The 144,179-nt window shown below is 35.6% G+C and overlaps 1 protein-coding gene, 1 long non-coding RNA gene and 2 pseudogenes across 10 annotated transcripts; 1 reads left to right on the forward strand and 3 right to left on the reverse strand.

Moving 5' to 3' along the window:
- Window positions 1-6,140: 6,140 nt before the first annotated feature.
- Window positions 6,141-85,697, reverse strand: CD36 (CD36 molecule (CD36 blood group)). 9 transcript variants are annotated; one of them, XM_053926051.1, is made up of 17 exons: window positions 64,368-64,520; window positions 60,178-60,467; window positions 38,740-38,855; window positions 37,600-37,693; window positions 36,911-37,105; window positions 26,494-26,654; window positions 22,192-22,339; window positions 21,613-21,792; window positions 20,241-20,332; window positions 17,960-18,006; window positions 15,461-15,530; window positions 13,941-14,128; window positions 12,782-12,900; window positions 11,594-11,667; window positions 10,998-11,052; window positions 9,853-10,017; window positions 6,141-7,099 (listed from the first exon to the last, which is right to left on the reverse strand). In XM_053926051.1, the coding sequence occupies exons 5-16, from the start codon at window positions 37,028-37,030 to the stop codon at window positions 9,853-9,855; spliced, it is 1,419 nt and encodes a 472-aa protein (XP_053782026.1). In that variant the 5' UTR covers window positions 37,031-37,105; window positions 37,600-37,693; window positions 38,740-38,855; window positions 60,178-60,467; window positions 64,368-64,520; the 3' UTR covers window positions 6,141-7,099. The 9 variants fall into 9 exon arrangements, with proteins under 9 accessions (XP_053782026.1, XP_045050012.1, XP_024414805.1 ...); XM_045194077.2 differs by lacking the exons at window positions 38,740-38,855; window positions 60,178-60,467; window positions 64,368-64,520 and adding exons at window positions 83,693-83,797; window positions 84,455-84,560; XM_024559037.3 differs by lacking the exon at window positions 38,740-38,855.
- LOC123479571 (uncharacterized) lies at window positions 37,466-43,417 on the forward strand. Its single transcript, XR_006655222.2, has 3 exons — window positions 37,466-37,576; window positions 38,153-38,199; window positions 39,976-43,417. It is a non-coding gene; the product is annotated as an uncharacterized lncRNA (long non-coding RNA).
- A 39,336-nt stretch (window positions 85,698-125,033) lies between the features above and the next one.
- Window positions 125,034-144,179, reverse strand: part of LOC112302524 (eukaryotic translation initiation factor 3 subunit H pseudogene) — a 20,705-nt pseudogene continuing 1,559 nt past the window's right edge.
- LOC112302508 (tyrosine-protein kinase Fer pseudogene) lies at window positions 128,282-130,614 on the reverse strand (annotated as a pseudogene).

Here is a 144,179-nt window from a genome sequence, read left to right on the forward strand (position 1 = left end):
TGAGTTTGGTGAGCAATTTTATGACTATTACTTTGAACCCTTTATCAGGTAAATTACTTATCTCCATTTAGTTAAGGTTCTCCCCCCCCGAGGTTTTATCTTGGTTTTTTTTTGATACAACCCATTATTTCTTCATTTTTATTGACTCTCTGTATTGATTTCTATGCTTTAGATGAAGTAGCTATGACCTCTCCCAGTCTTGAAGGAGGGTTTTGTGTAGCAGATGAAACATGTTGCTCAGTGGCACCCTAACTCTTGTTTGCCTTGCAAACCTTTGTTACTGTCCAATCAGCCTATTTTATTTTTAATGTCACCCAATAATTGAGGGTATGCCAAGGCATGTCAGTATCCCAAAGGAGAGAATCTCTTTGAGCACCTAGATTTAGGCTAACTGGGAGCCATACCACAAGCTGCAGCTTTTAAAGTGTGCAAATGTACACAGTCCTGTGGGATCACACATGTCAGCCCCACTGGGCAAACTGCCAGGTGCTCTAGAGGTGATCCCTGGGTGGCAGTGTCAAAAGTCAGGACTCCAGACAAATGTATAAGCTCCTTTCTTGGAGATGCCAGCAAGCTGTATTGAGGCAGAGGGAGAACACAAAGGTGGTGTTCACAGGCCTGCATGTCCTGACAGTATATTTATATTCCTCTAGATATGTACCAAACTTGAGTCTGCCCCTTAGGCCAAAGCTCTAATACAAGCAAGTAGGCCTGTTTCACAAAAAGCCTGGGGGTGTGTTTCAGTCTTCTGTCTGTACAATGCCCGGGGGGTGGTAGTCTGCCAAGAACTGTCACTCGGATTGGTCCAGTACCATGGGAACACAAACCCCCCTGGTTTCTAGAGCCCGGCAATCAAGGGAGGTCCAGTGGGCAATAGCCTCAAAAACTAGGGCACCAGAAAAAACCTAGGGTTCCAGATGTATGTAAGTGCTCCCCTGAGAAGCTGCCAATGCTCTGTAGCACAGCAGAGGAAGAGCATTACATTGGTTCCCACAGGCTGGAGTGAAGGATGGGGACTATAGAGATAGTGCCCATCCAGGGGTGAAAACAAAAGATGGAGCCTGTCACCCTCTGTCCCTGGAGAGTACCCCAGCAGACCCTTAATGTGTATTTAATGAGATGCCTGCCCCTCAGGCTGACACTTTAAGATTGACAAATGAGCCTGCTTTACATAAATTCTGGATGCCTCTTGCCTGGCTACTTCTGAACTGGCCTTTGGGTCAGGTGAGTCCTAGTATGCAAGCCCCAGAAAGCTGTTTCTCAGTATGCTATAGCCTAGTAGGTCTTACGGATGAGAGACCCACTGTACCTGAGAGATGAGACCCACTCATCTCTCAGGTACAGGTCTCAAAAGCTAGAGTGTCTGATGTAGGGTTCGAATCCTTACTCCCTCGGGGAGAAGCTCCAGGTGTCGAGGCCCTTCTTGGATGTGTGTTGCCATGCCAGGCTGGGATTTATGGCAAGTTTGGGTCTTAGCCTCTTATCCTCTTCAATGTGCTTTTTGATTGTTTGTTTGCCCAAAGTGTAGGAGTTGGTCAGCTAGTTCTTATTTATTTTTTTTTTCCAGAGGAAATTCTTCCATATGTAGCTATAGATCCGGCGTGTCTGGGTAGATGGTGAGTTTAGGCTGTGACCATCTTAAACTGGAACCAGGGATGGATATTCCTAAATAACAAAGCAAACATAATAATACAGCAAAAGAACACAGTTCAGCTGGAAGTTATTTGCAGGAGAAACTTTAGAACCCATGTGATCGAACTGTCCATTTAGTGGGGTGCTCCACTGTTATCCCTGTTTCTACTTGCAGTTCTACTAAACATGCTACATAGTGCATTCTGGTAGCAGGGACGGGGTGAAAAGGAATGGCGACTGGGGAAAGGGTAATTACTAAATTAGTGTGCAATACAGAGGAAATTTTCACAAACTTATAGGAACCCTTATTTTTTTATTTTTACTTATTTATTTTTAGAGAGAGGGAGAAAGAGAGGGAGAGAAACGTTGATCAGTTGCCTCTCTTATATGTCCCACCTGGGGATGGAACCCACAACCCAGGCCTGTGCCTTGACTGGAATCGAACTGGTGACCTTTCCCTCAATACCCAACCAACTGAGCAATACCTGTCAGGGCAGGAGCATTATTTTTAAATGATCAGTCATGAATCACTTGGGAATCCTGTTATGCTGCAGATTCTGATTCAGTAGGTATGGCACAGAACCTGAAATCCTGCATTTTTAACAAGTCTGCAGGCGATCCTGAGGCTGTTGGCTCAGGTTTAGTACAAAGGAAAAATATTTTAAAACATTTGTGTTTGTCCTAGCTTTGTCACAGTTTCCCTTCATGAGTGTGTACAGTGGAGTATTTCTGAAGTGTGTAAACATAAGCTTACTAGCATCTGAGAACAGTTGGCAAAAAAATATAGGAGTAATATGTAAATAACCCATAAATAGACAATAACAGCTACTATAAAATTATAGTAGCAATATTAGATAGCACTGACGTTAAATATATTCAAAAATTAAAAATGAAAAGCAAAGTTTTTTTTTAATTAGAAAAGTATTTACAGGTATATCTCAGAGATATTGTGGGTTCAGTTTCAAACCATTGTGATAAAACAAGTGTTGAAATAAAAGCGACTTGCAATCCTTTTGCTGGTGGAGGGGTCTTGCCTTCAGTTTATTAAAAAATGCAACATCTAGGAATTTCTGGCCAAGATGGGGGTGTGGGTAGAAAAGCTTCCCTTGCTCGCACAACCAAAAGAATTTAAAACAACCAATTTAAAATAATAAAACAACCAGAACTGCCAGAAAACCAAAATGCATGGAAGTCCTACAACCAAGGAGTTAAAGCAACAGTCATAAAGACTGACCGTGCCACAAGGCAGTGAAGACAGTTGCCCCACCCTGGCAAATATCTAAGGCTCTGCCATTTACAATGTGTCTCAGTTATGCTGAGACAAAGAAATATGGCCCAAATGAAAGGACAGATCAAAACTCCAGAGAAAGAACTAAGAGACAAGGAGATAGACAACCTATCAGATGATGCAGAGTTAAAAACACTGGTAATCAGGATGCTCACAGAAAGATTGAATTTGGTCACAAAGTGAAGGAAGACATGAAAGCTGTATACAAAGTGAAATAAAGGAAAATATACAGTGAAGGGAAGGAAACTGGGACTCAAATCAACGATTAGGAACAAAAGGAAGAAATATAAACATCTGACCAGAACAGAATGAAGAAACAAGAATTCAGAAAAATGAGGAGAGGCTTAGGAACCTCTGGGACAACTTTAAATGTTCCAACATTTGATTCATAAGGGCACCAGAAGGAGAAGAGGAAGGGCAAGAAATTGAAAATTTATTTGAAAAAGTAATGGAGAACTTCTCCAATCTGGTGAAGGAAGTAGTCTTCCAGGAGCCCAGGAAGCCCAGAGAGTCCCAAAGAAATTAGACCTAAGCAGGAACACACCAAGACACATCCTAATTAAGTTACCCAAGATTAAAGATAAGGAAAGAATCTTAAAAGCAGCAAGAGAAAAGGAGACAGTTATCTACAAAGGAGTTCCCATGAGGCTAGCAGCTGATTTCTCAAAAGAAACCTTACAGGCAAGAAGGGGCTGGAAAGAAGTATTCCAAGTCATGAAAGGCAAGGACTTATGTCCAAGATTACTCTATCCAGCAAAGCTATCATTTAGAATGGAAGGGCAGATAAAGTACTTCCCAGGTAAGGTCAAGTTCAAGGAGTTCATCATTACCAAGCCCTTATTACATGAAATGTTAAACGGACTTACCTAAGAAAAAGATCAAAACTATGAACAGTAAAATGACAACAAACTCATAACTATCAACAACTGAACCTAATAAACAAAAACAAAAAAAACAAACAACTAAAACAGGAACAGAATCACAGAAGTGGAGATGACATTGAGGGTTATCAGCAGGGAAGGTGCGGGGAGAGAATGCGGGAAAAGGTACAGGGAATAAGAAGCATACCTAGCATGATAGGTATAAATTAGACAAGGGGGAATAGTATAGGATTGGAGAAGCCAAAGACCTTATGTGTATGACCCATGGACATGAATTAAGGGGGGGAATGAAGGAGAGTGGGGGTACAGGGCAGAGGAGGATAAAGGGTAGAAAAATATTGGGACAACTGTAACAGCATAATCACTAAGATATACTTTAACAAACAAAGTATTATTGGAACACACACACAAAAATTAAAAAGCACAACTTCTGTGAAGCACAATAAAATGAGCTATGCCTGTAGTTTCACAAATACTTAAACACGCAGATACCTTTGAGCCACAAAAGGAAAAAAAGCATGTATGTATTGGATACAAATATAAAACACTCATGTTTTAGTTCACTAACTCAGAAAAACGAATCATTGGTAGTTCTGTTACTCGATACAGCAAAAAAAATGAACAGTGATTATTTAAGTAGAGTTCAAAATCCATTTAGAATGATAGATAAGCCAGAGGAGGGGGGCAAAGGGAGAGTGCCACAGTGGCACAAACATTAAACTTCAACCAGCAACACTGAATTATCAGTTAGAACGTACCCAAAACAACTTCAGCTAGAAAGAGATCGTACAGCCCTGACACTGAAAACATGTTAAGAGATTGACAGAATATTTCATACGTATAAATCCAAACACAAATATCCTGAATGTCCAGAGTGAATATTCAGGGAAAACTGTTTTCTTCCTGAAATGATATTCACTTTAGTTCTTTTTTCCACTAAAATCCGAAAGCTTTGTTTTCTTTCTCATGCACTTGTCAGCAGCAGTAAGCAGAACGTATTTGCAGGTGGTGTAGGTCCTCTCACCTATGTGAAGCCCTTTGTCCATGCTTTAGATTTTCAAACTTTTTATAAGCAACAATTAGAGCTTGGTGGTGGTTAAACATAGCTTGACATGAAAATATGCCTGTCTACTAATGGTGCAGTTTTTCTACAGAATAAAGCATACAAACTCATCCATACAGAGTTTTAAGTATTCAAACATTCACCTTCTCTGAACACTATACAATCCCTCTAGGGCAAACCAACAGGCCACACCGTTACTACATTCCCCAGAGTGCTCCGTTCTGACCTCAGTGCACTTGTATGTCATTCTTTAAGGAACTGTTTTTCCTACTGAGTATATTTAATATCATCCACTTACCTTAGTGCATGGATTGTCATTCCTCCTATTTTATACAATTTAGACAAAACATATTGAGGCATGATAGATTAGAATAGTTATTTAGTTAATAACTTTAAAGATACATAAGTCAAAATCTTCACTGTCATTCCTAAATACCGAGGTGCATTTCCATATGGAGATTTTAAAATCTGAGTTGTTAATTGGACATACAGACCTAACTTGAGATTGATATGTATTTCCCCATCCAAGGAAATAGCAGTTTCTACTTTACATAATTTTAGACCTTCTTAGTTCAAGAATTAAAGAGATTTCCTTTGTATTTCTCTTAGATCAATGTGTCCACAAATACCCTAATGCGAAGAGAGTAAACTTTTCTTTTTAATTATCAGGAGAGGATTTCTAGAATATCATATTACACATCACTATCTTAGGGGGATATGTTTTTCCACTTCCCATTAAACGGCAAGATATAAGTCAGTATGCTTTGAGTATCTCTGGGTTTTCAAAACATCCATCTGAATCGGAGGTGTTTTGGTTGGGGTTTTAGGATTTACCCTGTAAGCTCACATGAGGAGACCAAGTAATTCTTAATTTTAGTATGCAGACAGTGTCTATAAACCTCTCTGTAAAACACAAGGCAGAATGGGGCCCATCTTTTCTTTCTGCGAGGACCTTTTTAGGTGGACCGGTACTCCGCAATAAGTAAACTCCTGCTAAACAAAGCAGGATTACTAAACAATATGTCCGATAAAAAAGGAAGATTTTCACAGTCTAGAACTAAAGTCATGCTGCTATAAAGTGTGAAACCAAGTATCCTTTTGCTTTTCCTTCAATTGACTAAAATAGCCTAGGACAAGGTGGCAAAATTGAATTAGAAAGAATATTGCAGAAGGAAATATGGATTCATGAAGAAGTATGGATTCAAAGAAAACACTTCTGACAGAAACTCCAAGTAAATGTTTTGTGGCACAACAGGAACTAGGCAAAATGCAGGAGTTTAAGGAAGAACATCTTTTAATGTTTGAAATCAGTGTTTCTGAGGCGACTATGAAGACAAAAATAATTACACCAAATAACTATTAATGGAATCTCTTCTTTGTTGTGTTTCATGCAATAATTCCTTTATTCTCATTTACATCTTTTAATACCACACAGCACTCTGAAGTTATGACGTATAAGCTGTAGAAAGATCAAAGTCCATTCAGATTCCCAGAAGAGCTGCAGAATGTGGGAAATGACGAAGTCCTTATTATGGAGAGGCAAAGTTGCAAAAAAATGACTTCCATTTGCATAATCAGTGACAAAATAGAAGCCCATGTTGTCATAAAGTAAGAACATAATTATAATGCTTGCTGTTTGCTATACAAAGAATTCCACAGAGAAACTTAAGTAATGTATAATAAATGACTCAGAAGCTAATAATTTATTTTCCATCCTTAAATGTCTTTCAAAAATAATGGACGCTCACGAGTTGCAATGTCCTGGCGGTCCTGGCGTCTGCTGCACCTGAATGGGGACGCTGCCCACGCAGGACAGTGTTTTCCCTTGATGAAGAAGATAAGAGCTCAGGATCCAGGATTTGTTTAGAATGTCCACTCCTCTGCTGAATTTGTCACCAGGGAACCAATTAGTGAATTGGTACCAATAAAAATAATTGGTTTACACTTGATCCTAGTCCATAGACGCTGAAATCAATTTGACTGTACTGTACACAATACATTCTAAAAGGTGCTGGTTTCTTGCTCAGATTGTGGATTTTAATGACATCTTAATAATCCTTCAGAAATGTATTGCTGCTTATTGCAAAAATGAATAGTGCCACCATTTCTTCAACTCAATTCAACAAGATTACGTACGTTTTTAAAAATAAAGCATATTAAATCTTCATTTTGTAGGTCAGTGTTAACAAAGGTCCTGATGTTGTTGGTACATAAATGCAAAGGCTCCTTTGCTATCTAGAAAGTAGAAGAAATGTTACTGTTTGTCAGAAAGCAGTGGAAAAATAAAACAGGTAGTACTCAAATTTTATATACCCAAGACACCACACTTTCTGTAATAAGCCCAATTCGTCCAGCTGCAGAGAAATATTCTCTGGTAGACTTCATAGACAAGACAATACATGTTGCCATTCAAAAGGGATGAGCTTCTCAACTCTCAAGACCTGTACATATTGTTACAATGTTCTTAATTTCAATGTCTCTGGTTATATTTTGTTTGCTTTTTTCTTTTGTTGATTATGTTCCAGTTAAAGGTATAACAATAGCCAGAGGGGAGTGGGGAGGGGATAGTGGGGAGAGGGGTCTATAGGAGGTACTATAAAGGATACAAGGACAAAACCAAGGGGGGGGGGTAGAGGTGGGGGAGGGAGGTGAGACTTGCTGGGTTGGGGTGGAGGGATAGGGAGAAAATGCAGACAATTGTAACTGAATAAAAATAAATAAATAGAAAAAAAATTAAAAAATAAAAAAATAAAAGACCTGCACATAGCCAGACAAGGGCTACCTAGTTAATCTGCTCCAGATAAGCATTTCTACTCTTGGTTGTCCCTTAAGACCATCTTCCCTGGAGCAGTGTATATGCTACTATTTTTGAAATAACTATTTGCTTATTCTCTTTGTGATCCATTGAATAAAACTACTCTTTAGCTCCACCATCTGATCTTTTATCTTATTCTGTACATCTATCTCCTGTTTTTCTAATCATTTGCACATCTTCCCAAAGGCAAAATTTTATAATATTCAAAACTGAGGCTTGTAAAAGAAAATACACATCTCCTGTGATTCTTCTAAATCTAGTAAATCAAGTCATCTTCAAAGAAAAAATTTCTCTCTACTTGTAAAGGAAAAAAAAAAGGCATGTGGGACTCCATGGAATCTGACATTCAGGGCTCATTAAGTAGTAATAAAATTTATCATGAAATTTTAATAGAGAATACTCACTGAAAAAATTTTGTAACTACTATACTGTCTTTTAAAAACATGCTTTCCCACTAGAACACACTTTTAAAATTGTTTCACTTTCAGTGGGTTATTTTCTCTCTATTACATAAATGGTTATATGAATATCTTTGTTTAATCATATCATTTGAGCTAATGGTCTTAGAGGTGATGCAATGTTTCCTTTATTTATTATAATGTGAACATATTAGGTTAGCATTTTGAATACATCCTGTGTGTGCATAATTGTTCAGTCTTCTTTTCAGTGAATAAATAGTGGCAGAAGTGATCAGAACAAAAGATTATGTTACCTTCCTCAACATAAGCACTCAATCTCACAAAAAAAAAAAAGAAAGAAAGAAAAGAAAGAAATACTGGTCTCAAAATTCTACTTTTCAAAAATCATCAATTTGACTGATCCACTATTTGAAAATGGACAATTCTGCACTGTTAAATTTATAGTTTTTGAGCTTTTCTGGAGAAGATAGAATGGATGCTGATGAATCCCTGGCTATTGGAAACTCATGAAATTGTATAAAGTGTCATAGTGATAGTATATGTAACATATTTGACATAATTTTGGCACATAGTAAAAACTCCATAGTTAGCAGCAGCTCCGGAATCTCTCTGTAAGACAGCATAGGATCATCCATCTGATTGAAAGTAAAGTAAGAAGACTTGTTTCGTGTTGTGGTTTTTAAGCAAGTATATTGCTTTTATCTAATTTTTTTATGTGCCAGGGAAGGGAGGGCTTGTGAAAACTATGGGTGAAGTGAAAAATTCTCCCCCACAGGCCACGTCAATGGCACCTATAATTATTATTAAAAAGGCTTCCACTTAGGGAAGACAGGCTCAGGCATTCGCTCCTGTTTATGTACAAGGTGACATGGATACTAGTATCTGAAACACAGGGGCCTGAACCACCTCTACAGTTTTGCTAAAACTCAACTCAAACGTTGTCCACATTTACATGATTTTTCCTCTATACTCTGAGTAATTTAGTTTTACTGTGCTGAACACTATTTTCTTCTATTCTCTTGTACTGTAATATTCAAAATTTAGCTGGTGAATTTTAACTGTTCAGCTGGCTTCCATATTAAACGGCTAGGGTAGGTACATACCTTGATTTTGCACAGTGCATGGCCAGCTTGTCTATATGGAGCAATCCTGTATTTATATTACAGTTATCTTCACTTCAAATTTCATTTTACTTCAGTGTTTTCTTACAATGGCACATGTTATCTCTATCATTTAGTATTGAGTTTTTAGTTTCTTATTAATTTCTAGCTTGTCTTTTAATTTTTTCCCTTGTAAATTTTAATCTCCCTAATATCTACCATTTTCAATTTTACAAAAGTTTTTCTAGTCAAAATGTGAAGTTATTTTTGGTTTTCAAAATAATTAACTAGAAATTTTCAATACATGAAGTCAGTATTTTGAACAAAACTATGTATGTCATAACTTTTCAAAGGTGACAATTTTATCTTTTACCCCTTTCCTTTCAGAATAAAGATGTAATAGAGTGATCTGCTTGATATTCACAGGTATTATTTACTCATTTAGTCTTCATTTATGTCTTCACTTATGATAAGCATCTCAAAACTTCAAGGACATATTTAAAAATTATAGTTGGCTCGACATGTCTAGAAAGAGTTATAACCTAATTTATAACCCCTCTTTGATAAAATGAAAACAAGTAATATATAAACTAATGTTACTGAAGCAATATACATACATATATATATATATATATATATATAGTACATACTTACTTATTTTGCATTCTTTGATCTGCACGCACAGTATGAAATCATGAAAGCAACAAACATCACCATACCAACACTGAGTAAGACAATTTCTACCAGACCAAGGAGTTTTATTTTTCCAGTCACTTTCTTTCTGAACATTGCTGCCTTCTCATCACCAATGGTACCAGTCTGTAATCAAGTTAATAATTAGCATTATTTGTGTAAATCAGTGGAGGAAAATACTTAAAACCCTCTACTTATGTATCACTCTTTTCTCCAAACACTTATATAGGTGTTAGCCATCTGTATCTATAAGACAAGCCACTGAAATCCCCTGCACTTGTTAAAGAAGGCAACAAGTGCCAAGGTAGAATACAGAGTGAAATGTAATCTTCCTCCTTTTAGACATGTTATCTGGCACTCCACATAGACTAGTCTCCACTGATCTTTAGAACTGTCTTATCAAAATCTTTCACAACTTTCCAAAGGTTGTTTCCTAGTGACAGAGGAAAATGGCAAGGGTCTACTATTTCATTCCCTCTAGAGACTTATGCAATGCATTTCCTAATTCTATGGCTAATCAGTTTCATTTTTTACACTAAAGATAATCTTATCAGGCAATAGGAGAGAGACCTAAACCTGCTCTAACCTGGCTTCTTTAAGGTTGGTTAGCTTTTATTAACTATAATATTCAGTAAGTCTTGAATTATTTGGAGTTAGATGAATGAAATGACTCTTTCCTAACACAAGTACCATGACAAGAAAAAAATGTTTAATAGATGCATTTTGAAAATAATCTAAAATGATAAAATAAGTGCTTCATCTTTCTAAAAGTTAACTGAAAATGAACACAAATTTGGTACTTCTGTGTGGGTTGGTTCTCTCAAATAGCTATAATTAATAATAGAAACTCATTTATACAGGCAATGAGAACATACAACTTCAAATACTATACATATACATCAGGGGGCAAAAGCAGCTTTACAGCTGTTTGTATGGAAAATAATACAATAATTAATAAATAATAATATAAGAATAAACTGTTTCATGGACTCACAACTGTGAACACTTCTGCCTCACCCTGTATATTCAATTTTGAAATATGAAAAGCACGTTTCTATACAGTAAGGTTTACTGCCTTTAATGACTCATAGATTAAAAGTACCAACCTCATTAAGCCAGAGAACAGGCACTATATAGTTTCTAGTCAGACGCTTTAAAGCCCTGTAACATACATAAAAAATAAAAATACATTACTACCTATAGAACTGAAATCTTAGTAATTATCAGTGTAAAAATATTCAGAAATTAGTTGTGCTTGCAAGCTGATTAAGTTCCTTGATTTTTGTTCCCTGTAGTGAGTCTTTTAAGCTTTAATATGGCTGTTTTTCAGACATCTTTCTTTCTAAAAACCTTTATAATGCAGATTTATAATTAGATTCGTTTTTCTCAGGACATAAAGGGAAATGTGTATTCTAGAAACTATTGTCATAGAAATATTTGGAAAGCTACCAAAATGAGAGGTGCCGCCAAATACTTTAAAACATTCCAAAATATATGTAAATATCATTTCAGTGAATCCCATATACACTTCTAAAATACAAATGAAAGTTATAAGCATTTAATAATTATTATTTAATGACATTCAAGCCAAAGGGAAGTTGAATTTTTTTAAATTATTCCCACTTACTTTCATAGATGTACTCATATTCTTACAAGAAAATATTAAGAATCACATACTGATAACCTTGGTTAAGAGACTTACTCAATTTTTTTTGCTGGCTTGACCAATAGGTTGATCTGCAGCCGTTTTGCAAATTGTAAAGTGAATCCAGTTATCTAAAGAAAGAACAAACTAAAATTATTATTAACTTAATTTTAAAACATCTTTTTATAATATCCAGAATGCATTCCTACTGCTATGTAGAACTTAAGGTGAAACTGTTCTACTTGAAACTTATAAAATGTATTGAATATAGTTGGACATATTAAATATTTCCTATATAACTATCCATCATCCCATCAGCTGCGTGTGCATATAGGGAGGCACCTGCACACACGCAGAGACATGCATATACAAGTACACACACATAGAACTCCTTTGCCCAGCCTCATTCAAGGTTTTGGTTAGATTCGTGATGTTTGCCAGAAATGGTTTTGGGGAATCAACAAGAACAGTACCAGTACCGAAACATAAGAGCTTATTCAGTTTATTTAGTTCCTAACTGTGCACGGTCATACACATGTTCAGTTAGAATCCATGCATCATCAGTTTTTGATAGCATCATCATTTAAAATAAGACACTACTCCTAAAATTCTGGCCTTTCATTTAATTTTTGAAAATGGAAATATAAAAGCAATTTAACAATTAAAACTATGTGCTCATAGGATTTTTTATATTTTGTCACTAAGTGTAATAATTCTTGCCCCAAATTCACACATATACCCATAAAATCTCCTTGGATCCACATAATATAGTGTCTCTTCATATAAGCAATATTTGTAGTTAACTATAAAATAAGCATAAACTAACAATTAATATCAAACTGTTTTAAGCCAATTAGAATTATTCCTATAAGGGGGACTTCTGACCTATTAACCATTAAAAGTGCTTTAAAAGTTCTTTATTCTTAAAAAGTAAAATTTTTTGCTGTATTTTGTTGTGTATAATGTGCACCCATGTTTTAGTACTACCCATGTAAAATATGCACCCTCATTTTTCCCTCAAAACTTCAGGCAAAAAAGTGTGCATTAATCACAGCAAAGTACAGTAAATTCCCTTGATATGTTATAAAGCAATAGAAAAAAATCAATGTAATTTTCACTGAAATAAAAGTACTAATCAAGATTGTGATTCAATAAATGTGATTGACAAGGAGAGAATTTATGTTTTCTTTAACTTTATTTAAAAAACAATATTAAAGAAGGAAGATCAATGGTATATTTGCTTACAGGTTCAACATCTAAATATGTGCTGTGTTCTTCTTCATTTGATTGGAGACCGACAATATTTTCTGTAATTTCAGGACTAGCATGTAGGAAATGAGGAAGTGAAATGATCACAGGTTTTCCTGAAAACAAGTTTTAAAAATAATTAGAGATAAATCATTTTCCTCATTTCACATACCACTCAGAAAAGACTCCTTGAACATACAACTTTTTAATTTAAAAAAATGCATAGGTGTGTTTGAACACAAATTCCGGGGGTGAGGGTGAAGAATTATAACATCTGATTACTATTGTACAAAAGTAAAATACAAAATTCTGCATCATCCTAGTAACTAGTCAGTTAATGTCTGTTGTTTGTTCCTTAAGTGTTAATTTGTAATATATAAGGTTTAGCTGATGAACACAGTTTCAACCATCCATGTTCGTGTTGGAAACAATAATATTTCTATGGATTGAGAATTACTTAATTTAAGAGATTTTTCTTTCTTTATTCACACTTCTCCAATATGAAGGAGGTTAGTAAAACAAGACAGATCCCAAATTATGTGTAAGTCAATTTTTGTCTCAGACACATACTAAATATATATTTATTATTATTTACTATTTTCAAGAAAAGAAAAATGGCAGATGCATACATTGGGATGCTCAAAGTATTTTGGGAATTATTTTTCTTTTACTCTAAATCTAAAAAAAAGCACAAGTATTCTACATAGCCAAGGAAACCATCAAAAAAAAATACAGAATATGGAGAAAATATTTGCAGACCAGACATCTAATAAGTATATAGAATCTAAAAATCCAAGATTTACAAGGAACCCATACAACTCAAAAAGAGCAAATAAATAAGTAAATAAATACACAAATACATGCATAAATAACCTAATTAAAAATGCAAAAGAGCCTAAACAGCCATTTCTAAAATAGCACAGGGAAATATTAGTATGATTTTATCCAATAACTAATTTTTGCAGCACTGAAATGCAATTGGAACCTCAAAGACAACACAAAATCAAAACAGAAATTGCCTACCATCACCCTGACTTTCTGTCCTTATTGCACTCTCACCTTAAATTTTTGGTGGAAAGGGGTCCTGGGTAAAGGTAACATTTTAAAGAATACTGTAAATATGCCACAAACTGCAATGTTGAGAACATTTACTCACCTTGTTTGCATTTGCTAATGTCTAACAAACCAAAATATGTACAATTATTTGTGGTCTCTCTGTTTGTGCAGAAACAATGGTTGTCTGGATTTTGAACTGGAGATGCAAAGGCCTTGGGTGGAAGACCAAATCTATACACAGAAATTCCTTTCAGATCATGTTCGGTTGTGAACACAGCATAGATGGACCTAAACACAGAGCAGACAGAGCTTCATTTCAGGGAATTGAACTGAAGAGTCTGGAGATTCATGGTTTCTTATTTTTAGATTTATATTCTTGCTTTAACTTAGAAAAATCCAATACACTCATTAGAAATCCTTATTTAATTATTTTTAAAAAGTTCTTATGAAATTTTAAGGCATACCAGAACCCAATACCTTAGTATGAGTTATTTTTAGTTTTATTTTCAAAAGCTTCTAAGAATAACTTTTGCTTGTAAAGTACCATGGTATATTGATACTAAAACCATTTCTCATAATCTATTTTCTTTATAGATTAAATACTTATATGACTGCCTCAAATCTCTTTTCTGTGTGCAATGAAATAAAAATAAAATGGCTGAGACCCTGCCTGGTGTGGCTCAGTAGATTGAATGCCAGCCTGCTAACCAAAGGGTCGCTGGTTCGATTCCCAGTCAGGGCGTATGCCTGGGTTGTGGGCCAGGTCCCTAGTTGGGGGCCTGTGAGAGGCAACCACATATTGCTGTTTCTCTCCCTCTCTTTCTCCCTCCCTTCCCCTCTCTCTATAAACAAATTCTTAACAAAAAATAAAATGTCTTTCAAAACAGTCATGGAGAGAAAGGCACTTGCTTGCAGTGGTGTGTGCATGTCAGTACTTGATATATTGTATCTGATAGTCCATCACTTACCAGGTGTCCACCATAACCCAGGTAATGTGCTGGGGCTCAGTAAATATTTCTTCCAATCTCCATATAACTCTATATGACAAAACACTGCTCTCTTCAATTTTACAGATAAGGAAAAAATTCAGGGATTATAAATACTTGCTCACAACCACACAGCCTTTGGGAACAAGGCTAGGATTCAAGCATATTGCTTCTTTGGGCTCCCATGTTGTGTGGTATCTACTAGGCCCTGTCAGTGTGAAAAGATGCTGTAGTAGAGGTAGAGCACATTAATTAACGCACTTCTGTGAGTGACATCATCTTCTTTGGACATCTTTAGAGAAACTGGCCATGGAAGGCTAGACTTGACTGCTATTAAACATAATACTAGTTTAGTAAAAGAAAGAAAGTTCTGGCTTAGAAATGGTAAGAGAATGATTTATATTATGTAAATTATCCTTCCATATCTTTCAATTTCTATTGTATTTTATTGTTTATGCTATTAAAAAACACATTATGATTTCCATATTGTATTTATTCTTAATAAATCAAGAAAAGTTTCACTGTTATCTCATTTGTCTCAAATAATATTACTGAATATGAGCTTCCTGTTCTGTATTTTGTTACCTGGAGTAAAAAGTTCTGACTCAGAAATATATCAGTGTCTTTGTCTTACCTGCAAATGTCAGAGGAAAAGAATTGCAGAACTCGGGTCTTCTCAACAAAAGGAGGAAATGAGGCTGCATCTATTTAAAAATTAATCCAGTGACAAGGGGTTAGAGGTAATGTGTGTCCTAGAAAAATCTAGAAACCTCTATTCCAGCATGAACAATGAAATAATAATGCAAATGTTATTTGTCATTTTAAAACTCTCTAGTAGCCACATTTTTAAAAAATAAAAAGAAACAAGTTTGTTTTATTTAACCCAATATATCCAAATATTGTCACTTAAACATGTACAGTAGCACTATTGTTACCAAGCAATTGATTTAGAACTCCTTTTTGGTTTGCATTATACATTTTATAGTAATTCACTCATCTGCTCTAATGACTAATGCTTTTAAATCATTTTTTAAAGTTCTCTCATTGAACAAAATTTTTGCAAATGCTTTGAAAACATATCCATCAAGTTAGAAAGGGCATTTTTTGAATTTATTGAATTTCTGTTATGGTCATGCTCCACAGCACACACTGGACATATAAAGAAATAAAGAGATGACCCCTCTGTTTCTTAAGTAAATATCACCAAAATGAGACACCACTGAATGTTTTCATTTAAAATGAAAAGTTCTGTCCTTAAATTATGAATTTCAGGTTCTTTTTCTCCTAAGTCTTCAACCTTGTAATGTCATTGCCTTTCCTTTATACTCTTGAGATAAGCAAAATATAACAAGATCACAGTGAACTTGATCCTGGCATTAAGAAAATTGGATATTAAAGATGAGCTTAAACTCTTCAGATGGGTCCCTGAATGGGCATTGTCCACAACTGCCTTCCCAACACCTCAACCATGAAAGGAAAATAATGCGTTGAAAAGCTTTAAAAATCTACCTGAAATATCACTGAAGATTATATCATAATAGTGCCAGCCGTTACCATGGGCCATGACCGCCAAAAATAGCTGACGTTAGAGGGCATTAAGAAAAACATTTAAATGTATATCAATATTTTTATTTTATGTCTCTTCAAACTCACCGAAGAAGGTAGAGGAAGCATTTTTAAATTATGATGAAAACACATTGGAACTTTTGTTTCATTTGTCTCTTTTTTTCCTAGTGCCAATACCAAGAGTCTGTCTCACAGGTATCACATCGGAGTACCCTGCACTCTCCAATTTACCTCCACTCCTGGTTTGTTTTACTTCTGTTTTCTTCTTGGATACTTTAATGTCATGCCAGTTGCTCCTTTATTTATACTATTGTCATTAATGCTTTCTCTAGCTTCTCTTTTAAAACTTCTCTACTCTTTAGCTTTGGACAGAAATGTTTAATGATTTTTGTTATTTTTTTAAGCCGAAAAGGACCCTTTAGTGTTTAGCAACAGCACGGCACATTTCACTCTGCATCTAAGCCTGAAGTATTATACTCATACAAATACAAGAGCTAGTAGTATTGACACACTTTACAGTTTGTCTGCAGAAATGCTTTACTTAGAAATGTCTTCCTTTCTTTCATTCACCCCCATGGCTCAAAGCTTTACACAAACATGGTTTTGGGGTTTTTTTTTCTGTTTTTCTGCAAGGAAGTAATAACAATATTTAATAACACTTCCAAAGTCAACAATACTTTGGTATCCCTCACATTTCCTTTTTAAGTCCCTATTTTTTGCATAATTTTGTATTTAATGTCCATCTTTATTATATCATTTTCCTACAGGGTATTGCCTCACCAGCTCTGTATACATCATTCTTCTGCCTCTGCTTCTTAGTTGTGAAGAGCTTACCTCTGACTTTAATTACTCATTGTATTCAATTCCCATTGCTCTTTAAAATCTTAATTCTTAAATTGACAGGCGTATGTGTACTTTGTTTTTCTTCAAGGAGTATACTCAGCCATATCTAACTACACTATAAGTTCCTAGTACTGTCTTTTTCCCAATTCTAATTCAGCATGTCCATCTTTTCATACATTTGTCGTGGCTCATAGACATGAAAAACCTTGTTTTTTGTCCTTTTCTCTCTCCTTCTGACCACCTTATTCAAAACAGATGGCTCTCTCCCGCAACTGCATTGATTCTACCTCAGCTTGAAACCTCACTTGGAATTATGATTTACCTTTGGTATTTACTTTTGGTATTTTTATATTTTTCAATTTTAAATTATTACCTATACAGTATTTACAAAAGATGTGAATAGTAACCAGTTGTCTAAGTTTTTTTTTTTAACACCTTACTTGTATTGCCAGAGAGGAAGTTCATTAAGTAAAGTTTTACAAAGCAAATATTTCCCCAGTAATTCAATAAAGGCTAATCCTTGATGGTTAATCTTTAGAAATTTTATCACATTAAACAGATATTTACTAAACCTATATAGGAATAGAGAGTCTGAATTATGTTCTGGGGATATAAAGACAGGTAAACACATACTCTAATCTTCAGATTCCTGTGGGTATTGACGGTGAATTTGTGGGAGGGGGATGTGGGTTCATTGTGATTATTACAAAAGAAATGCTCTTACCTGTACCATTAACCATGTCACAATAACTTGACCAATAATCGAGAGTCCTTATGAATAAAAAGAAAGAAAATAAACAAACATTCTCATTTCAAGAGCACTTTTCTCATGTTACTTCATCTATTATGGTGCAATAGAAACTTCTGCCAAGATAAAGTGTAGGTGTGACAAAGGCTAAGTTTAAGAAATGTTCTAAGTCCTTCAGTCCATATTTTCTTTGAAGCTTTCATCTTGTTGAAATAGATTAAGTGCCTGGTACTACTAAGTAGCCAGATTATAAAATTTAAAAATTGCTTAAATAGAAACAACTTGGAATAGACACAGTTCTAAAAAAAAGAAACTGGAGAAATGTTGACCAGAAATTCAGATCTCTACTTAAGGGATTTTTTTTCCAATGGTAGAAATAAATTATTTGGTAGGATATTGAGTGTTCAGACTGAATAGGAGGAAAATATTAAGTGGTAACTGATGTAAGCTCTGTATGAGGGAGAAGAGAGGAGTGGGTAGGAGGAAAGAAAGAGAAGCAGATGGTTGATCAATAGAGATAAGAAACATATAGATAATCAATTTATATATTTGCCTCCTTTTAACTCTGGCATGAGCTGGCATTAAAGTAGAACAGAGTTTATTAATTTATACTGAGCTGTCTAGATAGGATTGAAAGCTATATATATATATTCTTTCATATATATTGTTATTGCATATATTATATATAACATATATATTAATAATTATATGCAATAACAAACATAGTAGTAATAGTTTCTCTGTATCCTCAGCCACCTTTGGTGATGGAAAATGGTTTTTTTTTTTTTCTTATTCCTAACGTATCATCCAGTGAGATGTCAGTGCAAGTTGATGTTTCTTTTTAAAAACCGAATAAGCTGTCAGTCATGCTCAGTGTTGCCATGACCAGTTAAACTAACCTTATTATCGTCTTAAACTGATGGGAAATTCTTACTCCAATTGGGAGCACTTAGTAGCCAGAGGGGAGGGGGGAGGGGAGAGTGGGGAGTACGGGGAGGGGATTTCAGAAACAACTATGAAGGACACATGGACAAAACCAACAAGGGGTAGAATCAAGGGAGAGCAGTGGGGGGAAAATGCAGACAACTGTACTTGAACAACAATAAAATAAAAAATAAATAAAACACACAAAAAGGAGCACTTTGCAACCCCCCTCAAAATCTTGCTGTAATACTGAAATGGAGAAAATGGTCATGTTCCTCAATATGTAAACAGTGATGTAGATTCCCCTGAAATGAACACTGAGAAGTGTTTGTTTTGCTCCATTAGACTTTCCTATAAAAGTACATGACTATGGACTCTGTAGAAGAAAAAGTACTACACTAGTGAGTATGTAACTGTTGTAGTCGATTTTTATGTAGGGACTCAGGTGTGAAGAAATGGTTGCTTAATATTAATAAAAATACTTCATCTCTTCCAAATTCGAATCTTTTTTCAGGAAATAAGTGATTAAAAGCATATTTATTAACTTTGAGGAAAAGAAAAGCCTTTTCTTCCCTGACGTTTATTAGGGTTCTTCTTATTTTACACATATAATAAATAACCTAAAAAAAATAACCTATATTTCAGCTGCACAGGCAGGACCGAGGAAAAGAAAGAAAATCATGGCTATATGAGCATATCCCATTCCATTACTACTTTAAAGGAGACATGCTCTTTATTTTCAAGTTTAATACATACATTTTAAGACTACTTGAAATGCTAATTTTATGTTTGAATTGGTAAGATTCAGACATTAAAAAGCTGACTTACCAAATAAGAAATTATTTCAAGAAATCCTTGAAGGGGAAAGTTTGCATGGATTCATTAAGCTTTTACCTTTATAGACACATTAGGTCATGGCAATGTAATGAACAACTTTTACTTGATATGCTGAATAAAAAAGGTTTAAAAACCCAGTAAAAATATTTTTATCCCTACTAGATGATCAGTTGATGTACTGATTTTCTCCCTTTTTGTTGTGTGGTTATCTAATTGGGCAGGTGCTCCATAAGGCTGGTTATGCAGTAGAAATGGAAATAGTCCCTCTGCATTTCTTGTGCAAAAGAACCTGTGCACTAGTGTGTGACTAGCTGTCAGAACTAAAGGGTTAATGCCTGGCAGAACAGTCTTCAGGGCTGAGATCCAGGCAGATCTGTTTCATGGGTGGGTGCCTGTGCTGTGCCTTCCCAGTGAAGTGAACACCCCTCCTGCCTGAGAGTACCCGAGCAACACACACACACACACACACATGCACACATTTAACCTGGATACTTACTTTTTACCTTTGTAAGTGTCGATTATGGCAACTTTGCTGACATCGTCTTTTCCATTGAAAACTGTATAAACTCCATCTGTAGTGCCATTGTACTGAAAAGACAAGAAAAAAATACCTTTAAAACAACCCGTACTCTCCAAGTTATAAAATATCTAATTTAGATATCTAAATATCTAAAAGTGATATCTAATATCACTTCTGCATTTTTCAAAGACTAGTTATTCATGAGTATTTTATATTATTTAAAACATATATGCAATGAAGTTTTCAAATTATTGGTCTTTAACATGTTGAAAAGATGGAATATAAAATGTGCCTAGAAATACGTGCTAGATGCTGAGACGAAGGAAGAAATCAATCAGAAGTTTATATAATTCAGACTCTAGTGCTCTTTGTCATAATTAAACCAGCAAGACCGTTTTGATTATTACTATTTTATTGAGGTGAGGGGGTATTAAACAAAACCTTTGAGAACAATGATAGATTTCTAGGGGTATTCTGAATGTTATGATCTTGAATAAGTAGTTACCAAAAATTAGGTATACAAAATTAAAAACAGAATTACCCAAGGAAAGAGTTATGAATACTTGAGTTAAAAAGAAAATAACTGAATCTCTGACCCCTTAAGGCTCTCTACAATGATGCTTAATTTTAATTGGTAGATAATGTTGTAATCATAAACACGACGTGGAAGTAAAATAACAGCAATGACCTGGAGAATATTACTAATATCACATAGAGTGCCAAATCGTAGTCAAAATTCCAATTCAAGGGTCAGCTTGTCCTATTTATAATTCAAAACATTAAGCTGTGGCTAAGTCTGTCACTAAAGTCATGTTTTCCTTAATGTACAAACTGCCTTTCATGACACCTATAGACTACTAGAAGTTCTTATTAACAAACTCCATAAAATAGGGCATTTTATCAATCTAGCGTGTGCAAATTTAGGCTTTTAAATTTACATTTAAACAATTTATAAGAGGTTTAGAAGAGAGGAAATGATAGAATGAATATATTTAACACAATCAAAAATATGGTATTAAACTTGACTTTTTTGAGAAGGCAAATTAAAACTGAAAATAGTGCTCAAAGAGTCACCAGCTTATAATCTAATTTTAGACAAATTCCATATTTATCAAAAAATAAACCTCAGCTTCTTAATTTTTAATTTAATTATTAAATTTAATAGATAAGTAAATTTTCTGAACTTGGAAAACTGAAGCCATGTGACACAAAGACTTTTTAAGAATTAGAATATATATACCAAGATAATAAATAGGGTTAGCACACTAAATTATAATACGAATTTTGAATGCTATTATATTTATCCAGTTAAAGTACAACAATATCGACCTTCATATTTGGTACTCACAGGAAAGAATACACCAACAATTTTAGAAACAGGGTACGGCACGATTTTCAAGAATGGGTCCTCATACCCCCACAATATCTCTTTCACAGTTCTCCTTTGGAACATAGTTGACTTTGACTTTTTGATAAGTGAGTTCAGTATCGACTGAACAAATGCATTTGGAAAGAGGTGGGGTATAGCCTATAAAAAAAAAACACTATATAAGACACCATTTGCAATATTAAATATTTAACAAATAAATAGATTAAACACTAGAATTAAGTTTAATAAAATTTTAAAAACCGTATCTCCAAAATTACTGCCAAATCTTGCCAGAATTAGAAGTATAATTTGTCTAATCCCTAGATGAACACATTTGAGTACAATTTCAACCACAAGGAGAAGACATTCAAAGTTAAGTCCTATTGTTTTTTAATATTACACTTTAAGTGGTTGATTAAGTTGATTATTTCATCTTTTCTAATGACCAAAATTTCATTCATATAATGACCTAGGAACAAAATAAATACTATCTATCGGTAGTTCCAATAATGAGATTTTAGAGTAATTTAAAAGAAATAATTCTGTTTGCCTACTCACAGCTACAGCCAAGTTGAGAACAGTGTAAGTGTCATTCTCTGATCCAATTGACAGTGACGGTTCAAAGATGGCACCATTGGGCTGCACAAAAGAGACTGTGTTATTCTGAGAGTCATGGGTTACATTTTCCTTGGCTAGATAGCGAACTCTGAAATACAAAAGTAAATAAAATTCAAAATTATTGTGTCAAGTGAACGTCAGTTCTCAAATGCTATTCATTAGTGCAACATTCTTTTTACTGTGTAGAATGTCAGAAATAGTGCTAAACAATTAGGTTCAAATGGTAAAGATGCCAATGCTGGGTCTCTAGCAAATCAGAAAAAGGGGTCTTAAATTTTCCTCGAAGGGGAGAAGTAATGAGTTAATACAGAAGTTTACACAGAGTCCGTGGTAAAACACAGACAGATACAAGTCCAGGCCTGGAACGGACATGGTGCAGATAAGGGTCAAGACACATTTTCTAGCAATTCCACATAAGTGGTCTGAATTACAAGGAGAAGTTCAGTTAGGTGAAATAGGTTAGAAAGTGGAACATATAAGGTAAGAAGAACGTAGTGTATTGTTAGAAATGCAAGTGATTGAATTTGGTTGAATTGTAAAGTGAAAGAGAAGGATAATTTCCTTGCTTAGACCAATTTCCCTCCCCTTCCCATATATTAAATACTGATTAATTCTAAGCTCTTGGCTCTAACATCTCTAGGCTTCAAAGTACCAACTACATTTTATAAGTGTGTTGAAGAGTGATTATTATAGAGAAAAATATTTTAACTTACAAGACGATCACTGAGATGAAATAGTGTATCCATCATTCATTGCACTATCATATATTTGAATGTATATGATGTAAGGTGAGAAGATAACTAAGGTAAAGACTGAAAAAAAATGGGAGTGAAGTGGTAAAAACAATACTCTCTGCTCAGGTATAATAAAAATGTAAATTTTTGAGTGTATTATGTAACACTCTGAATTATGAGTGTATTGTGACCTCAAGACAATGCCTGGTGCATGATGAGTTCTTATTAAATATTTTTAAATGAATAAATTAATTAATGGGTCTTATTCTTTCAAAAGAGAACTGCCCCTGGCTGGTCTGGCTCAGTGGATTGAGTGCCTGCCAGCCTGCGAACCAAAGGGTCACTGGTTCAATTCCCAGTCAGGGCACATGCCTGACTTGTGGGCTAGGTCCCCAGCAGGGGGCCTGTGACAGGCAACTGCATACTGATGTTTCTCTCCTTCTCTCCCTCCCGCCCCCCTCTCTAAAAATAAATTAAAATCTTTAAAAAAATAGAACTGCCAATCATCTAGAAATATTTTATTCTTAATATAATTTTATCAAAACTTTATTCTTATTTAGGTACTGAAGACAAACAAGGCATATAAAAATCTAAAACAGCTCCCAGGACAGTTTATTATTAGTCAGTTACTATTTTCCTCTTATATAACTGTATTTTAAAATTATATGTTATTAACATTTAGAATTGAAATACTACAATCTTCAAGAACACATATATATATATATATATTAGCTAAATTATTTTGACCTAAATGCTAGAGCTTACTTCCATTGTACTTATAACATTATACCAGTAGATGGCACTCACTGAGAAAATATTCTTTAAACTGAGGGCTGTTATTAGAATGTGCTTTTAAAACGAGAACATAATCAGTCATTTTTTGTTTGTTTAAAAATTAGAATGTATTCAGGTTTTGGAAAGTGTTGGTTAAGAAGGTCAAAGGAAGAAATTCCCCTTGTAATTTGCCTGAAACTGCTTTCTTTGTATTCCTGCCAAAACAAAGTAACTAAAATAAATAAATAAATACAAAATAAAAAAAGTTTCATCTGTGAATATCCTGAAGGAATTACTAAATATTCATAGAGATTATAGAAATGGTGTACATTGGAATATATGTAATTAATATCTCAATCCAGGAAATTACATGCTTTGACCTACATCATACTTGTCAACAAAGTTTCATGAAAAGTCACTTAAGGTACCGTCATCCAAATAAATCTGTGGTTCTGCATGAGAAAGAACACCCTTTTACATGTCTAATTTACACTGGATTCCAAGCATAGTTTAGGAGGAGGTAGGGTCACCTCAACAGATGAAGATTCTCCAGCTATTAACTTTTTCTGGAACGTGGTTTTCCCATTGTTTAAGGCATCCTAACAGACACTAGTGACTCAATTTTGGTGACATGGAGACAAGATGACCCCAACATGATCAGAAATCCCTGTAACATTGTTATATAATCAGAAAATTATTGTTTATAAATGTTAGCTGCAAATCCATCTTCCCTTCTTCAACCACCCAATCACTGCCTCTCCACATGAAACCAGTATCTCTACCCCTCCCCTCCCCAGAGGTTAAAGCCTCTAGGAATAATATATTACTTGTCAGCTATCAGAGTGGGACTAGCACTAGATTCAATATTATGATTGTTTCCCCATATTACGAGTAAAATCTGTAAAGTAAAAAAATAATAACCTCCCACAAACATATAAAAATATAAACAGAAAACATAAGTTTTCAAATTCTAACAAGTATTCTCTTTCCTCAGATGTATTCAATTTCTCAGGTTATGATTTTTAAACAATATGCTTATATGGTCATTAGGTCACATGTGAATTCTAGATTTTCAAAGGCACACATCATAGCTACAACATTTTTGTTTTGAACAAGGTGTTCATATAGGCTTTTGATAGTAACATAAAACTATAAGCCCATGAAGAAATAAAAATACTTTCTGAGGTAAGCTTTTGTTTTCTAACAACAAAAGCCAAGTTTTCTTTGGCGGCGTTGTAAATAGGGACACGAGCACGGAGACGGGAGACTTGGGACAACCGCTAGGACACGAGGGGCACCCAGGCGCTCTGTATGTTGTGTGCTGTACGTAACAGGCTCCACCCCACCACTCTCGTCCTTCCATTAGGTTTGGAGTGTGAGTTGTCAATTGAGAAACAGAATGCATAGAGAGGAAACATTATACAATTATACAATTATAGATGACCTAAAACAAATAATGTACTAAAATTATGAATTGTAAAAAATGATTAAGATATATATGTTCTGGTAAGAATCGATCATGGTATATAACTAGTTATAATCCTTGAGGAAAAATCACATATTTGTATAGCAAGTGATTCAGTGGAACTTAATTGTGTTCCCATGTGGATCTATAAACGTGCACCTGATCCTTGGTTAAGGTTAGTGCTTTGGCACCTCATTCTCTCCCATTTTTTACTTTGATAGTGGGGAAAAAGAGAGTCTATGACTTCTTAATCTGGAGAAAATATATACAAAAATCTAGGAGTCACCAGTTTCTAGGTCTGTGTGAACATGAACAAATCATGTCACATCCCTTGGTGTCAGTTTTGTTTAATTACAAAATGAAAAGTTCTGGCTAATTATTTCCCCTTAATTCTAATAGCCCAAGATGCTGTTCAAAAGTGTGCTCACTATTAGGAATGTAGGATAAAGATATAGCATATTCAGTCTCACTACTGGAAAAATATATAATAATGAATATATAACACTTAATATGTAATGTATATTTCATATTTACATATGTAGTACACTTATTTACATTTATTTATATATTTACTTATATAATATATACAAATATATAATACTGAGAAATAGAACCCTCCATTTGATGTGGAAATTAGATTGAATAGAAATCCTTAGCAGGTACTATTGTTATGTAAAATAAGTATAACGCCGCGGTTCTCAAACTTGAGTGTGTATTGGAGTCACCCAGAGGGGTCTGTAAAGCTTATGGCTGGTTTCCAACCCAAGAGTCTCTGGTCCATGTGGTATGGTGTAGAGTCTGAGAATTTGCATTTCTACTAAGTTCCCAGGCGATTCTGATGCTACTAGCTGAGGGACCACACTTGGAGAACCTATACAATCTATACATTCAATTAAAAAATTAACAATTTTTAAATTAAAAAATTTAAAAATACTCTAGTTTTTAAAATTCCGATAGATGTTTTTCCTATCGAGCATGCATATTTCACAGTTGTTGAGAATATATCCCACAAGTTTAAAACACCTATAACCTCTTAAATGTAGGACAGTTATTTGATGCTAGTCAATTTATACTAAAATCTGTATTTCTTATAAGCATTAAATCCTTAGAGTAGGGTTTTAAATAGGCAGAAACAAAATATTCAATGTATACCATTGGCAAGATAGTATGAGTGGATTTCAAATCAATGGCATTTATTAAGTGGAAGTCTTTGTCACAGACCCATATGACCCACGGAAGAGGGCTGCTTCCTCGTGGGGACTCACTCACCTGTACGTGTAAGGCCCCATTTCCTTAACCTTAATATTGCTGCTGTTAAATGCCACGTCGTCTGGATTTTGCACATCGAAGATCCAAAACTGTCTGTAAACCTCTGTGCCTGTTTTAACCCAGTTTTTATAAGCAGTTGTACCTTCTTCAAGAACAACTTCCTATTAAAAAAGAAAAAAACAAGTTTGGGTTACTTCTTTGTAGTAAGGAAGGACACTTCTGGGCATTTTAACCTTTAGTTAGCCAATGAAAAGACCGTGAGTAAGTACCATGTACATGAGACCCTTTGCAATCTTGCCCACACACTTGCAATAGAAATGTTTCAACAAATTATATTATAGCAACTTCTTTAGTTAACCTTTTACACAAAGAATCTGTGTGTATACTACACGCATGTCTGTTGATCTTAAGGTCAACTACTGGCAAGCCTTAGAGAGTGAGTCTATGGCAATATTGCAACAGTTAGTAACAAAATTTATTAAGAGAATTTTATTAAAGCTATTCTAAAAAGTTCTTATCAGGTAGAACATTAACTTTTCCTTCTGCCCTCAGTGAGCTGGATTAATGAGGCAAAACAGAAAAACAGAGAAAAATCAGTTTTGGAACTCTCTAGTGGTAATGAGAGCTTTTTCCTTTTCTTCAAAACTTGGACACTTCAGGAGATAATCACTCAACATTTATTAAATTAAGAAAAAAGATGCTTCTGAATAAAAAAACCCACAAATATGACTCCCCCACCTCAAAATCCTGCTCAATATGGCTTCCCAAACTCTCGATATACTTGCAGCAACCCAATGGTACGTTTTCAAAAATTACAACAATCTAATATTTCAAATCCTCACCTGAGGATATATTTATTGATTTCAGAGAGAGAGGAAAAAAGAGAGAGAGAGACATCGATGTGAGAGAGAAACATCAATTGGTTGCTTCCCATACTTGCCCCAACCAGAGGTCAAACCAGCAACCTGGGTATGTGCCCTAACAAGGAATCAAACCCTCAACTTTTTGGTGTATGGGATAATGCTCCAATCAACTGGCCCGCACTGCCAGGGCTAATTCATTATTATTAGATTACTATGCTTTAAATAAAAGTATTAAATAAGGAAGTTGGCCTAATATTCTTTCATGAAATCCATTAAAAATTGTCGATGCCCTTTTGTAGTGGAAAAACAATACCAATGACAGAATCAGAAACCCTACATTAGAAATATGTTCCTTTTTTTTAGGATCTGTGGGGACTGAGTGGAAAGTCATCAAATCCCTCAGGGTTAATTTCATTTTCTGTAAAATAAGGGAGTTTCATTTACTCTCCCAATTGCCTTCCACAGTTTTCACTTTTTGAGCTAGAAGCTACTGTACCTACTGCCAACAAAGGTGATTTTGTAGCAGGTCGTATTTCCAGTTAATAACCTTGGACAAAGTGCCCAGAAGGAAAGCTCCAACTTACCCTAGAGTGCTAGAGGAAGAGGAAGAAAACTATGTCACAGAAAATGAACCTAAAGCAGCCCAAGAATACAGGAACAATCTGATCTATTTGTTTCCTTCACCTGGAAGCATCAATTCATAGAACGATGGATCAGGAAAGGACACTGGACATTATTATCACATTTTCTAGGAGGACACGCTGAGGCTCTGAGAAACCAGGTGGCTGGCCCAAAGAAAACCTAGGCACATCATAGAAGAATCACACTGAGAATCCCAGGCTCTGACCCTTAGACTAGTCCTCTTTTACACCACTCTATAACTTTTTTTTTTCTCTCCCCTCTGTACTCAGTTGGTAAAAGTCAAATTGACTTTCATATCTTCCGGAAACTTTACTTATTGCTTAAAACAGAGGAGACGGGAATTCCTTAGAGAAGAACACGGCACCAATCTAAAATACCATTACAAAATCCTTCTTTTGCAATTATTTACACTGGGTATACTGGAGTTGCTGAAATGATGGTAGACCCTATTGCTTTTACAACCAATTGTCCTTGAAAAACTTCCCTTTTGGTTGCAGAAAGTCTGAGTTCCATACTAACAAGCCCAATATTAAGACAAAATTACCTGTAGATAATGTATTATGACTATTCTTCTAAGTGTAAAGATGTTTAATGAGGATATTGAAGGTGAAATCTATATAGAAGCTGAGAGCTGTATTAATTTACCCATTTCAAGAGACTTATGAACACACACGAACCTATACATCTACACGTTACTCTCACACTCTAATAATCTTAAGGACTAATGTAATATCAATTATTTATCATGTACCTCTCAAGGCACATATTTTATTTTAGTTCTTAATGAAGGAAAATCAATAAGGGCTTACAGAATTGAAAAGAGCCTGCGATAGAATGTTCTTGGCAGGACACAATACATCCCTAACTCTAATGCATATGCATTTAGTGTCAGAGGATATGGTAAGTGTAATATGCCTTTTCTCTAAGAGCCATACATCACTTTGCCTTAATTGTTGATCTGATGATATTTTTTAAATGGGAACATTGAAATGCAAACATTTAAAATAAATGCATTGAATTATCAACTGCAAAACTTAGCATCATCTAACCCCATCCATTTTTTAAGAAGTAGAAATGGGCCCTAGAGTAAACAGACATCTGATTCGATGACATATAACAATTTAGTAGCAGATAATATAGAAACCAGATATTTTTACTACAATTTTGTGTGGTTTCCATAGCATCATGATTTGTTTAATGACAAAAATATTAAAGCAGTCAAAATAGGAATTCATTTCTTCTGAACTGAATTGTTAGTAGGTCCTAACACTACTCTGTATATTAGGAAATTGTATAGCCACTCCTTGACTACCAAGACTAAATATGTCACCACTACATTTTTAAAGGAGCAAAAGATTTTACATCCTTTGTGAATTTAAAAGGCCTTAATTTTAAATTGGATTTGGAATATCTAGCCTGTTTTGCAAATCTTTCAATAAATTTGAAGTATGAAGTTGGTCATTACGTGCCCAGAAAAAGCAATGTAATTTTTTTCTTTTTCTTTTTTCTTTTTAAAATTTTTATTGTTATTCAATTACAGTTGTCTGCCTTTTCTCCCCAACCTTCCACCCCAACCCAGCCAAACCCACCTCCCTCCCCCGCCTCCACTGTCCCCTTTAATTTTGTCCATGTGTCCTTTATAGTAGTTCCTGTAAACCCCTCTTCCCACTATCCCCTCCACACTCCCCTTTGGCTATTGTTAGATTGTTCTTAACTTCAATGTCTCTGGTTATATTTTGTTTGCTTTTTTCTTTTGTTGATTATGTTCTAGTTAAAGGTGAGATCATATGGTATTTGTCCCTCATATGGTATTTGTCCCTGGCTTATTTCACTTAGCATAATGCTCTCCAGTTCCATCCATGCTGTTGCAAAGGGTATAAGCTCTTCTTTCTCTCTGCTGCGTAGAATTCCATTGTATAAATGTACCACAGTTTTTTGATCCACTCATTTGCTGATGGGCACTTAGGTTGCACCCTAGTACTTGGCTATTGTAAATTGTGCTGCTATGAACATTGGGGTGTATAGGTTCTTTTGGATTGGTGTTTCAGGGTTCTGAAGATCGTCTCACTTGGTTGGTGTGTGTGTTAGTATCTGTCCCTGATGTTAAGTATACAGACTCCTCAGCCCCAGAAATAGCTGGATTCCAACCTGATGACTCAAGTGGCATGGTCTCCAGTTGGGTTTGAAAGACATTGACCTTGAAACTTCTTATGTTTCATTAATTTGAAGGCAGATGTTTTTGACAGTAGTATCCTCTATCTAGTCACATGCTCACTTGGTTATTGCTGTTGCAAGGGAACAGCACTACATAACTGACAACTTTAGTATATGTAATTATTAAAATGCCCTTGATATCTTCCCATGTGTGGAGTATGAGGGCATAGTTGTAGAAAGTATATTGTCCCATTTCTCAAGGATATTGTAAAACAGTAAGAGGCAAAGAATCACATATAGCAGATTTTAGTCTATGGGTTAGATTCACTTATCCTACCCTCGCCCTGGCCAAGCCTCACCCGGCTTCCTCCCTCAAAGCATAGAGTGAAGTGGTAAAGAATGAATCTAAGATGCTGTGAGTTTGATCCTCAGTTTGGTCATGTACTAACCATTTAAACTCAGGCAGGTAATTAAATTACTTTGTACCTCAGTTTTCTCATCTGTAAAATGGAGATAATAATATTAAACCACATGAAATTAGTACTTCTGAAAGTCAGAATTAACTGAATATAGTTTAATTAAATAATTATCCTCATAGTTTGTTACAAGTATCAGTAAATATAAACTCTTAGAACAGTGCTGACACTACTAGCCCATGTAGCAAGTATTCAATAAACACGTTAGCTATTATTGATATTCAAATCCGATCTATTCTTTAGAGGGAAAATGCTAATATCATTTACTCCCAAACTGTTTTAACTGCTTCATTTATGTGACTTACTAGCTGAACCAGTCATGTGGCAATAACTCATGTAATATCCTGTGAAACTTGTTTTTCTGTTACTTAATCATTCCTCATTTATATCCCAATGAAATCAAAACTTCCTTAAAAAGCAGAAACACACTGAGGGTAATCTTTTTCTCCACACTCACTACCACAATTGTTCTGTTCGGACCAGTTACAAGCAATTTCCCCATGCTCACAAACATTTCTCATTTTTACATGCACGTGTGTGCACTGGGAGAAAAAGAATAAATTAGAATATCAGTGGTGCTGAATCAAAAACTGGCTTCAGTCTCGGATTATCAAGTTACCGTATTAAAACCCAGGATAAAATGTACTGAATCGGATTGAATTAAGTATTTCTAAAACCCAAAAAATTAGCCTCCAAGAATGCAAGAACCTAAAATGGGAGATTTGTTTATTTGGCATGAAAAGTAAACTATGTTGATATTACACTGGGCTGGAGGAAGAGAATTATATATTCTTACCTGCTATTTCTTGAAACACTGCTTTTAAGTGATTTATTATTGTTGTTAAAAGGAAAATATTTCTAGTGTTTAATCCATTTTTTACTATTATATTAATTTAAGATTTGTTTTGGATTCTTTCATGTACTCATATACTGTCATTAAATTTTTTAAAAGTCTACTTTCTTTAACAACTAATACTTCAGGCATTTCTTTTTGAACTTTTTAAATAATATAAAAATCTACAAACTATTTTATTATATCTATAAGCATATGTTATGAAATTAATATAAATGTAATATAGAAATACTATAAGCATATGTTATGAAATTAATATAAATTAATTTACATTCTTAAAATATAATCTATTGATTCAAAAGTTTAGTCATTTTAATGAACATAAACAGTTATTATTTTAATTTACTTTACCTAAAAGCATTTATTATAAGCTACTAAAAATTACTCTTTTCAAGAATTGGAGGAAGAAAAGGATGGTATAATTAAATGATGATATAACTGAATATTAGTCTTTTAATAGATAAATAAAAAGAAAAATGTATTCCCTTCTTGGTGTTCTATAGTTAATATAATAGGGAAACTAAATTAAAATTTACTTAAAATTATTTATGTTATGCAATATTCACTAAACTTTTATTGAGTGATATTAACAAAGCTGAGTGACAGATTATCTTTTGTAAGTTGTGGCAGAACTTTGACCTTTTTCAAAGTGACTTGGTAGTTCCCATATTTGTGGCAGCTTAGACCATTGACTTTTCGTCTCCTTAGCAAGATTATATAAACATACTGACTCAACACAAGTCTATCAAGAACCACAGGACAGAATGTTGGTAAGAAGGTTTTCTGCTATAATCCATTAAAAAAAAGCATGAAGTCCCTAGAAAACATTCCTTGGAAATAAAGAGTAAAAAATACACGTATAGCTCTGGCTGGGCAGCTCAGTTGGTTGGAGCATCCCCCTGTGCATCCAAAGGTTGTACGTTTGATACCTGGTCAGGCCATATACCTAGGTTGTGGGTTTGATCCCTGTTCAGGGCATATATGGGAGGCAAAGGATCAATGTTTCTCTTTCACATCGATGTTTCTCTCTTTCTCTCTCTGTTTTTCTGTCTCTCTCTCTCTGTCTCTCTCAAATCAATAAACATATGCTTAGATGAAAATTAAAAAATACACACACACAGGAAGGAAAATGAGCTATTTCAGACCATTTCAAATTCTAGTGTCAGAATGCCCTCTCTTAGAACTGGAAGATATCATAGAATTCTGACTCTATAGTTTACAAATAACAACAATGTAAGATGATTTTCTTGCATTGTGTTTAATATTTTGCAATTAAACACTTTAATTCTTTTTTAATGGTGCTTGTGTACAGGTAATAACTTTTCCAATGTGCTATTAATTAAATGAAGAAAATAATCTTCAATGAGTTTCAATGGTAAACAAAAAACTGATCAGTATGAAAACTTGTGTGAGATATTCATAGAATAACAGCATTAACCTAAAGTGCTCCTGAGGCTGGGGTAAGACGCCTGGCTCTCTGAGCTTGTACCGAATTCAGACATTCGACTTTTACTATATGCTGAACAGATGCATATGCCAGTCTCACTTAAAAAAATAGTTCTGTAATACTAAATAAAAAAGAAACAGTCTTATTTAAGCAAAGAAAACAGTCCCAGTTTCTTTATATGAGGAAAATTGTCAAGCTCAACATGGATATATAGAAATGTGAGATGAAAATCAGGCTCAGTTGTAAACGGACCACAGGCCCTGATCATTGAAGGGATTCTGATAAGGTCTTAGTTGAAGGATATGTAGCTGGGATACAATGTAAACTATTTTTAATAGGTTTTTGGAACTCATTCTTCTCTCAAATTTCAGTTTTGTACCTCTTCCTTCTCCCAGAGTCTAGATTCATACTGTTCGCTTCAGTCTTGTGAAAGGTTGCACAGAAAACCCTCATTCCAAAACAAGAAGGGAAAACACTCTATTCTTTATTTCAGCCCCTCTTTTTTACCCTATCCTACTGAAATTATACTCCAAAATCTTAGTGACCATGTTTTAACCATTATTTCCTTAATTTTCTTCTGCCTGAGTACATTTTATTCTCTTTCCTGGTGTGCTGGCTTCCTATTAGCTGCCAAAATACTACACTCTTGCTTTTATTTCTTCATATAAAATTATTTTTTTCCCTTTTCTGTTTTGTCTTCAACCACCAAATTATGCACAAATCATATAGTGGTCTCTCTGCTCCTTTGCCTCTACATTCAAACTCTCTGGCAAGCAAATGTACTGTTTAGTTGTATCTGTAGTCTGTATATTACCATACAGAGTAATATACAGTCTGTAGTCTGTGTCGTAATGATAAAATCTATCTGAACTCTGCCCTTTGTAATAGGCACTGATGTTCATATGAAACTATTCATAAAACCTCTGTGCTGTAGTCTCCTAAGGTGTACATTTCTCTCAGTAACTCCCCCGGATATCATGTAGTTTGTACTCCTCTCTCTCCTAACTTAGTCCCTCCATACAAACCGCCGCTGCATCTCATCACCCAGCAGTTCTTTCTAGGCACTGTATCCCACTGGAGCAGAGTGTCTTTGTTACCGAATGTGCAAAGATTAAAGTGCAGTCGTATATTCTCCTTGAAAGTGGTCACGCCCTACATAGTTTCTCCTTGTTTTGCTGTTTTGGGTCTTCTTACTTTCCAACACTTTCTATTGTAGCTAGACCACAAGACTGTGTGTATCATCTTGTTCCTGAGATCGCCTCGGTGTGGAAACCGATTCCTCCTCCTTTTGGCTAGGTGAGCTGGCAAGTTGCTCTAAGGTCTTGTGACTATAAAATGGGTAAAATAATAGTAATTTCTTATAGGTATTTATAAACATTAAGTAAATTATATATATGAACCTCTTAGCAGCACCAAATAAATTCTAGCCATTTGATGATACTGATCTCCAGCTGCAGGTTTTGTTGTATCTTACACACCTACCGGGAAACATACAACAATGGTTGCCTGTACATAACTGATTAAATATTCTCCTGCCTGATGTTCGAAGCATTTTAAATCTTACCCCATGATGTTGTCTTTCTAATCATCTCTTGTTAATCCCATATTTTTGGTGCGTCCTCTATATTCTTCCTTTCCTCTTCACAATATTTAACTGAATCTTCACAACTTTTCTATAGTATTAATCAATCGTTCATGCCTGTAATGGCAGCCTTCTTTGAACATTCAAAATTCTATAGTTCTTCAAAACCCAACTTAAACCTCACCTTCTTTTTGAAGCTCTTAGATGCACTGCGAGAGTTCTCTTTCTAAACAGCATTTATGTTTCCATATTATACGTTATAGAATTCAGTTCTAAGAGTTTCACAGGTCTCTGTATTTTTTACAATATGTTTCCCCCCCAGTTCAATCTTAAATTTGTTGAAAAAAATTGTTTTATTCTCTCAGTCCCTATACAAGAGCAAAATTTTAATGCCTCAAAACTTACCTTCTCAGGGTTAGTTATTATGAACATAGAAATAAATATTCAACAATTAAAATAGATGCTAGAAGTTTGTATGCCACCTAACAGAGAGTCTATATTGACTAACATTGTTGATGAAGAAAAAAATTATGATCAATAATTAGCTACTGATCATCAATTATGGATCAGAAACAAATAGTCTCAGTCTAAAATGCTGTGCGGAGGGAGACCATTGTGATACTTCTATTCTGGAGACCTTTCCAAAAGACGAGTTGCTGTGTGTGCGCAGGCACACACGCTGGGTCTGTTCTCCCTCCACAGGAGGCCCAGGACGGAGTGCAGGTTACACAGTAGTCAGCAAACACAACGCCCGCTCACACTGTTACATAAGCTTTATCTCACCATCACCTGTCTGCCTCTATCAAACTACATCAAAAGGAACATCAAGAAAATTGTGAATTCCCAAGAAGGAGCTGACATTCAATTTATAATCTTTTTTTCAGTGAAATTCATAGGACTGAAGATTTACAATTTGTTAGCGACAGAAAGGCCAGAAATGACTGTATTATGGTGGAGCAAGTATGTCATGCAAGCACAAGAACTATAACCTAAAAAATGTCCTGTATTTTTTTTCTTTATAGTAAAATGCCAGCTATAATGGTACAGTGAGATGATTTCTTTTAATTTTAAAACCTTCACAATTTTAGATAAAGAAAGACATATCAGAAAATAGTAACTTTGTATTATGAATGACTATACTTAAAATTAATTCTTCATATTAGTCAATTAAGTCAATGCTTCAGTAAATATAATGGTATTTATTTATATTCCTAGAAAGAGCAAGATGCCAAGTGTTGATGAATGGAATGGGTAAGGGAGATAAAGACCTTGGCAGTAACAGAAAGTTCAGTATGAGTTAGTAGGCGTGGCCCGTTTTATGGTTTAATTCTAGTAATTCTCCACTGTGCACTCTACTTAACACTCCGTCTAGGCCACTGACATCTAACCAGGCTGAGAGCTGATGCTGGTGCTCAGATATGTTTTATTTGGCCAGAATTATGTTTTGAAAAAAGAAATATACCTGCCTTTGGGCAGGCACACATTCTTAAGTTCACAATAATTCCTGTTCATTTTATCTTGTTCTTTGTAGCTTTACTTTTTATATTTTTTATTTTTAATTTTGTTTCTAAACTTCTGAAGCCATTTGAACTCGCCATCCCTGGTTTAGGACTTCAGCAGTCTGTATATCCTTATCTTAGTCTTCCTCAGCCCGTTAAAGCTGGTAACTGTGAAGCTGATTAGAAGCTAGGGTGGGAAATAAATTCTAGTTTGTTGTGCAATTCTCTCTAATTTAGTTACAACTACAGTCTGCTTGTTTCAGAGACACTGGGACATGCCCTATAAAACACTTCTGAAAGAATTTCCTAAGAGTCAAAATTGAAGCTTTATAAATAGGAAATATTTGCAAGACAAGCATATATTATTACAAATATTATAAAAAGAAGCAGTTTACCAGATAAAAAAGTTTACTAGTTTTGCCAAAAATTCCTGATTCGTTATTCAACACAATTATGTTTCAGTGACTATATAATATGTATTTACATATTTATATATGGTACATATTATAGATATATATACGTTTTTCACAATTAACCAAAGTACATCTACTGTTTATACATGTACCCTCACAAAACACACTTACCTACTTTTTTATTCAAAAGCATACCATCATAGTCTTTAACAGAAACAGTTATTTCAACTAACCTGTGTACCTATTAATAGCTGTTATCAGAACTTAAATATTTATACTTAAGACAGCAATTCATTCTTGATAAATATGCATTATAATTTGAACATTTTTCTCTATCGTGTACCATTGTGGTGGTTCATAATCACGTTTATATTGAAGACACGAAGTTGCCCGTTACCATGAAATATAAACCAGGTACCCAAAGCAAATAAGGGACAGAAGATAGAATGAATCAGAATGACAAAGAAAGTCCTCCAGACTTCTTTTACCTTTTTAATTGTCTTCTCAATCAGCAGGTCCCCAACAGGCATGAGGATGCCTCCCAGCACAGCCAGGACCGCGCCAATGACAGCACCAGCGATGAGCCCACAGTTGCGATCGCAGCCCATTTTTCTTGTTCGGGAGGAAGGCTAAGGTTCAGCACCTGCTTCTTTTCAACTCCCAGGTTTCCACGAGCTCTGATTCTACGATTAGAAAGGGATCATAAAGCAGAAGCTTAAGTATCAATACAAACAGATCAAAGTTCAAAGAAAACACTTTACTGAAACAGATTATTTTCCCAGTTGTCAATAAGCACATACTTTTCTTTCTGTTTTAGGAAACTGATTTTCTAAATTAGGTCCTCCCCTTTCTTGCTTTTTACTACCTACCAGTGGTAGAAATTAAAGATATTATCGTATACAGCATTTCTTCAAAAATTCTCCTCTTTAATTTTCTTCTTATGGATACGTGACACCGAGGTCTTATCTAAGGACAGCGTGCTTACCGTACTCTCACCCCCAACTAACTGCCCTCAGCTAGTGACACTTGGTTGCATCCTCGCCCTCTATCTGGCGTCCCCACTCACGGAGACATCCACACCCTGCCTGGAGATCTCCTTCAAATTGAATGTGGGGGGGCTGATGACTTCTCCATCTAAGTGCTAAGCAAGTACGGTAAGACTTTTTCTTTACTATACCTTATTCACAAACGAACAGAAAGATGTGGACTTTACAGAAAGTGATCTGATGAGTCTCAGAAAGAATCAATTCTTTTAATCATTTGTCAGCTATCTGTTAAAACAAAAAAAAAACATAGGTAAATTGAGAAAATACAATATTAGAAAATTAATACCACAATGCTAATATCAAATTATCATCACTATGAAAGAAACTCCCATTTCATGATTACTGACCTCATGCCTAAGTTGTTCCTTGAATTGTTGAAAACACTGAAATATTTTGAAGAAATGTTCTTTACTTTCACTTTTATTGTTAATAATTGACTTTTGTATCGATTAAAGGTGTAAAGAATCTGAAGAAGATATACATGTAGAGGGTGCTTAGTTTTAATGCTAAGCATTGCTTTGTTACTACTCTCAAAGAATTTTTCACATATTCATTTGCTATATTCTTTATATCGTCATGGCAACTGATCCATGCCAATCCATTAAAATAAACTAGTTTCTGTCAGTATGTATTTCACTTCTTCAATTTTTTGTTATCTTTTTACCATGTGGTTATTTCATAAAGGTTGGAAGAAAACAATTGGTGGAAAGACTGAATCCTCCTATAACAAGGTTAGTATGAGTTTATTACTTCTGACTCATACTTGAAACCACATTTATCTGAGCTTTATCATTGTAACAGCATTTTTTAAAATGGAATTGACTTGACATTGATAAGCAGTCAGAATGTGCTTTGTAGCTTGTAAAACAAACCTTCCCTACTTCAAAATGCCTGTAGCTAAAGAAAACATAAATACCAACAGAACGCAGGCTACAAAGAGTCATGCACAACATATTTTTGTCAACACCGAAAATGTAAAAATAAAAATTACATTTTGTTATGGTCTCAGATTTCTCTCCACAGTTTTGTTACATCAGCTTCACCAGTGTTACCATTTTATTAGTATTTATTTCCATTTAAGGAACCATTTAATTTTTCAAGGATATTATTTGCATAGCTAAGAAAATAATGGTAGGAAAAAGAGAAAAAATAGACTTTTTTTTCCTAAAAAGGGGAAGGATAAATGTTACAAATGTTTTCCATGGCAATTTTATTTATTCGTTTTCAGTTTTCCTTATCCATTGTGATATGCCTCTACCTATGCCTCATACCTAGGATACTTCCGCTGTAAGTCAGGATGCGACGAACTCATTCACATAGAGGTCCCGGCAGCTAAGAGGCTTGCATAGTCACGGGTGTCACGTGTTTCTTCGGATGTAAAAGAAATCTACAAAAACCTAAACATGTGACTTACTTTTCCTGTGGAATTTTATCTCACTTAGCAAGTGGAGTTGGTTTTTTATTAATTGCTTGAAGGTCAAGTATGAAGAATAGCTTTCCCTTCCCTCTAAATCATGCAATATCCTACCTCTTACGGCTTTGGCCAGGTTTGTCATAATACAACAGACTAAGTTATTTAAAGTTGATAAAAGGACTGGATTTTATCAAGTAGAATTACCTTGCAAAGTATAACTGTATAGCACTTTAATTTTTTCTTGAAACATAATGTTTTAAACATCCATAATAATTGCTAAGTAGAGAATACCATCCTGCTGTCCTGTATACTATGAACAAATAACCATATTCGAGATAGGTTATTAAGGAAAAGTGACTGAAAGCCTATTTCATAGACCATCCCCCAACACTCATTTGCAAGTTATAACCTAAGGTTGCAATCAAATACAGGGATCCAACCTGGTGTAATTGACATTAGTAGACTAGAGATTAAACCAAAAACTGATTTGCCACTCTCTTGACAGGTGACCATGGGCAAGCCTTTTAATCTCTCTATACCTCATTTTCCTCATGTGTAAAAGAAATGCTAAAATCAGATCATTTTTTAACTTAAGCAGCTTAACCAGTCTTCACTCAAATTCTTATGGAAGACCAATAGACAGGATTTTTATGATTACAGTAGTGGTGGGAACCCAGAGAACCTGATTTCTAACTTGGATTCTCTCCTTTCCACGTTTAGGATGCTCTAGGACAATCCCCGTAGAGACCAATAGCTTTGCAAGCCCATTTAAAAATTAAGACAGGAAATCTAGTGTCAATTTCCAGTTTTGTTTATATAACATCATGAATCTTTTTAAAAAATACAACTCGAAGATTAAGTCATCCTTTTAGGAAAGTTATTCTATGTCCCATATAAACTTCACTACAAATGATATAATATCGGTGGCATTTGCAAATATGACAAGTGGAATATAAAATTATTTAAAGTTTGCGATTCTATTGCTGCTGAAAGAGATATGTGTGCATAAATTTGCTCCTTTCCAGATTCTATGCCATATTGTCATTGTGAATCTATCTGACTTACCCAGAATCTTCCTCTTTCATTAAAGCAGCCCCCTGTAGTACAAGGAAGAGTTTCTTCAAGGAGCAAACAGTCCCAAGAGTGCCCACTGGAGGACCCACGGAGCAGCACATGTTCTCCAATGCCTCCCTCTCTATACCTGAAAACTCACCATTACGACCTCGAAGAACACTGGGCCTAGAGATATCAAGTAATGGGGATACCTGGTTACTTGCCCAGACTCTGCCTCCCATGAACTTAAAACTGAAGGGAAATAGGTACACAAACACTGCTGCTGAATCAGGCTCATCAGAAAACAGAAGTGCTGGGAAATTTATTCTGTAGAATCATATGGTTAGAAAGTTATTATAGCCCAACACCAGTCTGGATGATACATACGCAAAGATACAAGTATTAATAGGACATTGTTTCAATACTGATATTTCTGAGAGGAAAAGAGAGAGATTAAGTTTATCTCTTTCAGATATTCTGATTGACTCACTTTTGTTAACATGTTATAAATTTCCAACATTGTTTTCCTAAGCATATTGGGTTCATTTATTATCCTTCAGTAACTTGATATCATCATGAGTAATTAAGTATTGCTACTGTAATTATACTTTAACTTTATGCTTCATACTATAAAATTACCATCAGTTTTACTAACCAGAGGCAAAGGAAGACCAAATATGTATTATGTAATACATGTACTGAGAACATAAGGGAAAAAAAGTTCAGGCTAATAGCACATTCTATTCAGTGGCTTTTCTGCTCTTGTTTACCCTCAGGAAAAAAAGTGTAGTTTGTTCCCACTTCTCTCTCAAAGTTCGATATTGAGAACATGCAAATTTTGCATCTTATACACTTGGTCTTCTTAATAACACAACTCTTTACAGAGTAAAATAGGTAGTTTATCTCACTTGCTAATTTGGGATTAATTCTTATTCTTTATTTTTATTTTTTCCTTCATACAAAATAGACATTTATATCCGTAATAATTTGCTTCTTGCTTAAAGTACCTACATTTAGAAAGCAAAGATTAATCACAGATACCTAAAATAAAACTTATCATTGAGACTCCTGTGAGGAACAAAGAAAATAGGAAAATAAGCTGTATCTTCTCAGTTTATAGATTATAAATCCAATACCTCTTGCAGAATTAGCGAGGGCATCTTATTCCCTTGGGATATACCTGAAGAGATAAGGAGGAATAGAATTTTTCTTTTTCTACTGTCAAAGCCCTGGAGCATCTCTGGAATTAACTTATGATCATTATGCCTTCCCACTGTGTTGCAAACCTAGTAGTAGAAACTGAGAGACTGAGCCACCACAAGTCTTTCCAATAAATACGTCAGAAAGTCAGCAGATTCCCATTCCCAGGGAAGCTAATGATTCCCATGTGTGGATAAAGCTGTGTTTCCTAAGAAATTCCAACCAGAAAAAGTATGGCCTGGCAAAATTTCCTGGGATGTGAACTACAAAACTTGAAAAGTTTCAGATTGCAAGAGTTCTTGTACCATAAATGAATGTCAGGACCTGAATGGCATTTTCTTACTCATGAGTGAGCAGTCCCTCAAATTTCCTACTCTGTTCGTAAGCCTTCCTTCCAAGTTCCTTAAAACAGAAAACCACACACCTGTTTTTCACTACACAGACACGTTATTCTTTTTCTTTTGACACATAGTCTTCCTCACCTAATACAGCGTCTGCTCAAAAAACCCATTTTGAACTTTTACAGAGGGGGTTGAGTAGTTGAACAAATAGGATATAAATGATGGAAGTTGGCTTTTAAAATTAATTAAATCCCTTTTCACACTCTTGTCCTGCACCGCATCTAGGTGTGTGGACTAAGCCACGATTTCTCAGACTTGGTAAAGATTCAGATTCAAATCCAAGTGAGTTGAAATGTGTTTAAGTCAATCCTTTAAATCTGGTTATGTTTAATCACGTGGATACATAAGGTCTTTAGATAAATACTTCATAAACGTCTGTTTAAAGATAGAATTCTTCTTTCAAATTAAATTTTACAAGAAAAACAACACTCATGGACAAGAGTGTGGTGATTGTGGAGTGGGGAGAAGGGTGGAGGTGAGAGAGGGTATAGCAGGTTAAATGATAATAAGGAAATACAATAAAAGAATAAATTTTACATGGAGTCCCAATATAAAAGATAGTTAAAAGAAAAGCCATTCTGTTAAAAGGGGACAGAAACTGTGGCCCTTTCCTGTCCCAGCCACACCTCACTCGGTCTTGGAAGTCATCCCTACCGAGCCCAAGTGCTCTGCAGAACATTTTAAAAAAACTAGGTTAAAAAATCTCAAACATCTTTTCTTGTCGAAGTTACCACACAGTCCTTTTAATTTCTATGCACATTTCCATTCTATCAGAGTATGTGGGGATAAAAATACATAATAGAAAAAATGTATAATATAAAATAATAATACACTTCACTAAATCATACTTTTCAAATAGTACAATATAAAACTTGTTTTGATGGTAGTCTTAAAAAATTAAAACCATTAAGTATATTGGACTTCATATATGAAGGGGTCTGTCTAGAAACAAGCCTATCTTTTGGAATACTTTTTGGAGTACTTGATTACAGGGAATGCTATAGTTTTGAAATGATTACAGTCATAGCTGCTTAGGTTTAGAGCCATCCTTAAGCTTTGGACCCTAGACAGGAATGCTATTATCTATTTTCCACCCCAAATTCTACTATAATAGTAAGATATTATAAGATTTGTAATGGTTAAGATTTTGGACTTTGAAGTCAAGTAATTTGGTTTAATTCTGAGTCTTAATATTATATTTCCCTGTGACTCAGCTTTATCTATAATGGGTACATTTTACATTAAATAAGGTTACAAATGTCAAGTAAAATTAAATGAGATATGTATAAAGATTCCTATCATAGCAGATGTTATTGTTATTTTGAAATGGTATAAAATATTAAACAACCATACCATAGTGTTAGTTCATATTTACCAAGTAAAGTATTATTATAAACACTTGTATATAATTTATGCAATTATATTGCATAAATTATAATGTATATAATTTATGCAAATAGGAATGGCTACTTGCAAAACACTTAGGTTATAATATAATCATATGAGATTATTTATTCTTTTTATACACAGAAACTTAGAATAGCATGCAAATGGACAGAAAGCTACTAGGTTAGAAATGCTACTGGAAACTTTTAGCCATGATTTGAGCTGGTGAACTAAAACACATTGTGATTAAATCAGAAAATAGTTACAAAATTAGTTCCTTCGGGAACAAAAAATCCATAAGATTCAAATGTGTTTGAGTAAACATGGCCAAATATTTTCACAAGAAATAAGGGTTGCAACTATAATTTCTGAGGTAAATTCCAAAATTCTCAGTATAGCCTTTCCAAGTCCCTCTTCAGTTATAAGTGTGATTTTCTTCCCAAACTAACTTATTATATGAAAACTGTTTCTGATATATTGTTCTAGTTTAATAATGATTCTGATAAATGAAAAAATGTCTTCATATTTCTTCTCTCATAAATTTCAATGGACCACTAGAATCTCTATATGATGAAACTTTTTAAAAATTTCATTTTGGTTATTTTGTGAATCAATATTAAAAGCAATATTGATTTTACATTCACAAGACATTACTAACTTAAAATTACATAGTAATGAACTGAAAAATACATGCAAACAATTAAAAAGTATATTTCAACATGTAACTCAATTCCAATAACTGAAACTTATTCTAGAAAATTTATGCCACTTACAGTTATAAATAGATTCACTTACTGTAATTAAATTGAAACTTTTAATTTCTTCAGGATGATTTATCTTTTATTTATACTTGATATCATCATTCAATAAAATAATTTTCTGATATTTGTAATAAGCTCCCTAAATAACGCAAGCCATCAATTTTGGTTTATTTTTATTCTGCTACCAAATTTTATATAATTTACATTTGGGCTAGTGATAAAATCTAGAATCACTATTTGGAATCAATATGATTTACCATTCCCAGAGCAATTATAATGTTTGTTCATTTAAAAAGTATTTAATAAGAACATATCCAAATACACATTCTATATAACCATGTAGATAAAGTCAAGTTCACCAAAAATTGTGCAATTCAGGTAGAGAATTAAATAAGCTAATGACTAAATAAAGTAGTAAGTAATTAACAATTGCATACTAGACAGCAAGTTGACATAAGAGTGGCAAGTAATTTATAACAACTAATCCTACTATATTGATTTTCATTTATGAATATTTTTATTCATAATTTAAATTAAAAATCATGTTTAAATAGCCTAAGTGTGCAATGAAAGTTTCACAATAATCTAATTGGATTGTAAATCATTTAAAATATTAGCAAACAAATGTTTACAGAAAAACATTTTAAATGTAAAGAAGTGAAATATCCTTGACCATTAAACAAGATTTTAATATTTTTTAAACATAAAATGTAGAAGATTGATAACTTGGACAACAACACAAACCTAATTTTAAATAAAGCCTAGTGACTTGAAGAAAACAGCGACTGCTTTTTGTTGTTGTTACATAAATTCTTGTTTATATAGTAGTGTCATCTCCTATCATTTGGGAGATAGATATCTTTTTCATTGAAAGAAATCATATGACTTACCTTTAAAAAATCTAAGAAGAATTTTTCAATCAAATGCTCCAACATTTGAACAAATAGTTCTTAGTAAGACCAAATGGTATTCTGCAGAAAAAAACCCTACACTGAAACCCTCATTACAGCAAGTGTGTGAGTTTAAATATGCTTCACACACACACACACACACACACACACACACACAGTCAAATCCCAGTGAGTGGTTGGTTGCCAGAGGAAAGTAAAAAAAAAAAAGAAAAAGAGGAAAGAAACCCACACATATCACATTACTGGCATAGCTCTTATGCATCTATTTTTATGGTCTGGAGAAGACCTATTACCTATATCTGAGATAACTGACAGCATTTTATTTTATTATAATTTTTTTTTATTTTTGGCCATTTTCCCATCCAAGTCAGTCAGAAGCCAGGGAGGAAAAAGGAACTGAAGCTGCCTGAAATGTATTCCGTTTCCCCACACAATCATTATTCCAAATGATGAATTGGGGGTATGAGTGTGAAAAGTGTAAATTAGGAAGGTAAACCAGAGTTCCACTACTCTGTCATGATTATTTTGCCAAACTCATGAAGTTTACAGAAAACACATTTCTCTATGCAGCATTAATCTGAAGTGCATTGAGAATAATGATTTTGAAAATAGTTGGAGACTCTGTCACTCAACAAGGGTGACAAACAGACTTTTAAAAAGGAAATATTCTATTGTTCTAACTGGAAGTGCTTAACCATTTATCATTTTTTTTCCTGTTTTATAAAAGTTTCACGGGTATAGCCAAATCCCCCTACAATAATCAAAATATTAAATGTCTCTTAATTTTTTCAGCCAAAATACAACTGTTAAATAACTTCTACATAGAATTACTCTTTAGAATGAACTTTCAATATGTATAAAAGTATATTCATGAATTAATTTAAAAGAAAGTCATTAATTTTAAATCTAATCAAAAGAAATCCTTGTGATTTAGGATGGGAGGTTCTCAATATTAAGAATCCATTTTTACAATGAAATTTTTTACAATCCTACAGACAAAATCAAAATCTTCAGGTTAAATTCTCACCTATCAGACAGGCCTCTAAATAAATGCTTCCAAGTCAACCTTGAAATAAAGCAACTTAATGAAAACAGGCAGAAATATATTTAGCTCATTACACCGTATTTAAACCGGTCCTTACCATTGGCTTGCTCCTGCTGTTCCTTCTGGGCATGTGGGAAATCCTATCACATGTTAGCAGTGCAATACAACTGAAGAAAGGAATCCGAAGCACTCTTTTTTTTTTTTTTCTCTCAAGCATTTCTCTCTTTTCCAAGGTATTTTTACTGACACATTTATTTAAAAATTAATAACATGTTATAAAATACTTTAAATATTTGGGTTTTTCCCCCCCAAATTTCAGACCACTTAATTAGGGTAAAGTAGAAATGACCTTGCACAATCTCATGATAATTTATGCTTTTCATTTTAAAAGAATAACTTACAGAGATTTTATTTACCTTAAAAAGATTATTTCTTTATAATAGTGACCTACTATCTTTGTTGTAATAGTAAAAATATTCCATAATGAATATCATACTACTACTATGTAGTAGTATAATAGCTATTTAAACACTTTGCTTAAATATATTAATTTTATTTATTTAAACTGCTTTGATATATTTTCTCCTCAACTTAATTCTCACATGTGCGCACACACACATACACAAATATGACAATTCAGAAATAGCTACCACTACAGGAGTTCAGATAGGACCTTTTCAAAAGAGAATATTTTAAACATATTGAAAGAATAGTTAAATTAAAATGAAAATATGAACAATATTAGAGAAAGGTAGTTCAGAATAAATACATGCAAAATATCAATAGATGCCTAATTTGACATAGAACTTATTGAATAACAATTTGATCAGAAGCCTAATGCTATCCACCCAAGTCCTCTGACTGTTTCAGCAGTGGAAAATGTCACACACTCCTATGAACAGTCCAAAGAATCAAATTTACATTCCCAGAAGCAGCTGTTAAGTGTTCTGTCCCATAGACAACAGTTCCTAAGTGATGCAGATCCTGGTCCCCGGGATCCATGTTGTGGCTGCAATAGACAAATACACACGGACTACTGAGTCCTGTGGAGGAATAGGGTCTACGTGGCCACTCTCTCAAGAGGAGGGCGCCCCCCACTTGCTTTCACAGGCTTTTATTCTTTTCTGGGCCCATTTCATTGACGATGATCCTCATTCACTATGCACAGGTTCATTGTAGGTGATTACCTTTTATGGACAACAAAGGACAGAATACTGCTAATTACTTCAAAGAGAAGGATGTTACAGCTCAAGGAGGAAAGTGGTTGAACTGGTTACACTCCATACTTGGGAGGTTTAACACAGACTTTAGGGAGTTAAAGATACTCAGTAAACATTTGCTGCCTCAATTCAGGGTGAGGGAGTTTTAGCAAAAGTAAGTCTCATAGCAGCCTATGTACAATGCAGGCCTGATTCCCCGTGGGAGAACTTGTCCATGGACACGGGTCCTGCCTGCCAACCTCGCTCTCCACTGGCTTTTCCGAGTAGGGGCTAGGCCACATTTCCCACGCTTGGAACGGTTCCCCATACCTAAGTAGCTTAGCACACAAGACCTGGAAAGCACACAGCTAAGTAAAATCTACAACCACATATTTAGATTTTGAGCAAAATATACACCTTGAACAATAAGGCAGAAAAATGGTGCATCCATTTTAGAGGAAAGAATGTTGAGGTTTTCATTTTTACAGGATTATATAGCCACAGTATTTTGAAGGGCTATGCTTTATTATATGACAGTAAACTCTTGCCTTGTGTAAATCCACCCTCACCCTAGATAAATGTAGTAGAATGAAAGATAAAGCTTTCAGTGTAATAAAGTCAACTTAGGCACAGGTCTTTGGGAACTCTTTTTCTGTAAGAGACCATATAGGGTTTGCCTCAGACAGACATGTGTGGATATCTTGATGTTACCAGGCACTTGTTACAATGACTGGGGATTAGAAGGTAAATAACTACTTACTTTTATTTTTTAATTAAAAAATAGAGAAAACTCAGTAAGAGTGTAATAATAAGAACTAAATGAGGTTAAGTTGTGCACAACACTTGACAGGTGCCTGATTCCTAGGCACTCAAATGTGTGTCCCTTCCCATTGGGCTCTTCCTCCTTTTCTCCCTTCTCTGCTTTATTTTCTGCAGATGACATAACATCGCACCATGAGACATGCACTTGACTTATTTTCTAGCCCAGCCTCTGCATCTGTTAGAATGTTGGCTTTGTGAGGAGGGTGAGGAGGGAAACACATTGTTTAATTCACTGCTGAATCCCAAGAGCCCAGACCAGGCTCAAGCTGGTTGAATGAATGAACTCACACAATGATGACCATAACCGTAATAATATTTCAAAGGGAGTGAGAATAACTAGACACCTGGAGTTACTATGCTACTTGTTCATACCACAATAATCAATGGTTTGACTGGAAGAGGGCATTTGACGTGAAAGTGAGTGAACCTGAGTTTGAATTTGGCATTCATCACTTCCTAACCACTTTGTCTCTCTCAGTCACAATGAAATATCTCCAGTTTGGAATTTTTGTAAAAATTGAGAGTGATAATATGAAGGACTTTGTGCAGAGCCTGACACTTAGTATTTGTTTAAAAAATAATTGATATGGTGATCATTGGCTATTAAGTAAATTTTTATTTTAGAGTTTTATTAAAGTAATACGGACAACTAAGGAATATTAAAAATTTTAGAAACTTGTAAAATAAGAAGAATACCCCAATTCTATTCCTCCGAAGTAACCAATTTTTGTTATGTTCTTTCTACTCCAGTAATTTCATGAATTTTACACTTACATGCATATGGATGTGGATTATTACATATACTGAATTATGCAACTTGCCTCTTCTCATATTATGTGCCTTGGAGATACTCTCATACCATGGATAAACTTTGTCTTTTTTCAAAATTAAAAAAAAATTCCATAATGAATAATGTATTGTCTTTTAAATGACCAATCTCCTATTTAATGTATGTTTTTTACTGTTACTAGATCTTGATCTTACAAAAACCATGCTAAATACTCATGTACATATAGTTTTGTGCTAAGACACCAGTAAACAGCCAAGGTATAATTTCTAAGCTAAAAGTGTGTACTCTTTTTGTGTGTATGGAGAGTTTCGCCAAATGTCTTTTCATGCACGTACACAATGTGTGAGAGTGCTTACCTCCATTCCTCACTCACGCTGGCTTAGCCAGGACATTAAGTTTGTTAGCAATTTCTTTTTTTATTGGTAAATATCTGAGTGAAGTTTAACCTGTTTTCTTAAGTAAAATGTATGTATATTTTAATCTTAATGTATATTTTAAAATATACATTAGCCATGTATATTTTAAAATATTTGTGATAACATCCTTGTTTATCTTTTTTTGTATGCTTTTTGTCCATTATTCACTAATAAGGAAATAGTCTTCTGACATTTGACAATTTCAAAAATTTTAAATATATTTTTAACTTTATTTCTATTGTATTTTTAAGTTACCAAAATTGTGAACTGTTATGCCATTAATTTTCATAGTAATTTTCTTTTAAGTATTTCTTTTAAGTATTGAAGTGGAAAGGCTTTTTCTACTTCAAGAATATAAAATAATAAATAAAACTTATTCTAACATTTTTATGGCCCTTAAAAATCCTTCATAACAGTACTTTTAGATAAGCTGATTCATGGAATTTAACACTTGTGAAATAAAAAGGGAAAAGTAAAGTAAGTTGAGTAAGATAAATCTTGCAACATATCTGAGAAGCTGGGTGATAGAAGTATTGTAAGAGTTCCAGAAGAGGGATCACATGGCTCACGTGCTGATCACATCTTTATTAACAACAATAGAACTGTGAACTGGGCAGTGCATAGTAGTCATATTCCTGACTTCCTCTCTTGTTAAAGAGAATGTAAGTATGAAGTTTACCTACACTCAAGTTGAAGATTAAATTAGATGGAGATTTAAATTGAAAGATGTAAAGCTGCATGCAGGTTCTATGTAGTAAAGATTTTTAAATAGTTATTTTTTTTTGCCCAGACCAGCCTGGCTCAATTGGTTGAGCATCATCCTGCAAAGCGAAAGGTCACTGGTTCAATATCTGTTTAGAGCACGTGCCTGGGGTGCCAGCCAGTCCCTGGTTGGGGTGTGTGAGAGGCAATCAATCAATGTTTCTCTCCCTCTTTCTCCTTCCCTTTTCCCTCTCCTAAAGATAAATAAATACAGTCTTTAAAAGTATAATTTCATTTTTTTACAATTCAGCAAATGAAAAGAATTTTAGAATAATATACATTATAACTCTAGATTTTATAAGTAAGCAAAGACATAAATGATGATGATGATACCAGACAGAGTTAACACATATTGGGGGCTTGCTATCTGCTAGTTGTTGGACTAAGCAGTTTACATGCGTTACCTTGTTGACCTATAATATCACCTTGCTAGGCTCTTTAGACAACTCTCTGAGGTCACCTTGCTAAACATGCCAAAACAAGGATTAAAACCCACACAGACTACGTGAGAACTTATACTCTTTTCTCAGAGGGAAAACAAAAAGATAAAGCCCTTGATTAATAACTAATTTTACATATACTTTTCAACACATTTATACAAATTGAATAACACCTTAAAGTAATTCTGCAATATTTGATATTGTATTAAGAGAAAAATGCTACCTAAACACAGCAAACAAGGAATGAACAATGATCATATTCTGTAAGTGGCAAGTAACAGAATTGTTTTGAGATTAAATAAGACAATTAAAATCCATTCCAAAGACCTCTAAACTATCTCAAATTATTAGTTACCAGTGTAAAACTATAAGGTAAAATTTGTTTTAGCATTTTAATTCTTGTGGATAACTAACCATGGAGATTTATATGCACATATATTTACAGACATATATAACATACTTATGATTACACATGTGTATGTGTATATATATGAACATGTGTATTTTTTCAATTGCTCTCATGTTCTCTTATAGAAGTATTAAGCCAATGGCATGTTCTACCTGCTTTGTATGGTGAGGAAGGGCTTTACACAAAGAAATAAAAATAAATAAATATTAAATAAATGTATATGAACATAAGAAGGCCAAATGCATAAGACATAATGGCATAATGTAATGCCAGTGAAAGACTGACAGTCTAGCATGGAGATTTCTGTTACCTTTAAAAGAATATTTCAAGGGCATTATTAAAGATAAAATGAAGAATATCAGAATTATTAAAGTTTAGATTTGAACCATGTGGTCTAACAAATTGAAACACAGATGGAAGCAAAACACTGCATTAATATAAAATAAACTTACCTGTATGTTTAAAAGGAGCCATAGTAGGAGATGTGTATAAAAGAGATTAGAGAGAGAGCACTTCTGTGGATAGTTCTCATGTGGGTGGTGTCAGATCAATATGTAAATTTCATAGGCTGTCTAAAAATGTTGGCAGACCGAATCTTTATTTGCGAAATTTACAAAGCTTACTTAACTTTCTAAGGAAAGGAGAAAAAAATAGTCAACATTTAAATGATACTAAAAAAATAATAGCTCTGGCCAAGATGGAGGCATAGGTAGATACACTTTGCTTCTTCACACAACCAAAAGAAGGATAACAACCAATTAAAAAACAAAAAACAACCAGAACTGCCAGAAAATCAAACTGTATGGAAGTCCAACAACTAACGAGTTAAAGAAGAAACATTCATCCAGACTGGTAGGAGGGGTGGCGATGGGCAGCCAGGGTGGACAGAATATGCAGCAAAGTGGTGGCTTGAGGACTGGTAGGGTGAGACAGTGGCTGGCAGACCAGTTGGTCCCACATTTGGGATAAACCGGGAAGAACAACTGGGGAGCGAGGCAGACCGCACAACGCAGGGTTCCAGCATGGGAAAGTAAAGCTTCAACAACTCTGGCTGTTAAAACCTGTGGGGGTTGTGGCAGTGGGAGAAACTGCCAGTCTCACAGGAGAATCCACTGGAGGGGCCCATGGGGTCCTAGAATATACACAAACCCACCGACCCAGGAATCAGCTCCAGGGCAGCACTTAAAAGGGTGCTGTTTGCTTGTGTGTAGAGGAGGAAGTGACCAAAAGCAGTGCAAGAGCCAAACAAGTGGTATTGTTCCCTCTCTGACCCTGCCCCACATACAGCACCACGGCGCAGCAAAGTAAGTTGCTCCACCCTGATGAATACCTAAGGCTCCACCTCTTAAAATGTAACAGGTGTGCTGACAAAGAAATATGGCCCAAATGAAAGAACATATCAAAACCCCAGAAAAAGCACGAAGCATCAAGGAGATAGCCAACCTATCAGATGCAGAGTTCAAAACACTGGTAATCAGGATGCTCACAGAAATCATTGAGTACAACTGCAAAATAAAGAAAGAAGTGAAGGCTATTCAAAAGGAAATAAAGAAAAATATCCAGGGAATCAACAGTGAATGGAAGGAACCCAGGATTCAAATCAATGATTTGGAACAAAAGGAAGAAATAAACATTCAAGCAAAACAGAATGAAGAAAAAAGAATTCAGAACAATTAGGAGAAGCTTAGGAACCTCCAGGGCGACTTTAAACATTCCAATATCTGAATCACAGAGGTGCCAGAAGAAGAAAGAGGGAGATCAAGAAACTGAAAACTTATTTGAAAAAACAGTGATATAAGACTTCCCCAAACTGATGAAGGAAATAGACATAGAAGTCCAGGAAGCTCAGAGAGTCCCAAAAAACCTGGATCCAAGGAAGCACACAGCAAGGCTCATCATAATTACATTACCCAAGATTAAAGATAAAGAGGGAATCATAATAGCAGCAAGAGAAAAGGAGACAGTTACCTGCAAAGGAGTTCCCATAAGACTATCAGCTGATTTCTCAAAAGAAACCTTGCAGGCAAGAAGGGGCTGGAAAGAAGTATTCAAAGTCACCTACATCCAAGATCACTCTATCCAGCAAAGCTACCATTTATAATGGAAGGGAAGGTAAAGTGCTGCACTGATAAGGTCAAGTTAAAGGAGCTCATCATCACCAAGCCTGTAATATGTGAAATGTTAAAGGGACTTATCTATGAAAAAGAGGAAGATCAAAAATATAAACAGTAAAATGACAACTAACTTACAACTGTCATCAACAGAACCTAAAAACTAAAACAAACTAAGCAAACTACTAGAATAGGAACAGAGTCACAGAAATGGACATCACATGGAGGGTTATCAGTGAGGAGGCAGTGGAGGGGAAATGAGGGAAAAGGTGCCAGGATTAAGAAAAGTAATTGGTAGGTACAAAATAGACAGGGGAGGTTAAGAATAGTATAGGAAATAGAGAAGCCAAAGAACTTCTATGCACAACCCATGGACATGAACTAAGGGGGGTAATGCCAGAGGGATGGGAGTGCACAGTGGATGGGGATAAAGGGGAGAAAACAGAATGGGACTACTGTAATAGCATAATCAATAAAATATACTTAAAAATAAAATTAAAAAATCAACAAAGAAAAAAATAAGGAAATGTTATGACGAACATAGTTGTCAGTGTAATTTATATTCATATGGTAGATGCAAAATTATTGATGGGGAAACAGAAATATTCAGGTAAAAGAATAACTAGGCTTCAAAACATAGTGTGGTGAAATAGTAGGAAAAAATCCATAACAAAAACAAGCATTTCGTTAATGAAGGCCAAATAAAAACGGTTAAGAAAAAAGTTATGCAATCAATATATTTGAAATTCACAGAGCAGAAAATGGAAAGTTCATTAAATTGAGGGTACAACAAATTTTAATGGTGGGAAATATAATCTAGACTAGAAACAGTCTCTGATGTATTTTATTTATTTTAAGATCTTTATTTTAAGATCTTAAAATAAATAAAATATTTTAAGAAGAGTTAGAGAAATTAATTTGCATTTGCATTGGCTCATGGCTTGATCAAAATTACATGCTTTAAAATGCTAAAATAATATCAGGTTTTTATTATTCTGTTTGTAAATAACATTAAAAAGTGGAAGAGCATGATGAATGTTTAAAAAGAGAAAAATTTATATGAAGAAATCAGATAAATTAATCAGTGAAACAAAGTGATTTTAATCCATTTAATAAATAGACGTACTAACCATACTAGCAAGTCTGTCTTGGAAAAACTTAGTTACATTGACATTTATGTCATCTGTAAGTCTGTTACCTTAAGTTTAAAGACACCCAACACTTGGGCATCTCATTTGTGAAAGAGTTAAACATACATAAATCCACACAGACACACAGACACACACACAACAACACTTTCTTAGGGACTTGGAAGCATACCTAATTAGATTTCTTTTTAAAGCTGAAAAAAAAAAGTTTCTAAGAACCACTTTATATAACAACAATTTATTTAAACAATCACCACACAGGAAATAATACATTTCGGATGGCTCTCTCTCTAAGCTTTTTTTCTTTTTTTGAAATGGAGAAGTTTGATCCTTCCCCCTGACACTTCCAAGAAACATTTGGCACAAACCCTGCTCTTGAATGACACAGCAACTTTTGGTAGGAGTTTTAAAGGAATATAAAAGTCTATCAAACCCTATAGTAAATCAAACCGTCATTTTCTAAGTTGACTCTCAGCGGCTCTTGGAAAAGTCTGAATTTTCTGTAATGAAGAGACCAACAGGTTCGTTTTAAAGTGCTACTTCTCAAATGAAGAAATTGAAACATATTCTTAAGATTTCCAAGAAGCAAATCTTTTCCTGGGAATGTTATAGATTGTTTAAATTGCATCTTTACATATTTCCATGAGTATAATCTAGAAACCGTAAACATTAGAATCCAGATAGAATTAGCAGTGGCAGGCTACTACTCTATAATGCGTAAGACAGATAACGCTTAAATTCAGAATAATTCTAAAATATCAAAACCTTACAATTGTCCTGCATGTGTGTGTGTGATACTTGGTTATCTGCTTGAACGAGAGAGATTGAATATTTGTCAGAAGTAGAGTAAAACCTTCCCTTTGGAATCTTCACACTTAAATTTTGAGTAATAAGTTTGATTTATTCAACTTTATTGTAGCCCTGATACTTTAGGATCTGCATTAAAGTTTGCTTAGCACGATGGAGCACTGACAATGGACTTGATAAAGGTATTTACTTTGTGTTTAAGTAGAAAGAAATCTTCCATCCTTCTAACTCTACTAGGTAGATTTGGGTAGCATCAATCCTGTCTTTATGCAAGTTTCCGTCATCCTCATTGTTCTCCAGCAAACATCACGGGACTCAAAACATGTTTGTGGTGATCATCCTTTTTCATATAATTGAATGTCACCCTTCTCTTTTGCTTTGACATGTAATTTAAGTAAACAATAGGTAATGGAATCTGAATTGTTATGGAATGTCAGTCTTAAATACCTCTGCTATTCCTGCTACTTTTACACTGTTCAATTGGTACATCTATCCTGAGAGACTGTTAGGATACAACTGTTTTCTTGGCTTTTGGGGCCCAAGCTCTCTCGGTTGTATTTCAGTAAGCAAACTGTCCTACTTCACAGTGCCTCCAGTTCATGGGGAAAGATACAAATGTGAATTGAGATGCTTATATCTGAATGTTTTGGTGTACTTCTAAAACTTCCTTTGTTAACAACACAGTGTTTTCCTGTTCAGGAGAAAATACGCTGAGAATATCATTGTTTGCCCAAGCTGTATATACAAGGCTTGGAGCAGCACCCTCCGTGTATTCCAAGGACTAAAAACATTTTCTGGATATGATCCAAGATTGTTGCTAGGCCTGTTTTTCCTCTCAGTTTCTACAAGTCCTCAGGGAAAACTGGATAATCACAGTAGGTTAGAGGAAAGAAGGCTACAGCAAGTAAAATTTGAAGGTGAAATAAATCTGCAAAAACATGGAAACACCAATTCATGCAACTCCAAATTAAAAACCATTAAATATTTCCCATGTTATAAAAAAGCATGTCCCAAAATATTGTTTTTATAAGCTTCAGTATATATTTTTCTCTTTCACAAGCTTCTCTGTGTTGTTTTCCTTCTGTTCTTTCTTGGTCACCCTACATTTTCCTGTCCTAACTGACTTGTACTTGACAACTCATTTTTATCTAATATTCTTTCACATAATAGTTTTAGGTATGCAGATTGAAATTGTATCCAAATGAACTCATTGTAATTGTACTTACAAAAGCACAGCTATCTGTAAATCAAGAGAAACCTTTGTTCCTTCACTTCTTTTATGAGTATGCGCATATTATCCACAGGTATTTACAGACATTTCTGTTTTGAAAGATATCCTGCCTCCAATGGCTGTTCAATACACAGTCATGGGTTTCCAAATGTACCAAAAAAATCTTAGTCATAACTGAATTTATTCTGTCACTTATTTTTTAACCTCATATTTACCATTCTATGTAATAGAAAGTATTTAAATTCTTCAAGCTATGAAACTCAAAAAATGACAAGTTAAATTTGTGCTATTTACTAAATTTTCCTTGGCTTATCTGCCTTGTTATGTAGATTATGAGGAAAATATGGTGGTGATTTTCTTTTTAAGTCTTTGGTGCAAATTAATTACTTGGAAAACCTGATTTTTCTGTGATTAAAATATTCTACCCTTGAATATGTCACTTTCAGGCAATCTTCATCCAATCCTAGGTGAGTAAAATTAAAACTGAGAATAGACAATATCTATGTTTTGAAAATATTCCAATATATATGAGTGTTAAGGTGTGTTTTGGGGAATTGGCTTCAATTTTTAGTTGAAGATGAAACAAAATGAATAAATCTGACTAAATACAGCCATTTTAATGGACTAAATCATAATCACTAAGAGAGGCTTCCATTTCTCCTAGGGAAAAAAAACAATAGGAGTGTTTCTTTAAGAATGTAACATCCTCAGATCCTTGGTGCATCCTCTGTAGAGAAGCAGCTTGTCTTCCAGAAGCCACGAATGGCTGACTCTGCTTTCTGAGACCCCTTTTAATACTGAGTTCAGAAGGAAAGCTTCCACAGCTGCCTTCATATCTTGATCCATGAAAATTTAGTGGCATCAACATGGTATTGCCACAAAAAATACTAACATTCTGTTTAATATTTTTCTTTATTTAATTAAAAAGTGAGTGTAATAAAAATATGTATTTTCCTGCATGACACAACATTGTTAGCAATCGATCTTTCTACTACCATCTCTTTCCCACTGTGGAAAGCAAGACCAATAAAATGGCATTGATCCAGTCAAGATAGCATAAAGTATATAACATGAAATAGAGTCACTCATGTCAACCAAGACACTTTGGCTCAAGAGGGAAACTATCTAAGTCAAGCTAGACATAGCCAGCAAGGAGACACACCTACGATATCTGCACATGTGGTCTTAACAGCCATGTCTGCAGAGCAGAACCACCCATAGATAGATTCCCCACTTGCCATCAGAGGTGCCAAGACACTTATTAAGACACCCACAAGGGTGGAGTCCACCACTCTCAAGGTGTAACTAAGGCAGGCTTCAGGCCACTGCTGAGACAGCCGAGCTCCACACACCAGAGTGCTGCTCCACACCACACTGGTCTCTCTTAGCATCGGCCACTGGAGGCTCTGCCCTGCTGGACTGAGGATTCCATCTGCCCTGCTGCCCACCTGGCTCCAGAGATCCTTCCTTGACAGATGCTGACAACTCCCTTGCCCACTGTGCTAATGGACTAATACGTGTGATCCCTTGCTAATAGTTTGATTCCTTTGGGTTGTTTTGTGGATTTGTTCTGGACTGTTCATTTATTTTGTCAACAAAACAGCGGGCCTTTTTCCGACTACAGAATACACCTCTGTTGAGGGTGCCAGCGTGGCCTAGTCAGTGGAGCCTTAAACAAGGACTCTAGAAATAGCTTTTCTGATCTGATGGCAGTTAATTCAGGAAAACCAGTTTGAGGTCTGTCTCTACTCTTGTTTCCATCTGTGAGATGAGACATATCATCATTAACCTGGGCATTGCTCAGTTGAATTGCCATAATAGAGGATTTTAAAAAGTGATCAATTGCAGAATTCTGTAGAATGAGTGAGGTGTAGAGAAAAATGGGAGAAAAAATCACCAAATGTCTCCTTGTGGCATAAAAACTTGAGTCAGACTGATTCTTTTACTCCCAGATAAACTTTAATATGATGAACTCTTAAATAGCAAAACAAAATACATAAATGCCAAAACCCAGGAGAAAAGAACAGTAACTAGAATCTTGCAGCAGTCTTGTCTCAGGAGAGGCTGCTGGTTCTATCTCTGCATTGACTGTGATAAACATACCAGTTGAAATCAATAGGAAGATAACAGAAATATGATGCCAACATATTAAGAGTTACAGTTTATATATAGCAAGGAAATGAAAAAAATAGAAGGTGTCATTAAAATTGGAAAACATGCTTAAAACCAGAAAGGGCAAACTAGTTGAAAATGTACTGCAAGGAGCAAATTCTCAAACTGAGGATGAGTGGATGGATATCCCTTGACTTTTCATTACTGCAAAAATGAGCTTTTTGAATACATTAATTTTCTAATATGTTTGTGTGTTGGATTCCATGGTATATTATTTAAGACATAAGATTTTAAAGAGAAATAATATGGTAACACATTTATTGTATTTATATGTGAATAAGAACTTTATAATGTAAAATGAAAACATCATTATAATATGCTACATAAATATGGATAAATTTATAGATTATTTGTTTAGAACTATTAATAGAAGTCAAATTTACAGAACCTTTTTTATTACCATTTAGGTTATATATACTAGTCTTACTTTCCCATGCTTTTAATTTAATGCAAATTATATATGTGAATATATATATTCATATATATATTCATACACACACACACACACACACTTAGACAACGGGATAATAACCAGCAGACAATACATTTGAAATAACTAAAATTACATTGTAAATTTAAGATTAATTTATCTACTCTAAACTATAAATTACTGTTTTTTTAATTTACTAAGTTATAATATTATTTAGCTTATGTGAATAATAAAAATACTGGCATGATAGAAGAGTTGATCTACATATTTTTACCAGCAGAATATGAAGATTTGGCACAATACCAGCTAACCGAGTTTTGCATTCACTGATAAATTGGGTTGCCATAGCAAGCCCATAATCACTGAGTTTCTAAGCAACCTAAGACTCCGTAGACTTCCGATACGAAGGATTCCACCGATCTTTCATCATCCTTGAGCAAGAAATATGAAAACCTGTAGTACCATACTCAATGGAGGACTTCCTGATTACTCAGTAAATCCATGGTCCCTATAAAGTCTCCCCTGTATTGATAGCCATTTAATTAATAACATTTATACTAATATTCATAATAATATTCCAGTCTCTGTCTATGTTAAACATTTTCTTCAGTGCCCTATCTTCACAATGAGGCAAACAATTGCCTCCAGTGCTCCCTTTCAATTCACAAGGCTCAATTTCAAACTATTTAAGATAATCACAATGAAATACAGTTGAGGCATATAATACTGTTTGTCTCTATAGAACATTATATAGTGATGTAGGTCAAAATAAAATATCATTACTAGAAATGGTCATATGTCACTGTAAAATAATTTTGTCTGGAACCTGTAAATTTTACTTAATTCCAATACTTGACTTTCTATGCCTCCCATGATCATTCTATATAGATCATTATTATGGAGAAAAAAACATCATAAGAGTGACTTGCAAATTGAAAACTGGCTCTGCTTAATGGTTAATTTTTTAATGTTATTTCCTATATCCATTGCACCAAAGATGCCGGAACCCAAGTCAGGTTTACAATATCATGATGGAGTTTTCTAACCCGGCACTAACATAAAGTTGCAAAGTCACCTCTCAAGCAGGTCTCAACAGCCGCCTGTTGGCTAGAGCCATTCCAGGAACTCTAGCAGTAAAACCTGCCTGTGTCCTCTCCTGGTTACTGTTGACTATAAGAAGTATATTTGGGGGAGGGGGCTGGAGATAGATTCTTCTTGCTTCATGATTGGGAAAGACAACCACTCTGCCTTATAATCTTAATATAATAGAGTCCAAACCAAAAGTTACATAATGATATTTATTATAATTGCATATTCAGGTAAAAAGCAACCATCGACAAGTTAACTGTCTCCTGAGTATGTTCTTAAGAATAAAAAATAGCTGCACAATGAATTTTTCCTTTTAGTATGGTTTTCTACTAAGATATACTTGTATTTTTGCATGTATGTAAGTATATGTATGTTGGAGGGTATGGATAATTTCAAATAATCTTAATACCTTCTTACCACTTACTACTGTAGTTATTACTGACAAGACAATAGTAAAGTTACTACACCTGACCAATCCCTTCCGTTTTTCTTTTAGATACAAGTTCTCATCTCAAAGCTTGGGACAGAAGGACTGAATGTCTAAAATATCTCATACACTCCATTTCCCGAGAGAAGGAAAAATGCAAGTATAGCTTATGGACAAGAACAAAGCAAAAATCAGATCAAAGAGATTTTAGTATTGCAGACACTAGTCTTGAGTCATACATTGTTAGGTAAAATAAGTTTACAATGATTCCATAGGTGTAATTACCAGTTAGAAGTCCGATGAAAAAGCTCAAGGCCCCAGTGTTAATGCACCTTCAAAAGGCTGGTTGGAAGACAACAGGATAAACACTGATGACTGGTTGTGTTTGCCCCAAGTACTGGGTCAAATCACTGCTGTACATCAGTCAGTCCCACCTCCAAGTAGCCAAGAATGGCTATGGAATTTTGATTGGCACTCCAGTGAGGCAGTGGGATTTCTAAACCAAAGCAAACCCTGCAGGCAGTGTTTGCCAAGCTCTCCAGCTTGAAAGGAGTTGCTCTTCACCCTAGTTCGTTCTTTTAAAAAAAAAAAAAAAAAGGAAAGAAAGAAACAATTACTCTGTGACGTTTAAAAGAACACAGGAGCAGCTCCCTCTCCAGGGATAGCCCTACTTATTTTCTCATAGCAATTCCCCCGACTTTTTTATCCTGTGTCTTAGTTATAGGACTTTATAGTCCTAGGAGGAAACACATAGCAACATGCACATGGGCATTTAAGATAAGGAACAAAAGCATCAATGAATATTCTAGCTGTGGAAAGCTGGAGATCAGAGCAACATCAAGTGGGGCTTTGCAAAATGAACAAGTTCAGATTTACAATAGTTACAACATTCTTTAGCCATATAAGAGAACTAAAAATAGTAATATTTGGAGGGTACACTAATATTATGCAACTCATAAGAATTAAAAAAAAACATCAAAACAAAAATAGGGATACTCTAAAAACAAGTCAAGCCATTACAGTATATGCTAAATCAGACAAAAATGACTTTTCCTATATCATTTAAGGTGATACTGTTTTGGGGATTCATGTTAATGATTCATCCTCATACACACACATACTCAATGAGGATTTATGATGTGGCCACTATGTGCCCAGAACTCTACCACAAAGAGGAAGAAAGCATTATCTCTACTGTGAGGTTTTCTGTAATGTACTACAAATGCTTCCATATAAAACACAATGTGTGATTATTAAGTACTTTTAATCTACCTTCTCAATGTGGGCAGCTACCTTGTGAATATTCATTCAAGACCTGTCTACTTAGAATGTAACTGAAATCTATTAGTTCATTCTCCTTTATCTCCTAAAATCTAGAAAATTCCATAATAAATGTAACAATGGTGCTTTCATGGGTGAAATCAATGGTTTCAAACTCTTAATGAATTGGCTATAAATATTATTGGCTAACACCTTCCCCTTACCTCACAGGCTATAACAATCCACTAAGTGAAGTTGCCTAAGGCTCAGTTCATAAACGGCCCATTGTCTAGCCCTTGATTTCAGGGCATCCCTGGTTGCCTGACTCTGACTGGAAGGTTAGCTGAATTTCACGGTTAGAGTGTGAAGTGTGTGCCTCTGATTAATCCTCCATTTGAGAACTACTGGGACACCTAAAAGGATAGGTAATGGAGACTTCAAGGAGCATATGGAACAGTTGCTATTCAACTGCTTCAGTCAGAAGCCAGTCAGAGAGGGCTTTTGCTGTTCCCATTTTGGAGAGATCTATAATTCTCTTATTGTTATTTATTGTAGGTACCAGTATTTACTGAGAGAACCCAAGTGGCCAAACTGGCTTGAATAGTTTAGCAAAACATATTTTCCAGGAGCTCACATAGTAGAGATGAAGCTCACACATGGACCCAATTCCACACAAAGATTCTAAGTAGAAAACCACAAAGTCTCTTGGGCTCATAGGATGTCCACATTTATTCAGAAATAAATATTAGTTACTCTTAGTTCAAAGAACTTTTATCCATTTTTATGTATGATACATTTTTTTCTTCTTGTTCATGACCTTTATATTGCAGGAATTGAAGGAATCTTAGGAATCAGCAAGTCCTGATCATTTAACAGATGAAGTTTCAGAGATCTAGGTAGCTGGAAATTCTTGCTCTACATTGCCTTGATTGTGACTAAAGAAGAAAAACAAGTACCTCTTCTAGAATACGACTTTCTTTTTCTCCTTATGTTTCTATTTTTTTCCAGTGATACCCCTTTTAACAGACTTTTTTTCAGGTTGTGGACTGGTATTAGTTAAAGTATTGTTTTAATTTTTTATGTATACCATTTCTCTTCTTTGTTCTTCAGTAATGCTAGTAAATTTAATATTAAGTTCCTGAATAATTAGAATAATTTACACCTGTTTTTGATTCCCATTTATTGTACCCTGTTACTCAAATTGATTTTTTAACTATTCCGTTAAAATGCTCTTTTCACTTTTCAAATTTTGTTTTATTTTAAATATTTAAATCATTTAAATTAAATTATTACATGTAAAGATAAGAATATTTCTATTTAATGAATAAATTCTGTTTCTTCCCCTTCAAGTGGGACAACTTGAAAAGTTCTAGGAAAGGATAAGGGAGAGGACAAATATTTCTTAATATAACACCATTGGTCAGGTGTCATGTTAAAATTCTTCCCTGTGTCATTATTTAAGTAGATAAAAAATTCTATAATTAGTTATTGGTAGCCACATTTTCAAAGAGAATATAAATGACACAGGGGAAATTAGGTAAATGATAAGATTTCCAGAGTTAGTTTGAAGTAGGTGATTCTAAATTTATGTATCCAGGTGACAAGCAGTATCAAAGCTCAGTTGGTGACATAAGCGTACACGGTTAAGTACAAGCATTTTCTTGCCCACATCAAACCCTTACCTTTTGCCTATATAAATCTCCCAGCAGATGTATTTTGCTCTGCTACTTTGATGTTTTAGAATTATTTCCATTACTTTAATATACAGATTATAGTTGAAACAACACATTTATCCACACACTTATTTCATACACTATTCCTGGATACTGACTATTTTTCTAGGTCCACAGATGATGAAAATCAATAAAATAAAACCCTAACTTTATTGAGTGATGGTCAGACAGCCATATAGAAAAAATATTGTAAAATAGCAAAATAGGCAGTACAATGGAAGGTTTATGGTACAGCAGAAGACCTACAGAGAGGGGAGAGTTTAGGAGCGATGATAAGATTCACAGATGAATGAACCGATATTCTAGCTCTTTCACCGAGAATAAGTTTGAGATCAATTTCCATGTGTTTCCCAACAACAGAGAAGGGTAACAGTAGAGGATAGTGCTCTATCTTTAGAAAGATAGCAATTTGTACCAGAAGCCAGTGACTTCAAGGAAGAAAGTATAAGGAGTTTCTGAAGCAATGTCAGAATAAATAAGGTGAGAAAAAATTCATTACAAATTAGTTGAGTGCCTGCTATATTCAGGAAATGTTAGGGGGGAAAAAATATATATATATATACTATATATTGTTATATATAGTGTATATATATATATATAGTTTTACATTAGAACTTAATAGCCATTCATATTAAACTGCCAAAAGTTATAACTTTGCTTGCACAAAGAAACAGAAGTGAGAACTAAAACTTCTGCTTTAAAGCACAAAAATTTTACTTAAAGCTGAAAAAAGAGGAAAAACATGCTGAATGAATTTTACAAGTGTCTTTGTTTTGTTATTTGGTAATTTATAGATAAATGTTCATTTAAATTTAGAAAATGAGAGAATATATATTGATTATTATAAAACCATATCAACTTATTTGAAAATAATGAAGATAAAGGATGTATACGTAATTTGGAAGCACTTTAATAACTTTTAAATCTAAAAGTTTAGTTAGACTCAATATATCAAAAGATAAATGTTTATGACAGTTACAGATGTCTTTGCTGCATTAAGTAATAAAAATTTTAATAACATCTTAGTATATTTGTACGTCTCTATGGATCCTATCATCTTACCCTAAGGAGTTAGAAAAGGCAAACATTTACATTCAGGCTTAAGGAAACAAGAAACCTGACATTGTATAAATGCTCATTCACAATAATATGGAAACCTAAGTAATATATTCTATGTTTAAAAAAATTAAATGCAGGGGGAAATTTATTTCCATTTGAAAGTCCAGAGGAAAAATATTTTTTAATAAATTTCTTTGTTCTTTTATTTTTCACCATAAAACATTATTAAATGTGGCAAGCATGTATTGTAGCACTGTCATGGAAGTCAGCTTTTAATAAGTACTGATTTTCCTCTACTCTCCTTTATTCCGCTTACTTTAAAAGTCTTTTGACAATTCCAGATCACCCTTTTATAAATCTACCCTACAGGTGCCACCAAAGGATACTGATTTCTAGTCATATTCATTCCCAAGCTCTACTAACCTTAGCCGATGCAGAGACAGCTTGACCACAGCCGACTCTGTGTGTAAACCTTGCTCTGGCTACTGTCAGACAGTTTGTCCTGGAGTTTTTCCTCCCACTTCTCTATTGCTCAACTGGATTAGGTAATAAGAACCAGAGTCCTGCTCTCCTCTGTCAAATACATAACTTTCAAAGTCCCTGGGGGCAGGGACTAGACTTCTCTTCGCCTGAACTTAACTGACCTTCAACACTGAAACCCACAAATAAATGTTCAGATATATACACAACCTCCCACAATGAGACACCAAGGCAAATAATTATTCTTAATCTAATTGTAAATACCACTTAAACGGTTATCTTGTGATGCTTCCTCTTTTAGGCTAAGTACAACCAAAGCTATTTCTGGGGAGTATTTTCAAAATTCATTGTGTTTATCTCCAGAATCCCATTGAAGGGCAAGGGCCATGGTCTTGTTATCTGTTGACTGACTCTGAAAATAGTCACATCACCATTTTTATTCCTTGTAATATCACCAAGTATTTAACTCATGAAATGATCATCTTATCAAAAGTGAATTTTTTTGAAAACCCCAAACCGTGCCATGTTATAAAAATGGCTAACACTGAGAGTCCTTACTACAGGCCAGACGTCATTCTAAGAATTTTATGTGGATTATTTAAATTAATCTTCATAACAACCATTTGAGGTAAGTAGTATTGTTTTCCTAATATTACAAGTGACAAAAGTAGCAAAGCACTGAGAGGCCAAAGGACTGAGAGGTTAAGTAAATTATTCAAGGCCAGAGCGCTGAGCTTCGGTTGAATCAATTGCGATGCTTTTGTCTACAAGTAACAGAACACTCCAACAAAATCAGTGTGATATATTGGGTAATGCATGTCTACTTACCAAACAATAAATATTAAGAAATAAGTATCAGCTTCTAAAATGCTAGCTTTTCTCCAAAGTAGCCATTTAAAAATTTTGGGCTGTCTCGATAACACAATTATTTGATCAAAATTGCATATGTGTGTGTCTGTATATGTAATCAACTCAAAATAAAGGCCATAGAAATGCTACAAGATCTCCTATCACCTAGAAGGGTATATTGCTTTAATGGGAGAAAATGTTACATGTTAAGGCTGCAAAATCAAATCAAAGTTCAAAATAAAAATCAAGTGCAAGTTTCCATCATTCCAGGAAACATAACTGTCCACCCTGACAAAGGGAATATGAAATATAAAATTAACTAACCTAGAACAACTAATCTCAAAAGAAAGATCACAGTTGGAAACTTTGGGAATGGCTGACCATTACTGAAATGGAAATGAATGTCACAGTCTCAAACTCAGGAATGAAGAAATGAAATTTTATTTTTCTAAATTTCATTTTTACCCCAAGCCTCCATTCTGTCTGATCCAGCATATTTCACATATTTAAAGAAAATATCTAATTTTTTGTACTCCTCAGTCATTTCAGATTAAAACTCAATTATATTTTTTTCCAAACATGCGTTACATTCAAAGAGGAGATAAGAACACAGAGCGATCTCTCTCAAGACTCGGACAATGGCTTTCCCTTCCCTTCTCCTGACCGTGATCACTTTGCAGATGATGGCTCTCTTTTTCTTAGATCACTTTCACCAAGTTTTGGGCCTTGAGCACAAATTTAGAGTCCCAGGGGCTCCATCAATCTGCTTCTAAACGTAGCTGCCTACACCCCACACACAGCCCATAATACTCTACTGCTCTGCTGTCATGATTGGTGCAATGTTTTCCCAGGCTTGTTCTCCCCTAGCAGTATCGCTGCTCTGAGATCCTCATACTTTTCCTCTGGGGTGGAAGGACAGGAAGCTTGCCTTCAGGAATGAGTCTGCCACAGGTCAGATCATGGAGCTCTCTGGGATTCATTTGCATCTAGGCTCCTATGTTCCCACTTCTATCCAAGCTTATGGCCTTTTTATCTATTTTGGGATTATGCTGAGGACAATTGTTTTGGGCTGATTCATAGCTGCTTTCCAAATCTTTAGTAACATAACGTCAATTTCTTTTTCCGATGAAGTCCTTCCTCAATTTGCAGCTTCCTATCTTGCAGACCGAAGACAGAAGGAAAAGGGTGAGAGGGACAAAACCACATGGATTAATACCTCACAGTCTCCTTCTATCATATTACAAACACTATAAATTGTGTGCAACAAACACGTGACAGAAGTCTAGCTGGCAGATTAATGGGGACAGAAATCCTAAGAATATGTTCACAGAACTCTTAGATACTTAATCTTCCCTAGATTAATTAAATATAAGTAAGTAGAAGAAAATAGGATTCTCAGCAAATAAAATTAGGTACTTAACATAAAGGACTTATCGGTGTAACTGGTATGGTTGAAAAAAAAAATGTGAAAAACCTAAGTCTGGTATGATATGAAGGTTCATATCTACAGGTACAAGGAAGTACCTCTAAACTCACTTATAGGAGACTCAAATGATGGAGCATAATCTGGCCAAAATATTGAAGAAGGGAATGCAAATAATTTGAAGGTTCAAAGTCATGACCAAGACCTCTAGTTAAACATGGCAGATTGAATACATTTTTTTTTTTGGCATCTGAAATTTCACTGAAATTAATGTAATAGAATTTCTAAAAATTTGGGACACACGTGTTCTGGCCACAGATTTAAATGAGGGAGGACAGAAAACAAGTCAATATTTAGGAAGCAAATGGACTTATGATAATTCCTCAGCAGATCACAAAGTGTCAGATTCTAAACATACAAGCCTAGAGCAAAAAGACAATGAGAAGCAAAAAGAATCTTGTATATAATCCTAGATAGGACCATGAACTAGCAGCATGGAGGGAGGGCATGAACTGGATAGGGAAATCAGGGTCTAACTTGGTTGAATACCTTTAAAAGACTCAAACCTTAGATCTTCTCTCTACATATGCTGCATAGCCTGCCCGTTCCTTCTTCACCTGTCAAAGGTGGGGTGTTGACGGCCCAGCTGGGTGAATGAGCTAGATCCAAGTGGAAATAAGTTTACCTAAAAATGCACATATAAATATCTTCTCCATTACTACTTTGAGAACTCTACCAAGCAAGAAGGTATGGGATTTCTTTCTGAGTGGACTGACTGGAGCAAGAGAAAAGATTTCTCCATGAAATTACTTTTTCATGGAAGTGGGGTAATAAAGAAGGACAATGAAATGGTCAGGACCTTATCTGACCATTCTAGAGCAGTGATGTCCAATAGAAGTACAACATAAGCCTCATGTTAGACATATATGTGAAATGTCCAGTAGCCACACTAAAAGCATAAACAAGTAATTGATATTAAATTTATTTTTATAATTAATTTCTTTTTTTAAGTTTTATTTGTTTATTTTTAGAGAGAAGGGACAGAAGAGAGAAAGAGAGGGAGAAAAACATCAATGTGTGGTTGCCTCTTGCCTGCCTCCTCCTGGGGATCTGGCCTGCAACCTAGGCATGTGCCCTGACTGGGAATTGAACCAGCGACCCTTTGGTTTGCAGGCCAGCACTCAATCCACTGAGGCACACCAGCCAGGGATGATATTAAATTTAATATTACATATCCTTTAGTCCAGTATCATAAAAACTATCATTTCAATCAATATAAAATTATTAATAAGATATTTTACTTTTTTGGTATAAAGTCTTAGAAATCTGGTTTTTATTTCACATTTAAAGCTCATCTCAATTTGGACTTAGTTCATTTCAAGTTCTCAGTAGCAACCTGTGGCCAGTGGCTCCATATTGGACAGTACAGCTTCAGAATGAGATTTTATTTGTTGGCCACAGTATTAAATAAATGGGCAATCACCAGACATTTCAGGAACACTTCTAACATGTAAGACAAAATTTAGAAACAAATAAGCAAAAAATAAGAATGCATATAAGGAAAGGGAATAAAAATACACTAAATATTTTTGTGATTAATGTTCTCTGACGACTAAGAGAAGATATTGCATTCATAAACCTAGGGAAACAGAACCCCATGAAATTTTTAAAATGTGAAAACAGTGATTGTAGAAGTAACACAGTCAGCAGAAGGGTTGGGTGGGCTGTCAGTAGTAGCGTCACAGCACAGGGTTGCCGGGAGAGCAACACGAGGTTCTTAGAATAGATCCAACATCCATGTGATGGGATTTGCATAGAACACAGTACAAACAAGAACAAAATGGAGAAGTAAAAATAGAGTGCATGAATATTTTCTAGAATTGAGGGATATAAGTTGCCAGAGTTCAAGATGCCACCCAGCTATACAGCACAATGAATTACAAAGGCCACAGGCCATGGCCTACCTGCCTGTCTTTAGAAAGTCAGAGAGTATCAAGAGTAAACAGAAAATCTTAAAAGTCTCTGATTGGCTTGTGAGAAAGTCTCATACAAATCAGAAAATAAAAAGAAAAAACAAACTTTGATAGCAACACGGGGAATTTAGAAAATCAAATGAGCAATCTTTTCAAATATCCAAGGGAAATTGATTTCCAACTGTTATTCTATGTACAAAAAAGCTTTTAAGAATGAGGATAAAGACATTTTAATATATACAAGTTCCCAAATTTTACTTCTATTTTACCCTTTCTTAGGGAGCTCAAGGAAGTCTCAGAATACAAACTCCAGTAAAACAAGGAAGTAAACCAGGAAGTCAGAGCACAGAGAATTGAGGACATAGCTGATCTGATAACTAAAGGGAATTTCCAGGAAGAAGTTGGAAGGAAGTTTCAGGGTAACAAACACGCTGTGGACCTAGGAAACAAACCACTTAGTACTGGATCAGGAGGACAGAGGACTTAAGGATGCAATTGTCACCACCAGGAAAAAAAATAAATTTTACCAGAAACAAAGCATTCATTATGTACTTCTTGGCCCTGCTGTTCAGAAAAATTTTAAGAATAATGTAAACACTCAATAATATCAAAAAAATAATTATGTTGATTAAGTTGGGAGAAGAAAAGCATTGTGGAGATAGTAGGTAAAATGGGTGAAGTGGTATTGCTGTGAAACCAGATGCTTTCTCCCACAAGAAGAAATAAAAGGCTATTGTGTAAAATAAAACAATTAAAAAAAATCAAGGAATAGCACTATAAGCATGTTATCTTAAATTTGTTCAAAGTGGTTTTTCCTTGACATGGGAATTTGTTGAAAAGAATTCCCCTTACATGGGAATGGGGGAAGGTGGGAATATTAAGGCAATTATCTTTAAATTTTCTTTAAACTTTAAGACACTATTTGACTTTTTTAAATAACCCTTGATGACCTTCCCCCTTTTTCCCCATTATCCCCTCCAATCTCCCCTCTGGTTACTGCCAGCTTGTTCTTTATTTCAAGATCTCTGGTTATATTTTGCTCGCTTGTTTGTTGTGTTGATTATATTGTTATAGGTGAGATCATATGGTATTTGTCTTTTACTGCCTGGCTTATTTCACTTAGCATAATGCTCTCCGGTTCCATCCATGCTGTTACAAAGGGTAGGAGCCCCTGCTTTCTTTCTGCTGCACAGTATTCCACTGTGTAAATGTATCATAGGCTTTTTCATATTCAAATACATTTTAAAACAAGATTTTATTTGTATTTAGCTCTGCTCAATAATTGCTTATCAATCCTTTACTTTTTCTCCCTATTTTGTGACTTTCACCTTTATTCATAATTTTGCTGAAATGTCTTCATTTTCTAAAGCATTTCCCTAGAAATCTATCTTCTCAGAATACAACTTTGTTTTCAACTTTTCTGAAAATATGGAGGCCATCTACTCTATAATCTCAAAATCTCTACATAAATATAATGCTTGCTTTACCGATCCACTGTAATCCCTCACCTGCAAATCCTCAGCTCTTATGAAGATATTTTCACGCATGGATAGTTGTTCAAATTAATGTTTCCGGGAGAAGATGGGTACTAGAAATTTCCGGAACTGCCATTTTGCTGACATAATTCCTATCTAGTCTAAACATTTTATTGAAGTCTTTATAAACAGTTGTTACATAATTCTGTACATCAGAAAATCAGCCCACAAACATTTACATCTTTTTTGGTAATTTGACTGAGATATCATAGTCAGTTGATTGCCAGCTCCCGTTCATCTTCACTGCAAATCTAGAACACACTCTCCTGTTAAAATTATCTTCATCAATATTTTTAAAAACATACATGGGGAACTTTAGTGTAATAGTATTTATAAGAGAAAGGAAATAGATTCAAATAATAGATGATCGAGTAAACTTAGATTGGAAGATGATAGATTATCTGCTACAACTTCCCATTTTAGCTAAGAAGCAGAGATGACATTAAAAGTTCTTATTGTCACAGGTAGTAAGAGAACAGGGACAAAATTCATGTCTCCTCATTCTGAAATCTGAGAGGGATTTTAAACATCAGTTAATCGAAATAATTTAATTTTTAGATGAGGAAGCAGAGTTCCAAATTGTTCATATACAGTTTGGCTTTGTGCAATACTAAATACTAAAGCTGACAAGCTTAGGGGAAGGCTTCGGGGCGTGCCTTACAAACCCAGAGACCAGTCACCACACTGGGAGGTCTGAATATAAAAATTCCCAACTAAAAGTGGGCCATGGTGGGTCGTCAAGTCTTAGGCCTGTCCTTGCCTCGGCAAAGGTCAACCGTTCACTTTGAAATTGTATATTACCTTTGTGCATCTAAGATAACATACCTTTGAAATATCAGAGTAATCTTTTCCAGAGCACAAGGCCACATTGCTATCTTCTTGCCACAAAACATCTCTGTGTGCTATGAATGGTCAATAGCAACTGTCCACTACCCACCAACCTAAAAGAAGTATGTGCCCCTCAGTTTTGTTTTTCTATCCAACCTCAGGGATTCCCTCACTCTGCTTTCTCCCGTCTCCATAAACTACCATCAGTGAATTTCATGTAACTCTCCTTACGGCTCCTCCTTAGATTCTAATGTATAAAATAAGATACAAAACTACCATTCTTTATTTTTTATAAGATAAAGTTTATTTGGAAAGTCACAGAGGTAGGAAAAGTGAGCCAGCTAGACATAGGCTCAGGAAACACATTACACAGAGAAGAAAATGGGCCCTTTGGAGCTTAAGAAAGGTAAAGGTAATATGCCTGGGGGAGTAAAAGAGGGGAGGGGGAGGTGCAGGTTTGCTGTGATACCAAGCTGACATTCTTTTGAGCATTTTGTTGAGATTTTGCTTCATAGCAATCATCAATTTGGCTCAAATCAACTCTTATAAGACTTTTTCTCTGGCCGGTCATTCTTTTGTCAACAGTTTTAAAATCTTAACCATAAGCTAATTTGCACCCATTTTATAGATGGGGAAACAGACATAGAACGGTTAATAATTTATTCAAGGTCACAAAACTAATATGTAGCCCTTAAATTCAAATCTATCTAATGCTATATAGCCTATAATTTCTACATTTGGGAACTCCTATCAGGAAAACACAGTTTTCATGAAGCTTACTCTCTAAGGTTTTTTTGGGGGGGAAGCAGTAGAAATTATAAAGAGAAGTAAAGACAATTCTAAGCTTTGGGCTAGAAGGGAGAAAAGATGTTCAGAAACTCGTTTATTCATTTAAACACTCACTAACCATTGACTATATCCAGACTTTGAGCTTGGCACTAGGATAACAAGGTGAATGAAATACAGTCTTTAATAAGTTTTGGTTTTATTAAGAGAAGACAGACTGTAAGATAATGCAAGGGCTTCAGTGGATAAATAGACACTTTCTAATCAAACAAGTGGGAAGATGTTCATACAACCAGAAAAATAGCAGGCATAAAAGCAGCAGCAGGAAGAAATAATGAATTTGGAAAATCACAAAAATTATTTTTAGGAAAGTAGCAAAGAGAGAGGGGAATTGCTAGAGACCAGATTTTGACGCCCCTTGCATGATATTCTAAAAAGTTTAAATGTATTCTATAAGCACAATAGAATCATTAAGTAATTTAAGTAGAGGAAGTGGTGGGGTATGAGTTTTCACTTTTAAAGGGTCATTTTAAAAGCAGTAAATTGGGATGAAAGTCAACATAGAAGACTAATAAAATACTACTGGAAAGACATAAGGTTTTGTCCCAAAACTTATATTTTGTCAAATGAAGAAAAGGTAGCTCATTCTGGACAGAGCTCTGATTAGAGTTTATGGCGGCGGTCTTGGACAAGAGGCTATGAAACTGAGAAGTGAGCCCTAGACTCATTCTCATGGGTGGGAGAAACACTCTTGCTAAACTTTTTTGATGGCACTCTGGAACATAACAACAGGAGTAGAAAAAAGAAAAGTAATGAAAACTGAATAAGAACAGAAGCAACAGTCCCAGTAAAAGCAGAGATAAAACACGAAAGGCCAAAGGAAAAGATGGGGGGCGCTTAGCCCTTCTTTTATATTGGCTCTGGTTGAAGTGACAACTCGAGCATAAAGGTAACGAGTAGCAGAGCAGTCAGCAAGGGCACTCACAGACTGCAGGTGCTATTGGGAAGTATTGAACCTCCTAATTTCTCATTCTCCCCACTTCTCATTCCAAGCTCGGGTCTGACTTCCCAGGCAGTGCAGAATCAGGGCACTTCCATGTCACGGGGTTGGAGGAAAATGAAGGGGGAAGGAGAAGCAACAAGACAGGACTCTGGTGCAACGGTCCCATAAGTGACTGGTTATCAGATTTGTTGGGCTGGCCAAGAAGTTCATTTCGCTTTTTTTCATAACATGGCTCTGGTAGCACTTAAGTCTTTAACTTCATTTGAAACAATTTTGTTAGATTGTGTTGTGATAGTTGTCAAATCAGCATGCATTAAAAAACACATAAAATTAGTGAATTTTTGTGTAGCCATTTTAATATTGAAGATAGAATAAACTACACAACATTTTTGGCACATTATGCTTTATTGTTTCAAGAAAGGTAAAATTGCAACTGAAACTGTGACTGCTCGAACGTGTCAAAAGTGGTCTGCAAAGTTTCATGCTGGAGAGGTCCGGCAGGATGATCATGATGCATGGCCGGGTAGACCAGTTGGAGTTGACAGCAGTCAAATTGAGACATTGAGAACAATCAATGTTATACCACGTGGGAGATAGAGGACATATTCAAAATACCCAAATCACTAAAGTTATTGGTAAAAATGAAAAATATGTCTTATTTTACAGAAAAAACTAAATGGACTTCTTGGCCAACCCAATACTTAGTCACTGGATTAAGTAATTGGATTTGGCTAAAGAATGACCTTTTCAGGAAGAAGCAATGAAAAAAATGACTATATGAACCTGCCTTTTGGTGAACGTATTTATAATTTATCTTGTTCAGCCAGCTAGTGTAAAAAACATAAATGTATTATGACAGTTTCAAGAGATATAGAACAAAGAAAGAAAGAGAATCTAAGCCTAAAGCCAGCAGAAAACAAGGAGACTCCCCAAGAAATAATCTGGGTAGTTTTTGTAATTAAAAACAATCACCACTGAGAAGCCTTTACAGTTTATATGCTCTGGCAAAACATGGAATAGATGTAAGCAAAAAAAAAAAAGAGAGAGAGAGAGAGAGAGTGAGCGAGAGAGAGAGAGAATGAGAGAAAGCTGCTCTTTTATCCTAGCATAAATCATAAAACAACTGTTTTAAAAATTTATGTGATTGTAAAGACTTCTCAGAAACACACAAGTATAGGAAATATTTCAGGTAAGAAAACTGATTGACCATAATCCTTTTCTATTTCTATCACACATAGGTGCCTGCTGCTAAACTGGGCACCCAAAGTACTCTTTTTGCCATCACAAACAGTGGTAATGAATGCTCATCTGTAGCAAACTTTCACACAGTCATGGTAAAGAATATACCAAACATCATAACCAAAAGTATATTATGCAAATTTGACCCTAAATAAAGTGAAGAATGAACTCCAAGAATGCTAGCTTCCCAAGTAACTAATGGTTATTTTAATATTATTCACATTATTCTCCTGTTATTACTGTTAACAAGGAATTAAGTCAGTTATCAGGATTATACTATAATCTAACTCTTGAATCATTCAGATTGAAAGATCCAAAGTGCTGCCTTTGTCTCTAAAGACTTGAATGAAACCACAGCCATGGTACCTATCTGTAATGTAAAAAGATTTAAGCCCTCTTGTTCAATTAAAAGTTAAAATGTTTAACTGAAATTTAACTTGTCTGTTTCAGTTTCTTCTTCAGTAAATTACTGTTCTTAGCTCATATAAAACAAAACTATGTGTTTTTCTAGAAAATAGGAAAGATAAAACATGATCGCGCAAAAGGGTAAGCCTTAAGGGGAAAGTAAAAAATGACTGTCTTTTTTAAGATCATATCTTCAAGAGTAAGTAACTAAAGGGCAAACTCTACGAAGTTCAGCCAAAATAACTTCTCCTTATTAGCAAGATAATATGATCAAACAGAGGTGGTAAACAATAACTCTCTCTTTTGCCCTGGTTGGTGTGGTTCAGTGGATTGAGTTCCGGCCTGCAAACCAAAGGGTTGCAGGTTCGATTCCCAGTCAGGGCACATGCTTGGGTTGCAAACTAGGTCCCCAGTAGGGGGTGCATGAGAGGCAATCACACATTGATGCTTCTTTCCCTCTCTTTCTCCCTCCCCTTTTCTCTAAAAATAAATAAATAATTTTAAACATCATTCTCTCTTTTATATTGCCTTCATTATATTTTAAGACCAAACAAAGAAACTCAATAATAGAGAAACTTAAACTTACATATGGAACTGAAACCTCGGATTTATTATGCAGCTCTTGTTTAAAAAGCGTTTATGTATAAAGCAAAGAAAGTGGCATATATAACAACATTCAAAGTGTCTGAAATATTACATTATGGAAAGATTTTTTTCTATGTATGATTTACCAAGTCAAGCTTAATTTATGGTTTTATCTCTTTTCCTTTACAGACTTTTAACAAGTTATAAAGTGAATTGTAAGCTTGGGACATATGTTAATATTTGGTCATTTTAAATTCATACAGTAATGAAATATTAAATGTTATTCAATCATGAACTTGAATCACTTACTAGATCTTGTTTTCTTTAAATGAAGTTTATGATAATGGTAGTCTATTACCAAAGGTGAGATTATCCCATTTATCCCCTATATCTAGGAAGCATTGAGAATATCTAAGTAACAAGTTTGGCATATATATTTTTTACTATATTTATATAACTTCAACTTAGATGCATATATCCAGAAACATGTTGATTTATAATAATTCTCAATTAAAAGAATCTTGATAATCTCTCATCAGAGATTATTAAGATCTTTATGTAATAAGTAGAAAAGCCCTTAATTCACATATTACTTTCACTAAGTAAAATTAAAATTTTATTCTATATATTTCGTATCTACCAATAGTATATATTTCTTCATTTATATAATAAATTAGTTTTTGTGGCATAAGGGCACAAAAGCTAATTAAATCCCTAAACAATTTGTGTGCTTTTAGTTATTATACACAGATTAATCTCCTCTTGTGTTTCTTATTGATCATCAAATTGCTAGCATAAGAGGAATGAGATTTTGTGTTAATCAGCATACCATAGGTTTTGAGGAAAAAGTTACAAAGAAATCTATTACAATCTTACCATCCAAGTAGTGGAAAATGGATTTCATAAAAGTAGGCTTAATTACTGAAATAACTTTTATTTTTCCCATGAGAAAGAAAACAGCCCCTGACATTCAGGTCTTGACCCGGTGCTATCTGCTAGGCTTATTGTTGCAGAAACAGGCCTGGCAGTCACGGCCAGGCCTTGGTTTCCTCTCGGTGAGTATAAACAATTTCACAGAGCATCAGCACTACACAAGGCCACACGATCGTGATGGATCAAGACAAAAACACCATGCTCTGTAATCCCGTTTGAACACAAATTATGAACAAATTGTCTAAGCCAACAGTTCCACCCATTTTTGGTTATTCTCATGCACACCCATTCTTTAAGAGCTACTGTTCTAAATCTAGTGCAGTTTAAACAGCTGCTAAACCTGAGCTGTGCTATGAGATAAAACTTCCCATTCTCCAGTTTCCAGCATTCACTTACCAGTCTCCGTTTTCCAAAAGCAAGAAGGCTTTAAAGCTAGACTAGACTCTGAGTTTGGCTCATCTATCCTAGTGCATGTCCTTCCCTAATCTTATCTTGTCCTCAACCCTTTGCCTACATAGCAAGCACCTGCTGGGCGGTCATGCCAGCAACTTGATGCAACGTCTGTTTGGCTCCCTTCACCACCAGATCACAACCCAGAAGACATGCAAATTCTTGCTACAGTCTTTTTACTCTTTCTAACACTGGCTCGTTTCCCCGACCAAACTCTTTCTCATTCTTGAATTTTTCAGATTACTTTTGAAGCTACTTTTAAAAAATCATATTCATAGTTTGAATTATTCACTTTGTTTTGTGTATTTATGCTTGCTTTTATTTCTCAATAGCACTGGCAAATGTTTCATTAATCTGTAGCCCTTGCAAAAGTAAAATTAAATAAATTCCTTAAGCATTCTTAGTCTGAAATTTTAATTGGGATGAAATGACAGAATCAATAAAATGAGACCCTGATACCTCCCTTGAAGTGGCTCACAGCTCAGCTAGGAAGATAGATTCATACGTTATAAAACATTGGGACATCTTCACTAAAGTGAGCAGCGTGAATGCTGCGTTAGGGAAGGAGGTGGAAGGGCAGCTGGGGGAGGAAGTAATCGCTTACTTGAGAGTTATAAACATCCCCATTTTAGAGGAAAAGCTTTCAGGTTTTCACTATTGAGTATGATATTACCTGAGTGTCATAAATAGCTTTTATTATGTTGAGGTACTTTCCTTCTATAAATATTCAATTGTGTTTTAATAATAAATGGATATTGTGTCTTATTAAATGCTTTTTTCTGCATCTGTTGATAAGGTCATATAATTTTTATGCCTTTGTTTTGTTCATGCGGTGTATTAAATTGATCTATTTACATATGTTGAGCCATCCTTGTGCCTCTGGAATGAATCCCATGTGATCATGTTGCATTTTTTAATTTTTCTTTTTGATTTGCTAGCATTTTTTTAGAATTGTTACATCCATATTCATCAGAAATATTGGTCTGTAGTTTTCTTTTTTGTGTTATCCTTGCCAGCTTTTGGTATCATGCTTATGTTGGCCTCATAAAATGTGATAGGAAGTATTGCCTGTTCTTCAGTTTTTTGGAAGAGTTTGGGAAGGATAGGTATCAAATCTTCTTTGAATGTCTGTTAGAATTCAGAGTGAAGCCATCTGGCCCTGGATTTTTATTTTTAGGGAGGTTTTTGATGCTTGTCTCAATTTCCTCACCATTGATCGGTCTGTTTAGGTTTTCTTTTCCTTTTGTTTTTTGGCAACTCCTTAATCTCTTACCAAAATGACATTTATTTGTATTTCTTACAGAAACGGTAAGTGGTAGGTAATTGACGGCTCTAGGTGATTTGTCCAGACGTGAGAGAAGGTGTTATCAGTAAATGCCTTTTTGAAGCGTCTTCTGTTACCATTTTAAGATAGGCCTGCTCAGCAAAATCCAATACTACTCCTTCAGTTACTTTATAAATATAGATTCTCCAATCTTTCATGATTCATATATTTCTAGGAATTTATCCATTTCTTCTAGGTTATTGAATTTGGTGGCATATGGTCTTTCATACTATTCTAGAATGATCCTTTGTGTTTCTGTGATGTGTGTGTGGCAACTTCTCTTTCATTTCTGATTTTGTTTATATGAACATTTTCTCTTTTTTCCTTAGTGAGTCTAACCAGGGGCTTGTCGATTTCATTAACCTTTTCAAAGAACCATCTCTGAGCTGTATTAATTGTTTGCATACAATGCAATACTCAGAACACGTATCATAGAAATACATACTTGAAACCTATATAATATTATTAACCAATGTAACCCCAATAAATTTGAATTTTAAAAAGTTTTTTAAAATACAGGTCTGGGTAAAGTGAACAAAGGCATTCACCCAAAATACAATTCCATATGAAAACATACAACTTGGGAAATACAGGTATTTTGGTAAGGCTTTGGTACAGTGTATGAGTGTCGGAAAGACAAGACAGGGTACCGAAGAGGCAGGCACAAATGACATGGTAAAGACCTAATATGATGCATAGTGTATGAGGTTTGTCCTTTAATGCCTAGAAATTCTTTTTAAGAATGCATCTTGAAATCAATATAGAGATACTCAAAGGTGTTTAAGGAAGGAGTACATTATAAAATTTGGGTTTAGGAAGATGTCTCTGGCATAATGTGGAGAATGTATTGGAGGAAAGGCCAGGGGAAATCTTTTGAAATAATCTAAGCAAGAAAATACATGGTCTGAATTAAGGCAGTGGCTGGGGAAGAAGAAGTTGGGAAAGATTTCAGAAATGTGTAGACTTAAGGGGAGAGATCATTTAGAAGGTAGTGTGAACAGCTTAGTCTCAGCAAGTAACTAGCTAGGCAGTGAGAAATACAAATCAGGAATGTATCCTAGCTTTCAGACTGGAGTGACAAGATAAAAGAATGGAGAGTGACACAGTAGCACTAGATTTGGGAGTGGGGTGGGTTAGTTCTAGCTGGCATTTTCACTAATGAGTGGCAACAGCCTGAACTAGTTTCTTAATCTATCTGAGTCTGTTCACACATTCTTAAAACGAGAATAATACTACCCACATTAAATTTATTATGATGATTAAATAATAATAGGCAACCCTTTTTTAGTTCTTATTATGTGGAGGGCACTTGTATAGTTTATATATAGTGACTTGCTTATTTTGAATAATTACTCTATGAAGTGGATACTTTTTTATTATCTCTATTTTATAGATGAGGAAGCACAGGAACAGAGAGGTTAACTAACTTGCCCAAGGTCACAGACCTGGGAAGTAACAGATCCAAGTTTCAAATCTATCAAGACTGGCTACAGGTATGTGCTTAACTCATAAACTCATAGACACAGATAACAGCGTGGGGATGACCAGCGGGAAAGGAGGTGGAGGATGGATGGAGGTGTGCAAATGGGGTAGGGAATGGGAACATCAGTGATAGTGTCAATGATAAATTAATACAAAAATAAAATAAAATACACAATGAAAAAATAATAAAATGACTTACCTAAGGTCACTAAGACTTTAAAATCTGGGAAAAAAATAGAAAATGTACCTCAACTAATAACTTACAATGTTTCTTATTAAATACCACACACTTTGCATAATAATTATCAGCATGCCTTGCAGGGACTCAGTAGGGGTTAAAGAGCTATTATAATTACTCAGCTCATCCATTTATTTAAAAGGTATATACAGAGTACGAGTGTGCGCACTGAAACACTAGGATCTATTCGAGCACAGTAAGAGGCGCACCTGTCTTGGGGATATTTACAATTCAGTTTGTACATAAAAGGTACATCATGAATCAGAACACAGTGACAAGGTTATGTGTTGAAAGAGTTTAGATCATTTCAACTCAAGATGTGGACCATCCACGTCTAGAACTTGCCCAGCAGGCAGAGCTATGTGAGTCTCAGGGAAGAGATGAGGGCCATGATGTAGCTTTGGACCTGTTCAACATAGAGATTATAGGTGAAGACAAAAATAGGTAAGATCTCTTAGCAGGTGTCGATGGGGAGGGAGGCACAGAAAAACTTCAGAAAGGGAAACCTGGGGGATGACAGGGTATCTAATGGCGAGGTGGGCGTATAAAAGCTCACTTAAATTCTGTGCACCTCATAGTTTTCACTTGTAAAAACTAATGGATCTTGGTTTAAGAGTATTCTAACTATTTCCACTTCTAATAGTTATGGCTTTTACTATGAAAATATGTTAATGTTGGGAGAGCAGCTGAAAATAGAGTTTCAGCCTTAAATCTCAGAAAACAATAACAAAAAAAAGCAGCTTCATAGCTGTTGCTTTGCCATGGTAAATAATTATTAAGTAGTTTTATTTTTTCACAAAAGACCATTCGGATTGTGTCAATTGCTTTTATTTATCTACAGGATTTCAGCTTAAGACATGATCTTGCTGTTACTACGTACGGAAGTTCTGCATGGGAGATTTTAGAGAGAAAACAAATGGCACCTTTAACCCTCAAGAGGATTATTAATGGGGTAGAAAAGACAGTGCTAATAACTATAGTAAGCTTTCCTTCAGTTCATCCTACATACTGGGATTTACTTTACTTCTTGACCGATCTTGTTTTTCCTGGATACACGTGGAAAGCAGAGCATTTTCGTGGACCATTATAATAGGACTGCAATATGAGGATGCTACACGCAGAGGTCTGGAAGACGAAAGGTGAAGAATCCTTCCAGAGGCTCTCAGGGAAGTCAGGAAGGCATTCTGACCACGGGATTGGGAAAGACAACAGGGGATGCCTGCACCTCTACCGCTCGCCAGCCATCGCCTCCACCCTCCGAGAAAGTGTCGGGGGCATGTGTGACCAGCCTGGCAAAGAACAGTACTGCCCATGCCATTGTTCCCCATAAAGTTAGAAGTGGAGGAATCACAATCCACATCTGAAGGTAAGGTTAGCATAGTTTGAAGATGACCACTGGCCCCAGAGTGGAACTGACCAAGCGAAGAGTTTTTCTCTAGCTTTATCCAAAGCTTGGTACACTCAGCAAAGATATCTAAGAGAGTGAACACAGAAGCAAGCATATTTAAGTTTGGCACATGGATTTGGGAAAAGGATTAGGACTTCAGAGGAGTTAGGTGAAATAAATGAGCTTCTTGTGCTGACTCACTGAGAAATCATCAGTGTCTAAATTTAAATACTTAGTGTAAATTGAATTACAGAATATTACTCTATTAAATTTCATTATTGATTTTAATAGATGACCTTCCCTATATTACAAAAAAACAAGCTACTCAAGCACTTGGGAAGGGTGGGATGGTGCTAAAGATGGTAACACTCCATAAAACTACCTACCGGAGGATTCTCACCTGAAAAAGCCGCACAGGTATATGTACAGCTGACCCTTGAACTACACAGGTCTGAACTGCGTGGGTCCACTTATATGTAAATCATTTTCAATAAATACTTGTACTCTCTTCTTTTTCTTTCCCAGGACACCTTTGGGAGCCCACAGATATGGAGGGCTACCTGTATGCATTGATCTGCATCGTGTTACGTAGGAGACTTGAGAATCCATGGATTTTGGTATCTGTGGGGGTGTTGGAACCAATCCCCCTTGGTACAGAGAAACAACCTAAGTTGTGGGGCAGTTGAAAGTTATATGCAAATTTTCTACTGAACAGGGGGTGGATACCCCTAACCTTCACGTTGTTCAAGGGTCAACCGTAGATGTGTCTTTTTGGATATTTCAATAAGAATGCTAAGAATAAGAAATTCAAGAAATAGATTTTTAAATTGTTAAAATGATGAAAAAATTTAAAATTTTAGTTATAGTCCTTAGTGGTAGGTGAACATTTTAGGTTAGAAAAGATTTACATGTCATGTTTTTAAATGAATGGATAAAATCCACCTGCTGAGTGTCTAATATGTGTCGGACTTTGGGCACTGCTGACACTAAGCTGCAAATGATCCCTGTCTTCCTGGAGTTATCAGCCCAGGGGCCTGTGCCAACTCTACGTAATAGCAAAGGTCTGTGCACAGTGCCCTTATCACAGCATGTGGCCCTTATCACAGCTCGTGTTCTCCTGCATTGTAGTTGCCCATCTGTCTCTGCTTAAATGTAACTTTTGACCAAGCAACTCTTAAAAAGGATAGGGCTTAGAAACTAGAGGTTTCCGTAGAAACCAGAGGTCTTTCCCTTACAAAACCAAGCTAAAATTTAGATTAGTCTTTGTTCCCCATCTCAGACAAGACAGTTCAACAAAATTAATTTACAAAACTATCAAACCTAAGCTTAGGATGTACACTACTTTAAGTTATTTTATTCCATGTGCTGTATGTTACTTAGCACTTCGAGAGTAAATTAGGGATTTGGAAACATCATGGCAAGGAGCTAAGAGTGGGCAAAGGAAGCGACTCCGTAACAGTCACTCGTCTGGCAGGTTTTCTCCAGGAGACTGACGGTTCATTGAGGGTTCTGTTTGTACGCAGTGATGGGGAATGTGTCCACAAAATTCAACCTCTGCTATGTTTTTTTTACCATTTATAAAGTTAATGATTTCATTTTTAACTTTCAAAAGGTTTTATTCTATATAAACAAAATTTAGAACAACCACCTGTAAAAGTTCCTGGATTCTTATAAAAGTTCAGCACAATCTTTTTCTAACAATAGACAAGTGTGTGACATACATTAAGTGCACATAAATATTTTTAAACAAATGTGTTAATGAACAAATGAACATGAATGAGAGTGACTCCATCATGTATTCCATAAAAAATTAGTGGGGTTTTTTTTTGCTGTTTTAGGGTTAACATTTATATTTAGAAGATTAAATAAGAATCCTGCTTACTTAATAAAAATGTACGCGTTCTGTAAACAGACACTCTCCTTTGGGCCCTTGCTATAGCACCACCAGACTGAATAAACTAACTCGTATCACTTCTAAAACTTCCTAGAATGAGGCCAAAAATGTCACCTCATAACGGCATCTGTTACATTTCAAATAGAGCAATAATGAATTTCTAGCATAGAATAAAATGAGCCTCCAGTTAAAGTTCTATTACACCGTGTTCTTAATTTTTAAAACCATGACATGACTATTAATAGCCTATCTGATTTTCTAAAATTAAAATGAGAGAAATAAAAGATTTGTATTTAGAAAATTAAATGAGCAGAAAACATTAAGAGATGAAACTAATCTTAAAAAAACATAACATTGACTGTATTCCAGTTTTAAACTTCGCAGGCCCTGAAGGGCAAACAATGCTTTTCTATTTGAGCACACTCTGGAATCCTCAGTGAATGTAGCCAGCTCTCTGCTATGTCCCCACCATTCGCCTGCCAATTTTCTGTCATTTCCTCCTTCAGATGACAGTTTGTGTGACAAAGGTCTCTGGGTATATTTCAAAACATCTTAAATTATTTAACATTGTACCACCAAGCACCTATTTTAAAGTGTTCTTTATTCTCCACAAGACTAAATTTGTCAGAAGGCACAAAGCAGCATTCACCTTAGCCTCCTCCACAAAGAAATGGCTAGAAAGCTCGTGGTGTGGAATGAAGCAATGGCATACTAATTGCTCTTTGTAAAGAAAACAAGTTTCCAGTGGCTCAGCCAATTTCTGTAGTTTGACATAAACCAACAAAACAATAAAACTAATTATTTACTATATTTCTTTTTATATTCTCTATGTGCTTTTGCTAGTTTCAGACAATTTCCTTTTCCTGATAAACAATTCATTGTGAGCTGAGAGAATCACTTTGTATTAGGCTTTTTTTTTTAGGGTTCCAGTAACCTGATATGGAAACACAGTCCTCCTCTTCTGGCACCTCCCTGCTCCTCATTCCAGATCACTCCCATTAGGTGGTAAGACACTGGTGACACACTTCACAATTTTTATCTAAAAAGCAGTCAAAAACATATAAGCAAGTGACAAAAACCATTTCCCCATTTCATGCATTTTAAATCATTTCTTTTTCATTTCATAATTTTGTGAATGTTTTTCAAATAATTTAACTGTAAAGCTTAGTTTATAAATACTAAGAATGTTAAATTCCATAGTCAACTTAACTAACAATTTGTGCCCAAAGCAAAATGAGCTATAATCACATCCACAGCGATATATTGTGTATTACTTCACTCTGAGAAACTTATTTTTCTATTTAGCCCACTCTGTAGTCTTATATGGTCTTTGTCACTGTTTTTTTAGCACTTTAATTTCTTTTTCCTTTTTTTTTCCTCCTAAAAATAATTTTTGTGACTTCAGGAGCTTAGTTTTTATTCCCAGGTGGAAATCGTTTGATTATCTTCAGGTGTTTGCTTACTTTCTTAAACGTTCAGAACAGCTCGCTGCAAAGTTGTCATTTTCCTTTACAAAAGGATCTGATTCCAAATAATTACTGTTTGTGTGTTGTGTGTCATTTGACAATATTTCTCCTTTTCCCTCGTCAGGATTAGAGAAGTCTCATACATTGTCCAACAAATCCCCCTTTCATTATGCAGTCAGCTAGGCCTGGGTATAGGTTGCCTATTTCTCTTCACCTGATCTAAAACCCACCTGAATGCTGAGTTTTTCTCACAGGAATGACAAGAAGTTAGCACATGTATCAGGATCAACCCAGAAAGCTTTGCCCAGAATTCAGCCCAGCTCCAAGCAACCATTCTGCAAAGAATAAAAGGAAGCCATTCTCAAAGGTAAAGAAGCCTATCCAATTCATTTCCAGGCTTTGTAGATAGATGGAACTTTATTTTTTCTGTCAGCATGTAATTTTTGTATGTAAATGTATATAGAATCCTTAAGGAAGTTTCCTTTCAACAAAAGTCACTACCCTACCATTCTTTGCAGGGCTCCCCCTCTTTTACAGCCACACTGTGAAGCACACCATGTAACAAAAAATCTGCTGTGCAACAAAATCCCCTGCCCCTAAAAGCAGATATCTGGTGCCCACCGTCAATACAGCTTCTGTGATCACTAATGTTCAGTCAGTTTATGTATGGAAAGATTATTGTTTTCTTCTTTCCTTCTAGGAGTCAATTTGTTAAGAGGAGTGGGTCTCTTAAATTATTCGTTAAATATACTTGTCGGTCTTGACAACACAGCAAAAAACATTTTCATAGTTTTATGAGCAAAGGTCATTCAACTTCTAGTCTCACTGAAAAGGTGCTCTTCCAATTTGGAAAGAAAATCAAATTGGTCAGATGTTTAGAGTATTATTTTTTTAGAGTAGTAATTTTTAACATCTATAAGAAGGTAAAGAAAATTTTGTTAAAAAATATAAAATCAGTCTAGATTAGTATATGTCAGATCAACTTAGATAACCTGAATAAAAATTTCCTATAAAGTTTTACTTTTTGAAATATAAGTTTTCTGATACTTCTAGATAAAAGGCATGAAAATATGCAAATGGAATTTCATAGGATGAATTTAGAGACTAGTAGAAATGTAAAATTTATGTATTAAATGCTTATTTCTTCATCCAATTAGTTAAAAGCTTATAAATCTGTTAAAAGACAATTATTACGCTAGATAGTCTTCATCTTTTTAAAGAGTTAAAAAAAATTATTCTTTTCTAGATGATAGTCATTAATTATTTATAGCCACATCATTGTACAAAAATAAATCTGCTCACCAGTTACTAGAGGATCTCGCTTGCCCAGATGTAGGGTTTTAAGAGTGGCTTCAGAGAGAGACTTGGAGGAGGAGACGCAGAAAACAAACACATGATTTCTACAGCACAGCAGCTGAGAGCTCAGAAATGCGGCATGGGGTCTTGACATTCATCTGTCTTTAAGGTTACTCTGACATCTGAAAGCAATTGATATCCTGAGCCTTCCAGCACTTCGGACACACGCCTAACACAAGATAAATATAGATTCCTGACACCTGAGCCAGATGAAATCAAAGTTAACTTGAAAAGTCTCACTCATTCTTTGTCTTGGCTGAGGAAAATAAAACCTTTAATCCTTTTCCTGTTAAAACCTGTTATGCCCCTTAACAAATAGCTGCAGTGCTTATGAAAAATAGTACATAATTCAAACAATCAATCACTAATAATCAGTTTGCTTCTCTCAACCATTTTCTGTGATAGTGTTGAGACATGTTCAAATTTTCTTTTCTTGATTAGGTACAAGAGAAAGATAATAGTGAATATTAAGTGTTATTTGACAAATTACCTTTAATAACTTTTGTGGGGAAGTCCTTGAAATGTGAATATCTTTGGTAAACTTTCTAGTATATTTTTTCTTTTATATAGTTTCAATAGTAATGGACTTTTTTGTTTACATCAATTCATGTGGCAGAAAGTGTTATGTATTGTCAGGATGTTTTGATTAAATTTTTTTTTTTACATTTGAAAAAACAATATACGCATTAGTTCTTTTTTTGTTTGTTTATTATAGTGTTTTTTAACTTTATATTTATTGCTTATACCATTACAGGTGTCCCCCAAATTTCCCCCTTTGCCCACCTCCACCGAGTCCTCACCCCGCCCCCCCCCCCCCCCCCCGGCAATACTTTTTGAATAATGAAAAGGGTCGTAAGGCAGATTGGTGCAGCGCTGTGGAAAGCAGTAGGGAGTTTCCTCAAACGATTAAAAATGGAATTTTCTTATGACCCAGCAATTCCACTTTTGGGAATATATCCAAAGAAACCTGAAACACTAATTCAAAAGAATGTATGAATGCTTATGTTCACTGCAGCCTTTATTTACAATAACCAAGATTTGGAAGCAGCCCAAGTGCCCATCAGTAGAAGAGTGGATAAAAAAGTTGTGGTACATTTTCACAATGGAATACTACTCAGCCATAAAAAAGAAGAAAATATTACCTTTTGTGACAGCATGGATGGACATGGAGAGTATTAGGACCCTTTTAATTATATAAAGAAGTGTTTTTTGTGTGTATAAAAGTTATTTTTATTACTTGAACTAGAAACTTGTTAATAAATGTCTTATCAAAGAAGTGAAAAACTAAAAATTCAGCGAAGAACTAAAAATTCGATGAACACAGGATCCCATATATTTTCTATGAATCATAATAAATATCATAGCATTTCTCCAACATTGTAAGCACCATCATTTTCAAATATAAATTATGTCTTATAAATAAGAAGAGGACATCCTAAATTTTTTCCCATGAATTATATATTCACTATCATTAAACTGTTCATTTCCTCCTGGGCATCAACTTGAGGGGTATATGGCAAAAGAAAGGATACGGATGCATTGAGCTAAAAAACAAACAAACAAAAATAACAAAAAACAAGACTGTGGCTGATAGAAAACAGTCTGGTGGTTCCTCAAAAAATTAAGAATAGAATTACCATATAACCCAGCAATCCTCCACCTGAAAGACTCAAAAACATGTATTTACAAAGATACATGCACCCCTATTTTCACTGCTGCATTATTCATGGTGGCCAAGATACAAAGACCACCAGAGTCCTTCCATAGATGATTGGATAAAAAGATGCGGTACATATATACTGTGGCATACAACTCAGCCATAAGATGAACTGCCATTTGTGACAACATGAATGGATCTTGAGAATATTATGGTAAGTGAAATAGGTCAGCCAGAAAAAGCTAAGCACCACATGATTTTACCCATATGTGGGATACAAAATTGAAACTCATGGACAAGGCAGCAGTGTGGTGGTTGCCAGAGGGAAGGAGGGGCAGAAGGGGACTTAACATATGGTGATGGGAGATGGTTTGACTTTGGGTGCTGGGTGCGCAGGGTGATAGACAGAAGTTGTATCATAGAAATGTATGCTTGAAACCTATATGATCCTATTAACTAATGTGACCCCAATAAGTTTAATTAAAAAATTTAAAAAACACTTTAGTTCACATGTTGCAGATGTATCAAATTATACAAAGTATTTCAAAGAGAATATTTTGAAACCTCATGGAGTAGCAACTAAATTGAACATTTTAGCATTCAATTGAGAAACACAGCAAACAGAAAAGACTACATTATGCCAGCAATAAGTCAACATCAGATCTGAATAGGTGATTACCTTTTAGTTGGTGTCACTAATGTTTTACACATTGATTTACCTGAGTGTTCTTTTTTAAAACAAAGTAAAAGTGCTGGTGGGGAGAGGAAATGGATAACTATTAAGTTTTTCAAAATGAAAATTTCTGGGACTTCTGGCCAAGATGGAGGCATAAGTAGATACACTGTGCCTCCTTCCACAACCAAAATAAGGACAATAACAAATTTAAAAACAAACAAACAAAAAAACCCAACCAGAACTGACAGAAAATCTAACTGTATGGAAGTCTGACAACCACGGATTTAGAGAAGAAACATTCATCCAGACTGGTAGGAGGGGTGGAGATGGGCAGCCAGGCAGAGAGGACTCTTGGCAAGGTGGAGGCTGGCAGAGCAGATGGTCCCATATTTGTCTGTAGATAAACTGGGAGGAACACCTGGGGAATGAGACAGACCATGCAACCCAGAGTTCCATGGTGGGGAAATAAAACCTCAAAACCTCTGACTGTAAAAACCTGTGGGGTTTCAGGCAGCAGGAGAAACTCCCAGCCTCATAGGAGAGTTCATTGGAGAGATCCACAGGATCCTAGAATGTAAACAAAACCAGCAGGGAATCAGCACCAGAAGGGCCCAATTTGCTTTTGGGTAGAGGAGAAGTGACTGAAAGCTGGGGAAGAGCAAAGCAGGGGCATTGTTCCCTTTTGGACTCCTCCCCCATGTACATCGCCACAACGCACTGACTGGCCAATACCTAAGGTTCCGCCCCTTACTACATAACAGTTGTGCCAAGACAAAAAAAAAAAAAAAAAGGCCCAAATGAAAGAACAGATCAAAGCTCAGGAAAAATAGAACTAAGCAATGAAGAGATATCCAACCTACCAGATGAAGAGTTTAAAACACTGATAATCAGGATGCTCACAGAATTGGTTGAGTATGGTTGCAAAATAGAGGAAAAAGTGAAGGCTATGAAAAATGAAATAAAGGAAAATGAATAGGGAACCAACAGTGACAGGAAGGAAATTAGGACTCAAATCAATGGTGTGGAGCAGAAGGAAGAAATAAACATTCAACCAGAACAGAATGAAGAAATAAGAATTCAAAAAATGAGGAGAGAGGCTTAGGAACCTTAGGGACAACTTTTAATGTTCCAACATCTGAATCATATGGGTGCCAGAAGGAGAAGAGGAAGAGCAAGAAATTGAAAACTTATTTGAAAAATAATGAAGGAGAACTTCCCCAGTCTGGCAAAGGAAATAGACTTCCAGGAAGTCCAGGTAGCTCAGAGTCCCAAAGACCTTGGACCCAAGGAAGCACCACCAAGGCACATCATAATTACATTACCCAAGATTAAAGATAAGGAGAGAATCTTAAAAGCAGCAAGAGAAAAGGAGACGGTTACCTACAAAGGAGTTCCCATAAGATTATCAGCTATCAGCTGATTTCTCAAAAGAAAGCTTGCAGGCAAGAAAGAGCTGGAAAGAAGTATTCAAAGTCATGAAAGACAAGGACCTACATCCAAGATCACTGTATCCAGCAAAACTATCATTCAGAATGAAGGGCAGATAAAGTGCTTCCCAGACAAGGTCAAGTTAAAGGAGTTCATCATCACCAAGCCTTTAGTATATGAAATGTTAAAGGGGCTTATCTAAGAAATAGAAGATCAAAATATGAACAGTAAAATGACAACAAACTCACAACTATCAACAACTGAACCTGAGAAACAAAAATCAAATAAGCAAACAACTAGAACAGAAACAAAATCACAGAAATGAAGATCACATGAAGGGTTATCAGCAGGGAGGGGGTGGAGAGAGAATGGGGGAAAAGATACAGGGGATAAGAAGCATAAATGGTAGGTATAAAATAAACAGGGGGAGGTTACGAATAGTATGGGAAATGGAGAAGCCAAAGAACTTACATATGCAACCCATGGACATGATCTAAGGGGGTAATGCTGGCGGTAGGAGGGGTGCAGGGCAGAGGCGAATAAAGGGGAGAAAAAAAGAGACAATGTAATAGCATAATCAATAAAACATATTTTAAAAAAGAAAATTGTTGAAAAACTGGCAGAGATAAATTCTGACAAAGTTAAAAAAAAAGAAAATTTTTGGAGATGGGTTTCAGTTCAGTAGTGTACTTCACAAAGACCCTTAAAAATAGTTAAGATGGTAAATTTTATAACTAGGTTGAGACCCTAGCCTTCTTCATCCAGAGAATAATCAGACACTCTCTTCTGAATTTAACCTCAGAATTAAACATTTCATCAGAAAATTTCAATTAAACCCAGGATTCTCTCTCCAAAAAATTGGTGGCCTTTCAAGTGTTTACAGCCCTAAAATTTTGAACTATACAAAATCAAAACCTCCTCTGGTTTTTGTTGTACAACGAGTGGTATAACTTTAAGGCAGTAAAGCGGAATCAACCCTGCTGCTTACAGCAGCTGTTGCCAGCTGTTAATAGAATATTCTACTCAAGATGTTGTGTAATTTCCCACTTCTGTGTGAAAATGTTTTCTCAGAACAAGCACTTCAATGTAGTTGTGCGCATACAAGTCATCACTGATACACTGGCAGTAGTACTCATATCTTCTCCCCTCCCCCCCTCCCCAAATCAGTTTCTCTGACGCTTTCAGGGCACTATTCCTTTTTCAGAGAGCTTTCTTCTCCATTCAGCCAGCATCATCTAGTGTACTTCATCAATTATTATCAGTACTGACTTCATCCTTAAGTATGTCATGACGGATGTGTTTGGGACTTTAATAATATGATGCTTTAAAAATTCCCTTGAGAGGCCTGACGGGTGTGGCTCAGTGGAGTAAGTGCCGACCTGTGAACTGAAAGGTCACTGGTTTGATTTCCAGTCAGAGCACACGCCTGGGTTGCAAGCCAGGTCCCCAGTTGGGGGCACGTGAGAAGCAACCAATCTCTCACACATTGATGTTTCTCTCCCTCTTTTTCTCCCTCCTTTCCCCTCTCCCTGAATTTAAATAAATAATATCTTTAAAAAAATATTCCCTTGAGAGAAATTCACATTTTAATCAAAGTTTTGCCCTTTATTTTACATTCCTGTCCATTGTGTAAAAGTTAACAGTAAATTGTCCTTGAATCCCTGGCTGTGTAGCATAACGTAACAAGGAAAGAAAGAGTTTGTGGCCTTGTGGGACAATTTGTCCATACACATTTGAAAACTATAAGAATATTCACCAAGATACTTAAACACGTTAACCTGCTAAATTGTTTTTAGTAGAACACATTTGGAAAACACCCTTGGATTATTATCCGTTTGCATAAAGGATATATTCAGGATCTGAAAGAACCGCTGGAGCTGGTTTATAACTGATTTATTAGCATGGTCTTCTTAGACCAGGGTTTTCTATTTGTTTGTGTGTCTGTTTACTGGGCCACGTTAGCATGGAATAAATAATTCCACACAAAACCTTCTTCTTAAGGAGCGTTTTCCTGCTGGATTGCTATGTCAATGGTTTAATACTTATTTTCTCTGCTTACCTTGCTCAACTCAGATCTATACATGTGTGAATTGTCTTTATTCTAGACATCAACTTAAGGTAAAGCTTTTATTGTCATTTACTCTCAAAACTGATTTTAGGGAAAAGGGATGGCTATATATTTATTGTTCACAAGTAATGAGGATTTGTGAAAATCTTTACTATTGAAAATAATCTAATGGAGTAGTGCTCTTAAGTCTCTGAGGCCTAAAATTATTGCTAAATATTATATCTTTATTTTTTAATGTCTTTCAATATCATCTTTATTAATTGTAAAAGCCTTATCAAGAATTTGCATAAAATATTATAACCCCCAAAGCAACATCCTTCCCTTTTAAGGTGGATGAGAAATCACTTAACCATTTATTAACTCAACAGTAACATATATTGAGATTCTATTCGTATGTACGGCATTGTGCTACTCTTTTAGGATAAATGCTAAATAAAGAGGCAAAGTTTATGCTCTCAGGTGCATTTTTTGTTTAGTGAAGAGATACTCTACTGTTATAAAATTGGAACATATTATCATAAACTGGGAAGAATAGGAAAGAAAGTTTCATTGTGGTAAGCTAAGCTGAATGGTCAGGGAGGTTTTCCATATACACACACACACACACACGTGTGTGAATATATGTATATGAATGTATATACATAGTATGCATTTATTTACATATATATGACTATATATGTGTACAATATGAATACTTTATGTATATGTGTATAAATGAATATATATGAGGCCTATCCAGAAAGTATCCAGCCATGTAATATGAAAAATACACATTTATTAAAGAAGACACAAGATACAAGAAACATTGTACATAGGATAATGACATATCAGTCCCCTTCAAAGTAGGCACATTGGGACCTCCACACAGTTCTCCCAATTGCCATCAGCTGCCCCATCACATTTTCCTGAATCTCACTGATGATCTGAAATTTCTTCCCTTAAAAAGGTGATTTTAGTTTTGGGAAAATCCAGAAGTCTCAGGGCACGAAAGCTGGGCTGTGGGGGTGGGGGGGTAAATCACCTGGATGACTTGATGTTTTGCCAAAAATCTTTGTACGAGACATGATGCATGAGCGGGCACATTGTTGTGATAAAGCTGCCAGTCACCACTTGCTCATAGCTGAAGGCTTCTGAATCACTCGAATAGTTTCCATGGACAAATATTCAAGCTTAATGCAAAATTCGATGCAGATTCGTTGCTCTACTCACTCAGTCATTTTGACTGTGACACCCACACAGTACTCATGCTCACTCAATGGAGTCTACCACTCCTATTGACTAGTACAGTGAAGTCATCATTGTTCATGCATGTGCGTTCCAGTCCACTCTCCTTGGCTGCCTACATCAATGTTGCACAAACCATTCCTGTTATACTAGCAATGGTTGGACTTTTCCTGGAGAGACCATATGTGTATGTGTGTGTGTGTATTCTAAAAATGAGTAGGCTTTAAGAATTAGGAAAGCACTGAAGGTAAGAGACCAACAGAGGTAAGGAGGCTGCCAGAAGCAGAAAGGAGCATAGTAGATTCAAGTAACTGAAAGCAGACAGCAGACCAGTATGAATGGATAAGAGAAGACTAGGTGGAGTAATGTGAAATGGTGAAGTAGTGTTAGAGAAGAGCCAGATGGCATAGGGGTTTGAAGGGATTTATCTTAAGAACAATGGGAAGACATTGAAGAATTTTAATCAAGAGAGGTATATGACTGGATCAGAATTACATTGAAAAAGCAAACACTCTGATAGCAGCATGACTAATGGATAGAAGAAAGGTAAGAATGGATGTGGGAAAATCAATAAGGCAACTACTACTGACTGTAGCTTGGCTTAAAATGGATGAAGGGGAGGAAAAGCATGGATTCAAGAAATATTGAGGGGGTAATATCAACAGATTTTGGTGGTAGTAGTGGTATATGAGGAAAGTCTTTAAGTTGAAGCTGTTCTAGAAATCATTCTACACCCTAACATGAACATTTATTCTTCAGATAACATGTGAAAATGGATCTAGCTCAGTGATCGACACATAGCTGGTGATAAAACAACATTTCTTGAATGAAATGTGTGATTGAGTGGAATTGAGTACAATATGAACAAGAGTCAACAGATATATTGCAACATCAATATAGCTTTTTCCTTTGGGTTATCATAGGAAGTTTTCACAAGACCATGGCAGGGAGAGTCACAACACACCAAGTGATAACCTTAGAGACTGGAAGCCCAAATAGATAATGGTCACAGAGGAAGAACAACAGGAAACTGAAAGAATCCAATACTAAATGATAGAAAAATTGAAGTGTCTTGCATAAATCTGGCTATGTGTATACAGTTTATAATCTAATGGAAACTTGGGTCCCTCTGGACCAAGAGCAAATAATATCCACAGGACATAAAGTCCTTTTCCAGCACAACAAAACAACAGGCCAATAGCCAATTATGGTAGCAGCCAAGCAGATGTCCCACTGGTTTTTCAGCCAGACAGAGCCTTGGTTTGCTGTAATTATTACTTCCATGCTGCAGCACTTTCTGCTTAGGAAATTATGTCTCAATGTTATCACATAATTATCAGACAATCCATATGCACTTTCTTGGTGAACAGTTGCACAAAGCAGTGTCTAGTGCATTGTAGTTCTGTGCTGTTTTCCTCAAGAATTGGGAAAATTGAGTAAGACAAATCAAAAGATTCTGACAAAGCTCTAGAATTAAGATCCCCAGCCTTTAGATTATACTTTAAATACAATTCCTCTGTTTCTACATATGGTGTTGTTATTGGTGGGTTTTTTTTTTTTCCACATAAAGTGTCTACTGACCTTCTCGATTATCGTTTCCCTGTCCAGTTTTGGGTTCCCCTTGCTCTGACTGCATTCTAAATGTAGGTACCTACTAAGATCTAGGCTTATTCTTTCTCTTTTCTTCTCGTATCTTCTCTTCCATGGTTATGTGTATTTCTCTTGGCCTAATTTAGCTCTTCTGCAGTTAATCCCCCAAACTATTTTTTACCCCTAAATTCAATACTGATAGTAAATTTAGTTTGCATTTTTGAGAATTCTTTATATACTAGTAAAACTATACTAGTGTCTATATCATCCTACTTAGTTTTTTTTTAAACTCTGGAGATAAAACTAATATTTACAATTTTATAAGCTCAAGTGGAGGTTTAGTAAAGTAACTTACGTCACTGTTACAATGCTCCAAATGGCTAGATTGGGGCCCAGGTCTTCATGGCTCCAGGTCTTGAGCACTTACAGGACGTTATGATTGACTCCACTGTGATATGACGGCATATCAACCTTCTGTGGACATCCCTACCCAGCTGCCTTAAACACACATCACCCCTTCCCTATCTCTAAGTCTGTGTTCTCAATTTCTGTAAAATTACATCATCATACTTTGCCCAGCCTAAAACTGTTCCCCATACACCCAATTATCTTCTAATTCCTAACAACTCCACTTCACCGTATCTTTCTCATTTGCCTCCTGTGTTTCATTTTCACTGTCTCTACCTAAGTCAGGTTTTGATTACCAGCTACCTTGACTATTGCCAGAGTCTCCGCATTGATTTTCCTGTATACAGGATTACTCCTCTCTCATTTGTCCTTTCCAGTGCTTTCGGACTAATCTTCTTAAAATGCAAAGTAGATTTCATGATTTATTTATTTGAAATAAAACATTAGCACCCATTGCCTAGAATATGGACTGTGAGCTTCTTAGACCATTACTGAAGGCCCTAAACTATCATTTCTATTTTTGCATAAAGTCTATTTTTCAATGAAATGGTCCCTGTATTCTCATCTTACATTCCTCACTGCTTCAAATATTTCTTCTATTTATAATTTCCAGTGCTTCTTCCAATATGTTGGCACAGGAAGACCTTGAACTCCTTTTTCTACAGATAGCAATTCTCCCTGAAGAAGAACTGAGGGCTGACTGAATGCTTCTGCACAACAAATGAGAAGGAGATCAAATAGAAACAGGTAGGACTGATTGATGGAGACACCGGACATGGGACCCCCTCCCCCAATGCACCAAACTGAAGTAGGGAGCACTCACTGAAGGACCTGGAAGCTGACTTGCCCACCCTCATGAAAACTCCAGGCCAAGGGCCAGGCATAGCTTACTCCCAGAATTCCCTGAGACTCACACCCAATCCAGTTTCATCTCCAGGACCCAAGCCCCCCAAGCAGCTTATCTCTGGGACTTCCCCGGAGACCACACCCACTTCAACTACAGGTCCAACTGGCTTGTCAAGGTGGTTACAGTGCAGCTTGCTCCCAGAGTAACCCTTGGCCCTTGCCCACTTCCGGGTCTGGCTCTTCTTACAGCTTGTCCTCAGGACTCCCTGAAGCCCAAGCCTCCTCCAACTCCAGTTTCAACCAGCCTGTCAAGGTGACCACAGTGACGCTGACCCTGGGTTACGCCATGGCCTCAGCCAGCTCCAAATATAGCCCCAGTCACCCACCCAAGTGGCTTCCACAAGGTCTGCTCTTGGGCTACTGCATTTCTTGCACCTATTCCAGCTTTAGCTCTGGGCCCTGGTGAAGCTTTTTCCTGGGACTTCCTACAGACACATCTACTTCAACTCCAGTCAATCCGCCAAGGGGGCCATGGTGCTCCACATTCCTAGGACTCCCTCTGTCTTATGGCCTCTCCAGCTCAAGATCCAGCTGGCCACCAAAGGCACCTATCTCCAAAAGGTATTTAGAAACATAAAATCAATGGAAAATAATGGTGAAGGAGGAGAGATGGATTACATCAAAATCTTATCTAAGGAATGTTAGTTTGCCCAAGCCCAAGCTTGGTATCTCCTGGCAGCCAGGACCACAGGGTACCATGATGTTTTTCAAAGCTCTTATCATAAAAGAAAACTCAGCAGTCATTCAGAAAATCTTAAACTTCTTCATACACCAAACTCTCAGATAAATTATATAGATTATTATGAGATAAACATTAAAATGGAGATCTTCAAAGAGTTTTAACAGAAAATTTCTTCAAAGACTGAGGATCTAAAAGTCCCCATATGGCTTGGCTATTGGCCACTTTTCCATCCTTAACTCTTACTGTGTTCTACTTCATAAACCCTGTTCAAACCATACTGGCCTTGCTGGAATGTGCCAAACTACACAACACCGCTGGATCTTCTACTGGCTCTTCCCTCTACTTCAAATGTTCTTATTTGTGCCCTGCTTCTGCTCCCTCTCCTCACTGAGCTTCTCTGCTGCAATGTTCTCTCTCTAGGGAGCAATGTACAATATTTAACAGAATACTCTCTCATTATACTCTGTATTCTAATTTCACTGTATTTTATTTGTTATGCTACCTGATTTTATCACACACAGGGGTGGGCAAAAGTAGGGTTACAGGTTTTCATATGGAAAAATAATTAATAAATAATACAGATTAGTAAATAAATAATACAAGAATAAACTCTGTGTTATGCATACTCACAACTGTAAACCTACTTTTTTCTACCCCTGTATTTATTTAGTATTTTTAAAATCTTTAATATCTATCTTCCATATGAACATGTAAGTTCCTTGAGGCCAAATAATGTTCACTGTTTTGTTCACTTTCATAGTTCATGCTACTTAGGAGAATACCCAGCACATAGAGAGCATACCAGAAATATTTGTTTACTAGTTAAATAAACTATGTGTCATATATTTATTTATTGTATTAATCCCAAACTAATATATTTAAGATTTAATGTTGAAGCTTAGTTATATGAAATAAATTCCCCGGGGAATGGAACACCTATAGTCCAAGTAATAGCTTTCACATTATGGGCCTTTATACAGGAAATGACAGAAATAGCAAAAGCAAGAAAGCCACCACTAATGCACTAGTTTGCTATTGCTTCATAGCACATCACTATGAACTTCAAGGCTTAATGGAATCCCCATTTATTATGTCACACTTCTGTACCTAGCAGTCTGAGCATGAAGGGTCTAAATTCTTTCCCCAGGGCTTCCGGAGGCTGAAATCAAAGTTTCTGCTGGGCTATATTCTCATTTGAGGTGTGGGGTCTTCCTCTAAGCTCCTGTTTTTGTTGAACAAAGTACCGTTTTTTTCAGACCAGAAGATGCACTTTTTCCCTCCAATTTTAGGAGGAAAATGGGGGTGCATCTTATAGTCCAAACGTTGCTTACATTTACACTGGTGAAATATTATGTTATTTATGTGATTAAATATTTTTACCACATTTTTTGCTTCAAATTTTTTTTTCCTATTTTCCTCCTCTAAAACCTAGGTGCGTCTTAGGGTCTGAAAAATACGGTAAATTCCTTGTGGTTGTACATCTAAGTTTCCTGCTTCCTTGATTACTGTTGGCCCAGGATTGTCTGAGCTCCCAGAGGCTACCCTCAAGTACTAGGTATATGCAACCCTCTCACAACATAGCAGCTTATTTCTCAAAAACCAGCAAATGAGTTTCTCACACTTGAAATCTCTGTTCCCTTTTAAGGCCTCCCACCTAATTGACTTTCTTCAGTTTTGCAATATAACATATTCTAAGTACTGGAGTGAAAATGATCAGATTCACAATCCCAGTCACACTCAAGAGCATAGAATTATACAAGGTGTGTATGCTAGAAGTGGAAACGTAGACCATCACGGAATTGTGTCTACCACACCTCATATGCTATTATGCCAAACAAGTTCGGTCAAAGTTGTTGCTATTCACATTCAGAAGAGAAGATAGATACATGGCTGCTTACCTCTATGGAACAGGCATAACTACTTAGTTTCCTAGTCTAGGAGACTAATGTTATTTAAATTCCAATATCTATTATATATTAAAAATTATTGTGCTTGTTTTTCCATCTTAAGCTGATGATTTAATTTGAATTTAGAAATGTAATATAAATACTGCTAGCCATAGATATTGAAAATTAACTGTTACTAATCCAACAAAACAATTTATTTTAGAGTTATTTATATTTGAAACAGAAGCATTCTTATGTCAAGGATTTCTAAGGCAGGAATCATGCAATGGAAATCCCTGTAACTTGTTAGGAAATAATTTTAAGACATATGTTTTCATTTGAAAGGAACTTCATATCCTAAAATTCGATTGTCACTATAGATATATTTTATTATTTAATAAATATCTAAAGTAATCTCAGTACGTTTCTTCTTTTCCTAACAGCATTGAGGCAGGTTTGCAGGAAATAGTGGGGAAGCACACGATGAATTGAGACCTCTGCAATCTCTTGCCCAACCCATAGATCTTTCTGACTGATTCTAGCCCAAAAAGTGGAGTGGTGCCTGTTACTTTGGGATTTAGGGATGAGAAAATTGGAAAGATTTTCTGAGTTTGTGAAAAATACCTAGGTAATAAGATGGAATTCCCTCCACTAATCAAATTATATAATTCTTACATTTTTATTAATTATTCATTAGATTCACTGTTATGAAGTTGTATTTTTCCTTTTTAAAAATTTGGTGCAATGTATTGTAAAAGATAGATGTGCTGGTAGACTGCTGTTTTGCAAACTCCTGAGGAGCTTGCTGTGGTTATAATCTGAAGCCAGCCCCCATACGTAGAGGACAGGGGGAGACCAAAGAAAGAGGCAAACCACTCCCGATTGGTAGATGGCAGTTTTAATGAGCAAGGGAACTTACCTATGAGGCCTATTTTGGCTGGCTGCAAGAGGAGTAGTTTTCTGCCCCCCCTCCGAATCTTAAATGTTTATATGGAAGTGTTGGGAGAGGGGAAGGCACGCAAGAATGCACATTCCTAGAATGGGAGAGGGGGTGGGAGCCTCTCATTGCTCCAGTCCAGCTTGCAGGTCAACTGGCAGTCACATCTTTTTCTTTCCCCCCAATTTTTCCAGTTTTAACAGCTTCTACAAAGTAGTATTAAAATGTTGAAACAAACTTTTAGACAAAAACAAAACAAAATGTTTGATTTATCAGTGTTCCTTTGAAAATCCTTTTGCTCTGCTCTGGGCCTTTCCCAGCATGACTAAAGGATTAGCGTTAATCAGGAAGGCAGTGGATAAAATAAACTACAGTGGGGAAAAGGACCATTGAGTTTGGATAAGTAAAGATTATATACAGTAGAGCTGAGAAGAAACAAAAACTTCCAGGATTTGGATCCTCCTCTCCAACAATTCAACACAGCTTAAGCCACTTGTACCACATGCAGACTCAAGTGGCATCCGAAGTAGAGCATGTGAGAGGCCAGAAGGTTTGCCTATGGACTACCCTTACATGTGTTAGAAATGCTGCCTAATAATTTTAAATATTAGAAATATTTAAATAATATTCAGTAACAGAATAATATTAGAAATAGTATTATTCATTATTTTTATAATTATTTTGTGTTCTAAGACTAAGGCTTTTGTGGATAGGTGTCTTTGCTAATAACTGGTGGTGTTAGAATTCAAATCAGGGGAATGTAAAGTATTAATTTAGTGTGTTCAGTTTTAATTATTTTTATTAATCAACTAATATTTCTGAAACCTCTTCTGACCTGTTGCCTATTGTTATAGTTATATGTAATCCTCTGGTGTTTAAAAATATTATTTATTTTTAATAATATGAGATATTTATGCTTTTATTTATATTAGTAAGTTATTGAAAAATGTGTTATTTAATATAGCTATAATAGAAAACTATTTTGAATTTTTCCCACTAAGAAGAAAATTTGACTTTGATTTTTTTGAATTTTTCATTTACAGTTGACTTTCAATATTATCTTAGTTTCAGGGGTATAACCTAGTGTCCAGACATTTATGTAATTTACAAAGTGATCACCCTGATAAGTCAAGGACCCCCATCTGACACCATACATAGTTATCACGATATTATTGACTATATTCCTATGCTATTCTTTACATCCCTGTGACTTTTTATAACTGACATTTCGCACATGTTAATCCCTTCCCCATTTTCACCCATACCCCCAACTTCCTTTCCATCTGGCGATCATCAAAATGTTCTCTGTATCTCAGAATTCTTTCTGTTTTGTTTGATCATATATTTTCTTTTTTAGATTCAACATATGTGTGAAGTCATATGGTATTTCTCTTTTCCTTATCGTAACAGATAGTAAGATTTTATTCTTTTGTACATATGTACCACCTCTTCTTTATCCATTAGTCTATTCATGGACACTCAGGTTGCTTCCATATCTTGGCTATTGTAAATAATGCTTTAATGAGCAAAATGATGCATATGTCTTCTTGAATTAGTGCTTTGGGTTTCTTTGGATAAATACCCAGAAGTGGAATTACCAGGCCCTTATTTGTCTCTTATTATATAGCCTTGAAGTCTATTTTGTCTAAGTATTGCGATCCCAGTTTATTTTTTTTGTTGTTTTTATTTTGTTTTCCTTTGCATGAGGTATTTTTTTCCTTCATCTCTCTTAACTTTTAGACTGTGTGTGTCTTTTGATACAAAGTAGGTGTTTGTAAATAGCTTACGTATGGGTCTTGTTTTCTAATCCATTCAGCAACCCTAAGTCTTTTGATTGGAACATTTAATTCATTTACATTCAAAGTAATTATTAATAGTTATATCATTTTTGCCATTTTATTATTTATACTTTTCTTATTTTTTTCTTAGAGAAATCCTTTAATATTTCTTGTAATACTGGTTTGGTGGTGACCTTGATCTGTTCTTTGATTCTAAACAATAGCCTTGCTGTGTTGAGTAATCTTGGTTGTAGGTCCTTGCTTTTCATCACTTTAATGTTTCTTGCCAACCCCTTCCGACCTGCAAAGTGTCGTAAAAAATCAGCCGGCAGTCTTACAGGAGCTGCCTTGGAGGTAACTATTTTTCTCTCTATGCTTTTAAGATCCTCTCCTTATCTTTAAATTTTGGTATTTTAATTATAATGTGGATTTTGGTGTGGGCCTCTCCAGGTTCATATTGTTTGGGACTCTCTGCCTTTCCTTGACTTATATGTCTATTTTCATCACCAGGGAGGGAAGTTTCTCATCACTATTTTTTAAAATAGGTTTTCAATTTCTTGCTCTCTCTCTTCTCCTTCTAGTATCCCTATGATGCAAATATTGCTATGTTTAGGGTTGTCCCAGAGACCTTTTAACTATCCTCATTTTTTTTTTTTTGCTAATCTGATTGGATTTTCTGCTACCTTATTTTTCAAATTGCTAATTCAATTCTCTGCTTCATCAATTTAACTGTTGGTTCCCTCTAATGTATTCTTCATGTCAGTGATTGTATTCTTTATTGATGACTGGTTCTTTTATGATTTTCTTGTCCTTTTTTATGTTTTCTATTCTTTGCTGAAGTTCTCACTGAGACCATTGAACATCCTTATAACCAGTGTTTTAAACTCTGCATCTGGTAGATTGCTAGTCTCCATTTGATTTCATTCTTTTTGTACTGTTGTGTCCTGCTGTTTTATTTGAGACTTTTTTCTGTCTCCTTATTTTGGCTTCCTCCCCATGTTTGTTTCTATGTATTAGGTAGAGTGGTTCCTAGTCTTAGTGGGTGATCTTATGTGCCCAGTGGCACAGTCTTCCTGTTCATCTGAGCTATGTGCTCCAAGTGTGTTTCTTGTATGTATTTTATGTGTCCTCTGGTTGTAGTTGAGCCTCGATGGCTTGCAGTACCTCAGTGGGAGAGATTGACCCTCAGGCTGATTGGCTATGAGGACTGGTCATGACTATAGCAGAGGAACTGTTGTGCCAGGACTGACCTCATAGAGCAGGATGCATTTTGATGGGATTCTAGTGCCTACCAAGTCTACCCTTTTGGTGTGTCTTTAGTGGAGATGGTTGGTTGGGCTATGGTATGGTCTGAAGCTAGGCACTAGGTGTGTTGGTTCTGGGGCCTCTGGTGCTGGCCCAGGTCAGTGTCTGCCTTTGCTTTGCCTGGGGCCACCTGGCATGATCTGCAAATGTTTGCTGCTTGTGCAGGGCTTGGTTGTAACTGTGAGATATTAAGTTGTAAACTGAGGCTGACTAGTGTCAGGTTTGGGGCAGTTTGGTAAGGAGTACAGGGGATGCTAAGGCCAGATACTACTCATTTGGGGTTGGTGAACCTTTGAGAAATTTTAGGAAAGTTTGCAGCATAAGCCAATACAGGCCATATGTATAGAAATTCCACTAGAAATGGCTTGGGTAGGCCCACAAGTTGGGTGGGGTGGGGTCTCAGGGTGGGATGAACTGTGTTAGCTCCCTTGAGGGAAACTCACATAAGGCACCTGCCTACACATTCAGGGAGCAAAGGAACGATGATGTTGTACAGATCTCTGTCTTGGAGAAAGCTGCCCCTCCAGCCCTTGCTCTGAAGACAAGTAATTCAGTTCTTCTCTGTTTGTCCCTTGTGCTTTTTGACCTGCTGCTTCAGTGCTGGAGATCTGAGCAAGGGAGTCTGTCAGCAAGTAAGTTCATGCATGGACCCTTTAAAAGAGTTGCCTAAAACTCTGGCAACTCTCTGTCTTATTCAGCTATAATCCCCTCTAGTTTTCACAGCCAGAAGTTATGGGGACTTTTCTTCCCAGCACTGGAACCCTGGGTTGGGGAGTGCATGTGGGTCTGCGACTTCTCGGTCCTCAGGGGAACCTCTGCAGCCAAGATATTCCTCCTGATTTCTAACCACCATGCGTAGGTGTGGAGCCAGCTTGTGGGCGTCTCATGTGTCCTACTAGTCTCGATGTGTCTTCTTGTTTTCATCCTTAGTTGAAGGATTTCTGTTCATCTAGACTTCAGGTGGTTTTCAGTGATGGTTGTTCTGTAGTTTTGTTGAAATTCTGATGTGGATGTGGGAGGATGCGAACACAGTATTTACCTACTCTGCTAGCTTGACGAGATGTCTCTAAAATTTTACTTTTAAATAATTAAATAATAAAGAGCATTATTTGTTAATGCATAAATTAAAATTGTAACATGTTGTGTTTCCATGTCATGTATAATAAAATGTAAGCTGAAATTTCACTACCTTTTTGTCATTAAATATAGACAAACTTCTTTAACTGATATTTGAATTTTTGTATCATATTGTTTTTTATATCTCTACTGTTAATTTCTTAATTATAAAATAAGAAAGAAGGTTGCAAGCTACTTTATGAAAACACTTATCAATAGTGCCATCTAGATGTGTCTTGTTTTTATACATAATGAAAACAAGTTAAATTCAATGTATATGACAATATATATTCTCTTTGAATTATTAACCTTGAATTCCTAGAGAAAATTCTTTCTGCTTTATTGAAATGGGAATCAACTAAATGCAATTTTTAAATCTGAAAATAATGACGTTGGCACAAATTTGCAGATACATGTACATTTTCCTCCTTTACTTTCACCTCTAGTTTTTAATATCCTTTGGTTTACATTTTTCAAAATTTTTTATTATTTTTTTAGATTTTATTTGTTTCTTTATAGAGAGAGGGGAAAGGAGGGAGAAAGAGGTTGAGAAACATTGATATGTGAAAGAAACATGGATCAGTTTCCTCTCACATGCCCCTAACTGGGGACCTGGCCCGCAACCCAGGAGTGTGCCCTGACCTCATCCCCTGAGACACACCAGCCAGGCTCCTTTGGTTTCTCAATATGACATCTTTAATCAGTGATTTATAAAATAGTTTTTACAATGAAAAATGGTAGTTTAAAATTGAAAAGAGCTTTAAAAGCTCTTTATATAGCTGGCAGTGTTCAGTTTTGATAATGCACGCTCACTTAACAACCACTAACATCACAAACTATTGTTTTATTTTTAAGCAGTTATATATTGAATAGTTTTTGAAAAGAAATCAAAACAGACACATTTATCATCTTTATTATTGTTAATCCCTGAATATTTTATTATCAGTGGTTGGGAAAACTGCTTTACAATTACAGATATGTCATTATAGTTGAAAGTAGTTATAAAACCATAAACTATTTATAAATAGAGCCTTGTCCTTTTTTTCCTCTGGAAATACTCTGGTTCTAAATCCAATCAGATCTTGAGAAATATTATAGTTTCTCAGGCAAAGACATTATCTAATCACTTGCAATGAGATTTAGATGGAATACATAACTCAGTAATTCAATGTTTGATAATTAAATGACAACCTGGTTGTCACTTAAATCTTATGTAGAAGACTTCTGAAAAGCTGAAAGAAAACCTAGAATATATTTTTAAATGATATTTTTTCTATTATTGTCAAAGAAAATATGTGTTTTTCAGGTAATAGGAGCAATTAACAATTAAACAATTCTGAATCAGGAGGTCTCAAAGTGCTTGGAAGTGATAGTGCTCATTCTCCTACTTAAAGATGTGCCATGATAGGCCACTTATCTCTCTACACTTTATCATTTGTAAAATGCAGCAGAAGGATGATAAATTAATAGGACCTGATTAAGTTGATTTTTAGAATAGCCAGTACAATCCAGAATGCCTTTTCACGGTATATATTTTCTATTTGGTCATATGGAGCAAAAGTTGGAATAATTTCCAACTATATTAAAAGAAATATAATGGCCCTAGCTGGTGTGGCTCAGTGGATTGAGCACAGGCCTGAGAACCAAAGGACCACGGGTTCGATTCCCAGTCTAGGACATACGCCTAGGTTGTAGGCCAGGTCCCCAGTAGGGGGTGCATGAGAGGCAATCACACATTCTCTCCCTCCCTTCCCCTCTCTAAAATAAATAAATAAAATCTTTAAAAAAAAAGAAACATAGTGAATAACATTGTCAGTACTTTTGTTTTTCCCATTAAATACTATATAATAGAATATTTAATGATACATTGAGAATATTAAACCATGGAAATAATGAAATTATAAAAGATAATTATAAAAAGGATACCTGAATATTATAGTACACTAACAATGCCAATTATAACATTTCCCTATGAGACATTTTTTTGGTCTATATTAAGATCATAGTTAAACAAGTTGGAAAATACTATTGTTTTTCTTAGCCTCATCTGGTATAGCTATACACTGTTTTTTTTTACTTTTTTTTTTACTTTCCAATTTTCACTTAGAGCTTCCTTCCTGGTCCCTGAGACACTATTCCAAGCTTCCAGTTCAAGGACTCTACACTGTAATGTCCCTCAGACAACTTATGGAAGCTATTAGTTGATATGCATTATAAGAGCAAAAAAAGGGAAGCGACTAAGAAGCTCTAGCCTGATCTAAAGGAAACATCTGGTCGCTAATGTTAGTCATGTGTTAAAAAAAGAAACACACCTATGGAATTTTAAAATTAAGTTAACGATAATGACCACAACGTAGGATTGGGTGAGTTTAGTAGTTGTGATTTTAAGGCCTAACTTTTGTTCTAGATTTACATAAATCGCCCCATTAAGGAAACTTAGAAACTCTAGGAGACTGACAGTTCTTTATATGAAGAACTTAAATGCACATAAAATTATAAAGCAGAAAATGTTTGTGTTTTTTAATGGACAGAAGCAGCAGTTCAACCTGTAAGTCTTTCTATAAATTTCCCTCGTCCTATAAAGTTATAAGTCAACTTTGTACTCCTCTTATTCACAGACATAATATCTGAATATGACTTTTGACTTTATATTTTGGACTTTTGAAAGTGTAAGTAAAGATATAATGACATTATATGACCATCCCCCAGCTTCATTGTTTATCAGCATTTTGTCATTTGGACAGTAAGTCACATTTAGATAGTCCAAAAGGTCTTGATGACTGAGAAGGGAAATACGCAGCCCACCTGAAGAATGAATGCATGTGTAAATATTGGAAGTTGGGAGCTAAATCTGAGATTTTATTAGAGTAGAAAAGACCAAGGGTGGGAGTTATTAGGGAAAAAAGTCATGAAATTTTATGTTTGCTTTACATGCATACCAAATCACAAGCCAGAAGAAACAGATTAGATTTATTTTACTATAATATGCTAGTTATATTGTTAAGAAATCTGTGGGATTAAAGAGATAATGTAAATCACTGAGTCTAAAAGTGTCACTTCTACTTTTCTTGATGATACTTCAAATGAGAACTCTATTCCATTGCTTAATGTCAAATAAGGGTGTTGTCACATTTCAAATACAAATTCCCTTGGAGGTTTGGCTGATATTTGCCAGTCACAGCTCGTGAGTTTATCCTTGTTTAGTACAGTGCCTGTCACATTGAAGGCTTTCCATGGAAATTAATGGGACAAATTATTCCAATGCACTGTGTGAGGAAACCTGTTTCTGGGCACTGGAATAAACAATTGAGAGGTTGATGTGCCACCCAGTTGACAGAGAGTCATTAAAGGGAGGGCTGGCACTACTCTGAAAGCAGAAGTCACCCACTGCGCATTTTTGACCCACGTCAGCTCTGCACCTATGAGAAAACTAGCTTCTCTAATGACATTGACAAAAGTTTGCACAACTTAATGGGCTCCAAAAAAGCCCCAACAACAAAAAGATGTGGGTGACTCCCCATCATCCTTTTCTCCCTTCCCAAACTCTGCTCCGTCTTTGGAGATCTTTTTAGACTGAATGAACAAGTAAATGGGATTTCCAGATCCCCTTACTATTTTTGTCCATGCAGCGAATGTCACTCCCATCTTCACAGGAAGAATCTATGTAAAATGAGTCATTTGTATAGCATTCTGATCTGTAAAAAAGCTTAAATATTCTGAGAACAGTCTCAACAATAGTCTCATCTATCTACATTTCTGAAGAGCACTTAGATATCCTCTAGAGCCTAGAAGAAGCATTCAGACAGTGTACATAAGCAGTAGAAAAGATTCTTGCATTCCTGTATTCCTGTAGGTGAGGTATGTCAGTGTACACCTTTGAGTAGCTTCAGGGAATTAGTAAAAATTGTTGCAATCATCTAACAATCAAGAGGAAAATTCTATGTAAAAACCAGCTAATTCAACACCAGCTATTTCTCCTTGCAGAAGAAGGTACATTTAGTTGACCATTTAGTTTCCTATGAAAGGTAGACAAATTAGTGTCAGGAGCACAGAAAGTTTGTGAGCCCTTGTGTTTAGGGAGATTGTTTTGTCTTTCAAACTCCTGGAGAAATTTCCTGTCAGTGATACTTCCTTGAAAATTAACAAATGCTACCTTCTGTTATTAATTAGCCTTATCCACTAAATTACGGGCCCCTGGAGGGAAGTGATTGTAGCTTTGCAGTCATCACTGTGATGACAGTTTTTTTTTTTTTTGAGTTCATGGATTTATTAATACCTTATTGGAATAGTCAACTATCAATCAATATTTTTATTGAATCCTGATCCTCTATATTATCGGAATCATGAACAATGAGTCTCCATGATGTTCAAGAATTTCCTGTTGCACAATCTAGTAGTTTTAAAATTTAGCTTTAAAATCAAGCTAAACTATATTTCCTCTTGAACCTCACAATCCTTTTCAATGCCAAACCTTTCTTAGTGATTTCTCGTGTTGGTGCTCTATAGAGTGAGCTGACTTTTGAGAAAAACTCTTCTGATGACTGTAACTGTGAAAACCAGACTGGCCAACACATATACATACAGCAATTTATTTGATCTGAATGCAAATTAATAGAGCTAAGTGAGGTTACATATATGGCAGATGAGAAAAATTAAATGCCTTCTTCAAGGTTACATAACTATTATTGGAGACTCTACTACAAACCCCTGGTTTTCACACTACAGTGAGTTTGTCTCCAAGAAATTTGGGGCTCGTGTTTCCCCAGTTTACAGTTTATACCTACCCTTGTACTACTCCTTCTCCTGCCACTCTAGTCCACCTTACAGTTTTTTAGTAGTCAGACAACTAACAAATTAACCGTTTCATGTAAAGAACACTACAGTGCAGATAATATACAAGATGAGGAAGATTTCATATTTGTCAGCCAGGTGTTATTCCTTACGATTTTGCTGCTAGAGTAGCTGCTCATCAAGTGTTAACATTTAGTTTTATCACCATATCTTCCTTATCGTGGTAGCCAGTTGTTGCTCTTTTTACCTTTGCAACTGCAGTCCACAATGACTAATGAGTGAATTTCATTACTGATGGATCACTCATGAATCTTTACTTTCCAAACACTGTTACCTGGATGACTTCTCATAACACAGCTGCCTCAACTAATTATTTTTTTTTAAGATTAAGGACCTTCTTTTCTCAACTATGAACAAGAGGTGTCAGAATCCTGGCCCTTTGTGAATTATATGAATTCTAAAATTGGTAGTGGACTCATCACTATATAAATTTGAAATTAAGATGAACAAAATACCTAATATCAGAATCAGAGTTTTTTCTTTTTCTATATTTTTAATATATTTTTCTGTCATAATATTTATGAATAGTGGTCAAAATGAACTATAATAATAGGTATTTAAATATCAGGAAAATACTCCTTCAACCAAAAAAGAAAAAGTGTATGAATCCAGTGGAGGCAAAGCCTAAATGAATGAGCACTATCTTGTCATAAAGAATTTAGTAGGTGTTTCTATTTTATTTCTGCCATTCCTTTCATATCCTAAGTAAATGCATTGAATGTCTTAATTTTTGATGCAATAGTTGATCTTCATTAAGCAATAATGTCACTCTTAAGCAATAAGAAATAGCCTTTTTATTAAAAGAAAATATATGTGAACTGGTAACATTTAGTTAGTGGAATAAATGACACATATACATGTTTTTCATTTTTATTGATTCCCTAATTATATTTAAGAAGCATTTTCATCTTTATACAGATAAAACACAAAATATTAATTGTAAAAAATAAAAAATAATGACAAAAAAAGTAACATGAAACTACGATTTGAATTTTTTTCAAGGAAATATCACTTTACACTACCTGCCAGAGTTATAGTTATATTTGTTGTTTATGTAAGAGTATAAGAAAATAAAAATGTAAAATGTTTATTTACTTATATTAGAAATAGAACCAGCATTGCTTCATAAACAATATTCTTTCTGTTGTTTTTATGACTACTTTATAAGTATTAATTCAGTTTGAAATTAGTATCCATTTAGTTTGGGGGAAGTTGATCGTGCAATCAATTCTTTAAAAATGTACAAGAAATAGAACGTCAGGTCACTGCCTTCATAGCCTGTGCTCCCTTTTTTCCATCGTGTGCCTTCTTCTCCAAATCATTCTACCAGCTATGCAGCTTGGAAGAAAATCTTGTTCGAGACCAGGGATTTTGATTGAAAGAGCGAGCTGAATGATTTAAGAACAACTGTCTTCCATCTGGGAATCCTATCAGTGAAAACGGATTATATTTCCTCCCTAGAGAAATCATGCTGTAAATAAACAGAATGAGCTCATATCCTAAATTTTCCCACATCTAGAGCACCCTTATATACCCATTCCCAGAATGTTTCTTTTGTAATATAAAAGTTACTTTAAAAAACTTGGGTACAGATAACTGGTGACAGTAAGGACTCTAACAGCAGGGGATGAAGAAGATGATTTGAAAAAATATCATCTTGAGGCTCTTGTTCAAGTGGTAGATGGAGAAAGACATTCGTGTGTTCCTCAAGCATCCCTTACAGCTTTCATTTTGTAACCCTTGCTGTATATAAAACTAGAGTGTACTTATTACCTATTTTGGCCAAATATGTGAAAAATATTATGAAGAAATTATTTGAGGTGAGCAGAAAATGATGGTGCCTAAAATGAGAAAATGTAAAGTGAAGTAAAACCCCTTTTCTTTCGAATGTTTAAAACAATCGAAATTTTTCCAGGTTGGTGTGGCTCTGTGGATTGAGTGCCAGCCTGCAAACCAATAGGTTGCTGGTTCGATTCCAAGTCAGGGCACATGTGTGGTTTGTGGGCCAGGTCCCCAGTAGGGGGCACACAAGAGGCAACCACACATTGATGTTTCTCTCCCTCTATGTCTCCCTCCCTTCTCCTCTCTCTAAAATTAAATAAATAACATCTTTAAAACAACTGAAATTTTTTATAAACAAAATTGCACTAAAGTGCATTCCAAAACTTTTTCCAATTCTCCTATAATATCTTGGAAAAAAACCTATGACAAATTTGAGAGAAAAATGAGGTACAATGTTAGTGAGCAAACAGGCCTCCACGATAGCGTTTTGTATCCCAGCTCCACCAAGGGAGATCATAAGCTCTGAGCTGCAAAGGAAATGTCTATTTCTTGTCTTTGATCATGGATCAAGTGACCTAATAAATTTTCACATAATTAGAATCTGGATTTTATTTAAGCCTTTTTCAGTCAGTAACTCTGTGATTATAAACAGTAAACAGTATGGTTGCAGAACCTAACAGCCTGTTCTGCTTCTAATGCATTGCAGTAGTAATTATGCGTTTTTTTTCTTTTCCCTTTTACTCTGCCCTACTTCTTTGGCTCCCCTGCTCACTTTGCCCTGTATCACAGTATCTGATTACATGACTGAGGCACTTATGCAATGTGCTGGCACACCTCCTGCCTCCGTGGCACCTTGGCCAACATGCTTACTGCAGAGATTACCCTGGGAATCTCTGACTGAGTTTATGTAAGATAATGGAGCAACATATACAATGTCAAGGCCAAGGTGCACAAGGTGCCTGGGAAATAGAGGAAAGGACAGGGAAAAATGGAGAATAATACTTTGATAAGTGAAGAGAAAAAGAAATAGGTGCACAGTAAAAAAAACCACGACATTTTTATTAAAATCACGTACCTACAGTCTGGATTGTATTCGTGGTCTAAACAGAACATGGAGGAGGAAACCCACATTCATGGTGCGTTTCTGGCATCACCATCTCCAGAAACTTCAGGGAAGTCCCATGAGCAAGCCCTCTGGGCTCCAGTTTTATCATCAGTTGAACAGAAATAAAAAGATTTGCTTTTCTATCTTGTAGCCTTGATTTTTACTGTGCAATGGTCGAGGGCCTCTAATAAAGCCTGGCACCAAGCCATGCAGCTCAGCAAAGTCATGGTCACCCAGAAAGGAACCCCTGCAAAATACAAGCTCTCAGGGCTCCTCCTGGGCAAAAATCTGATGCAAATGGAAGTTGTATTCTGATTCCCTGGCCTCCCATTCTTGTGAAATCCCTCTATTCTAGACTTGGCCTCTTTCTTCTCTCATGATCAGAAACCCTTGTGTCATTTTCATTTGTCTCCTCTTTTGAATACATACACTTACACCACCTATTTCATATTTAAGATGGGCAAAACTTCATCAAGTGTCTTAAGGATATGAATATTTTGAGGCTTGGTTATTTTGTTAGAAAGTGAGTTCTATTTATTTCATAGCTAAAGCCATGTTTTAAATTAGGACTATGCTGCTCAATACAACACAAGGCAAGAGGCACTGGCAGAATGTAAACTCAGACCAGGCATCGATAGTAAAGAAAAGTGGTCAGAGAGGGCTGTGTGGGGAGAAGATGGGAATATAAGAATCCCTAGGAGAACAGTCTGCAAATCTGAGGTTATAGCCCAGAGAAGGCGAATGGGCACACAGAAGACAAAATGCCCGTCTACACTGTCTGCAGTCAGGTTTTCTTGGGTTGCCTAACATCTGAAACCTGAGGCATCCCAGGCCAAAATTCAGTCAACTTTTTTTTAAAGTTTGTGCAACTGGGGAATGGAGATAAGGCAGGAGCAGGGTAGGAAGGTTACTTTAAGTAAAAATTATATATATATATAATCTGCCCCACAGTTTTCAATGACATATTCCAAACTATGTATCTTCGATTTCAAGGGGGTAAAATTAATTACGTGTGGTTTAAATTTAATTCTTTTTCATTTCTGTTAACAAAGAAACCTAGTCACCATTTGAGTTTAAGGTATTACTTATATTTTAATGATTTTAATCCATACAATCCAAAGACCCATAATTTTTGAAATGACTTATATTTTAATGAAACCAGATTGTGGTAAGAAATTTAGCGTTCTTCACAGGTCACAGAAGTGTTCTGTTATTAATTAGGAAGAACTTGAAAAATGATTCTATTTTTATCCACAGGTTTGTTTGGCTAAATCCATCATAGAAAACTTTAATTTCTTTATTTGATGAGGCACTTTCAAAGTCTATAGATCATGTTATATTATTACCTTAATTTTTAGCTTTTAAACTAAAAAATTAAAGGTGGCTAACTGAGATAAGTGAATACATCTGCAAATTCTGAAAAAAAATGTAAGAATTTCATATCCTTACAAATTATCTCCCCAAACAGTTTGAATAAATTTATTTTCTACCAAAGCTGTTTGATGGAAACATTAGGGCCAGGATGGATAACTACGCTAAAATTCAGAAGTGGTGATCCCATCTCCAGTGTTTGAAGTTCTACACAGCACACTTGTTCTTTCACGAAGATGTGGAATTATAATCATCTAGCAAAACAGACAATATCTTCATTTACTCATTTTTTCTAGAAATAATTATTTAGCGCATTCTATATTCCTGTGATGGAGAATAAAGAGGTATTATATATATATTACAATACACACACACACACACACACATATACACACACACATCTGGCCCTTAAGAAGTTCATAGTCTGATAAGGAAGACAGGCACAGAGACAGACAGCACTAATACCAGGCAGCAGGACAATTGTGAGACAGATTGCGCACAGGGAGCACTGAGGATCGGAATACCCCTGTTTTAGGGAGCACAGGAGGGCTTCTTTTAGGAAGTAACACTTGAGTCTAAAAGGGTGAATAGGACTAAATCCAGAAAAATAAAAACTCTTTTACATGTTAAAGCATTATTAGTAGATAAGCAAAGTAGCTAGCATATTTGCATTCTGTTTTTCAATATGAATATTATTAAACTCAAGTCTCTTCATATAGCACATATTCATTGGTGGTAATTATGAGCAACAAACTATATTAGACTGTGTTTTGAGTATTCCAACTTGAACTGTTAATACCTAAGTTGCTTCTTAGAAAACAGAGGGCTTCTAGGAACTTAATTCAATAACAAAACTTAGTCATAATTTATAAAACAGTCAACAGAATTATAGAATATTTGCCATTTTAAGAACATAATAGAAGAAGCAATGAAATACATTCAAGCCAACTTAAATTTACCTTTTGGGTTTCAAATTCTTTTTTTAATAAATCTCATCTCAGCCATTCCTTCTGTATTACCTTGTTTTTGAGCATTTTCGTATGTCAGCATATGGACTTCTTTGGGGCTTCAGGATAATTAGTTTTCTTATATTCTGGAAAAAGTCTCCAACCTCTTATTTATTAATTTGGGTGTCTCATTGTTCAAAATTCTCACTGTTACTTATATGTCATAGAAAACTGTTCTTAATTGTGGGTCACTCCTCTCTGTAACTCCTCACATTAGAGAGAGCAATAAAAGAAAAAAAAAAATCCACCTTGAGTCTCCATATGAACTATATTCTAAAAATAGTTATATAAATACTATAACATTAGAAACAATAACAAATTTTATAAAAGAATGACTTACCTGAATATAATAAGAATGATATTATCTTTCCATCAGGATTATGTGAATCTTTATTTAAATATTCGAAATCCCAATTCCTACAAAAAGAAAGATACACAATGCTTTGCTTGTCAATTCTTTGAAAATGTGTGTTCTAGCAGGATATTTCTGTTTTTAAAGAGTAATGCTTTATGGGGGAGGTCACTTACGGGGTAGAATGTTGGAGTGAAAAAGAAAAAGGACCCATAGACATGGATAACAGTGTGATAATGGAAAAAAATACAATGAAGAAGAACAACAGATAAAGAGTAATGTTATCAACTTCCTTTTAAGATAAGGACAACTTTTTAAGGAATGTATTGTCAGAAGCATAACTCACACTGTGTGTGTCTCTGTGTGTGTTTCCCTTTGCTGTCTGGGTTTTGTTTTGGTTTTGTTTTTTACCGATTAGAGGTAAAATCACAATCCTTTTGGAACCCAGGTATGTTTTGTGTAAAACAAACATATTTTTAAATTGGACTTCTAAGCACCCTCAGGCTCCAAGTAATATTCTCCATCCTCTTTGAAATAACTGTGACTAGACTGATCGATCCCCTTGGTTCTCAGACCCCACCTTCCTCTAGCATTTGTGGGTGTGGCCACCACCTATCTTCCCAGAGGCCCAGCTTCTTCTAAGGCAAGATGGGGCTCATGCCTCCAGGTCTAAGAGTGTCTCGTTTTTGAGATCAGGGAGCACACTGGCTCTGAAGTAGACTGTGCTGCTGATGTTGCTTTTACTTACCATGGCACCCTGGTTCTTGAGTCATTGAGTCCATAATTTTGTCCTCATAATTCTTCCAGGGATTACATTCTTTACCACAAAAACACTTGAATGAACTCATGTCCCTGAGCTTACTTTCTAACTGGGCCCTGGGCAGCTGCTGTGCCTCTAATAAATTCTCCTCTAATACATTCTTGTGCCTAATACAAGAATATTGATTATTTGTGCCAGGCATGAAGGTGATTACTTAGGTCTATTCATTTAGAATATTTGATTAATCCAATGAAATCCATTCAAAGTTTTAATGAGTGTTTCTTGTGGCATTTGGCGGTGGGGGCCAGTGTTGGACCTACCCCTGTGATGGCAAGCCAGCAGACTGATATCTGCCAGTCAGATCTCTCTCACTCATTCGTAAGTCTGTCCCATCTAGGAACTCATCCTTCCATTGACATCTAAGTGACTTATACTATTTCACTTCCGAATGATGTCATCAGTACTGATTATATCTGCTCAATTCCTATTCCATCAACATATCCACCCCACCCTGGTGAGGGATCTCAGATAAACATGAGGCCTATCAGGAGGCCTAGCCTTAAGACAACCACTTGATAGCCTGCTGCCAAAAGCCTATATCCATCCCAGTGGCTCCTCTTGGGATTCCTTTTTGTTTTTCAGTAATAAAAATGAAAGTAAGCCTTCATCAGGCTTACTGGGGGGAAGTCAGGAAATATGTATAAACTAGCTTTTACCATTAACTTTTTTGACTTACATAATTCCAAACCTATAGATAATTTTTATAAGAGTTTATTTGAGCCAAACTGAGACAACACTGGGAAGCAAGATCTCAAATACTCCAAAAAAAAAAAAAAAAAAAAAAAACCCAACAATTTTTCAGTTTCTTTTATACATTTGGAGTTAAGGAGGGAGCATTAGAAAGATTACATGAAAGTGCAAGAAAGCAGGTAAGGAGAGGGTTAGAGGAAAGTAAACGAGATTATGTGTACTCCTGAGGGTGTTTTCTGAGGGGCCTGTACCAGAGGCATTGCAAAGGTGTGTTAACCTAGATACACAAAAACAATGGACAGGGTTTACAGGGTAAGGCAAAGATAAACCTTTTACTAAAGCCAGTTGTATACCTAGGGCGTGACTACCCACCTTGACTTGGCCATTTAGGAATTTATGGTCAGATCACCCTGCAAGCTTACTGTCACTTAGATTTAATGCAGTGCCCCTGTTCATTCATAACCTGTAGCTTTGGGATTTTTTTTTTTTCATCCACCCCACTATAGCACACTATCCATATTCTGACTTTGGTTTAACTTTGTTCCTCAATTCCAGCTTCTTAAGAGCACTAGCTTTAATTTTTAGACTCAGACACACAATGATACCTTGGTCTTATAAATTATCTTGGCTGATTTTGGGATAGTTGCCTTTTGGAATCAGGCATGGTGTTTAACAGACACTCTTACAGCTCTGCACCATCCCCACAGAGCTGAGAAGCTGGCCCATGCCTGGCCTGACCTCCTCGCAGGTCAAGGAAAAAGATATTATCTTCTTTCCTTGCCGATCTGAAGTTTCAAACTTTGTGACAAAAGATTTTGCTGCAATATTAATTTTTATTTGTTCTCTCAGTATGTCCTCCAATCTTTCTTCCAAGTATTATAGATGCTAAAGCCTTTGCATTTCTTTTTTGCTAATATTTATGGAATAAAATAAAATATGCTTGAAGCCAACTCTTCTCACTGTCTGTCTTTTGTAAAAGATAGTGCTCATTCACAAAATAAGGATAATGTTCTACAGAAAATGTGGAAAATGTAGAATCCATATTCTAAGGAGGGGGAATAGAGACTAGTAAGGTGACAGAAATCCAGAGTTCCCACTATGAAAGTAAGACACTCTGCTTAAGGAATGGAAGATGAAAAGAGGCACAAGAGCAGGCAGTGGTCATTCACATTGATGGGTAGTGGGAATAGGCACAGATGAAATTGAGTTTATGATCACATCCTTAGGGCCAATCACTATGCAGTTAAAAATCTCTGAATGCCACTGAAGACTCCTGGAGAGTTAGTAGGGAGTACCCTACTTCAGACTCTCTAAGAGCAGGATGCCAAGGTGGGGGGACCTGGTTTGAAACCCAAAGATATGGCCCTGGGTCTGCCATTGATGTGGGGCTTTGGGCACATGTACAGACTGTGTGGTTTAAAGAAGAAAACCAAATTGTTTAGAGTCTTTCCCACTAGGAGTTCAAATTATAATGTTCTACACATGATTATTAACCAAGCTTACCTCAAAACAAAAATTAAAATAATAATAACAAACTTTAAAACTAGAAGTTAACACTCACTCTTCCTAACACTCTGGTACCTATTACTCAATGTGACATGGGGATGTTTCCAACTTAGTAGGTGACTCTATAAAACCAAAACACTTTGAAGATATAAAGGAAACAATAATGGTAGCACAGGTTTTATGTTAATTTTTTTTCTTTTTGTTTGTTTTATTTGTTTTAAAGCAAAGAGCTTGCCCCTAATCATTACATATAACCTATCACAACTACTTATGCCTACTAATAAGTACCTGGTACAGCTCAAATTGATTGATAAAATCAATGTGTTGTTATTTCTTTAAAAAATTAGGATGATATGATGTTAGTGAGCAGAAAATCAATGCTCGGTAAAAAAATAAAACAACAACCACAAAAGGAACTCCTCTATGATCCCTATTAAGTATACTTATATTAAGTAAACTGCCTTTGCCATTTGGATTCTACATTAGATGGAATTTGAAGAACTTAGAGTAGTTCAAGAGAAGATATTAAAAATCACTAACAGAATAGTGGTATTTAGAAAAGTAAAAAAAAAGCTGGAATGAAACACTAATATGTATATAGTACACAAGAGGGTACATTTGACTAGTAACCATCAGTGACGTATGGTTTGTTAAGCTAAATAACAAATAGATTTGTTTTACCTATAAACATTGGTAAATAATACTATCAAGCACTGAACATGGTTTTTAGAATTTTTTAGAAGTGTTTTCTTTTTTTTCTAATTCAAACAAAAATGTTTCCTTTAATAAGTTAACAGAATCCAACGGACACATAAACTCAAGGGTCAGTTGACTCGCCTAACTGAAGAGGCTCTGTTTATATATTTTTTTCTTTTTACTGAATTTATTAGGGTGACACTGTTTAACAAAATTATATCGGTTTTAGGTGCAGAATTCCACAGCACATCATCTTTATACTGTGTTGTGTATTCATCCCCCTCAAGTCAAGTCCCCATCCATCACCATTTATCCATTTATCCCCCCTCTACCCTCCTCCACCTCTCCCCACCCCGTGTCCTCCTGGAAATCATCACACTGTTGTTCCTCTCCATAAGTTTTTCTCTCCCGCACCTTTTTTGGGGGGCTCAATTCCTCCACACCCCACCCAGGCTCCCAACTTCCTTCCCCAAACAGTTGTCAGCCTGCTTTCTATCTATCAGTCTGTCTCTATTTTGCTTGTTAGTTCATTTTGTTCATTAGATTCCACATATGAGTGAAATCACATTGTATTTGCTTTTCTCTGACTGGCTTATTTCACTTTGCATAATTCTCTCCAGGTCCATCCGTGCTGTTGCAAAGGGCAAGATTTCCTTCTTTCCTTTTATAGTTGAATAGTATTCCATGTGTAAATACACCATAGCTTTTTCACCCACCATCTACTGATGGATACTTGCCCTGCTTCCAAATCTCAGGCAACACAAGTGCTAGTGAACTCTGGTCATAAAACAACAATTTGCAAGTTGACTACCGCCCACATGTCAAAACAATGTTTCTGAAACAGTAATTGAGAACTAAACCCATCTCCACGTAATATTAAAATAAGACTGTTGGTTAATAATGAGTCATCCACTCCTTTATAGAAAGTCAGTATTACTGTTATGACATGAGGCATATGGTATGAAAAGAACAACAGCACTTTGGAAATCATGTACACCATTCTTTCCAGCTCACAAACAAAGAAAATAGGATACCCTAGATTCAATCACCCAAATTCATGAGGTTATTTAGTTGGATTTCCTCTGCTAAATGAGTAGCAATGAGGTGTTCTCATTTCTAATGCAGTGTGTCCATTGTTTACATGGGACATTGATAGACTCAAGATGCTTATGTGTCGTAGATAGAAAATTACAAATACTTATGAAATTAGCATTATAAATAGCACTTAATATATTTTTAATCTAAAAACTTGACTGTCATTTTAAAGTTATTAATGTGCCCATCAGCCTAAAAATTCCATGAAGTCAATATTTTATTATAAGTTTTTGAATTTTTCATAAACAATGTCATAGGGAGTAGTTTCCAAATAAGAATCATCATTGAATTCAGAAAATTTTATTCATTTTGTCTCTTTTTTTGTAACACAGGGTTATTTTTACCAAGCACTCTAGTCAGTATAGGGGAGAAAATGGTAAGACAGACATGGTTCCTGCTCTGCAATTGCTTACCAAGGAGTGGGGATGTGAAATAATAAAACAGGCAGTTAGAATTCAATGTAAAAATATTTTTAAGTGTTTGTCATTTTTAGGCACTATGCTAGGTTCTAAGAAACAGCAGTATAGCAGTAACATGGGGAGCAAAATCTCTGCCCTACACTTCTATGGAGTGGACAGAAAGAAAGTACAGAGATAAAGACATATAGAGACAAAAAGACAAAGAAAAAGAAAAAATAAACATATATTTATAAATACTTTATGTGATACCAAAAGGGGAACATAAGAAAAAAATTAGAGTAAATGGAACAGAGTGCCTGAAGGTGAAGAGCAGCATGCCCCCTTTGTAAGGCCTCTTTCAAGTGATGCATTGGAGCAAGGAACTGAAGATAGAGTAGATTAGCCACAGAAAGATGTGGGAGATCATTTTAGGCAGCCGATACCTCAAGTGCTAAGGCCCAAATCATGGAACTGGTTTGGGATACTAGAGAAACATCAAAGCCAGCATTGTGGGAATGGAGTAAAGGAAAGAGAAACAGATTGATAGGAGATCAGAGGTTAAGAGGCCAGATCAGATTAGGAAAGTTTTTAAGGCCATGGTAGAAATTTTTATTTTGATCTGTGTCTTATGAAGCTATTTCTAAACAGGAGAACATAGGGGAAAGGGTGAAAGCAAGAGGATCAGTTAAGAGACTAGTGTAGGGGGCTAGAGAGGTATAGGGGTAACCTGATAGAGAGTGGTATTGATGACATTAAAAAAAAAGGCTAAATAATAAATATGCTAAGTAAAATAAGCCAGTCAGAGAAAGTCAATTACCATATAATTTTACTCATATGTGGCATCTAATGAGCAAACTGAATTAACAAGTAAAATAGAGACAGGCTCATAGAGAGCAGGCTGACAGTTCTGGGGAGGGTAGGGGAATTGAGCAAAAAAGAAAACAAGGAAAGAACCAATGGACACAGACAACAATGTGGTGGTTGCAGGGGGAGAGGCTCAGGTGGAAGGGGAAGAGAGTACAGGGGAGATAAATGATAATAGAAAAAATACAATAAAAATAATTTTAAAAATAAAATAAAAAAATATATAGTGAGAGTAAAGGCTGAATAATAAATAAATATATATAAAGTAAAACATAGTTGTTGGTGAGTTGATTGGTTGTTGAATGTGAAGGAACAGGAAAAATCATGATGAGTCCTGACTGTTTGTTTTTGAAGGTCTAACTTACTTAGCCTTGGAGACAAGTCAGCTTTCCTGAATAGAGTCATATTCTGCCAGCTTTATCAGATCAAAATAGGCCTAAGCTTCTAATACATATATTCCCCAAGTATATAACTAAATGCTCTCCAAATACATTAACTTAAATGGCCATTTCTGAGTTAAGTCTTCAATAACAATTAAGATAAAAGCTTATAGATTCTTTCCTTTTAATTACTAACCACGAGTGTTGCTTATTAATGAAGCGTGGCAAAATGTTTCTGTGTTATCTTTCAAATTTTATGTGCAGACGTGAACGTAGTGAAGACACTAAGGGAAAAGGCAGTATGTGTAGATGATGTTTTATTGAAATTGCTTAGGCCGACATAGTTTTGTGAAAAGGGGAGATTTGTTTGGCAAATAAAACTAATATAATTACAAAATGCCCAAATTGGGTGGAACTGAGAAGTCATCTTGTTCAACCACTTCATTTTATAGATGGGAAATTAAGGATCAGCAATATTAAGTATCTCAAAGTAATTTTACAGAAGTTATCTTCCCTATTCACATAAAAGTATATATCATTTAGCCATTGATCTCATTCTTGATTGCCTAAGAAAATACGTATGTTTTTTAAACTCAAGAAGTTGTCTAGCCTATATAATTTTATTAACCAATGCCACCCCAATGAATTCAATAAAATATACAAAAAAAGCTAATTTTTTCATATGACAAACTAAGCTCATGTTGTTTCCTCCTTTCCCCCCAAACTCTACCCAAATCATAGTAAAAACATAATAAATGTACAAACCTAATGAAATGAATGGGAGGAGAAGTACAGTGTACAGGAAATTCCACCATGTTTCTGGCAAATGGATGAAACATTACTGAAAGTTAACATAAAAACAAGGAAGCCACGGCCTAAACTACGCACAGAAATGGCTACAGTGGAGCAGCCAGATGACCCAGTTTACGTGAGTTAAATCTTTCTCTCATCAACCCAACATACCAAAAAATGATGATTCAAAAATAGTTATATAACTACAGCATTTAGAAATTTGGAGGAATTAACAATAGCTAAAATTCTACATGCCAAACACTGTTCTAAAATACTTTAATGTAATATAATTTATAAAGTTGCTATTTTCATCTGTATTTTATAGATTTAGAAAAAAAAAGAGAGACGGGATAAACCCAAGGTCATCCTGTCAATAAGTGGGGAAGCCAAGATTTGAATCCAACAGTCTAGTTCCAGACTCCACAGTTTAACCTCCACATGATGCTAACTATACATAAAATTGTGGGTGTAACTACTATGGAGAAACCAAAGAACTTACAAGCACAACCCATGGACATGAACTTAGTAGGGGGATCACTGGAGGGAAGGAGAGAACAAGAGGAGAGGGGCAAAGGGAGAAAATTGGGACAACTGTAATACCATAATCAATGAAATATACCTAAAAAAAGAAAGGTAAAAACACAACTGGAAAGCAAAGAAAAGATTTGTGCAGTGTATGGAGAAGATGTTGTGACTGATTGAATGTGTCAAAAGTGGTTTGTGAAGTTTCTTGGTACTGTTGACATTTTGATCAAATAATTATTTGCTGTGGTGTTGTCTTATGCATTGGAAGATGTTTAGCAGCAACCCTGGCCTCTACCCACTAGAAGCCCAATAGTGGGAGGTAGCCAACATACTCAAAATATCCAAAGCAATAAAGTTATTGGTGAAAATGGGGGAAAAAATGAAATAAAGCTAGAAACAGTTAAAAGAGTTTATTTCAGATAAATGGGACTGGGGGTAGGCAGAAATGGGACATAGATTATTCTATACTTTCTAAATTTTTAAAACATTTGCAATTACTACTTAAAATTCAACAAAATTAAAAAATAGCAAAGAGGCTAAACTCATCTAATGATATTAAATACCTTGCAGATATGCATGGTTTGGTTCCAGACCACTGCAGTAAAGCAAGTATTGTCATAAAGCAAGTCAGGATCTTTTTACTGGTGGAGTGTCTTTCCTTTCATTCATAAAATTTGCAACACTTGTGTGAAGCAATAAAGCACAATCAAAAGAGTTATGCCTGTAATGTGAATATATGTAGATTGGCCTAACACAGAGCACACAAAGAGTATTCCCTCTTTTTCAGTTTCCAAACTAGAACAATAAAGAGAAAAAATATTTAAGTAAACAATCAGTGGTCCTTCAAATATCCAGGTACTTATATTTTCAAACTTCCAATAGTTCTATGACTACCCACTGTAATATTTAAAAGCATGCCCAGAAAGGAAAGCCATAAATTAAAAATCAGTGTTGATACAATCCAAACCCCCTGTAAGATGGACCTACAAAAATTCATGAGCCAGATCATCAGAGAGGGTCTTAGGAACCCAGTGGTATGTTGATTTTTTGAATATTCCCTTTAAGACAAAAGACAGATTATACTTTGCACTTTCTAACTGTGAGAAAGAGATACACAAGTCGGTTAGTATATTTGAATTTTGTAAGCAGTGTATGCGGTATTTGAGAATACTGCTCCAACTAATTTATCAGGTGACTCAGAAGGCTGTCTGTGAGTCTTGAGTAGAGTCCAGAATAAGGGAGAACTCTTGAGGATGGCCAGACTAAGAGCTGAGAAACCTGCAAAGTTTCACAGAATAAAGACTTATCCAGAGGTCAAATCTATGCCTCCAAACCAATACAAGAGGTAGAGAAAAAATAATTTTGATTTTATATTTTGTATAATGTCATGTTTGTGTTCTGTATAAAAGTTTGTTTTGTACTTGTATAGATGTAGGTAATGCCACACCACTAGGAATCAGATTCCCTGCTTTACTAAAAAAAGAGCAAGTAAGAATATAGTTTACTCTGAACCCAGACATAGTTAGCCAGCTTTATTGGCATACTCTACCATCTTTAGACTAACACACTAAAAACAAGAAATGTTACAAATGGAATAGTGAGAAAGACACATTTTCTTTATTCTCTGTATGTACGTGGCTGCATAAAGAAAGAAGTGAAAAAAATAAACATTTTGCCAAAAATGTTTGTTAAACATTTAGTTTACTAAAAGGCAGTAAAAACATAATTCTTGCTAATTTGATCTTTAGACATCCTTATAAATATATACACAGATGTTAAGTGTAGTATCTGAAGTTAAGTATACATGTGTTCAGATTTTGCACTACCACTAATTATGTGATATTTCATTCATATTTATTTTCCTAATGGTACCCTGTGTTTAGAATGTTACAATTTATGTAATTATGTCACTGTTAAATAGAAAGTTTCAGTGAGTAGCACCATGTGTAGAACATGACAAATGTTTAATGTATGTTATCTGCAGTTATGGTAACTATTATATGTCTCATTATCTTGCATATATATATACATATATATACAAGGCACAGTTTATATATGATTTTATACTTATATATTATATACATACACATATACACTCATGTATATGAATTCTTATTCTTAGTCAACATACATAGCTGTAAAGGAGATACTCTTTTAGCATAATATGGGATGATCATTTAAATTTATCATTTACACTTTTATTCATTTGATAAATACTCTGAGTAGATTCTATATGCTAAATTCTGTCCTAAAACTAGGAATAAACAAGACCTGATTTCCACCTAAGGAAGCCTACATTCTACCTCCAAACAAGGGAGAAAGATACCTATACCTACTGCATCATCATATTTTCAACTTTTAATATAAGTACTTTTATTTTCCTCTCCCAAAGAATATTAGAAATGCATACAAAACACAGATGCAGCAGTTTGAGATTAGTTGCCAGTAATTCAATCATTATGTTCTGCTTCACTTCAGAGTTCCTGCATCTATACACTACACCAACGGTGCATGACACCTTGCATGACCGTTTTACACACTTTCAGATACCTGAGCCAGGGAGTCCACAGCCTCAATATCTCTTGTATCTTTTTACATATTGTTAGAACCCGACCCTTTTTAGATACTTTTCCATGTTACAACAACCGTGCAACCTAAATAAAATGTCAGCTGCTATCTAGTCCACCAAGTGTGCAGTGCCACATTCAAAGTAACACACTCTGGTAATCAAAATAATTAAAAGCAATGCACATCTTTAACTGCATCTTTCAAAATATCAAAGGTAGATCTAATCCATAATTCCTGGCTTTGAGGTGTCATTCCTTAATAAGTCATCTCCCTTTTTGCTTTTGCTCTTTAACTTTTCCTCTCCCACACCAAAACTCTGCCCAAGATCCATACTGTGTAGACCAATATTCTTTCGTTATTAACTGTATGTTATATATTTATTAATTATAAAGAAAAATAACTTGAAACAAGCCAAATCCCCATAGGAACAGAATAGATGCTTAATAGCTCATACTGAAGAGACACAGATGTTCTTCAAGTTTCCACAGTTTTCTTGGAAACCAAACGTGGCCATTTGACAACCAAAGCAGATATGCCATATAGAACTCATTACTGATTCCAGGAACATTTGAATTTCACTGAAGGTTTTCTGGCTAGTAATATATTCATGAATATATTAGCAGTAATATTTATTTATTATAATAATTATCTAAACAATTCTGATATTAGCATCTTTAGCTCAAAATGACTACTGCCTTTTAAATATGGTACAGTAGTATAAACTTATAAGAGGAGTCCACTGAAGTTCAACTAAGAACCAGAATTAAGAGAAAATATGTTATAAAATCAAATGTTTGTTACTTTCGTGATATCTAAGTACTGTATGTAAATTTTGAGAGATTGCATGCAAATTTAAGTCCTTCTTCATTGAGGAGCTTAGTTCTCTATGAAGCGTTTTCATTCACAAAAGTTTAAATCAAAAGGTACATAGAAATTGAGTTATATTCAACTCTGGGGGGCAAAATGGTAATAGCTACTCAGCCCTTTTTTGTTATTTGTTTTATTTATAATTTATTATTTGCTAGAAAGGCTTTTCAACATGCAAATGTATTTCTTTCAAGAGTCCATGTCACTTCATTTTTTTTTCTGGAAACTTCCTTCATTAGTTGTTGCATTTTTGAAGAGCCTGGGCCATGAGAAGTTTGCCTAAGTTTTGGACAGTGAATTTTTTGATGTTCTGGCAGTAAGTGTTAACCTGGCCTGCAGTGAGCAGAGAATCCATCCTGGCTGGAGGGGTTGGGGTGGCTTGAAAAGTCTGGACAGATCCTCCTCCAGATATGGGGGTTCTCCTCAACTCGGGCATGGCATATTCCCCTGCTGGAGATGCTGCTGATACTGGTGTTACTGCTGTTGCTGTTCACTTGTGTTCCTCAAGTATGCGTTATATTTAACTAATCTTGGCTCATTCCATCTACTCTGTCCATCAGCAACTGTAGATTCTTTCCCAATGATTGCTATTAGCACGACTGAACAATTCGTGTTTATCTGCTATAGCTGACTTCTTCTCAAGCTCCTACATTAGGATATTGATTTTTCATTACAATAAGCCCTTCAAACATGTGCTCAAAGGTGACACTTCCTTTTTCAATGCTTCGGGAGAAAAATTCTTCTCTTTACAAACTTCCATCAGTGTGGCTATCAGTCTGTATGCCTTCACTGAGAGAGACCTTTGGGCAGTTTTTATGGGATGGTAAATGAGAATGCCAGATTCTTCAATGGTATGCTGGTAACTGAACTGAGAATCCAGGAGTGCCAAGTGAGGAATGAGCCATAGTGTGTGGACTGGTACCAGCCCAGGTGGAGATGGTCAATGTTTCCACGGTGAAGGCTCTTCATCATTTCCATCTGACGTTGGACTTCGACATAATCAGCATCATCTTCTATGTGCTGGGGGAAAGGAAAGCAGCTGGTAATTTCAAGTCTGTCTTCTACAGTCAGGCCCAAAATCACTCCTTGAACCACCTCAATTCCTTGTCCTACTTGATAATGTTTGATAATCTTTAATACCACCAAGCCTTCTATTGTGCTTGCTTCGGGCTGAATCTCTGGACCTGGCCTGGTCTTTGCTTTTCCCTGCCATGCTGGTGGTGGAGCTGGATGAGGTGGTGGTCATCTTTCCAGCAGGGCAGCAAAAAAGAGCTCAGCCTCTCTTGACCAGAGTTTTCACAATACAGTCTTTTTTGTTTTGTTTTGTTTTTGTTTTTTATATTTGACCTCTTTTTTTTAAACTTTCTTTATTGTTATTCAAGTACAGTTTTCTGCCCTTCCCATCACCACCACCCCAACTCTCCCCACCTCCCTCCCTGTTTTGAGCCCCCCTTGTTATTGTCCATGTGTCCTTTATAATTGTTCCTGCAAACCCTTCACCCTTTTCACAATGCAGTCTTAAACAATACCTAAACTAATTCAGAAATTTTCATTTTTAGAGCTGGAATTCACGTAATAAATATCACTTGTGTCCCAGGCATTGTTCATAAGCTAGAGGATAACTAAAATTTATTTACCATTTTCTATATATTAGCTCATTTAATCTACACAGCAATTTTGAGGCAAATATCATCTTTATTTTACCAAAGAGTAAAATGATTTTCAGAGAGATTGAGAAATTTTGCTGACATACAGTTAATACATGGCATAGGTGAGATTCAATGCTAAATTTTATCTGACCTTGAAGTTCTTTTCACTTATGTGAAATACTTTTATAGAAGAAAGAAATATTAATAACCATATGACTAAAAATAATAATTCATCATATCTAAGATTATGAATAAAGACAATGTAAATAAAAATATAGCCATTTATACATTGAATGCATTTATTTTACTTTTACAGAATAGAAAAAAGAATGAGGAAGAGAAATCAAAATAAGTATATTCATATCTGGTAGGATGAGATTATGCTTCCCATGGCAGAAATTCCAGTTTAATAATAATTTTAAGAACTTTATTCTCTTATTTCACAGTGGCAAGGATCCAGGCTACTTTTATCCAATTCCCTGGTGGTAGCTTCCGGTCTCATGGTACTAAAGATAAACCTTTCAGAATTCCTGCTGAAGCTTCAGCCATGACCTCTGCCTTCCATCTATCAGGAAAAGGTGTGGGAGAGAAACATAGCTTTGTCCATTAATGACATTCCCTGGACACTGAACTTAGCATTTGCCCTACTTCCTACTGACCAGAATTTTGTCATATGTCAACACCTGTTCTCAAGAGAAGCTGCAAAGTGCGTTCTTTATTCTTGACAACCCAATGTCAATTAAAAATTAGAATGTAATTTACTACGGAAGAAGAGGAGAATGAGTATTGAAGAACAACCAGACTTTCTGCTATACGTTCCAAACCAAGCTCATTTTCAATCTTCATGTCTAGATTTTCCTCTTGTCATTATTAATAGCATCATATTTCTCACTCACTCAGACTCAAAAATCTTCTATTTTTAAATGCATTTTACAGAGGTAGAAGAGCATGTAGTATGATAAATAAAGATGGGCTTGACGTGGGGTGGGGAACACACAATACAGTGTACAGATGATGTGTTATAGAATTGTGCGCCTAAAATCTGCATAGTTTTGTTAACCACTGTCACCCCAATAAATTAAATTAAAAACAAGAAAAATAATAAGTATATTTTAGTAAGGAATTATATAAAAATTAGAGATTGTAGAACAATACAAGTTTGGACTTGCAACATAGTCTTCTACTTGCAAGTTCTTTTTATTAATGTGTTCTAACTCTCTTCTCCCTCAGTTTCTTCTTTTTTAAAATAGGAAACCCATGGTATTTGACCCTGAGGTTTACAGACTTTGCAATGTAATAATTTAAATAAAATATTTAGCATCACGCTTGACATAAGGTAAGTATTCAGTAGAGTTTATTATTATTCTTTTCTTCATTTTGACTCTTCCTTCCCCCCTGTGATCCAAATCATCAGTTGCCATATCCCAGCAAGTTAACTTATAAAATACAATGTCTTGTCCTTCTCCATTCCCTGTGCTCAACATTATTTCATTAGCACTCATGTGGCTCTCAGATCTAGCTCCCTAAACCTCCTACTTGCTTTTATTTTTTTCCTTCCCTGTAAAGCCATTCAACCCAACATGCTAGAAATTTTCTCCAAACAACTCTTCGAAAAAGACCTCTGTTTTCTAGAGAAAAATTCAGAGCATCTTATATTAAATAGGCTTGCCACGTATGGTAGGACTTTTAACAAAGTGAAGCGAAACTTCTGGTATACTGGAATCAGAACTGTAGGAGGTAGACAGGCTGTCTTTGTGTGCAAACTCCTATAACTTTGACTACTGAGATCATATTGCTTGAGAATTTTGGCTTTTTGTAAAAATTGTACTTTCAGTTCCTGAGGAAGATCTTCGTGTTTTAACAGCAATAGCAGTTTTATCCTTTAATATGCCTTTAAGTACTTCCCCCAAATTTTCCTTGCCCAGTAATTTTTCCAATATGACATCCTCATGATTAAGAACCCATTTCTTCTCCTTAGAAATGGGATTCAGCAGAACTACCCCTGGTTTCTTAGTGATGACCTGTTTTGTTGTATAGAGATGATACATAAGTTGAGGGATGTTTGAAAGAAAACGGTGTCTTCAAATCAATACATATTATCAACACTTTGTATGAAAAAGTGTCTCCTTTGTGCACCAGAATATACAGAAATGACACATTACCAGGTTCCCTGTGACTCTCACACCAAGAAGACTCCTTGTTGTTTTAACAGATCTTGTGCTTCCATTCTGGGAGTTGCACCGCGGTACCATTCCTGTTCTGCCAGGTGGTCTTATGTATAAAGGTCACATCACAGAATGTTGAAGAGCCCAACACAGATTTTAGAGACCTAATTATTCCAGAAATTGAATGACAAATAGACTCAAATTTGGATAGCCTCTTCTTTCTTTCCATAGATATAGCCGGTCATGCATCTTCTTCATACTTTATTACTGGAGGTCGCTCTTTTCCATCATTTTCTTTCACTTTTTGCTCTATTTTCTGTGCTGTAAATTTTGTCTCAGTGCACCTCAGCTGCTGTACTAACTTACAGCTTTTCAAGTGTCTGGTTTTGGCTTATGAGAAGCACAGTATCAGCCTTCTTTTCATATGTCTTAGAAGATTCCTCAATTCTTTCTTCTAGCTCCAGGAAAGCTTCCTTCCTCCTTGTTTAAATGTATCTGCTGTGAAAGAGAGAAGGAGCTCCTACTCTTTGGGACAGCATGGATGGAACTGGAGAGCATTATGCTAAGTGAAATAAGCCAGGTGCTGAAAAAAAAAATACCATATGATCTCACCTGTAAGTGGAACCTAATCAACAAAACAAAGAAGCAAGCAAAATATAACCAGAGATATAGAAATTAAGAACAAATGGACAGTAACTGGGGGTGGGGGTGATAATGGGAGGGAGGGGAAAGGATTTTCAGGAACAACTATAAAGGACACATGGACAAAACCAAGGCGGGTAGGATCAAGGGTGGGGAGTAGGGATGGCTGGGGTAGGGGAGAGTTCGTGGGGGGGAAGTGGAGACAACTGTACTTGAAGAACAATAAAAAAAGTTAAAAAATAATAAACTGTTAATATATTGTAAAAAAAGAAAAGGAAAAAGTATCTCTTGTGTCTGCTTAAGTTCTTCTGCTAGAGTTGTCAACATTACTTGCAAACTTTCTGCCATTAAATTATTCCACATAATATCATTTACCTGAAGCTTTTCATTTTCTTCTTTCTACTAAGGAAGCATCAAACTCAGTTTCTTGCTCGTTAGCAGCTGTCGGTCTGTGAACATCTATGAATTCATTACATTCTGCACTAGAGTCTATCTGCTCAACCGACATTTGAATTTCCTTATGAACATTCACTCTTCCCTCCAAAACAAGACTAGTTATCTGGCTGTATTCATCCATATGCCTTTTAGTGCTTTTACCATTTCTTCTTGCACCATTTGTAAGGAGTCCAGAAGAAGAGGAAGTGTGATGTCACAATACTGACTCCGATGAAACTGTGCCCGTTCCAATGCCAATACATACTGATAATGCAACCTATGAACTTTCATTGTGGCTTTGTACTAATGGTTTGGCATTTTCAGTTTCTTTCCCTTTAGCTAAAGCTTCTTTATATTTCCCTTTGGCAGAATTTCTTTCTTTTATTACTTGTCTATAGCTGGGTTTTAATTTATCTAATTCTGTCTTTGTAACTTTGATCATCTCTGCCTCTATCTGCTGATGAACACCTATGTAACTTTTATTCACCTGCTACTTATCTTTGATTATCATGGCAAGCCTCTGTAAAGGTCCAGAATTTAGGTCCTCTGCATGTGTTTTCATTATCCTTCTAAATCGTTCTGTCTAATGAATCGTAAGTAGCTAAGACTTGGATACATTGCTGGCATAATTCATTCGGAAAGTACTTTCCTTATCAACTTGATTACAAAGGTTCTGTAAAGTAAATGTGTTCTTTTTATCACTTTTTATCCTCAGGGTCATAAAGTTCTTCACTGTTCCAGTAACCGTAATTCCCAGTCTTTCAATGTTAATACAGCTGCACGTGAATTCTTCAGGTCACTCCCAAAACCCATTTTTGTAAGATGCTTTTTTATTCCCCACACTGTTCAAGTGAGCCTTCTAATTAGCACATGTCTTACTACTTATTCATTGCTGGTCATGTCTTAGATAAAGTAGCAGGTCCATGTTGAAGGATTTCACGTTAGGGATGAGGAAGACACTTGATAAAACAGTCAGTGAAGTCTCACAGGGATGATCATACGTGCAGCCAGAAAACATGAGCTAGAACCCCCTAATAAGCAGGAGCTCCTCAGACACCGGAGCCAGTTGCCACCCCCAAAATCTACATTTTTGAAGCAATTATGGCAAAAGTTAATAATAGTGGAACATAGGGATTTTGTATATGGATTTCACTATTCTTTCCAATTTCTGTATTTTTGAAACTTTGATAATAAATATTAAAAATATTTTTAAAGTAATCTACTTTGTTCCTCAAGTATAAAACAACTCCCTAACCTGGAAATATACATTCTTTTCACCCCTCCTCTTCTTCCTTCCTTCCTCCTCCTCCTTCTCCTGCTTTTTCTTCTTCTTCCTATTCTTCTTCTTCTTCTTCTTCCTTTTCCTTTTTAACATGGCAGATGAGATGTTGTTCTCATGCTACCTATTAATTTTTGGCTTGTATTGTAGTCATTTGGTGTATATATACTGGTTTCTGCTTACTAGACTATAATAAGCTCCATGTGAGCTTAGTGCATGCCTCACTCATCTAGGCATACAATATAAGCAACTCAAAAAAAAAAAAACCCTCAGACACTAAACCCTAATGTCTTAGCTAAGGTGCTATAACATATAACTGTAGACTGGGTGGCTGAAACAACAATTTACTTCTCACTGTTCTGGAGCCTGAAGTCTGAGAGCAGGGTGTCATCATTGTTCGTGGTAAGGTCCTGGTTTATACAAAGCTCCTTTCTTGCAGACAGACAGAGCTCAGGCCTTGTCATTTTATAAGGGCATTAATTCTATCATAGTGGCTCTCCCCTCATGACTTCATCTAAACCTAATGACCTCCCCAAGATCCCATCTCCAAATCATCGTCACATTGGGGATTAAGGCATTAACATGAATATCAGGAGGACACATTCAGCCCATAGCACCAAATATGCATAGTTACTGGAGTGAAAAAGAGAGCCACCCATCTTATACATGTTGTCTATGAGCAAAATTGGTTTTAAAAGGAATTGGTGAAGAAAAATAAAATATAAATAAGCAAAAGCAAAGATGAAACACTATAAGGAAATATTTTTTACCATTAGAAGCTGGTGAAAAATTGGAAAAAGAAAATGAAAAATTCCCATAGATTGTTGACAGTTTTCTAGATGAATGAAGACATTTTGGTGACACATAATTCCCTATCAGATCATTGTTTATATCCAAAATGCATCAATTAAGGTTCACTGTGTTTTGACCTGGTGACTCCACACTAGGATTATATCCTAAGAACCCTGAAACCCTAATCCAAAAGAACCTATGCACCCCAAGGTTCGTAGCAGCACAATTTCACAATAGCCAAGCACTGGACGCAACGTAAGTGCCCATCAGTAAATGAATGGATCAAAAAACTATGGTACATTTACATAATGGAATACTACGCAGCAGAAAGAAAGAAGGAGCCCCTACCCTTTGCCACAGCATGGATGGAACTGGAGAGCATTATGCTAAGTGAAATAAGCCAGTTAGTGAAAGACAAATACCATATGATCTCACCTATAAGTGGAACCTAATCGATACAACAAACAAGCAAAATATAACCAGAGACCTGGAAATAAAGAACAAACAGACAGTAACCAGAGGGGAGATGGAAGGAGATAATGGGGGGGAAAGGGGGCAGGGTTTTTGAGAACAACTATAAAGGACACATGGACAAAACCAAGGGGAAGAGGAATCAGGGGAGGGAGGTGGGGACGGCTGGGGTCAGGGGGGAGTGGTGGGGGAAAAGGCAGACAATTATATTTGAATAACAATAAACTTTTAAAAATGGGGGAAAAAATAAGGTTCAAATCTGATTGTAAAGTACATTGTTGTCTAACCACAATGCTAAGTACAAAATAATATGAGTGTAAACTGTAATTGACATGTAAAAAATAAAAAGATTAAACTGAGTTTTCAGCCAAGGGACATTCAACAATCACTTCCGCCTACACTCCATTACCACACATATCACATTTCAAACATGTGCAAGTCAAAGCACTCCGAGTCATGATGGAGTTAAAAGTCATATGATTTGGTGAATGGAGCAAAATAAAAAGTTTATTAGAGATGTGGAAGTTGGACAGATGAAGAGATATGATTGCATAGAAAAAAGAATAAATCACTGAGCATATAAGAATATATTTGGTCTCATAAATAAGTAGTCATTGAGAAATAGTATCTGGAAGTCGAGTTAGAACTTTCTACGTAGTTTTCCAATATGCATGAAAAGTATTTCTGTTAGTTCTATTAGTGTCTTACTTCACACTAAATGTTTAGTCATCTGCAGCAAACAACTGTGAGCCTTAATTACTCCCAAATTAGGCATGCTGTGACAGCTATGCGATCAATTCATTCAAGAATTGTAGCCCAGCATTGGGAAAAGCAAGAAAAACAGAAACCTTAGTATATTATACAGCAGTATTGATTTTGTAGTCTTATAAATGTTTTATGTCTTGATAAATTACATAGCATGAAGCTATTCAAAGTAATCATTTTAGAAGAGTGTCTTGAGAAATGTCAGTATAAGTAGCCTTGATTCAATTCAATTTCTACAGGAAAAATTAATATTGACTTATTCTTGATGAAAAACTCATCAGGAAAGGTTATCTCTGGGTCATTAGGTTGAAGGCTAATGCTAAGGGAACAGGAAGAGTAACATAATGGAAGGTCTGTCTATATTCCTAATTGAAAGGCAGGAAATAGCTGGGTGAGTTTTCCTCTTGATTTTTATCCCAATAATTATATGTTTACAAGTTTTAATTGAAGGACAGCAGGTTCTCTTAAACTAGAGACCCTATATCTGTACTATCATGATTGATTTGAATACTCGAAGTACTTTTCCCCCCAAATTTCTTCCTGACTTGTAGATTATTGACTAAAACATTTACTTTTACTCCATCCGGTTTTACTGTTACAAAGATTACATGAAGCATAAAGACGTTAAATAAAATGTTTTTCTGTCAGCTGTTTTGTGAAGGGATCAGCATTTCCTTCTCACTGCAAACATACGTTATTTGATCCCGTGCACTTTATTCCCACACAAGTCATTGGTGTTTTATTTCTTCAGTGCAAATTCACACAGTTTCTTAAGAGAGCCTATCTTAATCTCTTAAGAGTCATTCATGTATTCCTAACCACTTTTAAAAATTGCAAACTAAAATTAGGGAAGATTTGGGGGTAATTGAACCAAGTACTGTGCCACACCGGCTGATCACTGGGAAGTTCTGGGAGAAAAGAGAAACTCAATTATTCATCAAAGTAGAGTAATCATTAAAAAATATTAAAACTTCCTTCTTTTAGATTTAGAATGCTTTTCCCCTCTTAGGTTTAATAATGATAATTTTGATTTTTAATTCTGATGTCAATAAAATTTAGAACCATTAATTATGAACATTATAGGGGGCAAATATCTATCTAGGCAATTCCATTTCACAATAACCAGTATCGAGCAAATGATATTTAATGATTTTTGGTTTTCTAAAAGATACTTTGATTTTCCAAAAGATCTTAAGATTTATAGATTTAACAAGAACTTCTTTCTTTTCCTTCCCCTGCCTCCCTGGAAGCAGGAGATATAGTTCAGAAAAAGCAGTGGGTTTTTAATAATCTTGTTTATTTCCCCTTTAAATTTTACATCTTGATAATTGTTCAGAATACATTCTATAGTAATAGTTCCAGTGTTTTGACAGTTATATACATAATGCTCTGTTTATCCTAAATCTCTTTTTAATAATTATTTTTTTCTTTCTGTGTAATATGCCATGTAATTTAAAACAGTTCTTTGACACAAGCTTTCTTATTACAAATTTGAGACATAAGTCCTGTGAATAGTTTGGGGCTAACGCTTGGCCCTTTGGCTCATTATCTTAGAAACAGCCGTCCTGTACTTGGTAAGGACTGCCAAGTTTTTCTTAGGGAGGCAACCAGATTACAGATTTGCAGTTCACAGCAACCATCTGGAGCCTGACTATCACTGGGGAAAGGGAGGAGATCACTCCCATTGTGCAACGGAGACAAAAAGTGTTTATTTCCTTTCACACTGATTCAGTATTCAAGGGAAAGGTTAAAATGAAGAATATGAAAAACAGAACTTTGTCCCATATGCTCTCATTGCCTTCCCATGTAGGTCTGTAAGCAGTGTGTGAACTGGCAGCTCTTAAGACTGCCAATAGCAGGAACCGAAAAACACTAAAATTAGATGTTAATGAGGAAAGCTTCTAGGGACATTTAAAAATGTTCTTTTGCTTGTTTTCTTTTGTGTGATTAAGTAAATGTTGTAAATTACAGGTCAAAGTTTCTGAAATACTTCCAAAAGTCAATTTCTTTTTACACAGAGCACAAATACCAAGAGAATTATCGTTATAATACACTATGAAATAAAAATACTCATAAATATAGTAATAAACTAGTTATATTAAACAAAAGGCACGACCACCAGTTAAGATGAAGTTGAGCTTTCCAACCACATAAGCGGTAGATAGTAACAAACAATGGTTAAAAATTAATGAAGAAATATTTACAAAGGGAGAAGCCCCCAAACAGAATTTATTTGTAAAAAATTGTGTATTTATTCTTCCATGTTTGAACTTTAGTCACCTTAAAAATACTCTCCATTTGATGCAACATACCTTTCAAGACTTTTTTCCCACTGCTCAGAACAGTTTTGATGCCTTTTAGTGCTTCTACCATTTTTTGTTTCACCTATTCCAAAGTACAAAATGTTGTACTTTGAGGAATTTTTTCATCCAGAGAAACAAAAAAGTCACTCAGGGAAAGATAGGGTGAATAGGGAGGGTAGGGCATGGGGATCATGCTCTTTTTAGTCAAAAACTGCTGAAAACTCACAGTGTGGGTTGTTGCGCTCATAAACTACCCATCATGAAATGGGCAAGCGCACTGAGTCTTCAAAAAAAAAACTCACTGAAACCAAATGCAGCCTCTCACAACAATGCCAAATGGTGCCCTGATGCAAATGGGTTCTTAGAACACTCACCTAGCAGGGGAAGCTGGTACTACAAGGGGCCCACCTTCCAGAAGATAACTCCAGGTTTTTTTGGGGTTCCCCCTCATACTTATGATGTGCCATTTTGAGAGAAACCAAAAATGTATAGTGAGATATAGAAACTAGAGAATAAGTGTAAGAGAAGGAGAAACAAAGCTATGAAACTAAGTCAGTCTTTACCTATGGAGAAAACCCTTAACCTTCAATTACAAACTCAACCCTGACTTGCCCCCAGTTGAATGAAGTCATGAAAATTACAGGGTCTTGGTAAATGTCAGTGAATGGTCCTGCCACTGGGGATTTTATTAGCTACAGGGGGAGACAGGTAATAAACAAACAAATAAATTTGTGAAGAAATGGCTTAGAAAATGCATTAATTTGACAAACTTGGTTCAGCATCTCAGATCGAGATAGCAAAGACAGGGACAGTTTAGAGTACGCAATGTGTTAATGACAGTGGTGGGAGTAGAATGGGGCTGGTGGAGAGATGGTGACAGACACCACACTGATGTGATGAACTGAGTCAGAGGGCCTTGCCGGCCATGCCTAGGAGTTCAGATCTGATTCTCTAGCGGGAACCTCAATTAATAGGGACTCAAAAATTTACATGTTAACAAGCTTCCAGGATGATTCTTATGCTAAGTCATCAGGTCTAGTCAGATAAAATCAGCTTTTGAGTATTATCAGAGATCATTAGCATGACTGATATATTATTTTTCCAAAATAATATAGAATTATTATTATTTTATTATATTTTTCCATTGCCATTTATCTCCACAGTCACCACACTGTTGTCCATGTCCATGAGTTCTTTTCCATTTTTGCTTCATCCTTACACCATGTAACTATCCCCCCAAAGAGCTGCTCTCTATCTGTGAGTCTGTCTCTGTTTTGCTCGTTAGTACAGTCTATTCATTAGATAACAGATACAAGTGAAATTACATGGTATTTGTCTTTTTCTGACTGGCTTACTTCAGTTAGCATTATGTTCTCCAGATCCATCCACACTGTCACAAAGGGTAAAATTTTCTTCTTTTTTTATGGCCGAGTAGTATTCCATTATATAAATGTCCCATAATTGTACTATCCACTCATCTATTGATGGACACTTGGGCTGCTTCCATATCTTGTTGATTGTAAATAATGCTGCAAGGAACATAGGGGTTCTTTTGTTCTTTCCAATTAGTGTTTTGGGGTTTCTTCAAATAAATTCCTAGAAGTAGAATCTCTGGGTCATAAGGCAGTTCCATTTTCAATTTTTGATGTGTCTCCATACTGCTTTCCACAGTGGCTGCATCTCTGCATTCTCACCAACTGTGCACTAGGGTTCCCTTTTCTCTACATCCTCACCAACACTTGTTGTTCGTTGATATACTGATGATCGCCATTCTGTCAGGTGTAAGGTGATATCTCCCTGTGGTTTTAATTTGCATCTCTCTGATGATTAGTGATATTGGGTGTCTTTTCACATGTCTATTGGCCATCTGTATGTCCTCTTTGGAGAATTGTCTATTCAGATCCTTTGCTGATTTTTTAAATTGGATTGTAGTTTTTTTGGTGTTGAGTTTCATAAGTTCTTATAAATTTTGGATACTAATCCCTTATCAGATATATCAACAAATATGTTCTATTTAATGGGTTGTCTTTTTATTTTGTTGATGGTTTCCTTTTCCGTGCAGAGGAAACATTTTAGTTTAATACAGTCCCATTTGTTTATTTTTTCTTTTGTTTCCCTTGCCTGGGGAGATAGATCAGATAAAAAAAATTTTTATGACCAATGTCCAAGATTTTCCTGCCTATGTTTTCTTCTAGGAATTTTATGGTTTTTAGGTCTAACAGTTCAGTTTTTAATGCACTTTGAATTTATTCTTGTGTATGGTATACAAGGTGGTCTAGTTTCATTTTCTTATCTTGTTTTTAATTTTTAGAATTATACATTATTGAACTTATGTCAGTGGTTTTTAAATTAAAGCACATAATTACCATGTTTGTAGGTCAAAAATGCTCAAATATCAGTATTTATATATAATTCAAATTATCTACCAAAAATTTACATGTATTAAAGAAAAGTGTCAAATCATTTAGGACACTTATATATCTTGAACCTTATTATTTAACACAGAAGCTTTGTGACAAACATCTCAAACACCAATCTGCATGAATGAGTTCAGTACATGTGCGTGTCTCCCACAAACATGAGTGAGAGCACTCCTTGGTCAGGCATCGCTTTCCACCCACAGACACCGCGGTGAAGACAGCAAAACGTTTTCTTCTCTGAGAGCTTATATTGATAAATTCAATAAACTTTTTAAAGTTATGCTAGAACTTGGCTTAAAGTAGGAAAAACTGGATTCTAATTTTGTCTTGCTCCTGAACTGACTAAATAACTTTCAAATAAATATTCAAATCTCTAAACCATGACATAAAAATTTGCTATATATATACTACCCAAAGCAATTTATAGATTCAACACAATCCCTATTAAAATACCAGTGACATGTTTCACAGATATAGAACAAGCATTTCAAAAATTTATATGGAAGCATATATGACCCCAGATAGCCACAGCAATTTTGAGAAAGAAGAACAAAGTAGGAGGGATCATAATACCTGATATCAAACTCTATTACAAAGCCACTGTAATCAAAACAGCCTGGTACTGGCATAAAAACAGACACATAGGTCAATGGAACAGAACGGAGAGCCCAGAAATAAACCCATGTCTCCCTGTTCAATTAATATTTGACAAAGGGGGCAGGAGCATAATAATGGAGTAAAAATAGCCTCTTCAACAAATGGTGTTGAGAGATCTGGACAGCTACATGCAAAAAAAATGAAACTCAACCACCAACTTACACCATACACAAAAATAAATTCAAGGTGCATAAAAGAATTAAATATGACTCGTGATACAATAAAAGTCCTAGAGGAGAACATAGGTAGGAAACTTTCAGATATTCCATGCAGCAATATTTTCACTGATATGTTCCCTAGAGCAAGAGACATAAAGGAAAGAATAAACAAATGGAACTTCATCAAATTAAAAAGCTTCTGCACAGCTAAAGAAAACATCAGCAAAATGAAAAAGGAAACATCCGTATGGGAAAATATATTTGCCAATGATGCCTCAGACAAGGGATTGATGTCCAAAATATATAAAGACCTCACATGATTCCACACCAGGAAGACAAACAATCCAGTTAAAAAATGGTCAAAGGACCTGAACAAACACTTCTCTAAGGAGGACATACAGAGGGCCCAGAGACATATGAAAGGATGCTCAGCATCAGTGGCCATCAGAGAGATGGAAATTAAAACCACAATGAGATAGCATTTCACATGGGTCAGAATGGCCATCATAACCAAATCAACAAACGAGTGCTGATGAAGTTGTGGAGAAAAGGCAACCCTAGTGCACTGTTGGTTGGAATGCAGACTGGTGCAGCCACTGTGGAAAACAGTATGGAATTTCCTCAAAAATCTAAAAATGGAACTGCCTTTTGATGCAACAATTACACAACTAGGATTATACCTTAAGAATCCCAAAACACCAATTCAAAAGAACTTATGTACCCCAATGTTCATAGCAGCACAATTTACAATAGCCAAGTGCTATAAACAAGCCTAAGTACCCATCAGTAAATGAATGGATCAAAAAACTATGGTACATTTATGCAATGGAATACTATGCTGCAGAAAGAAGGAATTACTACCATTCACAATAACATGGCTAGAAAAAGAGAGCATTATGCTGAGTGAAATAAGCCAATTGGTGAAAGACAAATACCATATGATCTCACCTATAAGTGGAACCTAAGCAACAAAACAAAAAAGCCAGCAAAATATAACCAGAGACCTGGAAATAAAGAACAAACTGACATTGACCAGAGGGGAGGGGGGAAGAGGATAACAGGGAAACACGGGGAAGGGTCATCAAGGAACATGTATAAAGGACCCATGCACAAAGACAATGTGGGGGTGTGGGATTGAATATGGGAGGTATGGGTGGGTAGAGCAGGGGAGAGTAATGGGGGTAAAATGGGAGCAACTGTAATTGAACAATTTAAAAAAGAGAGAGACCACGTGCTGTGGAGAAGGCATCGGGTTGTTCTAGACTGAAATCTCCATGCTGCCACTTATGTAGCTGTGTGACTAGACAAGAGTCTTAGTTTCTCTGAGCCCTAGCTAAATCTGTATCAGGAGGAAGCCAGTCTCTCTCTCAAGAGGATTATTGTGGAAAGTAAGTCTGATAATATAAGGTGCCCAGCACAAAATGAGTAGCTATCCTCAAACTGCATGAGGAGGACAATGATCTGGGGAAGTTTGGATTTGGAACTAATAAACTAGTTCCATTTTGAAAAAAAAAAAGTTAGTATACAGTCTCTTCATGTCATCCAGTCATAAAATTTTAAGTTTCTGTTTCTCCCCAGATATCATAAACTTTTATGCTTTTCTTAGATGTTATAATTTATTAACATCTTACTTTATAATACACTTAATTTACATTTTGATCAATCACTATTTTGTTTATTGTTTCCTTTTCACTTTCACTTTGCTCCTCTGACAGGTATATTTTTTCTTCTTTAATTTCTTATTATTATTCATAGAGTCATAAACTAGTTTGAGACAGCAAGCAAAACAAAGCATGGCCCAATTGTCCTTAAGGATAACGCATTCTGGGTGCTACTTCTTGAAAACCTTTGAGGAAAAGATAAAGTAGCACAAGTAAGTGGCCTGTATTTCCTCTGAGAAACATCTCCATGACCTGAACAAACTGTGCTTTTCATGGGCCCAATGTTTCCAAAATACAAGGGAAAGAACAGAAAACAAAAAAAGAAAACAATATTGGTTTCAAATATTTAAAGGGCAAACAAGTTTTATATAATAACTTACTCTTAAATTTGAGGCATTTAAAATAAATAGTAGGGTTTAAATCAAAATAATGTTAAGGATTTAAAAAAATTCAAAATATAGTGAAAAATAAGATAATTACAGTGACTGTCCCCTAAAAAACTTGAAAGAATAAGAGGATGAGCAAAGTAGGAAAGCATCTACAATAATAACTATGATTATGCATTTATTCTTTCATTTACATGGGCATTTAATCAGTAAAGCAGTCAGAAACCAAGACGTATGTTTTAAGAGTTTTCTATGCCTCAGGGACTATAGAGGAAACGAAAATTTAAAGAAGCACAACATGTTCCCTGCTCAGAAGAATCTTTCAGTTCGGTTCCTGAATTTCCAGGAAATTGAGAAGGAAGCAGAAAAGGCATGGTGGTCCAGTGGGGTGGGATGAGAATGAGGGGTGGGGGGGAGGTTCTAACAAGGATTAGAGAACCTCAGAACCACAAAAATTCAAAACCCCAAATCTCCCCATTTTTCACTCCACACATTTTTTTAGGTGGGATATTAAACTAAAATCAAGATAGCATTGTGCTGGGAAATGCTTTTCCAGGAGTGTAGAAAAAACTGAATGTGCCTTTTGTGTTAACCTTGAAATTCCTTTTGGCTGGTTGTCAAGATGATTGAGTCAGTAGGTAGAAATCACTCAAGGAGTCAGGCTGTGGGCAAATTGCAGATGCAGTCAAGGGGAAAAAATGTATTTTAGAGATTCTTATCAGTCCAGTGAGACCTCAGTATCCTCCTCTGCACTTGATCGCCTCTAAGAGAGTCAATGCAAGAAAGTTTTTTTCATGGAGTATTTTAAAGGGTATAAATGAAAAACCTCAGATTTCTTAGCCCAATTTGCAAAACCTACTCATATTACTATAAAATACTAGAGCATACAACCTGTGTGATATAAGCCAGAAAACAAGCATATGAATTAGGAAAACAGTTCCCCAAGGTCTTGGGATTTGATTAGAACTAATCTAAAAAATAAAACCTGAAAAAATGTAGTAATGGGCAAACAACTCACAAACTGTCTTTAAAGTCTTCTGCAAGAAACATTTTCATTTTTGTTAATTCATACATCTAAAAAGAAAACATCCTTTCATGTGTGTTCATTCTGGAATATTACTGGAAAATTTAAAAAATTAATCACTTTTAGAAAAAGTAGTCATATAATTCAAAATACAAATTCCTCACTTTCATATGAAAATTTAAGAGCAAATCATGTCAGAGGGAGCAGTGTGTGCAAAATCCCTGGAGTCCAGAGAAACAATGTCATATCTGAGGGGCTGGGACACTTAGTATGACTAACGTGGGGGTGTGGTGTAGAGGGGGTGGAATGGTGACAAGAACAGCGGATGGGGAGCTGAGTCATGAAGGGCCCAGTGCACTGTAGCAAGGCTGCTTGCTGAATTGAGCAGCTGAGTCAAACAAGATCTCTATCTGGCAGTCTGAGCGGTTGAGGAAGTGAGAGGGTTTGAGTGAGTAAGAGTATGTATGTTCTTCCCCAGAAGTAATATATGCTGAACATGTACAGTTAATTTATTTCTCACCCGTGGTTCTCTTGGAATAACTGTTACCCCAGCAAAGCCATGTGGGTATTCTTCTCAAAGCACACTCCTAGTGTTATAGGTGAAGGAAGGTGATGAGAAGAGTAATCGTATTAGTAAGGTGATTTACGTTCAGAAGCCAATGAGCCACTCCTGTGAATGAAATTTACTGTGCTAGTGTGTGCCTCCAGTTTATCTATTCTGTCCAGTTTCTCCCATTCAGTGTCATGATTTCCACACCCCCCTGATGCTAAGTGCTCATGGTCTTTCCCTAATTCCCTGCAAGATCTGGTTTAATGAAGTGATCTTCAGCTTATTCACTGCAAAGAAGAATGAATAGTAACAAATGAAATAACTTTGAGTTATGGCAGTACAACCTCCCTTTGAAAATCATTCTAAAGTTATTTAAAAAGTTTATATTTCTGGATTACTTTATTCTTGTGTGTGTGGAGAAAGTGGTAACCCTTTGGACAATCTAAGAATTTTCTGTCCTCAAATTCATCACAAATCACAAGTGTGTCCATATGTGATCTAGGGAAATTATTGAATGTTAAAATATCTGTATGTGAATCTATACTAATATATTTTAATGCATAGAGGAAGAACAATAAGAAAAGCATGGCACCAGTTAGTATGCTAACACAATAAATCAGAGGAGAAATAAATGAACAAAAGTAGTGAAAATATGAATGAGAAGGAGTCATGGGCTTGGGAGAAATTTTAAGAGTTAAAAATGAAGACTCAACTTCAAATTTCTGGTTCACATGTGAGGACTTGGAAGTCACCCCTGCATCCTAGCAACAAGTAAAAAGCTGAACAAACTAAAAAATCTACAACTCTTTTTAGATCCCTAAGAGAAAGTCATAGAGGGGGAAACAGTTGCCCCCAAACTGGAGAAATGTAAAGGCAAATACAGAGAATCACAACTTACCAGAGCAGAAACCTCTGTGGGAACCACAGCCAGGGTAGGAAAACCTAAACTATAATTGACACATTGCTGGAGGCTCCACGTGAACACATCTGAGATGTAAAAACTCCAAGGAAAGCCAGTGATAGGAGGGCCCTCTACTTTGATGAGTTTTACCTCCTGGAACTTGACCCACAGTGAGTATCAGAAAAATCCCCTCATGCTTCCTGCAGGGGGATGGGAAAGGAAACTCTGAAAGCTGACAGAGCACTTTGTTCTTCTTACAAGGTTTGGCCTCAGCAGACACCATTTAACCAGAGCCTAACCTGTTGGGTGTCTATCAGAACCTGAGGAAACTAAAGAAAGGTACGTGCACAACCCCAGGCCACTTCAGACCTCCTGTCCCACCTAACGGAGAATGAGGGAGAACTGAGGAGCCCTTGTGAAGTTCACAGTCCAGGGGCACATGCTCTCCAAACTGATAGGAGTTTATCCTTCCCCCCCACACCTTGCCACTACATTATTAAAGGCCTATTTACAGTAGTTTCCTTTGCCCAGTAAAATTGCAAGGCATACTAGAAGGCAAAAACAAAACAAAAACAAAACAAAACAAAAAACACAGTTTGAAGAGACAAAGCAAGCAGCAGAACTAGACTCAGAGATATGGCAGGGATGTTAGGATTATCACAATGGGAATTTAAAACAACCAGAATTATGATGCTAAGGAATCTAATAAATAAAGCAGAATGCATGCAAGAACAGATGGGCAATGTAAGCAGAGAAAGAAGAATTCTAAGAAAAAAAAAAAAAAGTAAGTGCCAGAGATTAAAAAAAAAATTCACTAACAGAAATGAAAAATGTCTTTGATGGATTTAGTAGACTGGACAGCAAAAGAAAGAATTTCTGAGCTTGAGGATATTTTGATAGAAATCTCCAAAAACTGAAACGCAAAGAAAAAAAGAAATTAAAAAAACAGAATAGAATATGTAAGAAATATGGGACAAGTACAAAAGTTGTAACGTATTGTCCACATCTGTG

Source organism: Desmodus rotundus, chromosome 6 (assembly GCF_022682495.2).
Source record: "Desmodus rotundus isolate HL8 chromosome 6, HLdesRot8A.1, whole genome shotgun sequence".
Classification (NCBI taxonomy): domain Eukaryota; kingdom Metazoa; phylum Chordata; class Mammalia; order Chiroptera; family Phyllostomidae; genus Desmodus; species Desmodus rotundus.

Bases quoted from the DNA above. Each gene is read 5' to 3' on its own strand.
- CD36 (XM_045194104.3), bottom strand. From the start codon at position 37,030: ATGGGCTGCGATCGCAACTGTGGGCTCATCGCTGGTGCTGTCATTGGC. The intron at 18,007-20,240 runs GTAAGTATCCAG...TTTATTCATAAG, and splicing joins GACACTTACAAAGGTAAAAA to GACTCTCGATTATTGGTCAA. The intron at 14,129-15,460 runs GTAAGACAAAGA...CTCTGTGTTTAG, and splicing joins TTTTCCTCTGACATTTGCAG to GTCCATCTATGCTGTGTTCA.